The sequence below is a fragment of the Schistocerca americana genome, chromosome X (assembly GCF_021461395.2).
Source record: "Schistocerca americana isolate TAMUIC-IGC-003095 chromosome X, iqSchAmer2.1, whole genome shotgun sequence".
Lineage (NCBI taxonomy): Eukaryota > Metazoa > Arthropoda > Insecta > Orthoptera > Acrididae > Schistocerca > Schistocerca americana.
In genome coordinates this window covers 857,958,463-858,102,641 of record NC_060130.1, presented here as the reverse complement: position 1 = coordinate 858,102,641, position 144,179 = coordinate 857,958,463, and the positions used below count along the sequence as shown (strand labels likewise).

At 42.9% G+C, this 144,179-nt stretch overlaps 1 protein-coding gene across 1 annotated transcript; it reads right to left on the bottom strand.

The window, feature by feature from the left end:
- Positions 1-27,867: 27,867 nt before the first annotated feature.
- On the bottom strand, positions 27,868-31,491 carry LOC124556355 (toll-like receptor 6; the record flags this gene model as incomplete). Its single annotated transcript, XM_047130323.1, has 1 exon — positions 27,868-31,491. A coding segment is annotated over exon 1 (3,624 nt), but the record flags the coding sequence as incomplete, so codon positions are not given.
- Between the last annotated feature and the right edge of the window lie 112,688 nt (positions 31,492-144,179).

The following is a 144,179-nucleotide window of genomic DNA, read 5'->3' as shown; positions in this document are numbered from 1 at the left end:
TTGGAACTCGCTTGTAGGACAGCTCATAACAACAACCTCTGTATATAAGTTGACTGGAGCTGAGAGACCAAACGGATGCGGGGAAACAGTGTAATATGAACAATTTTCATTACGAGTGACTAACTATAAATTGTAAGCTTGTAATGTTACAGTATAGAGTAATCAGAAAATGGACGTATTAGATATGTGGTAAAATTTGAACCACCGAATATTCTTTCAAAAAATTAAAACCACATGTACTGTTAGCTGACTTAAATGCGCACAGCACTGTATATAGCGGTAAGAGTAACGTTACGGTACGCAAGATACTGATACAATTTATCGAGAAAGAAAATATCGCAATTACAAATAACGACACGTAGTGAGTGTTGCCCTTCCAAACCAGGAAGCTTCTACAATCAACATTTATTTAGTGATATAGCAGACAGTTCGTGGACAATCCTGAGAGCCAGTAAGGGACATAATTACATGTCACACTACTGACCTGGGCCGAAGATGGGTCGGACACTTAGTAATTATATGTATCTAACAGACGGTGAACAGATAAAATATACGGGAAATAACGGAAGCCGAAATTTTAAACTGAATTAAAAAACATCAGATAATATGACGACGTCGCAATCGACTACACAAAGCTTATGAGTTAGATCAATCGCATAACAGAGAGAGTGAACGGACTTATGCAAGAACAGGAAAGGAAAATTCACATAGTGGGATAATGAATGTTTGTTAACAGAAGAACGTTGCCTTTAAAAGTCTATCGACACAACAGACAGTACAGAAATATGTGTTCGTATTGGTGAACTCAATGTGTAAAAGGACGAAAATACGAGACAATGGAATGCATTCTGCTGCACCATCAATAAATAAGTTTCTCCCATATCGATAACAATAAAAAAGATTCGAAACGGACATCGAATATTTTTTTCCAGTTCAATGCCAATACAGCAGGAAGTATTAAAAGGACATCTTGCGAAGATAGCGCCACAGTGGGCTAAGAAATAAATTACAGAAGAAATAAATTACAGAAGATAGAAAGGAAGTCGAACTAATTTTAAGGCAGAAATTCACAATAGAAGGATTCGGATGGGCTGCCGTAGGCGCAATCACTCACCTGGATCCGATGGTCTGCTAATACATCTATTACAGTTAGCTTATTAAAATCCTGAACAGAAGATGTGAATGTATGGCGCAATCTGTTCTCTCACTAAAATATCGAGAATAGTATGAAATGTAAGCAATATAAAGCAATAATACTGTACCCATGTTCGCACAAACAATTCGAGAAAATGGTCGAACACATACTTGAATGATGGTACGTTAGTATTAATCAACTACCGAAGGAGGAAATCGGATTCCATAGAGGCAAATGAACGTTAGCGCGCTGTTGTACTTGATAACATGAATTGGTAACAATAAATACCTCAAGTAAACATACGCACTCATAGAAAAGGCGTACGAAACTATGTCTTCAGCTACGGCTGAACAGTCTCAAGGAAACTGAACGTTAATGGATGAGGAAATACAGCAAAATTCAAAGTAATCAGAATGCAGACTGAGTAGCAAAGCGAGTGGCGTACGAGTCTTGCCATTTTCTCGAACGTTAATGAAATGATAAGAACAACACACACATACACACACACACACACACACACAGACAAACATACAATCCCTGGGCGGACAAAATCCCAGCCGCGACTGCGAACAGATCTCGGGACCGTATGATCTAGAGACAGCAACGCTAAACACTAGACCACGAGCTGCAGACGCAAAGTGAAAACAGTATCTGCATTATAACGAAACCGCGTCACTCTGCTCTCATAAACGACACAACAATTCAGAAAACTAATTAGAAGTATCGAAAACGTGAAATCTAGATAAAGGACAGTACTACTCGTGTGTACAACCCTAGATTCCGGGCAACAGTTGTACTAGGCTATTGCATGTTCCAGAACAGCTTCTACAAGTGTAAGTATTATACCGCCTAAAACGGAATCATGGACGCTACAAGGAACATGTGCTCCCTGTAGGGCGTTATGGGTCCACCACGTAATTGGTATAACAATGATGATCAAGATACTAATCACGTTTTGATTGGGTATCAATAAATGTCAATGGAAATGAGTGAATTAATAAAAAAAATGTCGCAGGCTTGTATTATGTACTGTCAACTCGCCTGGTGACATTGTTTGTTTCGACAGACGTAAAACTACGCAGAGCTGTATATAATGCAGTTATATGTAATGCGTTATCGTGTTATTAAGCATTGAAACAACCAACTGTGATGAAACCTAGAACAAAATAATGAACGATGTGGTGTTACGAACATTTTAATACCAGCGAGTAATGGCACAGCCTTGAGGCTACATTCATTTGCATGTAAATCTAAACTGGCCATGAGAACAATAAACAAAGCTGTCTTAAAATAAGAAACGATTCACCGATAACCTGATGATGTGATAATGTTGCGTGGTACGATACTGAGGTCCAAAAAACATTAAACACCTCCCAACTACAAAAAAAATCTACGAAGTCCTACGATTACCACCATGGTATATCTCGTGTGAGGTCAGTAACGTTAGTAACAGTCTCTTTCGAGAAAATAGGTGATGCTATTTAGAGTCTCAAGAGATACGTGCTAGTAAGATCGCCACAGTGGACAAACTGTATCCATGTCTATCGACAGTTACATCTATATAGAACAAGACGCAAATCATACTGTTTACGGCAGATGATAGGTACTGCACCGGAATTATTTTCTCTTCCAGTCGCTGACTGTGGGCTAAAGGGAAGACTGTCGTTAGCTTTGTGTATACTACTGAATTTCTTTAGTAGTACCTTTATGGTCATTACATGAGAAGTAAGTTGGAGTACGATGAATTACCGTGCCAGCGTGAAATGTTACAGTATTAGTTTGGAAATCGAGACTGTTTACTTTTACAACATAATTGGTTACACTCTAATAAATATATTAGCCGAAAACACTTCTGTTATTCGTGCTTTCAGAAAACTATAAAGCTTAATTTCAAGACACGTACTTTTTTATTTTTTTTATTTTTTAGAGTGATACATAACATTTGATTTAGATCCTGTTCTCTTAGAGACTGCGCACCTAAGAAATCAACTGTCTCAGTACTTTCAGTATTTTTTAATTTTATCAAAGTTGACGTCACAGCAGCTGAGAAGAGTGCTCCACCTACCACCTTCGAAGGATGTCATGGGTCCGATGATGGTCAGGTGATATGACCGAAACCGGTCACATATGTTATTGTAGCATACGTGGTGCGATGAAGACTGACTTTCAAAAAGAATTTTTTTTGTCAAAATAATTCCAGCATATTAACCGGATGATTGACTTAAAACTATTATAGGGTTAGGGGCAAAAAGTGGAACACACAAAGAGAAATACTGATGTTTTCCAAAGATACGACTTATTCATAAAGTCATTCAACTATGGGGTACGATAACTGGGACAACTCCTGTCTAGCACACTAGCGCTCTTTGCTGTTGTTATTACCTGTGCAATTTATTTGCTACTGACAGAAGAAAGGATAGACAAATGTGACTCAAGGGGCTGTAGTGCTGAGATAAAAGTATAGCACAGTTATTCGGGAAGCACGACTTCAAATTTCTATGTAGAGATATGGTTTGCTATGGTTTTCCTCAACTTCATCAGGCGAAGGCCTGCAGCGAGGTCACATATTGCTTTTTTCTCTTACCTTTCCTGCCATGTTACTGCCCAGACTCTAATGATATATATCTCCATGCAACATCACACTCTAATCTTCGTAACCATCCCAATGAAAACCTACTTTTTTGTGATCTGTGTTTTCGAGAACAATAGTTTTTGGAAATTTAACTTCATAAAATATTTTCCTTCTTTTGACAACCAGCGAAAGAATATTTTGCGTTTTGCAAGATACAACTCACGAACAAACATATAAAGTGACCTTCATTCCTTCTTTCGTCGCTGCCGGTACTTTTGATGCTACATTGGAAAAAAGAGTAGCGAAACGAATACTTCAGATATTAGCCACAGATTTTAGGACAAAGCTTGTATGTGGCAGTCTCAGTGGTTGAAATACGCAAGTAACAGAGAAATATATTGACTGTTGATATCTCACAGAACAGATATATTGTATAATATGATACTGTCGATACTGGAGAGTGATGAAGAAACTTCGAATCATTAAGTGGATATATGACTACTGGAGGTACAGAACGTACCATTCTACATTGTATTGTCATTTGATTTGCAAATGGAAAGTCTGAAGAACAAACAGATAACCCGTACCTTGCATTGAAGCTCCACTGTGTTCATAATCGGTGAAATAAATTCTCACAGGCACTCAGCTACATACATCTGCAGAGTCAGTGGACTATATACCGGTATACACTCTTTTTGATATATCACACAAGTTTTAGAATATATAAAAGGCAGAAACAGATATCCAGGTTGCCAAAATCTGTTCTTTGTGAAAAGCTCAGTGGAACCAAACCACTTCACGTAAAAGCAAATCATCTTCCTGGCAATCGTGATCCGTAGCCTCATGTACAGTTCGGAACAATTTGTACCGCAATCTATATGACAGCGTTACTTGTTTCCGGTCTTCTGTGATTATCTATTGCGACAGCAGTATATTTTATTATTATTATTATTATTACTATCCCATGTCATATAAAATAGAACTCTTGTCTCGAATGCATATATTGCTGCATTAAACTCAAGTTGTCACATCGCTCACCGTGCAGTATTCAGTGACTGGAACAATTTGTTCAATACAGAGTTGTTAAGGCTTTCGTGGCCACTTGTCGACAGACTGTCTGTTGGCTTCTGTCTCAGGTTCTTCTGCCGACGTTTGTCTGACGCTTTTTCTGACGTTTCGCCAGCGCGAGTAGCTGGCATTGTCAAAGCTTCACCCTCCATTGGTGGTGAACCCTCAGTCTACCATCAGCAATGGAGGATGAAGTTTTGACAATGCCATCCACTCGTGCTGGTGAAACGTCAGGGAAATCATCCCCAAACGTCGGCCGAAGATCCCTAGGCAGAAGTCAACTGGTAGTTTGTTAGTTTGATCTATAATCTGTGGTCACTAACGTATCGTATGACGTATCTTCAAATAAAACCCGTTGGAAGAGACTAGAATAAGTAAATGCATAAATTTGTTTTTATTATAGTCTTTCATCGCACTGTCTGCGACGAAAAATTTGGGTTGCTACTGCATCCAGCCACTAAATACATCTATTAAATTCGCGTCGGAGCAGAATTATCAACAGCTGAAGTCACATGTCGCGTCTGTATATCAAGACTTTTCAGGGATGTCACCTCTGTTTCCAGTGGTGTTCGATCAGCAGGTCGATCATCCATTGCCTCAAACTCCAAACAGCTTAAAGTTTTTGTGTACACACAAACACCATGTCGGTAGTGCCTCGTAGGCTCTTTGTCATGACTGCACTGTCAATGTCCACAATCAGCCTTGACCGGGACACGTCAAATCCGCTGTTCCCTCACGGCCATCGTGAAATTTCACTACTAATTTCATAACATGCGTTCTCGGCGTGTGTTGCCCTGACACATCGACAATTCTCCGATATTTGGCGGCTGTCCGTTATTCGTTTAACGTTAAAAATCTGGCACTGCTTTGGTCTGTGTTGCACGAAAGTGTCGAACTTGACGGTACTTCCACACGTCTGCGAGTGAGTCAGTTAAAATAACTCAAATCAGAGTTCACGTGTCTGCAACAGGTCTTATGCGCCAAGTTTGTATTTTCAGTAATGCTGTCAATATATCGTATAACATTCTTTTAATGGATTTCATTTTAACATGTGTTTTACGAGTTCAACGGAGCATTCCACTTGCCAATGTGACGCTGTTCATTGAAAAATGTTACGTGTACTTGCAACCTCAGAGGTGAAAAGTCCAACTTACATGGCACCAAACATGGTGCTTCCTTCAAAATGCGAAATTTAATACCGGTTTGGCATCAACCTTCCCTAAATGAAACGATGTAAATATCGTTGCGGTACATAAAATGTAGTTGCATTTAGTGACACTGCTTCACTGTCAGTCCTCGACGTTTCAGTGGAACAGTGGATACCATTGATGGCTACGGGCCGGAGATCCTGCGATTGACACTCGGTAACTGCTTCGAATGAGATAATCTGAGCAGTGGGTTCTCTGATATTTATGAGGCAAAATCAGTAGTTACATGAATAAATAAACAATGACATTAACACCTTCATAGTCAAAGTGGCTTCAAGTCGGCCGTCGTCACACGAGTTATCTAACGTTCACGTGACGCTCTAAGAGCTTTGTGACGTCACTTCCTGCTATTGTACTTTGTGGAGCCATTTTGCCACATGAAACACAAAACAAGTTCTGCGTTATTTCGGCAAAGTGCCATGTAAAGTAGAACTAATAACAATTGAGAACGCTCTATACGTCATAGACGAAACCTGTCATACACCCTTTTGGCTTTTCAGTATTCAGCTGACGCCCATACATAATTGGAGGGCTTTATGTTATAACGTACATCCTACGAAGCTATTTCTAGGTAGCAGCCCATTGAATCTCCTGACGATGCGTCGCTATTGGTACGATATGTTGTAATAAAATGACGTGAAACGTCATATTGGTGATTAAAGAATTTCCGTATTTAGTTATTTTCGTGTTATAATTCGTTTATTATTAAAGTAGGCCGAGGAAATTCATCAAAAATAAGTCATTCTTGGTCGGATTTCTTATAATAAAATGTCACTTAATAACACACAGGTGGTTAAACCTTTCAGCAGACCATAATATAAAATTCAGTGTCAGTGATTCAAGGACTTCAGCGTAGTGTAGTTGGTAGGGGCGCTGCGTCATGAAACTCTCGGCAGTAGGTTCGAGACCGCTTTTTTTTACCTTCGTGGTTTCTAAAAGATTGTGCAAATTTCTAATAAAATTAATAAAATTATTTTCTGTAATATTTAATGTTATGTAAATGCAAGTGCGTTCTCTCTCATGACCGAGTTTGTCCGATTTTGTGAAATTTTATAAGCTGGTGTCCCTACTGACTACACAGGGAACATTCCTTTCTGTCTTATAACATATTCGTCTACATCTACATGGAAACTCTGCAAATCACACTAAAGTGCCTGGCAGAGGGTTCACAGAACCACCTTCTCAATAATTCTCCATTATTCCAATCTCGAACAGTGCTAGGAAGAAACGAATACCTATATCCTTCCGTGCGAGGTCTGATTGCCCTTCTTTTATTCAAATGGTTCAAATGGCTCTGAGCACTATGGGACTTAACATCTGAGGTCATCAGTCCCCTAGAACTTAGAACTACTTAAACCTAACTAACCTAAGGACATCACACACATCCTTGCCAGAGGCAGGATTCGAACCTGCGACCGTGGCAGTCGCGCGGTTCCGGACTGAGCGCCTAGAACCGCGAGACCACCGCGGCCGGCCCTTCTTTTATTATGATGATCGTTTCTCCCTATGTAGGCCGGCGTTAACAAAATGTTTTCGCATTCGGAGAAAGTTAGTGATTGAAATTTCGTGAGGAGATTCCGCCGCAACGAAAAACGCCTTTGTTTTAATGATGTCCATCCCAAATCCCGTATCATGTCCGTGACACTCTCTCCCATATTTAGCGATAATACAAAACGTGCTAATCTTTGTTGAACTTTCCCGACGTACTCCGTTAATCCTATCTGGTAAGAATCCCAGACAGCGCAGCATTACTCCGAAAGAGAACGCACAAACTTAGTGTAGGCAGTCTCTTCAGTAGATCTATTACAGTTTCTAAGTGTTCTGCCAATAAAATGCATACTTTGGTTTTTCTTCCCCACAACACTTTCTATGTGTTCTTTCCAGTTTCAGTTGTTCGTAACTGTATTTTCTAGGTATTTAGTGGAATTTACGGCCTTTAGATTAGATTGATTTATCCAGCAACCGAGATTTAACGAATTCCTTTCAGCACTGATGTGGATGACGTCACACTTTTCATTATTGAGCGTCAATTGCTAATGTTTGCACCATCCAGATATCTTTTGTAAATCGTTTTCCAATTTGTTTTGATCTTATGATGAGTTTACAAGGCGATAAACGACAGCATTATCTGCAAACAACCTAAGACGGCTGGTCAGATTGTCTCCTTAATCGCTTCCATAGATAAGAAATAGCAAAGGGCTTATAACACTACCTTGGGGAACACCAAAAATCACTTCTGCTTTACTCGATGACTTCCTTTCAATTACTACGAACTATGACATCACTGACAGGAAAAATAACGCATTTTTTGGAAATTTGTGGCAAGTTTCAATGGGACAAAACTGCTGAGGTGATCAGTCCCTAGGCTTACACACTGCTTAATATAACTTAAACTAACTTACGCTAAGGACAAAACACACACACACACACACACACACACACACACACACATACACACACACATGCCCGAGGAAGGACTCGAACCTCCGACGGGCCGAGCCGCGCCCTAGAACGTACAACTACCCCACGCGGCTAAGTCACGAACCCAGTCACATAACTGAGACGATATTCCGTATGCACGCAATTTCACTACAAGCCGTTTGTGTGGTGCACTGTCAAAAGCTTCTTAGAAATCTAGAATTACGGATTCAATTTGAAATCCCTTATCAATAACACTCAACACTTCGTGTGTGTAAAGAGCGAGTTGTGTTTCACAAGAATGATGTTTTCTAAATCCGAGTGGACTTCCAGGTGATTCATAATGTTCACAGATACTGAAGTTTTTATTTATGTACACTACAGACAGAACAGCATGACTACTATATGAACAAGGGAGGAAATGTGCGTTTTAATAGAGCAAAAATTTTAAACCGCGCGACCGCTACGGTCGCAGGTTAGAATCCTGCCTCGGGCATGGATGTGTGTAATGTCCTTAGGTTAGTTAGGTTTAAGTAGATCTAAGTTCTAGGGGACTGATGACTACAGCAGTTTACCGACCTCCCGACTCAGCAGCATTAGTGGCAGAACAACTCAGAGAAAATTTGGAACACATTTCACATAAATTTTCTCAGCATGTTATAGTCTTAGGTGGAGATTTCAATTTACTAGATATAGACTGGGACACTCAGATGTTTAGGACGGGTGGTAGGGACAGAGCATCGAGCGACATTATACTGAGTGCACTATCCGAAAATTACCTCGAGCAATTAAACAGAAAACTGACTCGTGGAGATAACATCTTGGACCTACTGATAACACACAGACCCGAACTCTTCGACTCTGTAAGCGCAGAACGTGGAATCAGTGATCGTAAGGCCGTTGCAGCATCCCTGAATATGGAAGTTAATAGGAATATAAAAAAAGGGAGGAAGGTTTATCTGTTTAGCAAGAGTAATAGAAGGCAGATTTCAGACTACCTAACAGATCAAAACGAAAATTTCCGACACTGACAATGTTGAGTGTTTACGGAAAAAGTTCAAGGCAATCGTAAAATGCGTTTTAGACAGGTACGTGCCTAGTAAAACTGTGAGGGACGGGAAAAACCAACCGTGGTTCAACAACAAAGTTAGGAAACTCCTGCGAAAGCAAAGAGAGCTTCACTGCAAGTTTAAACGCAGCCAAACAGAAGCTAAGCGATATCAAAGTTAGCGTATGGAGGGCTATGCGTGAAGCGTTCAGTGAATTCGAAAGTAAAATTCTATGTACTGACTTGACAGAAAATCCTAGGAAGTACTCGTCTTACGGTAAACCAGTAAGTGGCTCGAAACAGCATACCCAGACACTCCGGGATGATGATGGCATTGAAACAGAGGATGTCACGCGTAAAGCGGAAATACTAAACACCGTTTTCCAAAGCTGTTTCACAGAGGAAGACCGCACTGCAGTTCCTTCTCTAAATCCTCGCACAAACCAAAAAATCGCTAACATCGAAATAAGTGTCCAAGGAATAGAAATGCAACTGGAATCACTCAACAGAGTAAAGTCCACTGGACCTGACGGGATACCAATTCGATTCTACACAGAGTACGCGAAAGAACTTGATCCCCTTCTAACAGCCGTGTACCGCAAGTCTCTAGAGGAACGGAAGGTTCCAAATGATTGGAAAAGAGCACAGGTAGTCCCAGTCTCCAAGAAGGGTCGTCGAGCAGATGCGCAAAACTATAGACCTATATCTCTGACGTCGATCTGTTGTAGAATTTTAGAACATGTTTTTTGCTCGAATATCATGTCGTTTTTGGAAACCCAGAATCTACTCTGTAGGAATCAACATGGATTCCGGAAACAGCGATCGTGTGAGACCCAACTCGCTTTATTTGTTCATGAGACCCAGAAAATATTAGATACAGGCACCCAAGTAGATGCTATTTTCCTTGACTTCCGGAAGGCGTTCGATACAGTTCCGCACTGCCGCCTGATAAACAAAGTAAGAGCCTACGGAATATCAGACCAGCTATGTGGCTGGATTGAAGAGTTTTTAGCAAACAGAACACAGCATGTTGTTATCAATGGAGAGACGTCTACAGACGTTAAGGTAACCTCTGGCGTGCCACAGGGGAGTGTTATGGGACCATTGCTTTTCACAATATATATACACTCCTGGAAATTGAAATAAGAACACCGTGAATTCATTGTCCCAGGAAGGGGAAACTTTATTGACACATTCCTGGGGTCAGACACATCACATGATCGCACTGACAGAACCACAGGCACATAGACACAGGCAACAGAGCATGCACAATGTCGGCACTAGTACAGTGTATATCCACCTTTCGCAGCAATGCAGGCTGCTATTCTCCCATGGAGACGATCGTAGAGATGCTGGATGTAGTCCTGTGGAACGGCTTGCCATGCCATTTCCACCTGGCGCCTCAGTTGGACCAGCGTTCGTGCTGGACGTGCAGACCGCGTGAGACGACGCTTCATCCAGTCCCAAACATGCTCAATGGGGGACAGATCCGGAGATCTTGCTGGCCAGGGTAGTTGACTTACACCTTCTAGAGCACGTTGGGTGGCACGGGATACATGCGGACGTGCATTGTCCTGTTGGAACAGCAAGTTCCTTTGCCGGTCTAGGAATGGTAGAACGATGGGTTCGATGACGGTTTGGATGTACCGTGCACTATTCAGTGTCCCCTCGACGATCACCAGTGGTGTACGGCCAGTGTAGGAGATCGCTCCCCACACCATGATGCCGGGTATTGGCCCTGTGTGCCTCGGTCGTATGCAGTCCTGATTGTGGCGCTCACCTGGACGGCGCCAAACACGCATACGACCATCATTGGCACCAAGGCAGAAGCGACTCTCATCGCTGAAGACGACACGTCTCCATTCGTCCCTCCATTCACGCCTGTCGCGACACCACTGGAGGCGGGCTGCACGATGTTGGGGCGTGAGCGGAAGACGGCCTAGCGGTGTGCGGGACCGTAGCCCAGCTTCATGGAGACGGTTGCGAATGGTCCTCGCCGATACCCCAGGAGCAACAGTGTCCCTAATTTGCTGGGAAGTGGCGGTGCGGTCCCCTACGGCACTGCGTAGGATCCTACGGTCTTGGCGTGCATCCGTGCGTCGCTGCGGTCCGGTCCCAGGTCGATGGGCACGTGCACCTTCCGCCGACCACTGGCGACAACATCGATGTACTGTGGAGACCTCACGCCCCACGTGTTGAGCAATTCGGCGGTACGTCCACCCGGCCTCCCGCATACCCACTATACGCCCTCGCTCAAAGTCCGTCAACTGCACATACGGTTCACGTCCACGCTGTCGCGGCATGCTACCAGTGTTAAAGACTGCGATGGAGCTCCGTATGCCACGGCAAACTGGCTGAAACTGACGGCGGCGGTGCACAAATGCTGCGCAGCTAGCGCCATTCGACGGCCAACACCGCGGTTCCTGGTGTGTCCGCTGTGCCGTGCGTGTGATCATTGCTTGTACAGCCCTCTCGCAGTGTCCGGAGCAAGTATGGTGGGTCTGACACACCGGTGTCAATGTGTTCTTTTTTCCATTTCCAGGAGCGTAAATGACCTAGTAGATAGTGTCGGAAGTTCCATGCGGCTTTTCGCGGATGATGATGTAGTGTACAGAGAAGTTGCAGCATTAGGAAATTGTAGCGAAATGCAGGAAGATCTGCAGCGAATAGGCACTTGGTGCGGGGAGTGGCAACTGACCCTTAACATAGATAAATGTAATGAATTGCAAATACATAGAAAGAAGGATCCTTTATTGTATGATTATATGATAGCGGAACAAACACTGGTAGCAGTTACTTTTGTCAAATTTCTGGGAGTATGCGTGCGGAACGATTTGAAGTGGAATGATCACATAAAATTAATTGTTGGTAAGGCGGGTACCATGTTGGTAAGGCGGGTACCAGGTTGAGATTCATTGGGAGAATCCTTAGGAAATGTGGTCCATCAACAAAGGAGGTGGCTTACAAAACACTCGTTCGACCTATACTAGAGTATTGCTCACCAGTGTGGGATCCGTACCAGATCGGGTTGACGGAGGGGATAGAGATGATCCAAAGAAGAGCGGCGCGTTTCGTCACTGGGTTATTTGGTAACCGTGATAGCGTTACGGAGATGTTTGGCAAACTCAAATGGCAGACTCTGCAACAGAGGCGCTCTGCATCGCGATGTAGCTCGCTCGCCAGGTTTCGAGAGGGTGCGTTTCTGGATGAGGTATCGAATATATTGCTTCCCCCTACTTATACCTCCCGAGGAGATCACGAATGTAAAATTAGAGAGATTAGAGCGCGCACGGAGGCTTTCAGACAGTCGTTCTTCCCGCGGACCATACGCGACTGGAAGAGGAAAGGGAGGTAATGACAGTGGCACGTAAAGTGCCCTCCGCCACACACCGTTGGGTGGCTTGCGGAGTATACATGTAGATGTAGATGTAGATGTAGTTGAGTCCCATAGTGCTCAGAGCCATTTTTTAGGAACGTTACGCGCGTCAATTTTTGTAAATTAACTGCGTGATTGTCGAGCCAAATAAAGTCGACAACTGCAGTTGGAGAGCGCTGAGAGCGTTAAATCATTTTAAGCAGCTCCACAGGTTTGCCAACAGTCCTGTGTATCGTGACGTTGGAATTCCCATCGGCGTCATAGTCAATGTTAGCTGCCTCGTCCAGTGTGAGAACGGCTTAAGACTTACACAAACTTTAGAGCGACATGCGATTTTATTTATGGAGCCCATTCTAAGATTTTCGTCCCGTTGGTATTCTGCATTTCATCACGAGTCCTTAACAGCCAACGATATGAAATCGCACAAAGTAATGAGCATTTACGACAGGCCGTTCTTCTGCGTGTCACTTCATTTAGTTGTTCCCGCCCACCAACTGCTTGCCAGTCGTTACGAGCATTGCGTTACTCGTAGTGCCTAACAAGAAAAGTCTGTTGGCAATCTCCCAGACACGTTGAGTGCATTAAAGTCTGTTAAGTAAATCACTTAACATCAGATTTTCTTCCTAATGTGCTTCGTAAACGCCAGCTTCAATCTATGAGACTGCTCATTAACAACTGCAAAATATCTCAAAGACACAGCAATATAAAATACTTTTATCATAAATACTCGTATAACGTAAAGTTCCTGCGGTTACGTACACACGAATCTTGGCTGAACGCCTTCACTGCAGGACTGATTGATGTGTGCCATTGTTTAACAGATATTAGTTTCGCTTGACCGTCAAATGACAGTGATGTCAGGGATTCGATACAACGCTTAAACAACGCACTATCCAAGTTCGACTGAAAAATAACGCTCATGGCACACACCGCATTTGCAAATACCGCTAAAGGTAAAGCATCATTTACTAAACGCTGATAATAATACCACCTAATAAAATTAAAATTTTCTCTGCATTTTATTGTCTACAGAGCAAAGTAAAATTTCGTTCAGTTTACGGCAACTCTGTTTCTTTAACCTTCTCTAGACAGACTTCTAACTAGGCATCTATGTATGAGTATCTTCTAAATATGATGCTATTCGTCGCTCTCTGTTGCACGGATTTTCGTCTGACGAAACTGGCCTCTAAACAGGAACACAGTTAATCTGGGAATTTCAAGGGATTATCGTAGAAAATGATAAAATTTCCTTGTGTCAACGAATTTACTGTACCAAGTGGATGCTCGTTTTCCGCCTGAGTCAGAAAGTCATGACGAATAGTAATTGCATTGCATTGTATGTTAACTGGGGGCCTAGCAACGACGGAGAGGCTCCGTTCCCGCCGCAGCCGCAGTATTCCACAACCCCACGACGACCACCGCAGTCCACTTCCCTCCTCCGCCGCCCCACACCGAACACAGGGTTGTTGTGCGGTTCAGCCCCCGCTGGACGCCCCCAGGGAACGTCTCACACTAGACGAGTGTAGCCCCTATGTTTGCGTGGTTGAGTAATGGTGGTGTACGCGTACGTGGAGAACTTGTTTGCGCAGCAATGGCCGACATGGTGTAGCTGAGGCGGAATACGGGGAACCACCTGGCATTCGCAGAGGCAGATGGAAAACCGCCTAAAAACCATCCACAGACTGGCCGGCTAATCGGACCTCGACACAAGTCCGCTGACGGATTCGTGCCAGGGACCAGGCGCTGCTTCCCACTCCGGTACGAATAGTAATATCACTCGTCCCCATTCCGTTCCTGAAACTAAAATGATCGTAACGCTTTAGGAATGCTGAATAATTATTTTGCATGTTGATACAAGATAAGTGAGAAACAAGTTTCATGTTTCTATTTAAGTTTCCAGAATATGAAAATTAACAGAAACTTTTCATATTCCACACAGTTTCCGCAGATATTTGTAACTTTTATTAAACTTAAAGCCACATTAGAACATGTTACCAGAGTAGTTCCAAATGAAAATGTAAGATATTTAATGAATTAATGTAAAGACGTTGTAGAGTGACACATAATGAAGTGAAGCTTTTGTTGTACTTGTATGACTGACATACAACCAAAGTGTGATTCTTTGTTTAGCAAATAGTTATTAACTAGTAGATGCCCAAATTTTGCATAACAGTGTTGTTACCGAAAGAAGAAAAAAGTGGAAATTAGACGGTGTTATTCGTTAGGTCTGTAAATAATTTGGCTGATTTCTATGTTAATGCAACCTTCTTCCGGTTTATAATTATTAATTTTCAGCTAGATGGTGCTAACAGATATGTTGCTTTGTACGAAGAAACTCTCCAATCACGAAAGAATTCATCTGCTCGGAGGTATTTCGCGACTACGATCAGCCAGATTTCGGAACCAAACAGACATCGACAGTCCTTTCAGCATTTATTTGTAAAAGCGACCTGGCTTTTTAGAAACTTCCACTTGAAGTGGCAATAGTAAATAGTACCAATCACGAGAATATTTTCTTTTCATGTTCCAACAGAGTCATGAAATAAGATCCAGCAGGATCATTCATTCTCATTTTAGTCAGATTTCGAGCAGTCTACACGTAAGCCAACAAGAATATTCGGTGTCCACTACAAGGAAACTCGCGCTTCGCGTCATGTTGGGAGCGTTTTGTTAAGGGTGCTCATCCAATCCGATGAGCAGTAATGGCCTGAATTATAAACAGTTACGTCTACAGTTCGAGAGGCGTAAATTACCTGCATAATTTACGTGATCGAAATGAACCACAGCCAACGGTCTGAACTCACATGCCGCCTACAGGCTACGCAGCTGGCCGTTATGGTACACTGCCGCTTCTATTTGCATTGCAAGCATTTTTCTCTATCACACGACACAACCCAATAATGCCCTTCAAAATATGAAAAGACTGTACTGTAAACATTTTTAAATGAAAGAGGTTTAAATGAAACCTCATCAATAATATTGGTGTACCCTATTCCTCAGTTGTCAATTCCAAATATTGGTTTACTTGAGAGCGTCTAGTTAACTGATCCATTATTCATTTTTAGTATTGAGTGAAATTTGTGTTATTTTCTCGGGTTATGATTATGGTATAGTTCTTACTGTTCACCTAAATCCCCACGATTAACTTTGATTAAACAGCGTAGCCACTGCTTCATTCTTACCTGCAAACGCGATCGAGTGTAATGCTTGAGAGACTACACGATACGGAGTCTCATTCCTTCGCTTCCACAATAAAAGTGGTGGTGCACAAATAAGACATTGGACTCGTATTCCGGAGGATGGCAGTTCGAATCCGCGTTCGGCCTTCCTGATTTAGGTTTTCCATGGTTCCCCCAAGTTTCTCCTGACAATCCCCGGATTGTTTCTTTAAAAGGACACGGCCGATTTCCTTCTCTCTCCTTCAAACAATTCGAGCTTGTACTCCGTCTCTAATGACATCGTTGTCGATGGGTCGCTAAACCTTAATCTTCCTTCCTTAGTTTCCTGCGATTTCCCTAAACTTTTTAAGGCGAATGCCGGAACGGTTGCTGAGAAAGGGCATGGCCGTTTTCGTTCCCCATCCTTCTCCTACACTAGCTTGTGATCCGTCTGTAATTATCTTTTCGTCGACGAGACGTTAAATTCCAATTTTTCTTACATCCTTTAAGTTCCATGTGTTCGAGGAACTAGTGGGTGGGTTAGGTGTCTCGGCACAACGTCATATTTGGATGGGGCATTGAGAGAGAGTAGTAAATAAAAGGTTTCAGGGCGTAGTGCTGTAAGTCAAATAGAATCACATACTCGCGTGAAAGCACATGACGTGTATTCGTTTAGTGAGAGGGGACAGCTGTGTTGAGCATCGTACTGCGAACACAGTCGCACGGCGGCAGTGAGCACAATTCGTCCAATTAACTGAATCCCACTAAGCTGTGTTGTGGGCTGGCTGGAGACGGTAAGACCCATTCTGAGAATTCCGCAATACTATAAAATAGAAAGCCTATGATCTATAAAGTTTGGCGCGGGTGGTCGAAGGGTGGTGTACATATTTGCCAACGTGATCGCATAGAACGCCGGTATACGGATCAACTCATGAACAACCACACCAGACGACAAGCCATGTGTGATCCTCGACTAACGCATCGGAAATTAGGAAAACTTTTTACCTGAAAACGCCCGCTAGAATGATTAGTAAGAATTTGCTGGCAACTGGGCTACGAGTATGGCTTGCGATACCCACATTCATCTCAAATCACATAACCGTGCAGCCAGCCTGCGTAAATGTGGCGAAAGGCACAACTACAGTAATGAATGCAAAGTTTTTTTCTGTAACGATAGCAGGTCATGACTTAGCGTGAGTGATGATTCTCTGCTAGGATAAATTTGACGCTTGATATGGCAATAACCGGAGAGTTATAAAAAAAAGTGCGTGAAATCTTATGGAACTTAACTGCTAAGGTCTTCAGTCCCTAAGTTTACGCACTACTTAACCTAAATTATCCTAAGGACAAACAAACACACACCCATGCCCGAGGGAGGACTCGAACCTCCGCCGCGACCAGCCGCACAGTCCATGACTGCAGCGCCATAGAACGCTCGGCTAATCCCGCGCGGCGGAGACTTGTCAAGCGCTGATGTACGGTTCCTATTCTGGGCATAATCATATGGGCAGCCACAGCCCACAACAGTTTACGCATCTCTCTAGTAGACTGAGGGCACATTCAAGTGTTTAGGAAACACTTGCAAATGGGCTACATCAAAAGCATATTTCCTAATCACTTCTTGCATTACCCGGTGTTCCCTTCAAACCGATCGTAACTTCCTGACCAGTAGGATCACAAGACCTGTTCCTCATTGATCATGCATACGACATGATGGAACAACTGCAGGTGCGGGCTGTATAATCGGAGATATTCTTTCATCAACTGTGACAAAATGAGTCGGTGTAGAGGAATACTATCTCTGGCCTCCATAATCGTCACTTCGCGCTATTACTAAACTGCATTGTAGTTAGGGAAGGCTAAACTAGGTTCTTAAGGTGTAGTCTGAAACTTCAATTGCGGATAGCCGTATGATTTAGATTACACATATATATAAGATGCAACGTTTATAACACGCAAATGAAACTTTATTCACTGCTCCGGGAAATCCAATTCTCATTTCTCACTAGTTCATATGCCGATTGTGTAAATTAAACTGGGATTGGAGACTGACACTGTTCTAGCAGGAGTTGAAGCCATTAAAAGGCAATGCTGTCTTTGAAAAGGAGAAGAAACGGAAAAAAAGAAATTTGTTTGAAATAGCTTTTTCCCTGAGGACGAAATTTCTCGCAATCACAAGCTGCACAAATTATTCTTGGTTATCTTGCCATGTCAAATTACAATGAAAATTCGAGCTCTCGATGATTACCTCCACCGTCTTTGACAGAAACAGCTAACTGTCATAACTGTGATTGGTAAACAAACGTCATCGTGGCGTCATGCTTCCAAAGATCGAATCGATGTTTGCGATACTAGTGGTCCTTGTTGGAGCGTAAGCAACAAGTCATATTTCTCTGTAGTGTCTTAATATCTATAACCCACTTCTGCGCACAATTAAAATTATAGCTGCTGCTTCGGTTAAAGTTATTGCTGAAAATTTTCATCTCAACAGCCTCTTTGATGACAGATTCCCTTTAGATTGATTCATAAGATAATATTTTTATCCCATGACAGATAACGTTATTTATGTTTGTTAGACCGTCTTCAGCAACAGCAGATTTTTTATAATCAATATTTTTCATGCAATTTTGGTGTCGTAGATACTACTTGGAGACTTTACGAATTCAGTGATCGATATAGTTGCTTCCACAGCATCCAAAACTGTCCTAAACTGGGCAGAGCACCTCTATCAGCTTCTTGAGCGATCGGAAAATAGGCCTTATGCTTTGTCTACGCAAGACCCTTTATATATTACTACATCGTAATAGGTGACCACCTGATACTGAATATGTTCGTGTTTCCATTTCTTGGAGAGGGTTAACTTGATACCTTGATCCCCATAGCTAACGATGGGATACGGTTTCATGCATGTTTTCTACGTTACGAAATTATGTATAGAAATGGAGGTCAGCCTGCACCACGAATGTAGAATATGAAACAGAAACACCTCTGAGTCACCTATATGACCTGTGGCTTCCTGCTGAATGAATGCGATAGGGCGACAACGAAGCCTACACTTTACAGTGTTGTTTAGTGGATGGAAGTCTGTAATCCTCTTCTTGTGGTGCGAGGAAGAGATATCTGCATGGTGAAGCACGGCTGCGGTCTCTGTGATAAGGGAGGCTGCTGCAAGAGCGATGAGCTCCGTGCCCGTAATTCATAAGTTAACGCACTCACCGTCAAGTAATACTATTAAGATTACAACGTCACATAAACATGCTTAGTTTGCTCAGTTACCTGTAAACTCTGAGTATACAAACGCTGATAACGTGTCTAACGCACTTGTAGAATTTGTACATTCATAACGTCTTTCTTTGAAATGTTGAAAAGAAAATCATAATATAATCGAATACATCACTGAAGAGATTGTTTAGAACCAGTACGTTCCACACCATTATACAAAGATACCAATGACTCATACTGTGATAAGAACAATGAGAATGGAATTGCAATTCTCAGCTTCTTCTGAAGTTGGCTATGCAGTCATAAAAGTGTTACCAAAAGAGCACCGGAGCTACGGTTATATATATGATGGATACACGAAAATACTGTACTTATATGACTGCAGTTAGTTATAACTACCAGTTCACAAACGTTCGGAACGACTTGATTCTATTTCTGCGTCGATGGGCAATTCGGATCACAGGATGCTTCACCATTTCATACCTAGAAGCTTTTCTTAATGAATCGGTGGTTTTAAACTTCTTTACTGAAATAAATCATTTGTAATGTCCGTTGATAACAGCTAAGGCTCTCAGGAAACTCCACAAATAAAAACGTTGAGATGGTGTCCATAATGTAAAATTTGTTGGTAGGAGAGGTTTGGGCGATATAACTTATTTGAGTGCACAACATCTTTTTTTTTACCACTTATACCTCGTCCTCTAACACTTTATAACTACCTTGGTTGCACTTCGAAGTATTACTTGGGACAGGCCAAAGATGTAGGAAATAATGAAGCACAAGATGAAAAGTTAAAAAGAAAGATAAGGAAGTCAGAAAGGACTGGTGTTTATGTTTGTCTTTGGAGCAGAATCGAAAGTCAGCATTATAGAGAAAGTTTTGAATACATTAAGTATTTATCCGGGCTATAGGAACAGAAAAGGGAATTATTTTCTTGTAGGAATAAATAATCGTTAAATACAACAATCTTCCAGTGTGGTTTGTAGAATGGAAATTTAATCGCTTGAAGCGGCATTGCTGAGACAGTCGCAAAAGTGATCAAAGAGGTTTGTACAGAAAAAAGTAGCTTAAGAAATCATACAAATGATCAGCATGTTGTAATAATTTTTGCTGCGGAAGTGTCGCCTACTGCAGCTGTAAAACTAACTTGTTCTATATCGTAGCAAGAGTTCGCCATTATGACCCCGGATCCATGCGGATAATTAACTAACATCAAAAATTCACATAGAAAATACGTTAAAAACAGGAATATAATACGGTCGTAGCTTTGAAACAACATCGTTGTCTAGAACTAGTTCCCGTCACACAGTTTATGCAAATCACCTGTGAGGAAATTTCTCAGTATAAGAATTATTCACTGGCTGCATTTTAGAGCAACAAATTATTGTTATAACGTATGTAAAGCACGTGTGTATACTTCTTCGCTGCATGCGATTAACAAACATTATCTAGACATTTGAATTGGATATCACACACATCAAACTACTATGATGACTGATTTCTCTAAATTAATGTCGGGCAGCCATATTTATGACTCTACGGAACGCAATGGTGCTCTGCATTTTCATAAGTTTTCGAAAATAATTACACAATTCCCAATATTTCTACTGTTAACTGATTTTGTGAAAGAGAAAAATTGTTACTGGTGGCTTTTAAATGCTGCTACATGGATGAATATGACTGCCCATCGTTTTGGTAAATAATGTCATTTCTATTTATTTATACGCCTTCCGTAGAGTACAAAGCTAACTCTATCGAAAAGTAATGGATTTTTCGGTGCAGATCCCATTACGCACAACAACATTCAAGAAACAAAACGTTATGTTGCAATCTGATGTTGCATTATTATTATTCTTATTTTCAGACGCCATTGTGCTCTTCTGATTGTTTTCCTGCCCGAAAACGTTTTATTACTTTACATTGCAGGAGCAGCGGTGTATAAAAATATTGATATCCATGAATATAGTTTTATCTGCCCTAATATACGAAATAACGTTCGACCGGGAGGAACTGAAATTATTATCCCTACAACTGTGGTCGCAGAAAGGAAAATGCAATAAAAGTGGATTTCCATCGCCACTCAGGACAAACGAGTTTGTGTTCCGCCCCAGTAACAGCAAGGTTTTGTTAAAAAACAAAAAAAGCATCATTCGCTGCATTAGAGCCGTCGTTAATTCGAAAGACGTACGCAAAAGCTGTGTAAATGGGCGTTTTCAAAGCACTTGCAGTTTTATCGAATACTGGTATACTTCTGGCAGTTTGTCAATTCTCTTCGTACATCAAATGGACATAGAATGAGAGAATGAAGTTAAACATTTGCGTGAAAGGATATGATTTGATTTCCTAAAGTTAGCTTCGAAGAAACCGTATTCAAAATAACACTGTGTAAATTACGTTGTAAATATTTTAAAGTTAAATAAAAAATTTTATTTTGAATATGGGCGTTTCATCTAATTGATTTTGAAGCCAGGAGCCCTTAAAAGTTGTTTGTTAAAAGTGCCGACACACACACACACACACACACACACGCACACGAGCGCGAGTACACACACACACATATATATATATATATATATATATATATATATATATATATATCACTCGTTATTATCATTTCATACTTTTCATTATATTTCTTTTTAAACGCCCCTGCCTTGGTCCACATGATTTTGTTACCTTACAATTCCTTATATTAACTAATACCAAATGTTCACTTCCGTCACCTACATTTTTTCAACACTGATTTTCAAGGTAGTGGAAGGTATTACGTTTCATAGCGTAATTTGAACATAATTATTATATTCTTATCCAAAACTAGCCTGCAAGATTTGCGCATTGTATAATACGTGAATGCCATGTAGCGCCCTGTTTTTATTAAATAATAAATGTTACGAAATTATCCTTTAGTAGAGCAAAGTTATCTGTGAAGCTTATCAATGGACCTTTTCATAGACTAAATGTGTACGAACCCTCTACGTATTTGTAAATAGAGACCACATGCAACAGGTACAGAGCGGAGGCCAAGATGCAGAGAGTATGATCCAAGTTAATCACTTCTAAAAAGTTTCGAAGTTTTATTATCACTTTCTGCTAGACGAACTGTTTTGAATTTGCCCTATGCGTCTAAATCAAACTTGAAAACTGAAAATATTTCAGAGATACTGATACCACGAAGAATAAGGACGTTGACAGACATTTTTAAAAACAGTTATTTAAACACCTTGTCGTCGACTCGATCAGTACTTCATGAAACGTTTAATCGCCTTAGCTCTGATTCCATTCGTCCCAATCTGCCGTCTTCTTTATTATCCATACGTTACATACAACTTGTTATCAATACGATGTAAGCCAGTATGTGGTCGATTTAAGCTGTCAGTTCCAACGAAAATTATTTAAATGTTTTGTAGAAGCATTTCTTTTTTATTAGATCGTCGTACTCGTACGCATTTGAAGGCATTGTGCTGAGGCTTCCCGTTTCTGCATAGTAACATAAAACTTCAGTGGTTATATTGGTTCGTATTACGAACTTACTGCTACTTTTACAATGCCTGCACTTTTATACACACAAATATTACGTTACAGCTGAGTTCAATAGCATTAAATTATATTTGAGCTGGCTGCTGAACAAAAGTCCATTTCAGAAGACTGCACGTCATAAAAATCTTTCAGTGACTCAATTATTCGAGAATTACGTATTTGCAAACAATATAATGCTACAAAATGTTCAAAGTATTCGGTAGCAAATCGTGTCGTTCCACCTAATAACGTCAAGGCCTCTATATTCAAAAATAAAGTTATCGTTGACGATTTGGCACTCGACGAGATTAATGCATGACCATACGTTTGATGAAAAACTCTCGAGTTCTGAGCTTGGTAGCAACATCTTTGACACTTAATTTCAACGTTGCCATCCGTAACCCGTCATCCACAGAAATGTGAATACTGCAAGAAAGAGTAAGTTTACTGAACAGTGTTTTGAAGAAACATTACCAATGAAGCAATTTAATTAAGAAGCTTTTGAGCACTTGAATAAGGAGCGAGACGCAAAATTTTTAGTCATGATTTCCTGTCTCCTAGATACAACACAAATATTGCTTCTCATGAAATATAGTGATTCATATCCTATTAGCTGATAACAGGAGAGCAACAACATTTGGAACCCAGTGAAACTTAGGGTTTACCTGGTGTATAGAGCGTTTAAATAACTTACTGGAATGCAAAGGGCGATATTTCGGCAGGCGAACACATAGAACTCCACTTGAGATTAAAGAAGTAACAGTAACTGTTAGCTATGAGAACCTACGAAAATTTTTCAAGATACCTTAACACGAATATCATTCAATGATCAACCTGTTAGTATCTAAGATCACGTCACTAGTCAATCTGTAAGAAGAAACATCCTCTCTTAGAAATTAAATTTCTTCGAGCTCGTAATGACTAATAAGAAGCAAAGAAGGAGACAGGAGACGCAGTGGCAACTCTGTCGTAATTTCCTCACTACTTCAGACAAAGCGCTGTCCATTGCTATAATATTTCTGCATCAACGGATCTACACGAGGCTGTTTCAAAGCTTTCATTCCTTCCCACAAAATAGCTATGTTTTTTGTTTTAGCTTTCAGGCGCAAGTTCCATATACAACATATTGGAAAGAACTGGAACACCTGGACTATCACTAATTTTATACGCATGAATTCCAACGCATATCAATAACAATTAATATTTCAGGTAAGTATGGCTGGGCTGTAAATTGTAGAAATGCACTGCAGAAGACTACTTTAAGTAATGCTTTCAATAGAAGATGACACTTTTAGTTCCAAAATATTAACAAGCAATAACGAAACGTAATACGGCGTTGCAGGAACAAACACAAACAATAGTTATGGGCTTGGATTTAGTAAATTAAATTTATAAGTCTTATGACCTAATGCGTTTCTGTTCCATTACTTAGAACTATTTCACAGATTTTGGGTTGACGGATCTTTGACTGTCTTTATACTGAAGGAAATTCGTCAGTATACGTTAAGTATTGAATAATATTTTGCAAATCGTTATATCACTGAAATAAATTTAATGGTGGAAACTATTTAACAACTGGACTGTATAAAAGTTATTATTATCGATAAAACTGTCAGTATTAAGGGACAAACAACATCCTGTTTTAGAGACAGCTCAGCTGAAAACCAGAAAAACACGCTATACTGCTCCAATATATGTTCAGCAGATAATTACAAAGAACTTGTGTGTGAAACATACACAAAGGAATATTCTCGTAGCCTTTCTTCAGTCACTGAAATGCGTATATACAAAACACGTTTATAGGTATAACAGAGTGCATGGAACTGGAAAAATACAAAACCCGTTACTTTTTCAGTAGGTCACACTGCTAAAGGAAAAAACAAAAAAACATTGTGTACGGTGGAATGTGTAGAATACACAAAGTCATTTTAGTAGCGTGTGGTGCTCGCTACTGTTACAAAATATAACTGAAAACTATTTAAGGAACAACAGAATGTGGCGGATCCAGCGTTCTTTCAGAAACTGATAAAAACTTTATTTTTCATACATCGAAATTCACTAATTCCAGGGATCGCATGCCTTAGATAACAATATAATAATTTACATCTCACCCTCTAGAAAACCGTGCCCACTGAGTACTCAATATTTGTATGACGCTGTACAGCATTCATTTTCTAAATTAGACATCTCCTGAAATACATGTCACTTTCTGAAATAAAAAAATCGACAAGTTATGCATAAAGCAAAACCGTTACACATACATGGAAGTACTGGTCATGGTTTTTGCAACATATGCATTTTCACGCTAATATGTCATTTTCCTCTTTGCTAGTCGTTACCGGTTTACCGTTCACAAAAAAACTGATCTTTCATCTTCGTTCAGCAGACAGGCACATATCAAAGATAACACAATTTATTGACTCGCCACCATTACCTTCGCGTCCTTCGCATGAGGAACATATCTCTTATCATTGCAGCATTAGTGTATTTAACAACACACGAGATTAAGTATCTAAAAATCTCCGAGTAATATTGTACGTGAATGATATAATTTACAACATAGTTGTGCTATTGTGGTGAACCGTGCGGGCTATAAAACTTCATATCCGCACGATTAATTTTGTTGATGATTTTAGCTGAGCAGAGAGACTTTGCTAGCAATACATTGTGGTGGCGAACCCGTCATACAATAAAGGAAGGCAAGGCATTGCCGTTGCAGTGTCGCTTCATACAATCCGCAGCTTAACGGAGCTCCCCTAGCACGCCAAGAAAGCGTGTCAGCGTTCCGGCAGTTTATAACCGGCATTATTTACTACGAGCTAATAAATGACAGCGTCTCGCTACCAAGTTAGGGGAGCTGCAGCATGCACTACATCAATTACGTCGTAATTCCCCACTAATCCTGAATTGCCTAATACGAAAAGGCAAGAGCAATATGTAATGGCATTTATTACCGTATTTATTGTGACCTGTTTACATCGTTCTCAACGAAAGTAGCTAAAAATTAAATAAGTTTGCCGACGTAATGGGTCATCGTTTCATTACTTTTTAAGCTACTTCCTAACTTACAGCAATATAAAGAATATGAAAGACTATAGTAATGCGACAGTAGCAGCTTCAGCAAAAAGAAGGAGAAGCGAGTACAACATAAGTATCGCATATAATATTGTCTGTGAATCATTAATAATTAAAACATTGTTTTCCGCATGTTTAATCGGTCGGTTGCTTATGCTCTCACCATCATCCGACATGCCAGCATGGGACTCAAAATCGTAGTAAAAAATAAAGGATATTAAAGTCACTGGAGAAAAAAATACTCCCAAAACTTTTATCAGGAACTTCTATGTACTAGATTTTCATCTTTCTCCGTGAGACACCGATGACACCACAAATTTCCAAAAAAATCGTGAGCTACGGAGTAAATTTGGTGCCTGGAGGTTAATTATTTATTCGGTGTTACATAAACGTTAAACGTAGAGGACCTGCAAGACGATACTCACCTACGAGAAGGGCTGCGTGAAGAGTAGAGGATCTACTCGGAACCCAAATAGGATAATTTGCAGGAACAACCAAATAACTAATGTAAACTGGCTGTACTGGCGTCAACCAGTGTAACTGTAATTATGAATCCTGAAATAAACACTCTTGTCATCGCACTTAGGAACAAGCTTTACCTTTGTCACCCAGTCTTTATCCTTTTCTGCGGGAAAACCATACAGGCACATACAAATTACTCAGTTTCAGAAAATGGGAGTGTTATGCTGCAAACACTCGCTGATAATACCATGTATGGAGTTCTCTGAAGTCTTACAGCGACATTTAACTGTCGAAGTTCGCCACACTCTGAATCTGATAAAAACAGTTGGTTGAAATATGTGGAAGGCTTATCTGTAAGCTTAATTACAGATGTTATCACATATCTTCGTCATGAGTAACTTATTGAATATTAATTGCCTGTTCTCACTAGTACTAATTCGTCAGAAATAGGATCACGTAAATCTTGAGTCATACTTAAGTAACGAGACACTCTCGTTACAATTGTCACTTATTTGGGTTCCGTACAAAGAGATTTACTAGTACATCAACAATTCATTCGAACTCTGAATCAGATACGTACTTGTACGAACTCATAGACATCAGTGGCATCATTTGGTACCCATGATCAGGAATCAGGAATGATAATATTCAGTCCATGTGCGTGAGTGAACGAGTAACGTTTACATGCATGACGATGATAAAAATGGTAGGAGACAACAGCGAAATGTAGAAGAGGAAGGGCAGTGGGAAAGCATAATGAAGTTCTCGAATTGCAAACTTCCTAATCGATTAGAGTCTGAAATACACGACTAACAAACGAGTGAACGAGTGGTTTGACTAAATAATAAAAGGAAAAATAACAAAACTTCGTTGTACAGATACAAAAGACGTTATTTTAAATCTTAGATTATCTTCAGTTCAGACTGTACGACGAACAAACGAATCGGCGAAAGTTCACATCTCATTTCTTGGCGTATAAACAGATCTCTGAATTTTCGTGCTTATTGACAGTTTTACTAGCCAGGAAATGACTGGTGATCCAATGTTCGCAAGTTTACTCGCCGTCTATGTCTGATTGACGAATGTCTAAAAGCAAAATTAATGTTTCCAGGTCAGCGAGACAAAGTTGAATTTTGTTATTGTTACTGTTATTAAAATTTCGATATATTGCCCAAAGAGCTGACGTGGAGCAGCATTCTTCACAAGTTGATTTCAGAACAATATAGATATACAACAAGGAATTGTTACGTGCCGAACCATACAGTTGATACACACGACTTTTTCTCTCACGCTAAAATGACAGTGTTGTGACAATAACGGCATCAGGCCACACAAAATTTCTTACGAATGCTAAATCTATGACTGGTAACGACAGTCTGTGGGTTCCAAGAACGGGAAAATTGCCAGGGAAGGGAAACATACGAAAAGAAGGGAATAAAAGTTTCGGTAAATGGTAGATCGGTAATTGGCTAGGTGCAGACGAGGCGTAGTGGCAGAAAGGAGAATGGACGTACCTGCGGCGGAATATGCGCTACGCCCACAGCGGCTGTGGCTGCGGGGCGTCCCGGGGGAAGCGTGCCGGCGGCGGCTGGCGCGCCCTGGCGCTTCCGCGGCCGCGCGCGCCCTTCTTGGCGTCGGGCATGGCGAGGCGCAGCTTCTGCCAGAACAACCGGTCTCCCCACTCCACGACGGTGGCCGTCTTCAGATAGAGCCGCAGGTCGGGGTCCAGGTCGCGCTGCGACACGTCGCCCAGCGAGACCACCACCAGGCGGCGGCGGCGCTCCTTCAGCACCTGGTGCAGCGCCGACTTGAACTCGAAGCGGCACCACTCGGACTGTACGAAGTTCTTGGAGAGGACGACGACGGTGCGCCGCGACGATTCGACCGCCTCGACGACGGTGTCGGCGATGTAGGCGCTGACGTTGAAGTCGCGGTAGTGCAGGCACAGCCGGAACGGGGGGTCGCCCTGCTCGAGGCCCGGCGCCAGCACCTGGCTGACGAAGGCGTCGTCTTTGACGCTGTAGCTGACGTAGGCGTCGAAGAGGCGGTCGGCGTGGTCCTCGTGGAAGGAGGCGGTGGCCTCGTAGCAGTTACGGAAGCGGCAGCGCGACGTGGCCCAGGCGCGCAGCTGGCGGCGGTAGTAGAGAGCGGCGGAGAGTGCGGCCACGGCTGCGAGCAGGCCGGCGAGCGCGAGCAGCGACAGAGGCAGGTAGTCGTGCACGTCGCGCCGGCCCACCGCCTTCGTCACGCTGGCCACCAGCGCGGCGCACGTGGCCGCGTCCAGCTGCGCCACGGCCGGCCCCAGCGCGCACACCACGGCCGACGCGCCCTCCACCTTGCCGTAGTTGGCGCGCAGCCAGCTGCGGAACTGCCGCGTGTACTCGCAGTCGCACGACCAGGGGTTCCCCGTCAGCCCGATCTCCACCAGGTACGGGTTCTGCGACAGCACCCACACCTCGAATCTAGTCAGCTGGTTCCCGTCCAGGCGCAGCACTTGCAGCTGTTTCATGCGCACGAAGGTTCGGTTGTTGATCCTGCGGAGTTCGTTGTCCTGTAGGTACAATTCGTGCAGGTTCTCCAGTTTCTCCAGTTCGAAACCTTGCAGCTCCCTCAACCGATTTTTTTCTAGGTGTAAAATACTCAATTGCCACAGACCGCTGAACGTGTTGTTGTATATGGCCTCTATGTTCGAATTATTAGCGTACAGAATCTTCAGATTTTTTCTTCCGATGAAAGAGTGGCTGGATATTTCTCCGAAATTATTCCCGTCTATGTAGACCTCTGTGGCGTCCATCGGGATGTTAACCGGCATTTCGGTGTAGTCTGCATTCGTACAATCGACGATGTTAGCGGCCCAAGACTCGTCGTGGTAACAGGTACAATTTGGCGGGCACGTCATCTCGCAGTCGCACGCGTCGAAGTCGCAACAGTGGCACAGGGCGAAGCAGTGAGTCTTGTACGTACACAGAAACTGTGACGGCTCGGCTTCCACCAGTGGTATGTAAGTACGGTGACGATTGTAGATGAGCTTGCAGTATATGCTCTCCAGATCCTTGACGTGCGGGTGCTGGCGCAAATGGTCGAGGCTGTTGATTCGCTGGAGCCACTCCATGTCGCAGTCGCATTGGAACGGGTTTCCCCCTATGTAGAAGCTAGGCAGCGGCTTACCGTCTTCTATCGGTGACAGAAGCATAGCGTTCAGTTCCATCGTCACAATCTGATTTGCGTACAAGTCTACCCTCGTGAGGTTAACCTTCTTTAAGAAAGTGTGTGGCTCGACAGTGTGTATCAGGTTATCGTTTAGAAATAACAACTCTACACTGTCTGGAATCGAAGCTTCAGAGATGTGCGTTAGTTTGTTGAAGCTGACGTCCAGCGTCTGTATTCGTAACCTTTCTTCCAGTCTGTAGTGGTTGCCGAGTTCTTCTATGTTGTTTTTGTGCATGTCGAGCCACTGTAAGCTCATTGGGACGAGAGCGTAATCGAACCAGCTTAAATTGTTGTCAGATATATTCAGCCACAGCAGACTGTGCACATTTACGAAGAGGCCGTTAATATCTGTCAGCAAGTTGGCATCTAGCCTAATGGCCTGTAAATTTTTGCTGTCATCAAATGCACCCTGTTCGACATGTTGTATTTTGTTTCGCGCTAGATTGAGTATCTGCAAGGACGGGAGTTCGTCAAAAACGTTTTTACTTATATTCGTGAGATGGTTTCCTATGAGCCGTAAACCGTACAGATTATTCATCCCAGAAAATCCCGGATCGTCTAAGTCTTTAATGAGATTCTCCCCTAAATCTACAGTTCGTAAGAGACGCATCTCGTGCAAGGCCTTCGGAACAGATGTGAGCGCGTTGCCGTTCAGATTCAGATCTTGCAAGCTGCTACAATTACGAAATGCCTCAGGGTGAATATCTTTAAGATGGTTGTTGTCGATAGAGAGAAGGCTCAACACAAACAATCCGTTAAGTGCATATGCATCCAGCTGACTGATTTTGTTGTGAGAAAGTGACAAAGTATGTAGGTTGTTCATAGGAGAAAATGTGTCCGCAGGTATAGCTTCCAGTTCATTGTGGTTCAGGTTAAGTATCTGTAGGGTGTACAGATCACGGAAAAAAGACGGATCTAGCTTTGATATCCGATTATGCGACAGGTTTAGGAGAACAAGTCGTATCAGTCCAGAAAATGTTTCACTGTTGATCCAAGCACTAGTTAGTTCGTTGCTGGAAAGATCTAAAAGAAGCAGGTGGCCAAGGTTAGTGAAGAGTTTCGGAGCAAGCACACTAATGGAATTATTCTGAAGGTGTATTTCTTTTATTACTGACGAACAGTCGAGGAAGAGCTCAGGGGGAAGTGCAACTACTCCATTATTAGAAAGGTCAAATACCTGCAGCGATTTGAGTCCTCCGAGCGCTTTGTCGGCAACTGTAGTGATGGAGTTGTCGTGGAGAAGTAGAGCTCGTAAACGCCGGAGGGTGCTGAAGCCGTTCGGTGGCATCAACACGAACTGATTAAATGATGCGTCCAGCACTTGGATATCGAGTCCACACGGCGGTTCCTTGGGGACCTGTTGGGCGGTCTCCGGCGTTTGTTCGTCTGGAGAACTCATTAACGGTTGAGGTACGGCCACCCTTTCGCGAAAGCCCATCTCAGTTATGTCCTGCAGCCGGTTCCAGCTGACGTTTAGCGTGACCAACGTTGTCAACGGACAGAAGATGCCGTCGGGGAAGGACCAGATGTTGTTGAAGCTGAGATCGAGTCTCTCGAGCTGCGGCACGGGGTCGAAGCTTCGCGGCGACATCTCGAGGCTGAAGGCGGGCCAGTCGGAGTTGTGCGTGCGGACGGTGAGGTTGCGCAGGTCGCGGAGGCCGGCGAGGGCCGCCGAGGGCCACTTGGCCAGCTTGCAGTAGTCGACGGCCAGCTCTCGCAACCGCGACAGGTGCGCCAGCCCGCGCTCCTCGACAGAGCTGCGCCACCGCACCGACGCGTCGCACTCCACGTGCAGCGACGTCGTGTGCTCGGCCGGGATCACGCTGAAGTTAGTCGTGTCGAACTCGCTGTTGACGGTGCGCAGCTTGCACGTGAGGGCCACGTCGGCCGAGTCGCGCAGCCGCTGCCACTTGCAGTCGTCCGGCGCCTCGTAGCGCAGCGGGGGTGGCGGCGGCGCCTGCTCGGCCACAACCACACCCACGGCCAGCAGCGCCAGACTGACGGCCACCGGAGACGGTGCCATTGCCCTGCGGCCGCAGCTTCACCACAATTCACCTCAGCCGCCCGTGCATGACCGCCCACTCAGCCACGCACGTCTCCAGCCGCGTGCCGGCATTTTCGCACAGTCGATAAACAGCGTCTTCCCTCGCTCGTTCTTACGAAATGGCCTCTAGAATTCGTAAATCTTCTTACTGGACAGCTATTTTCTGCAGACGGCAGCCTCTTGCTCGCAGTCAGACCGCCGAGGACGCGACTCGATCGCGTCCTCCCATTACGCGGCGGCACGGCGCTCGGGTGCACGACGGAGAGATAGCGCGAGGAGCTAGATGTATACCCCACGCGTCCGCCGCCTTCGGCTCGCGAGCCGAAACTGATGCTGCTGCGTGTCAGGCTACTGCGGGTTCTCGCCGTGTGGAAACTGTCGGAGGGTGGGGGTAGGGTAGCGGCCCGACCCGACTGCGCCCGAAAGCGGCCGAGCGCCAGGGTGCACTTCGCGCCGTCAACATTCACTCACTCCGCTGTGACGCTCAGCTTAGGCATTTGCGCCGCGTCACTTCGGGGTTACTTCGCTGCCGCGAAATCACACGCTTTAGGGATCTTTTTTCCCTGGAGACGCTAGAGCATACTCTTCTTTCCGCGAGAAAATGCTTTTCCAGTTCACCCTTGCGAATGGGTACGCGTATATGAGGGGAAAGAACTCACGAGCGAGTGTCTCTGCGCTGTTTCTCCTTCCCTTGTAACTTCGTAACCCAGTAAATAACACAGATATGCATTTAAAAATCAGGCCGCGTGCAAATTACGTCTTATGTGGTAAGCGTCTGGTTGATAACTGTTTTCCTTTAATTACTTTTGGCGTTCACTGATTCAGGACAACCGAAGTATTTCACGCCCGGTTGCTCATCAGCTCGAACTTCCGTTTTGAACTGCACTTTTCACGGTATTGGTGTTTACTACGACGATGTTATTATGCGAAATACCGGGTGATCCGAAAGTCAGTATAAATTTGAAAACTGAATAAATCACGGAGTAATGTAGATAGTGAGGTCCAAATTGACACACATGCTTGGAATGACATGGGGTTTTATTGGAACCAAAAAAATACAAACGTTCAAAAAATGTCCGACAGATGGTGCTTCATCTGATCAGAATAGCAATAAGGTGCGTGTGGTTTGAGGTTTTCGGGCGCTAAACAGCAAATAGCAATAATTAGCATAACAAAGTAATACAAAGCAAAGATGATGTTCTTTACAGGAAATGCTCAATATGTCCACCATCATTCCTCAACAATAGCTGTAGTCGAGGAATAATGTTGTGAACAGCACTGTAAAGCACGTCCGGAGTTATGGTGTCTTTCAGCATCCCTAGAGATGTCGGTCGATCACGATGCACTTGCGACTTCAGGTAACCCCAAAGCCAATAATCGCATGGACTGAGGTCTGGGGACCTGGGAGGCCAAGCATGACGAAAGTGGCGACTGAGCACACGATCATCACCAAACGACGCGCGCAAGAGATCTTTCTCGCGTCTAGCAATATGGGGTGTTTTTTTTTTTGTTCTAATAAAACCCTATGTCATTCCAAGCATGTGTGTCAATTTTTACCTCTCTATCTACATTATACCGTGGTTTATTAAGTTTTCAAATTTATACAAACTTTTTGATCATCCGGTACTTAAATTAAAGAAGGCTGACTATACATTTCTAAAATCACCCACAACCATGAAATGTTTTGAGTAAACGAGTCAACAGTAACATTCAAAAACATTCGTAAAACGACTGTTTACTGTAGACAACAACTGATCTTTGCTTGCCAATAAAAGCTGGTCGTGATGACATACATAGTAATGAAATAAATAGCCGGAAGCATCTCTTCTCTCAGTTTCTGAAAATTCTAATACTTTTGAACAATTATGTTTTATTGCATGAACAGGTTTTCGAACCTTTTCAGGTCAACCGATAAGGAAGCGGAAAATATCCCACGCCCGGGTTCCCGGGTTCGATTCCCGGCGGGGTCAGGGATTTTCTCTGCCTCGTGATGACTGGGTGTTGTGTGATGTCCTTAGGTTAGTTAGGTTTAAGTAGTTCTAAGTTCTACGGGACTGATGACCATAGATGTTTAGTCCCATGGTGCTCAGAGCCATTTGAAGCGGAAAATATGTATAAATCATCATGGATCCAATGCACTGCTTTTCTATACGTCCGAATAGCATGAATAATGCGAGCAGTGATTATTCTTTTCCTACATGGATAGAACTATTCTGATTTACTGGGGAATAATGATTTTCATTTAGTTTCGCTTTTCACACACTCTCATCCCATTTTTCACTTGCCGCGCGTGTTGCCGTGCGGTCTCACGCGTAAGCCTAGGGACCGATGACCTCAGCAGTTTTGTCTCATAGTCCTTACCATAAATTTCCAAATTCCAATTTTCCACTTCTCTTAACTGTTAGGTACTTTCAGGTGACTCATTACAAGTGTGAATAGAGAACTTATCTGCTACAACATATGGTGTTCAGGTTTTGTACCTACTAGAGATCAGAAATGAGCTCTGTATACTCAATTTAAAATTACCAGCGAGTTCTCTGACGTCATCTACGAACACCCTGTCCTTGTGTGCCTATAGAATGTACTCTTGAGGCCCCGCCACAGCCCATTTGTCACCTGAGTCTGTTATCCGGTGCAAGCGCACTCGACTCGGTTCAGAAAGGAGAGCGGGTACACGAGTTCGCAAGTGTAACTGCTGATTCGCGGCATTCCCGCTGCAAAGGCAACCGTCTTGGAAGAAACTTACGGCATTACAATTCACTGGAATTTTTTCACACAATCACGATATCGGCTTTATACCCATTCTCAAGTGCAAGTTGAAATACCACAGAATGTCCGACTTGCCTAAATGACAGACGCAAGTTACAGGGTGACAATTATTGAACTATATGAAATAAAATCGTCTTCACTTCTAAATGAAATGACAATTAAATCAAGTACCTACGCTGTCGACAGGCGTTGATATACATCAACAGGGACAGCTGAAAATGTGTGCCCCGGCCGGGACTCGAACCCAGGATGTCCTGCTTACATGGCAGACGTTCTATCCATCTGAGCCACCGAGGGCACGGAGGATAGTGCGACTGCAGGAATTTATCCCTTGCACGCTCCCCCGTGAGACCCACATTCCCAACTTAATGTCCACACACTACGAGTACATTCATAGTGCCCCTGCCCATTACACTCATTACTCGCGGCAGACAATCTTAACGAGTCTCGTAAGAGTTCGAGCAATGCATGTGGATCCAGCACAGAAGAAGAAGGTCAATGGCTGGTTAGCCATCCGAAAGAACAGATACCATCTTCATATTCATATGAGGGGTGTTAGAAAAGTCCGTGCAAAGTCCAAGAGATGGCACCACCGGCGCATATCGAGGTCATGTTTAGTTAGTAGCATCTTTGGAAAGAACGCACACCAAGTTTCAGCCATACTAGTCCATTTTTTATGTTTGGCATTAATGTAAATCAAGGGAATCGAGTGATCATCAAAAAATGGACGAAAACGAATTTCTTATGGTTATTAAACATTACTTTATGAAAGGGAAGACGCCTCAGGAGACTAAAGGGAAGCTTGATAAACATTACTGTAACTCTACACCTTCGAATAGAACAGTTTATAAATAGTTTCAAAATTTTTGGAGTGGTCATATGGGCACAAGTGATGCTGAACGTTCTGGACGCCCTGTGGAGGTTACGATTCCAGAAATTATTGATAAAATCCATGATATAGTGATGGATGACAGAAGAGTTAAGGCACGTGAGATTGCTAGCGCTGTGAGCACCTCGAATGAACGGGTACATAATATTTTGCATAAACATTTGGACATGAGAAAGCTATCCGCAAGATGGGTTCCGCGATTGCTCACGCTTGACCAAAAACTGAATCTTGTGAAGTGTTGTGAGGATGGTTTGGAGCTGTTCAGGAAGATGCGCAGGACTTAAAGCGTCGTTTCGTCACTGTGAATGAAACATTGATACATTACTCTACTCCTGAGCCCAAACAACAATCTAAACAACGGGTTACCAAGGGAGAATCTGAACTAAAAGGGGGAAGACCACTCCTTCGACCGGAAAGGTCATGGCGACTGTCTTTTGGGATTCGCAAGGGATAATCCTCATCAACTATTTGGAAAAGGGTAAAACTGTTACATGTGTATATTACCCATCGTTATTGGCCCGTTTGAAAACCGAGCTGCAAGAAAAACGCCGGCGACTGGACCGCAAAAATAGTCCTTTTCCGTTACGACAATGCACGAGCACACACCTCAGCTGTTGTGGTCACTAAATTAATGGAAATAGAATTCCAACTCGTCCCCCCCCCCCTCCCGCTCCTGTTCTCCCGACTTGGCTCCCTCGGACTACTATTTGTTCCCAAATTTGAAGAAATGGCTGGCGGGACAAAGATTTTATTCAAATGAGGAGGTGACTGTAGCAACTAATAGCTATTTTGCAGACTTGGAAAATTCCCATTATTCGGAAAGGATCAACAAATTAGAACAGCGCTGGACGAAGTGTGTAAGTCTAAAAGGAGACTATGTCGAAAAATAAAAAAGGTTCACCACAAACTCGTAAGTAGTTTTTATTTTTTGCACGGACTTTTCCAATGCCCCTCGTATAACTTCTACACGGTTTGCGTTAGGACGTTCCAAGTGCACGGTTGGTCGCGGGGCATGATGGGAATTAGTATGCGCAGTATAGTTTTGTTTAGCGACGAAGCCTACTTTCATTTGGATGGGTTCGTCAATAAGTAAAATTGGTGCATTTGGGAAACTGAGAATCCGTATTTCACGATCGAGAAGTCTCTTCTACCTCAACGGGTGAATGTGTGGTGTGCAGTGTCTAGTCACAGTATAATCAGTGTGTTATTCCTTGATGGCAAGGTGTCTGTCGAACGGTACGTGAGAGTTTTGGAAGATGATTTCAACCCCATCATCCAAAGTGACTCTGATTTCGACAAGACATGGTTCTTGCAAGACGGAGCTCGATTGAATCGAAGCAGGAGAGTGTTTGATGTCCTGGAGGAGCACTTTGGGGACTGCATTCTGGCTCTGGGGTACCCAGAGCCCACTGGCATGGGCCTCGATTGGCCGCCATATTCTGCAGATCTGAACACATGCAACTCCTTTTTGTGGGGCTGTTTTAAAGACAAGGTGCGCACAGCAACAACCCCGAAAGCATTGCGGAGTGGAAAACAACCATTTAAGGTCATCGACACCATCCAGGTTCCGACACTTCATGGAGTCATGATCGGTTAGCAGTGAATATTACTCTCTTTATACTGCTATACTACTGTACAGATCGGTCCATTGATCGTGATCGGGTCAAATATCTCACGAAATAAGCGTAAAATGAAAAAACTACAAAGACGAAACTTGTCTAGCTTGAAGGGGGAAACCAGATGGCACTGTGGTTGGCCCGCTAGATGGCGCTGCCATAGGTCAAACGGATATGAACTGCGTTTTTTTAAATACGAACCCCCCATTTTTTATTACATATTCGTGTAGTACGTAATGAAATATGAATGTTTTAGTTGGACTACTTTTTTCGCTTTGTGATAGATGGTGCTGTAATAGTCACAAACATATGGCTCACAACTATAGACGAACAGTTGGTAACAGGTAGATTTTGTAGATTAAAATTCAGAACGTAGGTACGTTTGAGCATCTTATTTCGGTTGTTCCAATGTGATACATGCACCTTTGTGAACTTATCATTTCTGAAAACGCATGCTGTCACTGCATGATCACCTGTAAATACCACATTAATGCAGTAAATGCTCAAAATGATGTCCGTCAACCTCAGTGCATTTGGCAATACGTGTAACGACATTGGTTCAAATGGCTGTGAGCACTATGGGACTTAACATCTGTGGTCATCAGTCCCCTAGAACTTAGAACTACTTAAACCTAACTAACCTAAGGACATCACACACATCCATGCCCGAGGCAGGATTCTATCCTGCGACCGTAGCGGTCACGCGGTTCCAGACAGAAGCGCCTAGAACCGCACGCCCACACCGGTCGGCGTGTAACGACATTCCTCTCAACAGCGAGTAGTTCGCCTTCCGTAATGTTCGCACATGCATTGACAATGCGCTGACGCTTGTTGTCAGGCGTTGTCGGTGGATCACGATCGCGATCACGATCACAATAGCAAATATCCTTCAACTTTCCCCACAGAAAGAAATCCGGGGACGTCAGATCCGGTGAACGTGCGGGCTATGGTATGGTGCTTCGACGACCATTCCACCTGTCATGAAATATGCTATTCAATACCGCTTCAACCGCACTCGAGCTATGTGCCGGACATCCGTCATGTTGGAAGTACATCGCCATTCTGTCATGCAGTGAAACATCTTGTAGTAACATCAGTGGAACATTACGTAGGAAATCAGCATACATTGCACCATTTAGATTGCCATCAATAAAATGAGGGCCAATTATCCTTCCTCCCATAATGCCGCACCAAACATTAACCCGCCAAGGTCGCTGATGTTCCACTTGTCGCAGCCATTGTGGATTTTCCGTTGCCCAATAGGGCATTTTATGCCGGTTTACGTTACCGCTGTTGGTGTATGACGCTTCGTCGCTAAATAGAACGCGTGCATAAAATCTGTCATCGTCCCGTAATTTCTGTTGTGCGCAGTGGCAGAATTGCACACGAAGTTCAAAGTCGTCTCCATGTAATTCCTGGTCTGTAGAAATATGGTACGGGTGCAATCGATGTTGATGTAGCATTCTCAACACCGACATTTTTGAGATTCCCGATTCTCGCGCAATTTGTCTGCAACTGATGTGCGGACTAGCCGCGACAGCCGGTAAAACACCTACTTGGTCATCATCATTTGTTGCAGGTCGTGGTTGACTTTTCGCATGGGGCTGAACACTTCCTGTTTCCTTAAATGACGTAACTATCCGGCGAGCGGTCCGGACACTTGGATGATGTCGTCCAGGATACCGAGCAGCATACATAGCACACGCCCGTTGGGCATTTGATCACAATAGCCTTACATCAATACGATATCGACCTTTTCCGCAATTGGTAAACGGTCACATGAATCACGAAGCAAATATCGTCCGCACTGTCGGAATGTTACGTGATACCACGAACTTATATGTTTGTGACTATTACAGCGCGTTGCCGGCCGCGGTGGTCTAGCGGTTCTAGGCGCTCAGTCAGGAACCGCGCGACTGCTACGGTCGCAGGTTCGAATCCTGCCTCGGGCATGGATGTGTGTGATGTCCTTAGGTTAGTTAGGTTTAAGTAGTTCTAAGTTCTAAGGGACTTATGACCACAGATGTTGAGTCCCATAGTGCTCAGAGCCATTTTTGAACTATTACAGCGCCATCTATCACAAAGCGAAGAAAGTTGTCCAACTAAAACATTCATATTTCTTTATGTACTACACGAATATGCAATAAAAATTGGGGTTCCTATTTTAAAAAACGCAGTTGATATCCGTTTGACCTAGGGCAGCGTCATCTAACGGGCCAACCATACCGCCATCGGTATTCCCCCTTCAAGTTAGACAAGTCTCGTTCTTTGTAGTTTTTTCGTTTGATTCTTACTTTGTGAGATATTTGGCCCGGTCACTATCAATGGACCACCCTGTATAAAGACAAGAGGCTGCTTACAGTTGTTTCGAAAAATCTCGAAAAGTACTAGACCGATTTACTTCAGACGTCTACACGACACTCTGATAACCGTTCAAACTGGCATAGGCTACATTTCTTACAATATATATAGTATATAAATACATAATGACTCTAAGCACTATGGGACTTAACATCAGAGGTCATCAGTCCCCTAGACTTAGAACTACTTAAGCCTAACTAACCTAAGGACATCACACACATCCATGCCCGAGGCAGGATTCGAACCTGCGATCGTAGCGGCCGCGCGGTTCCAGACTGCAGCACCTAGAATCGCTCTGCCACTTCGGCCGGCTGTACACAGGTATGAAGGCAGGATATTCCTAGATATATCAAGTGTCTTGTTTTGGTGATGAATCCACATTTACCAACCATAGCCCAGGTAAATCGCCGAAACATATACTATTGGTCTGTCGACAATTTGCGTTGACTTCGTTACGTGGAATAGCAGCGTCCATGAAGTGTAAAACGTGTGATATGGGATGGTGAACCATCAGCTCATAGGCCCGTTTTTAATAGACGGAACGCTGAACGCACACAAGTATCGCAACCTCCTAACAGAACACCTTCCCCGGATGCTAGGAGACGTTCCTCTGCTGGGAGAAAACTGTGGTACCAACATGTTGGCTGTCCAACCCATAGTGCACAGAGTCATCATGAACTCTTTCCAAAACGTTGGATTGGACGCAGAGGACCTGTAGCTTGGCCGACCCGTTCCCTGTAGACATTTGTCAGTGAGGAAAGCATAAAGACGCTATCTACAAGCACATACCAAATACATTCGGTGATATTCAACCACGTTTTACTGCAGCCTGCTCGGACATATTTGCAGAAATGCTAGCACGTGAGCAGCAATCGTTTCATGCCAGACTGGAAGTGTGTATTGCCGTTGAGGGTCGTCATTTTGAACACAACCTGTGATTTTCGTTTGTGTCGTTATTGGTCAGAATATATTTAACTAGAGTATGCAGTTGAGTTGTTCCTTAGCGTGTGTTGCTAGAGGTATTGTAGAAGTGTCTGTGTGTAAACTTTTCAAAGTACAATATCTTGTAAACGACTCCCACTAGAATTCCGCAAAAAACATAATTAAGATTCTAATTTTCCCTAGTTTTAGACTGTTAACGTCAATATGCATTGTTACATTTCAAAAGTGTATGTTGGCACAAAAAATTCACTTTCTGAGTATTATTAGTATCTGTTGATAATTCAACAATATGAACGCCTGACTACCAATCCATTACGTGAAATCCTCACATCAATAGCTGTCTCTACTTCCGCAATATTTGCTGCGCCGTGAATCCCCCTATATCCACATACAGGGAAACGTTGTCAGCAAAAGTCTCGGAAAGTACTTGACCCATTTACTTCAAATATTTACATGGTACTATAATAATCGTCCCGTCTGACACAGGTAACATATTTTTTATTATACATATATTAATATAAATGTGATAATACATAAATAGGAAACGTTGAGTGCAAATATTTGGAAAAGTACTTGAGCCCATTTACTTAAATTTTTCAAACAATACTCTAATAAACTTCAGAAGGACGTAGGTTATACATATATTTTAAATAACAATGCACATGTTTTCTTTTAAAACACTGCGAGTATGCTGTGCTGTTGCGATGGGAAATTCCGCCGTTTCGTTTTATTTCTCGTAGTCAGGTTAACGACGATAGCAGGGAATTTAAACCGTTAGACAAATTCTTTCTTCCATATGTATTCTCTCCCGTACGTAAATTTTTTTTGTAATTGTAAACACAACAATCTGCTGTTTTGTCTTGTTCATCACGGATTTAACAGGAAACTCCAGAGTTGTATATATGGTTTACGGCCTTAGGATTTGAATTCTACTACGGGATCTTCCTCGTACGAAACTCTGTCGTCATACCAGTTTGCAGATTAAAACTATGTGAAGTTCTGTCATTGAAGCTACTACAAGATTTACAAAATTCAGAGATGATGGGCACAGGTGGCGGCAGGGGGTGGGGGGGGGGGGTGGGGGGGTGGGGGGGGGGGAGAGAGGAAATGCGCATAGAGGAAGAGAATGACAGAACGGACAGAGAGAGAAAGGAGGAGAGGAGAAGAGATATAGGAGGAGAAGAGGTGGACAGAGAAAAGAGGGAGGAGTTGATGGACAGAGAGAGGGGGGAAAGAATCTCAGGTCGTATATCTAATTCCCATAAATGTTTAACAAATGGCTCTGAGCACTATGGGACTTAACATCTGTGGTCATCAGTCCCCTAGAACTTAGAACTACTTAAACCTAACTAACCTAAGGACATCACACACATCCATGCCCGAGGCAGGATTCGAACCTGCGACCGTAGCAGTCGCGCGGCTCCGGACTGAGCGCCTAGAACCGCTAGACCACCGCGGCCGGCTAAATGTTTAACAACTGCATTTATATAGTTCAAAGTTTTTCGAAAACATTTGTAAATTTATTTTGGTAATTAATATCTATTCAGAGAATGTCTAACAGTTACATTGACATATACATACTTTCGAGGCGTCACCGAGCGTGTAATGACAGTACCAGAAAACATGACATGATGCTGAAGCGCAATCTCTAAGTCACGTTAGTACATAATCACAAGTTGTCATGACAAAATGAATACAGAGACAGCGTCCCTTTTCTGCAGGGATCCAACAGTGACGTTGCTTATGTCAAGTAATCGTTTGATGCAAACCATATTTTTTCTCATGATGGAACAATCATTTTGTTCGTATTGGATGAAATTTATATGATTTTCGTATGAAGGATGGACTATAGCATGAAACTTATTCCTGTTATCACTCCTCGTCTAATGGAACACATCTGAAATTATGTACTTTGCATCAATTAATTTTCGTCTAACATCCTCCACAGTCTCACAAAACACAGCTTCGTTAAAGGCTCTCTGATCCCGACAAACGGTCATTTCGAATTATCAGTGTTGCTTCACAGCAGCAAGATTGTGTACTCATCTTCCGTAGTAACAGTAAGTCATGACTAGTCTAACATTCACACATGTTTCAGTAAGAGAGAATTAGTCGGCGAGTATGAAGCGACCGCAGTGCCACAGTTTTCAGACTCGTCATACTCGCGGAACTACAGTGGAAACGAACAACGAAGGAGGCCTGTTAGTACAAATGTACCAGCGGCGCCTTGATTTGTGAAGTATGCAGCCCAAACATTAAACTCCTTCTCGCCCCGTTTTTGACCTCTAGTATCTACACGAACAGTTCAGGACTGAGTTTTCGTTACTTGTAGCGTCCAGTTGTGGTTTAAAGAGTGAACAGTGTAAAATCCGATAATGGTTCCAATAAATGGTATGAACGGTGGAGGTGATGATTTCGTGAAGTTGATATGGAAACTAAGTCGTGATGGACATCCGATAGCATACATTGTGGGGTATCTGAGACATCCCAACCAAAATACACTACCTAACTAAAACAGTGATGCACCCAGAAGATATGGTCGGATGTCAAAGGATTATCCTGCAAGTACACACCATCGGCGGTTATGTAAATAATTAGAGTCGCTGTTCTCTGTAACACGTAGAAGGGCTGCTGAAATTCATTAGTGTCGTTCATGGTTAATATAGTTACCCGGTATGGTTGGATATATAAGTGGTGTGAATAACGTCAGATGCTGAGTGATCACTATGAGGAACATGGAGATGTCGCGTACTCCAGTCAGACAGCGTTATCACCACCTGACAGAGTTAGAAAGGAGCATCATTGAGGATCACCATTTGACAGGTTAGTCGAATCGTGCAATATCTATATTTGTAGGGTATTCAAATGTGATGTGATAGTGGCCCCTTTGTTGGTCTGTACGGTAACATCAGGGCTGGCATACTCGTCATGAAAATTCCAATAGAACACGTCTGACCACTACAAGGGTGGATCGCCGTATTGTGCGCCGAGCACTTCGTGATCCCCTTCACATCTACGCATGCCATCTTAGAACAAGCAGCAATGGAGTGCCCGCAACGTTCTGTTTTATCCTGCACCACTGGTCGGAGACCAGCAATATCCCGAGTAGGGCCTTACCAACCCATGCCCAGACTGACGTTAACAATACACCACAAACGGTTGCGTTTGCAGTGGTACCTTCACTGGGAACCACGGAGTGCTGATGAGTGGTTTTTCACTGTGTTCAGCGATGGATCATTGTTCTGGGCTATCTCAAAAATTTGGAAATTTGCCGTAAGGTCTCGTGGGACAAAGCTGCTGAGGTCACCGGTCCCTAATCTCACACACACTCTACTTAATCTAACTTAAACCAACTCACGTTAAGGACGACACACACACCCATGCCCGAGGGAGGACTCGAACCTCCGACGGGGGAAGCCGCGCGGACCGTGATAAGACCCCCTAGGCCGCTCGGGTACCCCGCGCGGCTGCGCTGCCTCAGATGACGAGATGATCGTTGACGAGTATGGCAGCAACCTGGGGATACGTCCCATTCTCCCACTGTTTTGGAGAGGTACAGCTAAGTTCCTCGTGTTCTCATAGCATTGAAAGACAACCAGTATCACTTCAGGTCACAGCTGGTAGTGACGGAAGGAACTCTGATGTCCCAGAGGTACGAAACAGATATCCTGTGCTCTCACGAGTTACCCCTCAAAAAGAAGTGTCACGATGACATTTTACAACAGGACATAGTGTTCCGTACATGGCACTTCTCCTTTTGAAATTTGTGCATGATGTTGAGGTACTCCTGTGGCCAGCGTTATCTACAGACCTCTAAACGATAGAACGTGTCTGGGACCAGATCGGTTATCAAATATTTCCCAGTGTAATTTTCTAGGATATTACCGACCAATTGCAACTGTTGTGAGTCAGCTTGCCTGAAGAGAGGCTAAACCTGCTTTATGACACCCTTCCCAGCTGAATCAGTACATTCATCCACGTCAGAGGCAGTGTAACGTCATATTGATAAATGGGCTCAAACTGTTCTTTCTAAACTTGAATAAAATTTTGTAGCTACTGAAACAGTTCACAAACTCTCTCAACCCATGGAGTTTCATTTTTTTTTCCTTCTCCTCTTCTGAGTGCTTTACTTTTTTTGTCAATCAGTGTACAAACAGACCGAATAAATCTACCGAGATACAGTATTCTCTAAGCTATAGAGTAAAATGTGGTTATTTTTCTGACGCAAACAAGTAAATGATAGGTTTCTGGCGAAAACAACCAATGGCAAAAAATATCAAAAATGAGATTATTAGTAGAATTGGAATAACAGATGCTCCTCTCTCTGTGTGCATAACATATTCTGCAAAAACAGCCGTAACCACTGAGCTTCAGGGGCAAGACGTATTGGTAGTTCTGTAAAAATGACCAATGTCAGTTGACTTACCAGCAAGAACAATCATAGTCAAACGACACTGGTTGTTTTTGCTTGCAGTCTACAACATGTTCCTCCATCTTGTGTTCTGACCATCTGCTGTTACCGTTGCATTATGTCGAAAGCTCAGAGGGATCCTGACTGCAGTGTAGCATGGTCACTTAAAAGACAGAAGAAAATGAAGAAATGTGCTGAGGTAAAGGAATATAGAATGAAGGGAGCGTATCATCAAAGCAACAAAGGCGTTTCAGTTCCTAAAAGAACAACGGGAGATAACTGCAGGTCTGTTGCTTGTTAACTTTCAGGACGCGTTTGCTCCATTACAAAGCTCATGGATTCTTATTGAGCCAGCGATTTTGTAGACTCATTAATCAGTAATCATTGCGATTCACAAATGGTAAACTAATATGATAATTGCTCGCCCGGTTAGCCGTGCGGTCTAATGCACGGCTTTCCGGGCAGGAAAGAGCGTCTGGTCTGCGGCACGAATCTGCCCGACGGACTTGTGACGAGGTCCGTTGAGCCGGCCAGTCTGTGGATGGTTTTTAGGTGGTTTTCCATCTGCCACGGCGAATGCAGGCTGGTTCTCCTTATTCCGCATCAGCAACACTATGTCACCGATCGCTGCGCGAACAATTTCTCCACGTACGCCTACACCACCATTACTTTACCACGCACACATAGGGGTTCCACTCGTCTGGTGTGAGACGTTCCCTGGGAGGGGGGGATTGAGGGGATGGTGGGTGGGTCCACTGGGGGCCAAACCGCAAAATAACCCTGGGTTCAGTGTGGGGCGGCGGAGGGGTGAAGTGGACTGCGGTAGTCGTCGTGGGTTTGTGGGCCACTGCGGCTGCGGCGGGGACAGAGCCTCTCCGTCGTTTCTAGACACCCGGTTAACATACAATACAATACAATATGATAATTACTAGTAATAACGGTTCTGACACATTAGCAGGTGCAAGAGACTGAAATGTTTTTCATGGATAGGACTTGAGGACTGGGAACAGCTCTTAGCACGATTCATTGGTATGTCATCCAAGAACGAATAGGCTTCCTATATCTCAGGACTCATACAATTTTCCAACTTAAAACAGACAAGACGTTGGTGTTACGGGAAAACTGACCTTCCTAACAACCACGATGTCGCCTATTCTTAAAAAGCAAGGGTTAATGGCGTTGAGAAGCAAGTTTACCACAATGATATGATTACTCTACATAGAATAAGTAGAGCAAGATTAAGAAAGATCTATCATTCCTTTAATGTAACGGGAGTTTCACCCAAGGACTTGAGGGGTAAGCTCCATTCAAGACTTACCTAAGCTCCTGACGCAGTTCTTATATTTATTAGAGGCCACATAAAATCATTCAGGGTCAGACAGTCCCACTCTTTCTGCCTTGATAACTTCAATGGAGTCTATTTAACAGAACGTTTGAACTTTAGCCTTATGCACAAAATGTTTCTTGCTAAAGGAAGACTCAATTTGTTATACAAGTTTTGTTATTTTCAATGAATTTAACATTAAATTCGGTATTCTCAGAACAGTTACTTGTTGCACGTGCGATGCATTACAGTTACAAATAGAAAGTGCATCAGACCATGAAGAAAATAATTTATTAATGTAAAAGAAAGAGCTGCACTAGAGGAGAGGAGTCAAATTTTTTGAAATGAAGAGAGTGTACAAATACGCTGCTAGATAAGGGACTTGCATGGTAATTTCATTTGACTTCTTGCAGAAACTGCCGTTGCGTCATATACATACCAGTGATGTATTCTTCTGCTGGAAACTCTGGTATTATGTGGTTGGTGTACACGATTTGACAAGGAAGAAAGGGACCTAATGAAGTTACGTCTATGTTATTGCAGTGTATTAATAGGAACTCCATCACTGCCCATCATTTAGTTTAGCCGAGTGATCGGCGCTATGGACAGAATAAAAGTCATACATACCAGTGTACTGCCTTCATCTCTTGAAGAAAATGAATCTTATTTTTCCGATGAAGGGCCATTCCTTCCTTCCCAGTGATCAAGAATTTGCGTTAATTGAGAAGAGAAAGAGAGCTACTTCACGAGAAGTACTTAATGACTGGAATGAAATAAGAAGCAGTTGCAACAGCAGACCATCTCCATTCGACCTCGTCGTAAAACTTGCGGTAGCTCCTTACTTCTTAAAATCGCCAAGACTATCCTTGACTCTAAGAAATCTTCTCCTGATATAAATATCGGATGACTGCTTCTCTGTTTTGAAACGGGATACGTACTTGCGCCACTGGGGCAAGTGTAATGTTCACAATAAAGTTGTGCTTCCTCTAAGCGTAGAGCTAACCCCACTGTATGGAGGTTTCATTCGTCTTGCGACAGAAAGGCTGCAGGACTTAAAACGATTGCATGCATTCCTTCAAAGGCCAGAAAGTAGGATGTTGTACACACGGCTGGAAGAGAACCCAGGATAGTATAGAACTGCATCAAGATAACCGCGCCGCAGCTGGGAGAAGTGTTCACAGTCCTCTTGTACCAAACGTGAGCACTCACATAACTCAGGTATTTGTTATTATGAATGTTATATTAAGTGCCCAAAATATTGATCTTGAGCACTGACACGTTGTATAAAGCGATTCCGGAAGGTAATATGTCAGGGCGAAATTCATCCGAACCTATGGAAACACAAGCCCATATTATAGGGAAACAAGGAAACACCAATGGCGCCCGGTGACATGAACTGTCGCGTAACATGGGTCTTTGCTGTAAGAAATTCAAATTGGATTAAACGTGCAGTATTGTCATTCCGGAAAATTTATAGCATGTTATCAGTGTTCAAGGCCATAATTATGAACTCTTAATACGACATTAATTATAACAAACGCAGGAACAATTCTTGACTCACGTGTCAACTTACATATGGTGCATTGGGGAAGACTTTTTTTGAAAACTATTCTCCTGGCGTTGGGACAGTGGTTTGCAGAGATCTTAGCTTGTTACTGTAAGGGGAAGGCCGGCCGGTGTGGCCGAGCGGTTCTAGGCGCTTCAGTCTGGAACTGCGCGACCGCTAAGGTCGCTGGTTCGAATCCTGCCTCGGACATAGATGTGTGTGATGTCCTTAGGTTAGTTAGGTTTAAGCAGTTTTAAGTTCTAGAGGACTGATGACCTGAGATGTTAAGTCCCATAGCGCTCAGAGCCATCTGATCCATTTTGTAAGGGGAAGTCAAATGAAAACGAGACAGATGGAAAAAACAGTAAGTAAACTGTTTATTATTTCAAAAATAATCGCCATAGCTCTTACTTAATACGTTTAACCTAGTGTGAGACAGAACAGTGAATGTCTTCATTGAAAAATGTTTGCCGTTGCCTACGGAACCATGACTGTACCAAGGCGAGCGATTGCAGAATCGTCAGTAATAGCAGAAGTATGTATGTGGAGGAACGTAAAGTGCAACGACCAGATAAAACTAATAGCAGGTAAGCACATGCCAGACTGACATTCGTTGGAAGGATCTTCAAGATGTGAATTCCACCCACAAAGGAATTAGCTTACAGAAACCTAGTTCGACCAATACCGTAATATTGCTCGTTCGTCTGGTGTGTCTACCAGGCAGGGGTGATAGAGGAAATATAGAAGAGACAAAGAAGAAGAGCGTATTTTTGTTACAGGTTTATACAGCAAGCATCGTGGAGATGCTCAACCAATTCCAGAGGCAGACGATGCAAGGTTCAAATGGCTCTGAGCACTAAGCGACTTAACTTCTGAGGTCATCAGTCCCCTAGAACTTAGAACTATTTAAACCTAACTAACCTAAGGACATCACACACATCCATGCCCGAGGCAGGATTCGAAAATACGACCGTAGCGGTCGCGCGGCTCCAGACTGTAGCGCCTAGAACCGCTCGGCCACTCCGTCCGGCCGACGATGCAAGGAAGACATTCTGCAACCCGATGTAACCGCCCAGACACCGACAGCCGGGACCGCAGCCCAGCGACAGAAACCAGACTGAAGTCCACCTGCCTATGCCCTGCCAGCTAAGCAACGTCAGCAAACACGGCTTCTGCAGTCGGCGCCTCCGAGCGTTGAACGTCACGCAGATTCACGCAGAAATGACTGCCCCTCTACCGGTTATGCCACACCAGACCACCGATCCGGCTCCACACGTTTCGACGCGGTCTCGACGACTGTTACTTGGGTGTCCACCCTGAGCACAGGGACGCCGACTCGCTGCCGCGTCGCCATCCGCAGCAGTCAGCAACCATCCGCTTGCAGGCTGTAGTAGCCGGGCCGCTTTACTATCCACAGTAAACGCCTGCGTCGGCACACCCGTACCGATGTAATGAAATCCGAGGATCACCTCCCGTAGCCTTCAGTCTGTCTCTTACATATGTGCTAAATAATGTCTGTTCGCGTTCATCAATAAAGTGTCTTTTCAATCAATTGGCTGCCTTCTTCGCCCGCTCCACAGCCAACTCTCAGCGGAGATTCAATTACCAATTCCTATCCTATAAACTACAAGTTACAGATTTGGGCTTTTTAAATTTCCCTGAGCGTTCTTTCCCTGAACATTCAAACAACGTATAGCATCCACCTAGATACACTACATACACTACTGGCCATTAAAATTGCTACACCAACAAGAAATGGAGATAATAAACGGATATTCATTGGACGAATATATTATACTAGAACTGACATGTGATTACATTTTTACGCAATTTGGGTGCATAGATTCTGAGAAATCAGTACCTAGAACAACCACCTCTGGCCGTAATAACGGCCTTGATACACCTGGGCATTGATTCAAACAGAGCTTGGATGGCGTGTACAGGTACAGCTGCCCACGCAGCTTCCACAGTTCATCAAGAGTAGTCACTGGCGTATTGTGACGAGCCAGTTGCTCGGCCACCATTGACCAGACGTTTCCAATTGTTGAGAGATCTGGAGAATGTGCTGGCCAGGGCAGCAGTCGAACATTTTCCGTATCCAGAAAGGCCAGCACACGACCTGCAACATGCGGTTGTGCATTATCCTGAAATGTAGAGTTTCGGAGGGATTGAATAAAGGGTAGAGCCACGGGTCGTAAATAATCTACAATGTAACGTCCACTGTACAAAGTGCCGTCAATGCGAACAAGAGGTGTTCGTGACGTGAGACCAGTGGCACCCCATACCATCACGCCGGGTCATATGCCAGTATGGTGATGACGAATACACGCTTCCAATGTGCGTTCAGCGCGATGCCGCCAAACACGGATGCGACCATCAGAACTTGGATTCATCCGAAAGAATGACGTTTTCCCATTCGTGCACCCTGGTTCGTCGTTGAGTACACCATCACAGGCGCTCCTGTCTGTGATGCAGCGTCAAGGGTAACCGCAGCCATGGTCTCCGAGCTGACAGTCCATGCTACTGTTCTTGCAGTTGCCTTGCAAACGTCCCCATCCGCTGGCTCAGGGATCGAGAACTGGCTGCACGATCCGTTACAGCCATGCGGGTAAGGTGCCTGTCGCCTCGACTGTTAGTGATACGAGGCCGTTAGGATCCAGCACGGCGTTCCGTATTACTCTCCTGAACCCACCGATTCCTTATTCTGCTAATAGACATTGGATCTCGACCAACGCGAGCAGCAGTGTCGCGATACGATAAACCGCAATCGTGATAGGCTACAATCCGACCTTTATCAAAGTCGGAAACGTGATGGTACGCATTTCTCCTCCTTACATGAGGCATAACAACAACGTTTCACCAGGCAACGCCGGTCAACTGCTGTTGGTGTATGAAAAATCGGTTGGAAACTCTCCTCATGTCAGCACGTTGTAGGTGTCGCCACCGGCATATCAGAGCATCTTCTTCCTGTCGGTTAAATTTCGCGTCTGTAGCACGTCATCTTCGTGGTGTAGCAATTTTAATGGCCAGTAGTGTATATCCCTCGAAAAGACCATGAAGGTAAAATAACAGAGACGCAAACTCACACGGAGGCTTAACAACAACCGTTGTTCCCGCAAAATATTCACTACTGGAACGAGAAATCGCTAGGATGTCAGTGACACACAAAGTGCCCGCCGCAAAGACAGTATGAGGGTTTCCAAGGTTTAAATGTAAATGTACCTATAGATACAGAATACAGAAGTTATTCTGAATTCTACAAGTCCTTGGTAGGTTTCCTAAGGTATGTGGCACCATAGGTGTAAGCCTTGGTTATGCAATTCCACTAAATTAGCATGCCGATGGTTTGTGGGCGCAAAGCTGCTTCTCGACTGCGTCCCAGATGTGTTCCATTAACATTAGATCAGGCGAATTTGATCTGCATCTACATCTACATGATTACTCTGCAATTCACGATTAAGTGCCTCGCAGAGGGTTCATCGAATCACCTTCAAGCTATTTCTCTACCGGTACACTCTCGAACGGCGTGCGAGAAAAATGGGTGCTTAAATCCGTCTGTGCGAGTTCTGCTTTCTCTCATTTTATCATGATGATCATTGTTCCGTATGTAGACTGGCCATCACAGAATATTTTCGCAAACCGGTTATAAAGTCAGTGATCGAAATTACACGAGGAGACCCTGCCGCTACGAAAAATGCCTTTGTTTTAATGACTGCCACCCCAACTCACGTATCATGCCAGTGGCACTCACTCTTTTATTTCACGATAGTACAAAACGAGCTGCCCTTCTTTGAACTTTTTCGACGTGCTCCGTCGGTCCCATCTCATGCGTATCCCACATCACACAGCAATACTCCAGAGTAGGGCGGACAAGAGTGATATAAACAGTCTCTTTAGCAGAGCTATTCCACTTTCTACGTTTTCTGCCATTAAATCGCAATCTTTGGTTTGCTTTACCACAACATTATGTACGTGATCGTTCCAATCACAGGTGGCGCAGAGCTGCAGTGGTTAGCACACTGGACTCCCATTCGGGAGAACGACGTTTCAAACCTGCGTCTGGCCATCCTGATTTAGGTTTTCAGTGATTTCCCTAAATCGTTCCAGGCTAATGCCGGGATGGTTCCCTTATAAGGGCACGCCCGATTAAATCCGAGCTTCTGCTTCGTCTCTAACGACCTCGACGTGAATGGGACGTTCGACCATAGACTTCCTTCTTTTCTAAGTGATTCGTAATTGTAATCCCCAAGTATTTAGTTGAATCTACTGCTAATAGATATGTATGCTTTATCATGAAATCGAAATCTGGCAGACTTCTTTTAGTACTCATATGGATGACGTCACACTTTTCATTATTTACAGTCAGTTACCAATTTTCGTACCCTACAGATATCTCGTTTAAGTCGTTCTGCAATTGGCAACACTTCCTCTGGGTAATGCCTTCTATTACTTCTACTTTACTCAATGACTCTCAGTCAGTTACTACAAATTGTGAACTTTCCAACAGGTAATTACGAATCCTGTCGTACAAAAGAGACGATACTCCATAGTCACGCAGTTTGATTTGAAGGAACGGTGACGAAAGCTCTCTGGATTTCTAAAAATACGGCGTCAGTATGACGTCCCCTGTCGACAGCGCTCATTACTTTGTGAGAATAAAGAGCTAGTTGTGTTTCACAATAAGGATGTTTCCTGAACCCGTGCTGACTATTTGTCAATAAATCGTTTTCTTCGAGGTAATTCACAGTGTTCGAACACAGCATATGTTCTGTTGTAATCTCGTCGCCACTGCAGTGTCCTCGTTGTCGCTGCAGAGTCTTGTAGCATAGGAATCAAGCGACAGGGTGTTGTTTTGTGGCCAGTATCCTCTTTCTACAACACAACTGCACTCATGTATTAACAGGGTTCTTTATTTACATAAACAGAAAGCTACGTAACTTTAAAGAGTCCATGTGTTGTGGTACAAGCTCATCGCTAGTAGTCCACATTAGCCTCACTGCTGGTGAAGTACAAGTCCCGCTATGCGTTGAATGACAGCCGCCAAACTAGAATGCGAGTTTGTGCGCCAAAGGTTGAGCTAGTGACTCAGCAACTGCGCTAGTGACTGTGACTCAGCCCTCCGGTCTGCGGCGGCGATCTAAATACTTGCGGACGAGAGGATGTTGGAGGCTTGTCGCTTGCGAGTCTGTCTTTGGCCTCTCTCCTGATAGGCGCGCTTAACCCAGCGCCTACTATCAATCTTCTTGCTACATCTTTGCCGACCAGTGTGCTCGCGACAGCTTATGCCAACACATGTTCTAAAATCCTCCTCCAAATCAATGTTGATAAAATGGGTCTGTAATTCTGTGGATTACTCCTATTTACTTTCTTGGATATTGGTGTGACTTTTGCCACTTCCCATTCTTTAGGTATGGATCTTACGAAGAGCGAGAAGTTCTGTATGACTGCTAAATGTGGAGCTCTCATACCAGCATACTCCGAAAGAAACCTGACTGGTACACAATCTGGACCAGAGATCCAGGTTTTACTATGTGATTGAAACTACTTAACTACACGTAGGATATCTACTTCTAAGTTACTCATGTTGGCAGCTGCTCTGAATTCAAATTGTGTAATATTCGTCTTCTTTGCTGAAAGACTTCTGGGCAACCGTGTTTAGTAACTATGCTTTAGTGCCACTGTCACCAGTAACATCATTATCGTTATCATGTAGTGAAGGTATTTATTACGTCATTCCGCTGGTGTACTTTACAGGCTCCCTGTAGTAATTTGCAGAATTTTCAGTAAATTGATTTACATGGTTTACCGAATCACGATGAACTAGCTGCCTCAGCTACCCAGTGCATACATTCGAATCTATTTTGTAATCACCAAAAATAAATCACGTAACTGCTACCTACACAGAACTGCCAACAGTGTAGGATGAATAAGTTTAAATAGAAAGTGTTCCTTTCCACTTGAGCTATTCTATTGCGCCATCTGTTAGTTGAAAACATAGTGCAGTGCAAAAGAAAAGGTGTAACTGTTTGTCTCTTTTTTGAGTTCTGGAGCTGTTGTAGCTATGTGTCAGGTAGTAGCGTAATGGTAGAAGTCGCGACCCGTGGCGAAGCTGTCGCGAGTTCGAGAACATACATTGCTACATTTTTTAAAACGCAGGTCTACTGTTTGCTGAAATTATTAATGTAATGGTAATTGTAACATAATTTCCTTCACTTCTCAACTTAAAAAAGTCGCATGTGGAAAAAGGGCTAACTTATGCGACATTCTGTTCTTTTCAGGTTTAATAGACAGCCTGGCAGCAGATGTATCTCGAAACTTTTGTATTACGTATGGGGAGAGCGCATCGTGCCAAAATACGTCGGAAAAGTATTATCTACATTAGATGTCGTCTGGTAGTGGCATTTTATTCTTCTTCAAACCTTGTTTGGCAGCTTTAACTGAGAACAAGTTTTCTACATGCATGTAATCAATAAACTGCATGTGTATTTTCAGACTGTTATAGATAACATCGGAGAACTCGCATATATCTTTGATGATTATTTTCTCTCTCATGTTTACTATTGTTTTAACAACACGAAAGGAAACTTTACCAAAATTCTGAGCTGTATTATAAGAAATGAAATAAAACTACCCACAATGTCCTTACGATGAACGTCTGTTTTAATAAAACTGAGTATCTGTACACAAGCGTGCCTCTATTGACACGAATTAGCAAAATACTACTCACTTAGATATTGATTGGGTTTGTGTTTAATTGGTATGCTGTGTCGTACTGAAGAGTTATGCAAATGTGGTATTTCATAAATAAAGTTATGTATTCCTAGAAACCCAAAATTTGCTTGTCAGCAGCGGAAACAGGCGTTACTTGTTGTGCAGCATTGTAAGTTTTTTACCATTGCACTACGAGCCGAAAGTATTTTCTTGTGATATCCTTATCGATGTTGGATCTGACTGCCTGTAGCTCTTTCACGGAAGGGATAAAAATGCTACAGCCAGTGAGACGGGAACGGCGAATCATAACTAACATTCTTCTAGAGGTAAGCACGTTACCACAGAGCTGGTGATTAAGTACGTGTCTAAGGTTCCTCTTACTAGACCAATAGTGCCTACAACTCGTAAACAGCTATTTAAAAGACGAAATTAGTTGCGATTTCCACGTCCAACGACTTTCCTGGGCTGCATTCCGTAAATTTACAATCTTTAGGTACACCTCAAGCGATAATACCTCAGATTATTCAATAGAAATGACAGGTAAACTCAAGTGAACTTTGAGGCTTAATTCCGTGCACACCAGGAAATAACTGGTCGATCACAGAGTTGCCAAACACACGTTGCCTTGTTGCCAAATCTCAGTTACAGTCCCAGCAGGAAGAAGACGAACCGATGCGATCCTACAGCGGTCTGGGAAGTGACCGTAGCTGATGTCTCGGCGGCCTGAAATACGTAATGCGTCTGATTCGCATTTCTGTATCTAGGTTTAGGGACTGGAGCATAGTTAATAATAATACACAGAACTGACTGCAAACTAAGCATCATAAATCAGTAACTCTCACTGTTGTTTTTATATTGATTGGCGACTCTCTGGAGTGCTGTGTGCACAGCGACCTTATATGTTAAATTAAAAGGCAGGTCAGCGTTGGCCGTAATGTTGATGTTTCATTGATAGCAGAAACCAATTTCGATCACATAGTGATCATCTTCAGTGCTGTACGAATTAAACTCAGACACTGGTATCAAGTTATCAATAACCAAAACTGAGAAGCGATCACAATAACAGTTATTATTCTTCACTTAAGACTCACTTGCCAGGGAGATATGTATGAAGTAAATGAACCTCTTGATTACTATAGGTCCTCTATGCTAAATTTCCACATTAGCAATTAGGAACTCCCTGCAAACATTTGCTAACAGCGGCTCTAGCGACTTACTTTTTCTCTGGGTAGCTTCAAGTATAGGCAATTTAGTCTCCTTAAATCCAATATTTTAAATATCACTTGCGAACAGCGTTCACGTCTCCATTAATTTATCTATGGATCTCAAGACAAGCAATTTGCCTGAGTAGCTATAGAGCATTTTCTGATAGATATTGACACAATCTTTTGCATCTATTTACCATAGAGAATCAAAGAAAGGAACCAAACACATTACATTGCATTTACTCTCTGTGCCTTGACTAACACATATGAATCCATGACAATAATAAATTATTTGCAGAGTCTCCTGTGATAGGAAAAAGAACAGAATGTGACGCTTTAATTATAATGCACTGGATTAGAAACAATGAAATTAATTCTTTGCCACATTGATGTATTGCAATCTAGTGTCATAAAATAATGATCAAATAAAAATGGTTTTGTGCCTCCTTTGCTATCAAGAGTGAAACACAAATCGTAGACAGATTTTATGGGTCACCACTCAACAACATTAAAGCATTTTGCGTGGTCGAGAGTGCGGAGTGGAGCAGACGTTGTCGGCAGAAGGCGAGACAATGCAGTGTCTCAGTCCCCGCCGGTAGGCAGCAAACGGGTCCCTGAGAACTCAGACGCATGCGGTGTTGAGAGGCAGATGGTAGCCAGAGAAATCTTTCGCTAAAACATTGTTGAACCAAACTGTTATTACCAGTGTGACAGAAAGCGAAATACATTGTAGATTCGCTTGAATTACACACATAGCTTCAGCACCGAGAGGGAAGGGGCGATGAAAATTTTGTCGACGTGTGCTTTCGGTCGCCAGACGACATATTAGCTAGTCTCTCGATTTACCTCTAGACTACGGTGGCAGTAAAGAATAGCGTACTAAGACTGAAGTCAAGATTTCCTATGGGAAGTGCCCCAGTGTACAATGTTGCCAGATCGAGCATATTGCCGGACACAAGATTCTGAGAGGGGCACGACTGTATAGTCCACCGTACGTGAACGACTCTGCGGTCAGTTTATTGTTCTAAGACTGTAACTACAACTCATATTGCACGCTGAAGACCCAGAAGAAGTAAAAAAAAAACAAAAGTAGTTTATGAGAGCAACATTAACCATAGCGTTTGAAGTATTGTATACGTGTGTGCAAACGCCTTCCGATGCCCACTCAAGGAAGACAAGGATACACAATCTAGCTACAATATTATAAATTCGCCTCAGTTTGTTTCAACCACAGCTACAGGAACACTACTTCTGGTACCTCTTAGACAAAATATTTACCCAGTGCTATCAGACGAAAAGATCAACCTGACACAAACTGTGGGAAGTTTGTTTTACAACTTTCGTACCTGGATAATGAGCTTTTTCCAATTTGAGATGTCTGTGAACGTTGCTGCTTGAGACAATTTAAGACGAAACTAAATTCCTTCAGCTACGACAATGTTTAAAGGAATCGTCTTAACGGCACTAAATCGTGGTTTGTTAATCGTTTACCGGCCGTACTCTGCCGCATTTCGCTGGTTGGAAGGATAAAAACTTACTGACAAATTTCACAGAAGGAAAAGGGGGACGAAATGTCTCCCACTGGAAGCTCATGTTGTTGTATTTAAATGATTACAAAATCAGGTAAAACGAACAGTCAGGTTGTCAGTATAAGCACATTACTGTTATCAGTGTGATGTAGCACTGCCCAGGGTCTGTAATGATAAAGGACCCGTTTAGGTCAGGCTTATTGTATACAGAAGTGGAAGAGAGAGCACCACTAAATTCTACAATCTGTATTCATTGCATACACACACAAATTACTGTTACAGTGTACTTATGGAGCCAAATGAGTGAACTGCGTATTTTCCGTGAGAAAGAGCACTGGCAAACAGACTTTGCTACATTAGGTTACTTTATCTGGTGTCACTATGAGCTAGAATTTATGGTCAGCGACTAAGTGTAAGGTCAATGAGTCGGATGCGACTTTTGCAACTGTGAAATACTTTCCTACATTGCAGAAGCGAATATTAAATTTGAGCTAATATTGCTAAACTTTTGTACGTGGATAGCTTAGAATGAAAATCTTTCTGTTTATTGCAAAGGAAAACAATTGATTTTCTAAAACATTGTCTGTCATACGCAATTTAAAACAGGTCATGTCGACCAAATCATACGGAAGAACTGACAGCGACGTATATCGGAAGGCAGCAAGATCTGTTGCCTTTTGGTTTGGCAGTACTCGATAGCCATTTCTAGGCGCAAGTAAATGAAGAAAGGCAGCGCGTTTTTGTTATCAAGTAACGTCTTCATCAATTACTTTAGTTTTAATGCAATCTACGAGTAATTGCTGACGTTTGATATTAACATGAAAAGGATTCCGTAGACAGGGGAAGAACCTGTTCTTGGGAAACTACTTCTATAGTGACCAAAAGGCATCAAATGATCTTCAAGTACAGTGCTCCAGCAACGGTATGAACAAATTGATTGTAATAATGACGGTAATAATCGAATTATCCGGTAACTTCACACTTCCCAGTGGATTTTCTCGAACTAAGAAATTTGCTGAATTTGTGAAAATTTCAAAATGGCTTCACATCGATCCTATGATCCCTAGAAGAGTCTTTACATCCTGCTGACATGAGAATAGCATAATCTCCGCGTCAAAACTTGCTTCTACTTAATCATTTAATAGACTCGCGTTTTTTCCAACGTGACTAATTTTGTAAGCTAAGCACATCATCTGTTACAGCACACTCCTGGGGCTGGCAAATGTGGCCACAATAGTCTGGCGGAACGAACTATCATAGGTGCAATGCGTGGGTCCAGGCATTTAATTTTAAGAGGCACAAACAGATTCACTTTACTTCTGGTAACCTCAAGAGAAAGACGTTATAATCCAGAACCTGCATTAAACATCACGCTCCTTCATTATCAACTGGGCAGAGCCTGTTTACGTTGGGAAATGACATAGCGGAAGTCATGGTAAACAGAAATACAGTCGCCAGTAAACTTACTTATATTAGAAAATTTTATTTTATTTGATGAACCGATAGCCATCTAAAGGAACAGGGCTTTTATTTTACTTGTACTTGATTGAACTAGAGAAGTTGAAAAATTTGGTGATGGACTGTGATTCGAACTCGTATCTCCTCTTTCGACGATCTGAATCTCTCGGAACCGAGTAGTTCAATCATTTCGTTCCTTTTCCCAAGACTGCAATCTTCTCTAGGTCTCCTCCAAAGGTAAGTATGTGGGTCCGAATCCTGATCCAGTACAAAAATATTCATAATTTCATTTCAAGCCCTGTCACGTGCACAACGGCCTGGTAGTGGAAATTAGCGTGCATTTTTAATGTCTGTTCACGTGTTGTCAATAATCGCAATAGATGTCGTTATTTCTGGTCAAACACGCACACATCTTACTGTTGGTGAGTAAGCAACTGATACTTAAGCTATATTCATGGATGCACTGTAGGTGTGCAGTTCGATTGTCGCTTAGGCACCAAATTTTTTGTCCATATTTTAGATTCAAACACGTAGCAGCTGGAAAGAAAAACCGATACGTAACATTTGATTTTACTTAGTTAACAATCCGATTACGTGTTGGGTTCGTATCTCCATCGCTGAACTTCACAACATGCAATCCATCTTTAAATGCATGCACACTTTGTTACTTCAGAATGGAGGTATATCGGACATGTTTCGTGGTTAGTTAACAGGGACGAAAGGGTCTTGATAGAAGTCCAAGTTTATTACAAAAATTGTCGTCTTTTATTTTCAAGTTTAGATTTGGTTACTGGTATTGGCAAAAATTGCGGTAATTCGTGACTCTTCATGGCTAGTCATCAATATGATGTGATCAGATTAAATTAGTTTAATTCTTATTTCATATATCATGAATACGATATATCGTAATGATGCGGAACGTGCCATTTTAATGACAGATTTCTTTACATACCATGATTCAATTTCTTTACAACAATTTTTTACTCTCTCTCTCTCTCTCATTCTTTTTGATTTTTATCTCTCTCTCTCACTCTGTCACACACACACACTCTTTTTTTATTTTTATTTGTTTGCTGTGCACGACTATCGGCATGGCACGAAAACGTCTGTGAATGAGTTTCTTAGTTTTGAGCACACTTACGAAAGAAATATGAGAACAACTATGAGAGTTACTGATTTATGAAGCTTAGTTCGCAATATGTCCTGAATATTATTAGTAACTAGGCTCCAATCCCTAAACTTGGTTAGTGAAATGCGAATCACACGCATTACGTATTCCAGGCCGTAGCAGCCGCGACTTAGAGACACCAGTTATGGTCACTTCCCAGCCCGCTGTAGGATCACATCGGTTCGTCTTCTTCCTGCTGGGACTGTAACTGAGATTTGGCAACAAGGCAACGTATGTTTGGCAACTCTGTGAACGACCAGTTACATCCTGGTGTGCTCGGAATTAAGCCTCAAAGCTCACTTGATTTTACCTGTCATTTCTATTGAATAATCTGAGTTGTTATCGCTTGAGGTGTACCTAAGGATTGTAAATTTACGGTATGCAGCCCAGGAAAGTCGTTGGACGTGGAAATCGCAACTAATCTCGTCTTTTAAATAGCTGTTTACGAGTTCTGGGCACTATTGGTCTAGTAAGGGGGACCTCAAGCACGTAAGAGGAACCTTAGACACGTACTTAATCACCAGCTCTGTGGTAACATGCTTACCTCTAGAAGAATGTTAGTTATGGTTCGCCGTTCCCGTCTCACTGACTGTAGCATTTTTATCCCTTCCGTGAAAGAGCTACAGGCAGTCAGATCCAACATCGATAAGGATATCACAAGAAAATACTTTCGGCTCATAGTGCAGTGGTGAAATACTTACAATGCTGCACAACAGGTAACGCCTGTTTCCGCTGCTGACAAGCAAATTTTGGGTTTCTAGGAATACATAACTTTATTTATGAAACGCCACATTTGCATACCTCTTCAGCATGACACAGCATACCAATTAAACACAAACTCAATCAAAATCTAAGTGAATAGTATTTTACTAATTCGTGTCAATAGAGGCACGCTTGTGTTCAGATACTCAGTTTTATTAAAACAGACTTTCGTCGTAAGGCTATTGTTGGTAATTTTATTTCATCTCTTATAATACAGCTCACAATTTTGGTAAAGTTTCCTTTCGTGTTGTTAAAACAATAGTAAACATGAGAGAGAAATTAATCATCAACGATATATGCGAGTTCTCCGATGGTATCTATAACAGTCTGAAAATACACATGCAGTTTATTGATTACATGCATGTAGAAAACTTGTTCTCAGTTAAAGCTGCCAAACAAGGTTTGAAGAAGAATAAAATGCCACTACCAGACGACAGCTAATGTAGATATTACTTTTCCGACGCATTTTGGCGCGATGCGCTCTCCCCATACGTAATACAAAAGTTTCGAGATGCATCTGCTGCCGGGCTGTCTATTAAACCTGAAAAGAACAAAGTGTTGCTGAAGTTAGCCCTTTTTCAACATGCGACTATTTTGGGTTGAGAAGTGAAGGGAATTACGTTACAAGTTCCATTACATTGATAACTTCAGCAGACAGTAGAACTGCGTTATAAAAAAATGTAGCAATGTATGTTCTGGAACTCGCGACATCTTATCTACGAGTAGCGACACTCACCATTACGCTACTAGCGGACACGTAACTACAACAGCTCCTAAACTCAGAAACAATTCCTCCAGAACTTCTGCATTCCACAGCGCTGTGAGTTAATGCATATGGCCGGGTCTAGACTTCTGACAGACAAACAATTACACCTTTTCTTTAGCACTGCACGATGTTTTCAGCAAACAGATAGCGCAATAGAGTAGCTCAAGTGGAAAGGAACACTTCCTATTTAAATTTCTTCATCCTACACTGTTGGCAGTTCTGCGTAGGTGGCAGTTACGTGATTTTATTTTCGTGATTACAAAATAGAGTCGAATGTATGCACTGGGTAGCTCAGGCAGCTAGTTCATGGTGATTATGACAACCAAGTAAATGAATTTACTGAACATGCTGCAAATTACTACAGGGAGCCTGTGTGTCAGAATTCTCATCCAGTGTAGCGCAACGGTGTTACGACAGAAAAAAGAGCCACAGAGAAGAGGGGTTGGTGGTCTGTTGGGCTGACGATAGGTTCATATATATGTATGGTCTGGATTCGGTTCTAATATCGGTCAATGATTTTTAGACAGGGAGAAATAGATTCAATTCTCTTCTGGCTACACCAATTGAAGAAGATATAATGGCATTGTGGTCTGAAATTCACATTAAAAATGATATTCCTTTTCTATCAAGTAGACGTTAGGTTGAACCACAATAAAGTCTGGAGTGGCGACATGTAGAAACTCTATCACCAGTAACCTTCCTTATTCTAGTTATTTATTTCTAGTGACGAAACAAACGCTATGTAGGCTGACAGGACACTTATTCCATCTTTTATCTGAGCTTCTGTATGTCGATAAAATTGGTTCTGAACTTGGAACGCAACTCAGACCGCCCTTAATGGGAAATTTGATCCCTTCGTGACAATACAGCTCGGCTACAATTTGTTGTTAGTTCAAAAGTGGACATTCCTTAACATCTCCACATACTGCGCGTGAATGAATTCGAATCCTGGCCCGGCACTAAAGATTTCATTATGTATTATCAAGTTCTAGCATGAGAACACCTGTCTGCTGGTGGATAATAATTTTGATTTTTAATGTATTTTCATTCATTGTCAACACTAACGATATGTGACGTTTTTGACTCCCAGTGAGACACAGAACTATTTGCGAGATCTCTCTAAGTTCAAGATGTTATTCCGAGGTGCTGGTGGAGAAAAATTCGGTATCTGACGTCTCTTCGTGTGTAGTCAAGAACGATATGTGTGGAGCTCTTTCCCAGTCAGTACTAAACACTTCGTCATATTATTTCTAGTTGAAACATGCTCACATGTCGCTGCTGGTTGCAACAAACCCATATTTAACGTTCGTATTCTCTAGAATATAACAGCGATAGGTGCCGGCTTGGAGTCCTATGAAGGAAAAAGTTAATGTTTCGTCTCGTCATTACATCTAGCTACAGCCGAGAAAATCCGAATGTCACAGTTGATTGTGCTTCGATATCTATCCGATTAGTTTCTGGGTTCGAATCCCTGTCCAACACAAAGTTTTACCTTACGGCATTTCAAGTAAGTTACTTGTTAAGAAGCAATATTTGACATCTCTCTTAGTTCTTTAATAGGGACAATATGTGCTGGGTAGGAATTCGCGTCCGTTACAAATGTTGTGTGTTATGTAATTTAAAGTTGATATTTGCTATCTGATACTGTCTAAAATCGAGGTATATCACTCTCTGCATGCCTAATCAGGAATGACTGTTAGCTTCCGTCAGTCACGAAATCTTTGCTTAGTCTGCATGACTTGGGTTTGAATGCATATGCAGAACGAGACGGTTCGTCGAGTCATTTGAAGTTCGTACATATTCTCAACTAGCTGCTCGTGAATAACTTAAATTTTTAATGTCTTTGTGTTAAATAACAAGTACGGTATGTTACTTTGAAGAGGAAATCATGAATACTACGAACTTACTACGTGCATTATCTATCTGACGTAATAATGAGAGTGGTAACATTTCTGGTATGTCATTTATTGTAACAAATGGGAGCTTACAAGCCTTAAGGACAGTATTATCTGTGATAAAGTGTTCCCTGATATTTGTAGTATCGTGGTATTACTTTACATCTCGAGTTATAGCGATACAGAGCAGTGTTTTCTAGTGGTAACTTGTTGGAACGATTTTCAATAGTCAAACGACTGTATCAAGGAACGATTAGAGGACCTGCTAGACGGCTGCGTTATGTGGGTTGCATGCGAATCAGGCGAAATGCAGTTCAGGTCGTTCGGATACTTTTGAGCATTACTGTGCTTCCAACATGATTGATGTCCGGTACATAGCTCGCGTGCGGTTGAAGCGGTATTGAATAGCATATTTCATGACAGTTCGATTGGTCGTCGAAGCACTATACCATTTCACGCATGTTCACCGGAACTGACATCCCCGGATTTCTTTCTGTGGGGAATGTTGAAACATAATTGCTATCGTGATCCAACGACAACGCCTGACAACATGTGTCAGCGCATTGTCAATGCATGTGCGAATATTACGGAAGGCGAAGTACTCGCTGTTGAGAGGAATGTCGTTACACGTATTGCCAAATGCATTGAGGTTGACAGACATCATTTTGAGCATTTATTGCACTAATGTGGAATTTACAGGGAATCACACTGTAAAAGCATCCGTTTTCAGAAATGATAGTTCACAAAGGTACATGTATCACATTGGGACAACCGAAATAAAATGTTGAAACGTATCTACGTTCTGTATTTTAATTTAAGAAACTTACCTGTTACCAACTGTTCGTCTAAAATTGTGAGCCATATATTTGTGACTATTACACCTCCATCTATCACAAAGCGAAAAAAGTGGTCCAACTAAAACATTCATATTTTTTACGTACTACACGAATATGTAATAAAAATTGGGGGTTCCTATTTAAAAATCGCTGTTGATATCCGTTTGACCTATGGCAGCGCCATCTAGCGGGCCAACCACAGCGCCATCTGGTTTCCCCCTTCAAGCTAGACAAATTTCGTTCTTTGTAGTTTTTTCGTTTGACGCTTAGTTCGTGAGATATTTGGCCCGGTCAAGATCAATGGAGCACACTGTATAGGCAGTGGTGGTATCACGCACACAAGATATAAAAGAGCAGTGCATTAGCGGAGCTGTCATTTGTACTCAGGTGATTCATGTGAAAAGGTCTCTGACATGATTATGGCCGCACGATGGGAAATAACAAATGGTTCAAATTGCTCTGAGCACTATGGGACTTAACATCTGTGGTCATCAGTCCCCTAGAACTTAGAACTACTTAAACCTAACTAACCTAAGGACATCACACACATCCATGCCCGAGGCCGGATTCGAACCTGCGACCGTAACGGTCACGCGGTTCCTGCCTGAAACGCTTAGAACCGCACGACCACACCGGTCGGCGGGAAATAACAGACTTTGAAAGCGGAATAGTAGTTGGAGCTAGATGTGTGGTACATTTCATTTCGGAAATCGTTAGAGAATTCAATATTCCGAGACCCATAGCATCAAGAGTGTGCTCGGAATACCGCATTTCAGGCATCAGCTCTCGCCACGGACAGTGCAGTGGTCGGCGGCCATCACCCAACGACTGGGACCAGAGGCTTCTGCTTTTAGTTGTCAGTGTTAACAGACAAGCAACACTACTTGAAATAACAGTGGAAATCAATGTGGGACGGACGACCAACGTATCCGTTAGGCAAAATCTGGCGTTAATGGGCTACGGCAGCAGACGAATGACGCGAGTACTCTTGCCAATAACACGACATCGCCAGCAGCGCCTCTCCTGAGCTCCTGACTATGTTGGTTGGAACCTACATGACTGGAAAACCTTGTCAGATGAGTCAAGATTTCAGTTTTGTGCTAGCTGATGGTGAGGTTCTAGAGTAGCGCAAAGCCATGGACCCAAGTCGTCAACAAGTCACTGTGCAAACTGATGATGGCTCGATTAATGGTGTGCGCTGGTTTTACGTGGAATGAATTGGCTCCTCAGGTTCAACTGAACCTATCATTGGCTGGAAGTGGCTATGTTCGGCTGCCTCGATACCATCTGCAGCCACTCATAGACTTCATGCTCCAATACAACGAGGGAATTTTTATAGATGGCAATGCACAATGTCGCCAGGTCAAACTGTTCATGATTGATTTGAAGAAAATTCTGGATGATTCTACTGAACGATTTCGCCACCCAGGTCGCCCAACATGAATCCCATCGAACACTTATAGGACATAATCTGAGAGGTCTGCTCGTGTGAAAAAACCCGTACTGGCAACACTTTCGCAGTTTAGGGCGGCTATAGAGGTAGTATGGTTCAGTATTTTTGCAGGGGACTTGCAATGATATCTTGCGCCGAATTTCTGCACTATGCCGGGCAAATGGATGTCCGACACAATGGCTTCTGTCACCTGAGTGTATGTCTAGCCTGTCAGGTTATAGCTAGCGTATAAAATAAGTTTCATTGAATAAATATTACGTATTTTGTCAATATCGTGAGCACGTCCTTCAGTCTGCGATAAAGAATTCATTTTGCCTGTAAATTATATTTACTAGTACAAAGGAAACATTAATTATTTGTTAGAAGTTGCCTTCTAAGAGTGGTATCAGTTGGACAATATTACACTAATTTTAATGTTCATTTATCAGAATTAAGCTATCGGCTTATTTAGCGAAGTAAGTGATATTTCTTTTCGCAGCTACAGGGGAGTATTTGAACAGCCCGTTACTTTCACAGAGGCAAAGATTATTTGATAATCAGCCATGTAAGATGGACGTATTTATATGCAGGTTCTAATATTATGAATGTTGAGTCTCATCCGTGTTGAAATACGAAGAATTAAAAATTTTACACGCTGAGCGTCTAATGCTAGTAATTATAGTCAGTCCAAGAAAAAATTATAAATATGTCTTGAAGATTTCGTATAGGTAACACAACCATTGTGGAAAGAAAACTGTACAGAACTACTTGAATATAAGAATATTTTTACTTGCGTAATGGATAACCACTCAGGTGATGCAGTTAATGTCATAACTGGATAAATACTACGACATATGTCTCACTGTAGCAGCTCGTGGTATGCTGGCACGCATTTAGTAACGTATTTCTTTCATAAAGTAACGGCAAACGGCTGGAGTATCATAAGGCACACTGAGTTTTTCGTCTATGTACAGAATCGTATAAATGGTCGCATTTTTGAGGAATCGTTCAATATTTCACCGTAAGATATTCGGGATGCTATGTAAAATTATAACAGCTATATCCTTTTTCCGATCAACCTATGATAATTTAAAAAAATAGTCCGTTGTGCGGCTATTTTAGCAATGTTCTATCCACTGGTAACACGCCATACATAAATTCTGGATGTGATTTGACTGAATGATTTTTGGGATATGCCAGAATGTCGAATAAATGTTCCATCAAAATTCGTTAGATCGGTTATTTACGACCCCACGTTAGAATTAAGTAAAAGTATTTCAGACCTATATCAAAGAGTCAGGTTCTGTTCTGAGGATGTTTGTAATTATTTGTAGTAGGCTTTGCTTCGAAACGTGGATGTTTTCATGTAATTCAATGTCTGCATTCATTTACTACTGCAAGCATTCCTTTCACATGTAATTACAGCAGTTCACAACGAGGGATGCGTCACCCGCAGTGTTGCTTCTAAGGCTGCTGTTAAAAAGTTTGCGCCTACAAACGCCTTTCCCGGAGTTGTCATTTTGGTTTCGGCGTCAGACGATGTACGAGATTCAGAGTAGCACTTCCTCGCAGAGACAACGCTTTCAACAAGAGCAAGCAACTCGGCTCTCCTTTGGGAATCTGCACAAACGTCTACAACTTTCTCTGTCGCCGCCTCTGACTTTTGCTGTTCGTTTACAGAGAGAGAGAGCGAGGGACAAGACGAAGAAGCGTGCCATAGAGGAATGAGAGACTGTTCAGCACTTGCTGCTCCGGCAACTTCTGGACACCCGCGGTCTGTGCTTCTCACAACTACAGAAAGGAAACAATATGTTCAGAAAAGACTGAAGACGACCTGCAGTACTTAATCCAATTCAGGCATCATCCATTAATCAAAAACAACTTTCTGATTAATATTAATTAGAAATGTGTTCGCTCGCGGTCGTAGCTGTAAGTTCAGCTTTTGATTACGAAACGTAAAAAGAATGTTTATTTTTCATCTCTCACCAACGCTCCACAGTCCTCCTTATTTCTTAAGATGTTACTGATTTATAATGGTTGATCTGATTAGTTTTCTGTCATATGACGTCGTCATAGATGCACATCGTATGGGAAGCTAGCCACCCGACTATTCCGACTTACGTTTGATTTTCTTAAATTGTCAACGTTAATGCAAGAAAGAATTTTTTAAACAAATCAGATTTCTTCTCTATATTTATTCATTTAAGGCAACTGATTCGTTCTTATGAATTCTACATCAAAATAAGACTAAACTCCACGAAACGTGTCTCTAAACTTAACAGGCCTGAAACTAATAGTACCTTGCATGACAATGAAATATATGTAACGTCTAACGATTAACGTTTGTAGAGCCTCTACCTTGTCTAGCCTCTCTGCTCAATACATTTATGAGCAAGGCCTTTTGATAATAGTCACAGACATTAGCGTACATAATGGTGCTCAATCCCGCAGGTCAACTTTAGGTAGAAGCACTGCAGGGCAGTTGACAGCTACCCATTCAGGAATTGTCTAACCCCTTTTACAAGCACGCAAGCATTTCGCAGACATTTGGAAGATGCGCGCTAAAGGAAATTTCTTTTTGTATCTGTAATTTGTTATGTGGAAATGATGTTTCGTTAATAAATACTGAAAACATTATAAAGCGGCTGACTGTGGCAGTATCATGCGTGACGTATGGATCTTTTTCCACTTAGCTCTCTTAGGTTAAACAGCTTGTGTGGGATTCGAAGGTCTAATATAATGATGCGTATGTTTGCCATGTAACTGAAGGAGTCACCTAGCATAGGAGGTAGTTATTTTGAGGTATGAAACTGAGTAGTAAGATTTCATTTGTTTGCACCATAAAAATGACCAGTCATTTATCTTTCAAAATCTTTACGCTAACAGTGTTTCTCTTTAAACAAATCATACGAAAATGTAACATGTGTAAATGTTTCAGCCGCAGGACATCCATGGTGGCATTGTTAGTCAGAAGCCTTGCTGAGAACACGAACGTTCGGCTATCAACTATCAAAATCGTCTACATATAATTCTTATAAGGGAACTGACGCTTTAATGCACCTTATATTGACTTTAAGAAAAAGGCGAACCGTCTACCACTGCTGCTGCAATCGTTGTACAGAGGCTATACAACAAACAAATGATGTATGATAACCGTGATTTTGTCGTTTGACAAATACTCTTGATTATGGGTGGTTTGAGAATTATGGAACAAAAAGTCCAAGACAGGATTTGCTAAGAGTACTAAGTAGTTCAAATTGACTGAAGTGTCGATAAATTTGAAATACTGGCAATCCATTGAAGAGTAACTGGTTCAAGCTGACATAGTAGACATGGAAATGGTATGAAGCCTGCTCGTAGGCCACACTGAATCTGAATAAAAATCAGTGCTGCAGACACACTTGCGTATATAGACATCTGGTCATGGTTTCCGAAGTTATGGCAATCTTTGGGGACTTTTACGACAGCATTGCAGAACCACAAGGCCCCGAATACTAGTGTAGTGGGATATTTCAGTTGCAGCACCTATGATAAATGGAATGAAGCTGTAAAACCAAACCTTGATAAGGTCACACAATGGTTAACGGCACTGACAGTGCCTGGTCGGCGTCTGGATGTTGTTGTGCGCAGCGATTTGCTACCAAAAATCTGCCTGGTGTTACGAACTATTATGTAACGCTTTTTATAAAGCAGGCCATTGACGCGGACAATGTTCGGCATACTTTCACCTTGAATGGGAGTATGGCCGAGACCACTCAATTTCAACTTATTCGTAAACAGCATTTAAAACCTGAAGTCAGTCATCTGATTGAATAATAATTAAGACAGGCTAGTGGGACTGAGGCTGATAATTTTGGTTGCTGCAACCACGTAATAATATTTACTGACTTTACTTCATCTCAATACCCAACACTTTCTTGTCAGAAATGGAACAAGCCAACTATTTCAGGTTTACCAAAGAGGTCGAACTAGGGTATCGCGATGCACCACTATCACGAAGATGCATAAATTTCTAAAGTCTCCAGATAGTAATTTAAGATCTGCGATTATCTAACAATACAGACATTTTTATAGCCGACATAACGTTTACTCGACGAAATTTACTGATTTAAAAATCAGTTAATTCTGAAAGGACTCAAAGTGTTTCGTTGCTTACGGTAGCTACCCTCCAGGACTCTTGTCATATGAACAGCCATTTCTCAACATCTTACGATAAGTATCTTCTTACAAAAATTCCTTTTGTTCAATGGATGCGCGCTTCAGTTTTATGAAAATTAGCTTACATAATTATTTTATCTCAATATATGAGCATAAACACAATTCATTAAATGTCGCTTTTGTCCATATGGTTGAAGAAAATAACTGATGCTAAATCTTACCGTTACCGGAAATATGGCACGTCATTTTGGAGCATTTTTTTTCATTTGATATGTCGCACCATCGTCTATTTTAAATTTTTCACTCTTCTTTGCAATAAACCGACAGTTTATGTTTAACTGACCAAAAACATAGTTACGACATACAACATATGAATTGTGACTTCAACGACCAAAGTTGTAGTCTTCTCTAAGAGAAGAATCCAAGTAAACTCATCAGTAAGAGGAAATCCGTTGAAAAACTATTCTTCGTGAAGTACTTGGGCACAGTGATGGGTGAACGGCTGTATAATACAACAGGCAAGGAGCAGTTTATTAACATGAAACAACTTTTCGTTAGATCGGGTCTCAGTCTGCAACTGTGATTGCGAATGATTCGTTCTACGTGTTCACCATTTTTCTCTATGGATGCAAAAGCTAGACCCTTGACCAGTATTAAGTAAAAAGAATTTATGCTTTTGAAATGCATGTATATCCCGTCTCTAAACATGCCTTGGGTACTAAAAATTTCTAATGTAGAAGATGAAAAAGTCCTTCATTGGATGATAAAGCAAACAAAACTACTGCTTACTATAAACCAAAAGAATACTCAATGTGTACGACACTTTATAAGAAGCGAAAAATAACAGTATTACAACTTATCATTGAAGGGAGAATACAAGGGAAAGAGGTCTGTTGGAAGCCGAAAGAACTCGAGGCTGAAAGACATTCTGAGATGATGTAACTGCACATCAGAAGATGCCTTCCATGCTGCAACATCATGACCAGAGCTGATTACATGGACTGCGAACTTCCGTCAGGAAAGGATGCCTTAAGCAGAAGAACTAATTACCATGTTAGTCTCTTATACACTCCTGGAAATGGAAAAAAGAACACATTGACACCGGTGTGTCAGACCCACCATACTTGCTCCGGACACTGCGAGAGGGCTGTACAAGCAATGATCACACGCACGGCACAGCCGACACACCAGGAACCGCGGTGTTGGCCGTCGAATGGCGCTAGCTGCGCAGCATTTGTGCACCGCCGCCGTCAGTGTCAGCCAGTTTGCCGTGGCATACGGAGCTCCATCGCAGTCTTTAACACTGGTAGCATGCCGCGACAGCGTGGACGTGAACCGTATGTGCAGTTGACGGACTTTGAGCGAGGGCGTATAGTGGGCATGCGGGAGGCCGGGTGGACGTACCGCCGAATTGCTCAACACGTGGGGCGTGAGGTCTCCACAGTACATCTATGTTGTCGCCAGTGGTCAGCGGAAGATGCACGTGCCCGTCGACCTGGGACCGGACCGCAGCGACGCACGGATGCACGCCAAGACCGTAGGATCCTACGCAGTGCCGTAGGGGACCGCACCGCCACTTCCCAGCAAATTAGGGACACTGTTGCTCCTGGGGTATCGGCGAGGACCATTTGCAACCGTCTCCATGAAGCTGGGCTACGGTCCCGCACACCGTTAGGCCGTCTTCCGCTCACGCCCCAACATCGTGCAGCCCGCCTCCAGTGGTGTCGCGACAAGCGTGAATGGAGGGACGAATGGAGACGTGTCGTCTTCAGCGATGAGAGTCGCTTCTGCCTTGGTGCCAATGATGGTCGTATGCTTGTTTGGCGCCGTGCAGGTCAGCGCCTCAATCAGGACTGCATACGACCGAGGCACACAGGGCCAACACCCGGCATCATGGTGTGGGGAGCGATCTCCTACACTGACCGTACACCACTGGTGATCGTCGAGGGGACACTGAATAGTGCACGGTACATCCAAACCGTCATCGAACCCATCGTTCTACGATTCCTAGACCGGCAAGGGAACTTGCTGTTCCAACAGGACAATGCACGTCCGCATGTATCCCGTGCCACCCAACGTGCTCTAGAAGGTGTAAGTCAACTACCCTGGCCAGCAAGATCTCCGGATCTGTCCCCCATTGAGCATGTTTGGGACTGGATGAAGCATCGTCTCACGCGGTCTGCACGTCCAGCACGAACGCTGGTCCAACTGAGGCGCCAGGTGGAAATGGCATGGCAAGCCGTTCCACAGGACTACATCCAGCATCTCTACGATCGTCTCCATGGGAGAATATCAGCCTGCATTTCTGCGAAAGGTGGATATACACTGTACTAGTGCCGACATTGTGCATGCTCTGTTGCCTGTGTCTATGTGCCTGTGGTTCTGTCAGTGTGATCATGTGATGTATATGACCCCAGGAATGTGTCAATAAAGTTTCCCCTTCCTGGGACAATGAATTCACGGTGTTCTTATTTCAATTTCCAGGAGTGTAGTATGTTGTGCTCGTTAGCTATTGCTATTTTCTCACTTTTCATACCTCATGTCCAATTAAGTTACTACTATTAATTACTATAAATAATAAATATGAAGGTTTTGTAGGTTTTTCGACCTCACTTCACAGTAAGACCGCCTTGGTAATGTGTTGGGAATGATATTCAATAGTTCTGTCGCACAACACTAGTATATCAAGGAGAGCTCTGGAACCAAATTCAAGGTCACGATATAAACTGATACCCTGCACAACTCTTGAATTATTGGATGTGGCATATTCAAGGTCACTATGTAAATGGATACCTGTCATGTGCCCCTGCCCTTCCACCCCACACATTTCGAAGTCAGAATGTAAACTCATACCAGGCCACCGATCATGGGCAAATGCGTAACGTGAAAATGACCGGAAAATAAAGATCTCTCATCCAATGTGGTGGTACAAGGACAATTTAGAAGGTCACGTTGTAACCTGGGACCCCACCCACGCCTCCAGGGCACCTGAGTGAAGTATATTCAAGGTCAGGATGTAACTTGATAGCAGTCATGTGCCTGCCCATGTATCTCGGGCAATTGCGAGACATAAGAATGGCGGAAAAATAAAGGTCGCCTATCCATTGTCTCGTTTCTAAACCCAGATAATGATCTACATGAAAGATACCCTCTGCCCCCTCGCCCTTTCTCTTTCTGGGCTATTAGGAACACGTAAATCAGTCCCCTCTTTCCCTCCTCTATTTATTATTACAAACTGCGCGAGCCTCGTCATTTGTGCTCTCTGCACCATAATCGAAGACTCATCAGCAGCAAAACTACCCTACTTAAAAATACCATCAAATATTAACACAATTTGTGAGGTAAGACACTTTGGTTGGTTGATTCAGGGGAGGAATCTTGGTGTGTAACTTGCCGCAGCCAACATGGATTTTCAGCTGTCCAATATTGTATGTATTGCAAATTAACATTTCCATGGTTCGTGAACGTAGCGTCGTCAGTAAATAAAATCAAATTAATAAATGTGTCATCCTTCTGAATGCGAAGTTGAGCCCATCAGCAGAATTCAAAGCGACGCATACAATACATACCAGTTAATTCTTGGTGTAGACTGATATGGTAAGGATGATATTTAGGGCGATGCAGAACATGAACAACACCACTCTAGCTCATGCCAGATTCCCTTGCGATTTGACTCGAACTAACACAAGGATCTCGAACCACAGTGGCAATAGTACCAATTTCCGTTTCCTCGTTAGTAACTTTCCTTTGCCGGGTATGTTTCCGATGCGTTAAAGATCCAGTTGTTCTCAATTCTCAATTTATCATACACATATTTAAACGTATGACGTGTAGGGTGAGTACGTTGAGGATATCTTTCAGCGTGTAAGTCTCTAGCTCTCACTGAATTTCCTTGGCATTCTTCGTAAATGAGAAGCATATCTACTTGTTCTTCGAAGGAATACATCATTCACATTCGCTTGATTCTACGATATTAGTCTTACCGTTCCTATTAGTGTTGTACTGTGAAACCGTCGAATGGTGTTTACATGTCAATGGCACGTTAGATGGATACGCCACATTCGGTGAATATTTACTATTTGCACGATATACGAGAGAGAATTGTCAGAGCATGAGCTTCGATAAGTGCCGAAGTGATAAGGAATACCACTCAGTCCATGATAAGAAAATTGCAGCATTGCATTGATACCAATGGTCATCACTTCGAACACCTTCTGTAAATGGGCGTTCATGCCACCTTTTTAACTTTCGTTGACCTTCAAAGACCTTTCTGTTGCACATCATTGGATTCGTCTCGATAGCCGCTATCAGAAAATGAATACCAAACTATAGCATCCCACTTAAAAAAAACAAAGTTGACCTTTATGTCGCTGAAGCGACCTCACCTAGCAACAAAAAACCAATGTCATATTGTGGTCCCTGTTGTCCCATGCAACTTTTGTCCCACAAACTTTTCAGCTCCTATCATGCTTTCGGAGTTATTCTTGGTGGAAATATTTAGCTACTCACCCTGTATATGTAAATACATGATTTTCAATATTTAAGAATCAGCACAGTACGACGGTCAGAGAAATACAGCTATATCCTACGTTAAACAAGTAGTACAGTGTGACATTTAAACAAATACATTGATATACCATGTTCAAAAACTCGTACAGTGCTATATATAAACAAATAAATCAATATTGTGCATTAAATAAATATCACAGTGTGATATTTAATTAAATACTCGGATAACCCACATTGAACAATTAGCTCAGTGCGATATATTTAAAAAATACGCCAATATCCCACGTTAAACACACTGCAACGAATAGGTACCAAGCTCACGAGGAACTCGAGCCTGCTGCACAGTTTGATGAAAAACAATGACGTCGGTATAATGTTCCCGTTGAGGAGTCTGACACTAAACGATTATAGTTGACTTGTAAATAGCAACAGAATAATCAAAGTACGTCCACTCGCAACACATCGCTAAATATACAATGTAAGCAGTTATCGCCACCACCACTGGCATTAGACAGGAATGGTATGCACTTTATTTTATAAATAAGCTAAAAATGCGCGGTGGAGATACACATGTTTTCATTTCGCGCGGTCAGGGGCAGCTCTGCAGACTGCCGGCTAACAGCCTAGTGCTGTCGCTACTGCACCGGCGAACTATGAGCGTCGCCGCTCTCTCTCAGGCAGATGCCTCCGTATATCGTGTACATGTATCATAACAGCTTTCGGTTGGGGTATTAGAGTTTGATGGAGACAGAGAGAGAGAGAAAGAGAGAGAGAGAAATCCGGTCGCCCACAGTAAGTGTGCCTTAATTTGCGGAAATAACGTGACTTGGCCGTCAACAACAGTCTACCGATGTCTACACAACTGGTAGATGTGACGAAGTGAGATGTAGTATGGTGGCTTTCACATTCGCACCTGAGATGGCTGACTGCCATGGTAACATGCCTGCATTCAGCAGGGATATGGCCAACAAGCCGTATCTTGGACAAGTAGTTAGGAGCAGAGCTGTATTATCTCTTTAATATCTTATTATAGTATCTCTCTGTAAATTCCGAGCTTTTTTCAGTAATGAGTCATTATTAAAATCATCACACCACAAGTGGGAAATCATCCAGCAGTGTACTACTCCTTCATTACTTTCTTAAAAGCTATTCCACAACCACGAAACTGTTTTGTTACTGTGATTCCTGTTTGACAGCGACGAACTCTCATATAAGCCCATATTCCTCCCTCGCTGAAGACTTTATACAACTCATGCATCTGCTCTTTTCTTTGATGGTGGGAATATTTTGACGTCCATATACATTAATTTATTTGTGTTTATTTCATTAACACTAGTTAAGTTAAACTTCACCCATTTCCACAAACCCTGGCGCAGCGATGCTGTCGAGATTAGATTATTTATAAACATATATGCCACTGAGCATGTATATGAGCTGATGGATTTATCGATGAGATCCGTCCATACCGTCTCCCAGTTTAAGTCTTTCTGTATAATCTGGCATGAAGCTTTCTTCTGAGTGTTTCCAAGTATTGTCTTTCTCGCATGATACCTTTCATTAGGTATCTTCTGTAACACATACGTTGTGGTAAGTAAGACACGAGATATATTTGTTGTCATCTGTCTGTAACCTTCGTTTTTTCTGCCGTAGTACCCCATGATGTCTTAAGTAAATTCGATCATCTTGTAGGCATTTTCATCGCATGTATTAGACTTTTACGATAAGGACTGAACATTCAGTCCCAAGATCTGTTGAATCTAGACTGTCTTCAGCAGGTGACTTCGTCAGCTCCTCCGTGACTACACGAAATAACACACCTTACCAAATAAATCAATCTATGTATTGTTTTTATTTTTAGTTGTGCTATAAGTGTGGTCGGAAACAGTCTGGAAAAGTTGTAACACTGTTGCGGGGCTAGTTGTGCTGATAAATAATTGTTAAGGAAAAAAATCGGTACGTTACGCCTTTTCCTAGTCAATTAGCCTTCAAGTTAGGCAGTCAGGCCACTGCGCCCGCAGATTCAAGTAGACCGGTACATACAATTCTTTTTCCATCCAAAAGAAACTCCTTCCAACACATAATACTAACAGCAAAAGACAACCCTTATAATACTAAAACACACATGGATTATGGTGGAGGTGTAGTGCTAACTTTATCCATCTTAAATACAACTTTACGTATACTCTGATCAACCAGAACATTATGACCACGGAACTAATATCGATATTAACTAGTCCAGGTGATAGCATTGTCACCTGGCGAGGAATGAAGGCTAGTCAAACAAATGCACGGTGCATGTAGTATGAGTGAGAGCACTGTCCGTGGGTAGAATGGGGAAGGAGAGCGACATATCTGAGTTTTATGAGTGGCAGATTTTGATGGCCCGGAGGCCCAGCACGAACATTTCGGAATCTGTGTGACTTATCGGCTGTTCGAGGAGTGCTTTGGTGAGTGTCTTCATCATTTGGCGAAACCTGGGTAGAACCGCGTCCAGAGGTCATGGGGTTGGGCAGCCACACCTGATTAAAGATTTAGGAATTCATAGGCTGGTAAAACAGGACTTTAATGCTAGGAAGAGAACAAATCTGTCGCAACACACAGTGCACTGGACTCTCATAATGTTTGGCCTCCGCAGCCGACGACCCATGCATGGACCAACATTAACCACACGACATTGGAAATTACGAATGAATTGGGCACGTGACTATTGGAATTCGTCGTTGCCGCGGTGGTACAACGTTGCTTGGTCTGATGAATCCCGATACATTTTTCATCATGCCAATGAGAGGGCGCGAATCCGTTATCTTGCAGGAGAACAGCTCCTTGATACCTGTACTGTACGAGCCAGCCGGGGTGGCCCAGCGGTTCTAGGCGCTACAGTCTGGAACCGCGCGACCCCTACGGTGGCAGGTTCGAATCCTGCCTCGGGTATGGATGTGTGTGATGTCTTTAGGTTAGTTAGGTTTAAGTAATTCTAAGTTCTAGGGGACTGATGACCTCAGAAGTTAACTCCCATAGTACTCAGAGCCATTTGAACCATACCCCCGTTTGATACATTTGGCTATAAAAACTGACTACTGCAGCCCATATACATTCGCAGCAGGCATCAACATATAATATTTCTTTGCCTAACAAGTCATCCATAAATCAAAGAATCACTGAAATCCTTCACTAAAATCTTGTTCAAATCAGAAGCGAGATTCCACTTCTGTCTTCAGTCATCAATGAGTATGGTGTTGCCAGCTATTATTTATATCATGCGTAATCTGGGTAAAGACTTCATTCTGCCGAATCTATTACCTCCAAATGTACAGTATAATTTTCACAAACAGCTTTGCGTTAAATGAGATAAACACTCTAAGACGATATGATACGAATGGAACGGGAATCGATAAACTTTATGTACAAGTACGGAAAAACAAATCTATAGAATGTCAGAAAAACTGGGTGATTTATGCGAGAGCAGCGGCTTCACAAACTGAGCAAGTCAATAACGCGTTAGCACACTGGACTCGCATTCGGGAGGACGACGGTTCAACCCCGCGTCCGGCCATCCTGATTTAGGTTTTCCGTGATTTCCCTAAATCGCTCCAGGCAAATGCCGGGATGGTTCCTTTGAAAGGGCACTGCCGACTTCCTTCCCCGTCCTTCCATAATCCGATGAGACCGATGACCTCGCTGTTTGGTCTCTTCCCCCAAACAATCCAACCCGATCCTACCAGTAACGCGTCGGTTCGCCTCTGGCCCTTATGCAAGCAGTTATTCGGCTTGGCACTGATTGACAGAGTTGTTGGATGTGCTCCTGAGGGATATCGTGCCAAATTTTGTCAATTTGGCGAATTAGATCGTCAGACTCCCAAGCTGATTGGAGGGCCCTGTTCATATTTCTCCAAACTTTCTAGGGTGGGCAGAGATCCGGTGACCTTGCACGAGATTGTAGGGCAAGCACGGAGACGAGGATGCCGCAGATGACAACCAAAGGAATCCTGCCATGAAAAGAAATGGCACTCCAAGCAATCATTCCTCATAATCGGGCCGTAAGGCAGACGGCGGTCAGGTTGGTATCCCACCTCTGTCGTTGGCTTCTCCAGACGTGTCTTCGATGGTCATCGGGATTAAGTTCGAAGCTAGAGTCATCAGTAATGACAGTTCCACTCCAATCAATGTGATTCCAGGCAGAATGTGCCAGATACCATTGCAAACTGGCTTCCTTGGTGTACTGAGGCCAATGGTAGCCGGCCCAAGGGGTGGTGTGAACTCAGCCCCCTTTCTGTGAGTTGCCTGTTAATGTTCCATGTGGTCAGTGAAGCACCGATTGCATTTCAAATCGATGATAATGATGAATCCGGGGCCCTGAGTGCCTCTCTTACGATTGCTCACTCCTCACGTTCTGTCTTCTCTCTATAGGTTGACCGCATCCTTATTGACGCCGTGTTCGACCATGTTTCACTCGTTCCTACCAACATCATCGAGTAGTGGCATCACTCCTGTTCACATGTCAAGCGATTCGCCGATTACTTCAGCCGGCCTTTTTGAGCCCAACTATACACCCTCTCTAAAATGTTGACATCGGCGTATAATGAAATGGTAATTAAATCAAGACCCTAAGCTGTCGATAGGCGTTGACATACATCAACGGGGACAGTTAAAAATGTGTGCCCGGATCAGGATTCGAACCCGGAATCTTCTGCTTACATGGTAGACGCTCTATCCCCTTTTTTCGGGGCGGAAGTCCCATGACACCAGTTAAAATTCATGGTTGATCCGTTAGCTTAGTTATTTTATTACACAGGGCAGCTAACTCTCTGACCGAACAAGCTGAGCTACCGTGCCGGCATGGGTATCTTCATTTTTATTTTTTTATATATTTTTTACGAATCCACCAAGCTAGGGCTGAGTCTGCCATCTTGATATAGCTAAGGCTAACCGGCCATTGACCTTCTTCTTATGTGCTGGATGCACTCGCATTGCCCGAAGTCCGCAGCTCCTGGTCGTGCGGTAGCGTTCTCGCTTCCCACGCACTGGTTCCCGGGTTCGATTCCCGGCGGGGTCAGGGATATTCTCTGCTTCGTGATGACTGGGTGTTGTGTGCTGTCCTTAGGTTAGTTAGGTTCAAGTAGTTCTAAGTTCTAGGGGACTGATGACCATAGATGTTAAGTCCCATAGTGCTCAGGGCCATTTGAACCATTTTTTCGCCCGAACTCTTACGGGACTCGGTAAGATTATCTGCCGCGAGTAATGAGTGGGCCCAACGAATGTAGTGTGTCGACATTAAGTTGAGAATGTGGGTCTGACTGGGAGCGTGCAGGGGATATATCCCTGCAGTCCCACTTTCCTCTGTGCTCTCGGTAGCTCAGATGGATATGGCGTCTACCATGTTAGCAGGAGATCCCGGGTTCCAGTTTCGGTCGGGGCACACATTTTGAACTGTCCCCGTTGATGTACACTGCTGGCTACTAAAATTGCTACACCACGAAGATGACGTGCTACAAACGCGAAATTTAACCGACAGGAAGACGATGCTGTGATGTGCAAATGATTAGCTTTTGAGAGCATTCACACAAGGCTGCCGCCGGTGGCGGCACCTACAACGTGCTGACATGAGGAAAGTTTCCAACCGAGTTCTCATACACAAACATCAGTTGACCGGCGTTGCCTGGTGAAACGTTGTTGTGATGCCTCGTGTAAGGAGGAGAAATGCGTACCATCACGTTTCCGACTTTGATAAAGGTCGGATTGTAGCCTATCGCGATTGCGGTTTATCATATGGTGACATTGCTGCTCGAGTTGGTCGATATCCAATGACTGTTAGCAGAATATGGAATCGGTGGGTTCAGGAGGGTAATACGGAACGCCGAGCTGGATCCCAGCGGCCTCGTGTCCTTAGCAGTCGAGATAACAAGGCATGTTATCCACAGGGCTGTAGCGGATCGTGCAGCCACGTCTCGATCCCTGAGTCAACACATGGGGACGTTTGCAAGACAACAACCATCTGCACGAACAGTAGCATGGACTATCAGCTCGGAGACCATGGCTGCGGTTACCCTTGACGCTGCATCACTGACAGGAGCGCCTGCGATGGTGTACTCAAAGTCGAACCTGGGTGCACCAATGGCAAATGTCATTTTTTGGATGAATCCCTGTTCTGTGTAGAGCATCATGATGGTCGCATCCGTGTTTGGCGACATCGCGGTGAACGCACATTGAAAGCGTGTATTCGTCATCGCCATACTGGCGTATCACCCGGCGTGATGGTATGGGGTGACATAGGTTACACGTGTCGGTCACCTCTTGTTCCCACTGACGACACTTTGAACAATGGACGTTACATTTCAGATGTGTTACGACCCGTGGCTCTACCCTTCATTCGATCCCTGCGAAACCCGACATTTCTGTAGAATAATGCACGACCGCATGTTGCAGGTCCTGTACAGGCCTTTCTGGATACAGAAAATGTTCGACTGCTGCCCTGGCCAGCACATTCTCCAGATCTCTCACCAATTGAAAACTTCTGATCAATGGTGGCCGAGCAACTGGCTCGTCACCATACGCCAGTCACTACTTTTGATGAACTGTGGTACCGCGTTGAAGCTGCATGGGCAGCTGTACCTGTACACGCCATCCAAGCTCTATTTGACTCAGTGCCCAGGCGTATCAAGGCAGTTACGATGGCTAGAGGTGGTTGTTTTGGGTACTGATTTCTCAGGATCTATGCACCAAAATTGCGTGGAAATGTAATGACATGTCAGTTCTAGTATAATATATTCGTCCAATGAATACCCGTTTATCATCTGGATTTCTTCTTTGGGTAGCTATTTTAATGGCCAGTAGTGTATATCAACGCCTGTTGACAGCTTAGGGTCTTGATTTATTTATCATTTTATTCTAAGGGAGCCGCATGGCCACCGATAGTATCTGCACTTTTGGTCATGTCCGAAAAAACAAACAGCAGATTCATATCGGCGTATATTGTCCTCGTGCCTGTATGCATGGTATAGTTACAGTCCAGCTGCGTACACGGTATGAATTTCTCAACGGCTTTTCTCCCTGGTAAAAACACGTCCCCTTATTACTGTCCTTGTCAGTTGCGTGGTACAACTGCGGTGCGGCGTCACACATTCATCCAATGGTAGCCAAAATTTAATATTTCGCAGTTTCCGTCGATGCCTATATGAATATCGGTTTGTGATGAGTTTGCATAATTCCTTCTTGGAGCGGCGTCGTTTTGTCTTAGAATGTGTGACAAAATTATTGATTCCAGAATGAAATTTTCACTCTGCAGCGGAGTGTGCGCTGATACGAAACTTCCTGGCAGATTAAAACTGTGTGCCGGACCGAGACTCGAACTCGGGACCTTTACCTTCGCGGGCAAGTGCTCTACCAACTTTTTTTTTTTCTTAACCAAATGAGCTACCCAAGCACGACTCACGCCCCGTCCTCACAGCTTTATTGGCAGAAGTAAAGCCGTGAGGACGGGGCGTGAGTCGTGCTTGGGTAGCTCAGTTGGTAGAGCACTTGCCCGCGAAAGGCAAAGGTCCCAAGTTCGAGTCTCGGTCCGGCACACAGTTTTAATCTGCCAGGAAGTTTCTGAATTATTGACTGTTGTTTCTTTCCTCCTAGATAACTGTCGTATTTCAGAGACTACCATTTCGAACAAACAGATAAGATCTGAGTAATTCAGTAATCAAGAGTTGATCTCCATCGTAACGGCTTAACAGAGAATAGTATGGAATGGTCTTCGTCGCACCACATCCTGGCAACGCTTGGTCGTTACACATATTTAGAAAACTGGAAACATGTTTTTCGTGGAACGAAACTCATCTGTGGTCGTTAATTTTGCAAAAGACTATTTGAGTACTTATTTATTATTAATTTTGTATATCTGTATTTCTTAGCGAAGTATGATACCGACCAAAACATTTATATCCTATAGCACTAATTACTGTATCTAATATCCTTAACAGATTAAAGCTTCGTAGTTGATCTTGACTCGAGCTCACCGATGCATCTCTCTAGGACTCTACTCTTCCGCGCCGGCCGAAGTGGCCGTGCGGTTAAAGGCGCTGCAGTCTGGAACCGCAAGACCGCTACGGTCGCAGGTTCGAATCCTGCCTCGGGCATGGATGTTTGTGATGTCCTTAGGTTAGTTAGGTTTAACTAGTTCTAAGTTCTAGGGGACTAATGACCTCAGCAGTTGAGTCCCATAGTGCTCAGAGCCGTTTGAACCATTTGATTTCTACTCTTCCGCATCACCTATCTGAGCACATCAAACGGAGAGACTCAAGCGATTACTCCATCAACACCTCTTACATCTGTTCCGGACACCGGAAAAGAGGATAATCAATTATCCGAATAAACGTTGGTTGTGAGACATTTCAGTCTATTAACAAACCCCACAATTTAGAAAAACCAGTTTTTTCGGCCACACAGTCAATATCTGGGCTAACAGTCTTGTTAACATTGGAAGTGAGGCTTGGAATGAATTAACAGTGGCAACAAGAGATTAAAGCTCTTGCTCGATTCGTGAGGCGAGCTCGTAGTTTTCAGCTGGATGTGCTTTACCCCGGAAGGTAGACGTTCTGGTTCAACTCCCGGTAGATGGCAATTTTTACTTGTGATTAATATTGATTGTGAGATATGCCCGTAGTATGAGTTTCCGTATTGATATTGGATGGGAAGATTAAATACCGTCCTACAATAGATCATCATACATTTCAAGTCATTGTAAAGAAGACTCGTTTATATGACGTTATGAATTATCACTGTTAAGACTTCTTGTATTAAAACGGATCAAATAAGCTTCATCGCTAACGTATTAGTGCCGAATAATGTAATGAGTCGTTTGTTAAAAAGAAGGAAACTGTCGTCAAGTACAAAAGTTTCGAAGAAGTAATAAATATTTCGTCGTTAAACTTCACGTCGGAGAGTGTCCTCAGATCCTTCCACCATTATCTGAAACATCGTTCGGCACTTTGCTTTTCCCCGGTGGGTATTCTGTAAAAGAATTAGTACCGCGGAACCTTGTTTCGAGCTCAAAATCGCCGCAGATCCTCGATTCTTCCCAGCAAACTCACAGTGCTATTTAATCGCAACGAGAAGGCTCCAGTTACAGAGCCAAACAAAGACGGAGCTACTGCGCTGCGTGATTGTCTGCAATTCTGCCTCGGTTCGCTTCAATAAGAACACAAATATTATTTCTCGAGCAAGAATAATACAGCGAGCAGTGCTTCCCGCGCTACATTTAAGTTTCCAAAGAAAAACACTCCCGCCGGCGACGTTTCGCCTCGAGCCAGATCGACTTGGCCAACTGTATTCGCGTATTGATTCATTTCCATATTCGCGCAAGTTTGTGGCACGCCTGGTTGGCGCGCTCTCTAGAAGAGAAACAGCAAAGCGATAAACTGTTCCAATAGCTCGCCTTCTCACTTCTAGCTCTGTTCAAGTTTCTTAATGGTGGTTTGCAGTCACCAGTCATTCTGATAGGCGTCATCATTGTAACAGCAATTGCTACCGTAACGACCGTCATAATCATCATCATTACAATTACGGGAGGCTCAAGCAACACGTTATTAATGACGATACTCAGCAGTCCACGATTAATGTCTTGAGATTCCAGCGTGGATGAGCTAGTGGTCACGTCTTCCGGGATTTCATTAACTTTGACTTCTGTTGTGTCTCACCATATGTCCACTAAATTCTTGGTTAATTTCTCATGAAGATACCAACGCTCATTGTCATTCTTTTATAGCTTCTTAAAGCCAACTCGTTTATCTCTGCGTTAAATACACCTTCTATATTTTTGGCACACTGCCAGTGGTACGAGTTAGCAGCCACGAAACTACATAATGTGGCAGTAACACCGAATACTTCTTATACACTCTCAGCATATTTTGCTCCATTTGTCTTATGTGTGTCCGTCGGTATTTTACCAGTTTCTTTCAGCCGACATGATCTATGTTATTCTTTAAGGCTTCTTCTTGCGTTTTACTTTGATTTAACTTAACACTCCTTCGATTGGGTTCCTTTGAAAGCTATAAATTTAGTTCTGTACATGTGATGTGTATCAAACTTTGGATATATTGTCCACTGACGCATTTTGTGTTCTTCTAATTTAGAGTAAAGGACATACTTTGCCGTGTATCTCAGTAGCAAATTATAGAGGGTGTTCTAAAATTACCCTTACAAACTTCTAGGACTTGCAGAGGGACTGAGTAGATAATACTTTCAGTGGAAACCTATTTCCGGAAACGTACCGTTTCCGTGGTGCAACCATTTGAAAACATGTTGGTAATGCGACAACTTTTACAAGTAATTTATTGACCATTACCCAGTACATCACTTGTTTTACAATTCCACGCATTAATATCCAAAGAAATCAAAAGTTAAAAAAATTAAAAAATAAAGGCGACGATTAGCTCCCAGCCCCCCCCCCCCCTCCCTCCCCCACCCCCCATGTCGACCCTGCTGTGTACCCACCCACCTAGCAAACATGTTTATACACATTTCTAGCACGGAAAGTGGTACGTTTCCGGACAATATTGTCTCAAAATGGCTCGAATGGCTCTAAGCACTATGGGACTTAACATCTGAGGTCATCAGTCAAAAAATGGCTCTGAGCACAATGAGACTTAACTTCTGAGGTCATCAGTCCCCTAGAACGTAGAACTACTTAAACCTAACTAACCTAAGGACATCACACACGTCCATGCCAAAGGCACGACTCGAACCTGCGACTGTAGCGGTCGCGCGGTTCCAGACTGTGGCGCCTAGAACCGTTCGGCCACCGCGGCCGGCGGTCATAAGTCCCCTCGACTTAGAACTACTTAAACCTAACTAACCTAAGGACATCACATACACCCATGCCCGAGGCAGTTTTCGAACCTGCGACTGTAGCAGCAGCGCGGTTCTGGACTTAAGCGCCTAGAATTGCTCGGTCACAGCGGCCAGCGCAATATTGTCTAGTCAGTTTCCTCTACAAGTCACAAAAATTTGTAAGGGGAATTTTTGAGCATCCTGCATACAACAGATTCGGCAGCATTTTAAATGAACAACATGCCCAAAGAAATGTTTTGGAAAAATTTCCTTTATGTGGGAAGATTCAAACAGGTAACCATAGCTGCCAATTGGTACAGTTTTGATTTTAGTTTTCAGCTAGACATGCCCATTTCGTGAGATGTATGTGGGAAGAAGAAATATATTTCGTCTCTTATTGGAACGACCATATTACTGTTCTAACAATAAACCTCTGCATGATGAACAAAGCCTCTTTTGTAGCATATGCCACTACAGCCTGTCGAGGCTCTCCATGACGCTGTTGCACTCAATAAACGGAACAAGAACGAAATGCACCGCTCTGTTTTGGATCTTTTCAGTGACCTCTATCAATCGTACATTGTACAAGTTCCTTCTATCAGTCAGTACTGAAAGATCAGCCGAACAAGAGTTCTGGTTGTGCTAGCGTAAGGTGTCGGCAGCACTCCTTTCGGCTAAGAGATTGCAAGAAAATCGATAACAGACGCTGAACAAAGTGCGTCTATCAGGAGAGAGGCAAAGACAGACTCGCAAGCAACGTGCCGCCAACGTCTTCTCGACCACTAGGAATTGCTTTTCACAATATATATAAATGACCTAGTAGATAGTGTCGGAAGTTCCATGCGGCTTTTCGCGGATGATGCTGTAGTATACAGAGAAGTTGCAGCATTAGAAAATTGTAGCGAAATGCAGGAAGATCTGCAGCGGATAGGCACTTGGTGCAGGGAGTGGCAACTGACCCTTAACATAGACAAATGTAATGTATTGCGAATACATAGAAAGAAGGATCCTTTATTGTATGATTATATGATAGCGGAACAAACACTGGTAGCAGTTACTTCTGTAAAATATCTGGGAGTATGCGTGCGGAGCCATTTGAAGTGGAATGATCATATAAAATTAATTGTTGGCAAGGCGGGTACCGGGTTGAGGTTCATTGGGAGAGTGCTTGGAAAATGTGGTCCATCAACAAAGGAGGTGGCTTACAAAACAATCGTTCGACCTATACTTGAGTATTGCTCATCAGTGTGGGATCCGTACCAGATCGGTTTGACGGAGGAGATAGAGAAGATCCAAAGAAGAGCGGCGCGTTTCGTCACAGGGTTATTTGGTAACTGTGATTGCGTTACGGAGATGTTTAATAAACTCAAGTGGCAGACTCTGCAAGAGAGGCGCTCTGCATCGCGGTGTAGCTTGCTGTCCAGGTTTCGAGAGGGTGCGTTTCTGGATGAGGTATGGAATATATTGCTTCCCCCTACTTATACCTCCCGAGGAGATCACGAATGTAAAATTAGAGAGATTAGAGCGCGCACGGAGGCTTTCAGACAGTCGTTCTTCCCGCGAACCATACGCGACTGGAACAGGAAAGGGAGGTAATGACAGTGGCACGTAAAGTGCCCTCCGCCACACACCGTTGGGTGGCTTGCGGAGTATAAATGTAGATGTAGATGTAGAACAACATCCTCTCCCTGGCTTCCCCTGGAACAACATTCTACACTGTCAACGACGACAAAAAGCTGATAGTTACCTCTTTCGTGAGTGAGTTACGTTTTCTTAGAATACCTCAACTAATGTTTTTATTCTGGCACCTGTTTTCTTTTCTTTTATTTTTTTACAACTTTTTACATAGCATTTTCACTTCAGGTCGCCCCGGACAGTTGTTCCCAGATATTTGAAGATTACTGCTGTTTCTAGAGAATTACCACCAATCGTGTAATCTAGTGTTAACTGATATTTCTGTTTATTTAAGGGTAAAGCGTCACGAGCACGTTTGCTTAGGGGAAACTGACGGTCCCAAGTTGTCTGTCCTCTGGAGGTCTTCCTACATATTTTTACAGTTTTGTAGCGTTGCGATGCACTTTAATAACGACGTGTTGAGTTCTATCAGCGAGTAAGTCATGAAGTGAGCAATGATTCTTCCAAAAAATTCGAATGCGAAATTCGCTTTAACTGCATTCGCCCAACTTTTATACTTTTTTTTCTATTTGGCGGAAGACTGAATTTTCAGAAGCGATCTGTCCTTGTGACCTCAGCAGCTCGAGTCTACACTAGGTGCCTATGGCGGCTACACTGGTTGCGGGGGCTGTGTGGAAGGCACTCGGGGATTTTTTAGGTTAGACGGACTCAGGGAACCACAGAAGGGGCGTCCGTCAGAAAGAGGGCAGGTAAAACACAGTAAGGTAATTGTAGAAACGATTGGTATTGTAGTTGTAAATTGGCGTAGCTGTGTTGGGATAGAACCAGAGCTCCAAGCCCTAACAGAAAACACTGAAGCTCAAATTGTTGTAGGTACAGGGAGCTAGCTAAAGCCGGAAATAAATTCAGCCGAAATTTTTTCAAACGATCTAACAGTGTTCAGAAAGGATAGATTAACTACAGTTGGTGGTGGAGTATTTATTGCTGTCAGAGGTAATTTGTGTTGTACCGAAATTGAAGTAGATAGTTCATGTGAAATACTATGGGTAGAAGTTATACCTGACAATCGGACTAAACTATTAATTGGATCGTTTTACCGACCCCCCGACTCATAAGACATAGTTGCTGAACAGTTCAAAGAAAACTTGAGTCTCATTTCAAATAATTAACCCGCTCATACAATTATTGTCGGTGGTGACTTCAATCTACCCTCGATATGCTGGAAAAATTTTACGTTTAAAGCCGGCAGCAGGCATAAAACCTCATCCGAAATTGTACTGAGTGCTTTCTCAGAAAATTATTTTTAACAATTAGTTCATGAGCCCACTCGAAGCGTAAATGGTTGCCAAAGCATACTTGACATTTTAGCAACAAGTAATCCTGGACAAATAATGAGTGTTGTGACTGACCACAAGGCAGTTGCTGCTAGGCTGAATACCGTAACACCTACAACCATCAAAAAAGAAACGCAAAGAATATTTATTTAAAAAAGCTGACAAAAATGCTCTTAACGCCTTTTTAAGAGACTTGCAGTCCATCCGATCTGATCATGTAAGTGTAGAAAAGTTATGGAATGTTTTCAAAGAGATAGTATCAACAGCAATTGAGAGATATGTAGCACATAAATTAATAAGTGATGGTACTGATACTTTATGGTACGCAAAACGGGTCAGATCGTTGTTGCAGAATCAAGGAAAAAAGCATGCCAAATTTAAAAGAACGCAAAATTCCCAAGATTGCCAAAGTTTTACAGAAGTTCGAAATATGACGCGTACGTCAATGCGAGATGCTTTTAATAATTTCCACAACGAAATTCTGTCTCGAAATCTGGCAAAAAACCCAAAGAGATTCTGGTCATACATAAAGCACACCAGCGCAAGACACAAACAATACCTTCACTGTGCGATAACAACAGTGAAGTCACTGACGACAGTGCCACTAAAGCAGAGTTATTAAACACGGTTTTCCGAAACCCCTTCATCAAAGATGACGAAGTAAATATTCCTGAATTCCAGTCAAGAACAACTGCCAAGATGAGAAACATAGGAGTAGATATCCTCCGTGTAAAAAAGCAGCTTAAATCACTTAATAAAGGCAAAGCCTCCGGTCCAGATTGTATACCAGTCAGGTTCCTCTCAGAGTATGCTGATAAAATAGCTCCATAATTGAAAATTGTATACAACCACTCGCTCACAGAAAGATACGTACCTAAAGACTGGAAAATTGCTCAAGTCACACCAATACCCAAAAAGGGAAGTAGGAGTAGTCCGCTGAATTACAGACCTATATCACTAACGTCGATTTGCTGTGTGGTCTTAGAACATATACTGTATTCGAACATTATGGAGTACCTCCAAGAAAACGATTTATTGACATGTAGTCAGCACGGATGCAGAAAATATCGTTCTTGTGAAACACAACTAGCTCTTTATACTCAGGAAGTAATAAGTGCTATCTGCAGGGGATGTCCAATTGATTCTATATTTTTATATTTCCAGAAGGCTTTCGACACCGTTCCTCAGAAGCGTCTTCTAACCAAACTGCGTGCCTAAGGAGTATCGCCTCAGTTGTGCGACTGGATTCGTGATCTCCTGTCGGAAAGGTCACAGATCGCAGTAATAGACGGAAAGTCACCGAGTAAAACAGAAGTAATATCCGGCGTTCCCGAAGGAAGTGTTATTGGCCCTCTATTGATCCTGATCTATATTAACGACATGGGAGACAATCTGAGTAGCAGTCTTAGATTGTTTGCAGATGATGCTGTCATTTACCGTCTTGTAAAGTCATCATATGATCAAAACGACTTGCAAAATGATTTAGATAAGATATCTGTATGGTGCGAGAAGTGGCAGGTGACCCTGAATAAAGAAAAGTCCGATGTTACTCACATGATTACAACAAGAAATCAGCTAAATTTCGATTACGCGATAAGTCACACAAATCTGAGGACTGTAAATTCAACTAAATACTAGGGATTACAATTACAAATAACCTAGATTGGAACGATCACATAGATAACATTGTGGGTAGAGCCAACCAAAGACTGCGATTCATTGGCAGAACACTTAGAAGGTGCAACAGGTCTACCAAAGAGACTACTTACACTACGCTTGTCCGCCCTATTCTGGAGTAGTGCTGTGCGGCGTGCGATCCGCATCAGGTGGGACTCACGGATGACATCGAAAAAGTACAAAGAAGGGTAGCTTGTTTCGTATTATCGCGAAATAGGGGAGATAGTCTCACAGACATGATACGTGAATTGGAGTGGCAATCATTAAAACAAAGGCATTTTTCGTTGCGACGGGATCTTCTCATGACATTTCAATCACCAGTCTTCTCCTCCGATTGCGAAAACATTCTGTTGGCACCTACCTACATAGGGAGAAATGATCATCACGATAAAATAAGGGAAATCAGGGCTCGCACGGAAAAATTTAAGTGCTCGTTTTTCCCGCGTGCTGTTCGAGAGTGGAACGGTAGAGAGACGACAGCATTAATGTGGTTCATTGAACCCTCTGCCAGGCACATTATTGTGAAAAGCAGAGTAATCACGTAGATATAGATTTAGAACGGAAGTCCTGTATGTACGTCTCCGCTGCTGCTCGCTAAGCGGCTTTGTGAATTCGGAATGGATGGCCGTGTACGGAAGAGTGCTTTGAAGATTGACTGGCTGGATTTGACAATAATTTCCCAAGAATTTCACTTTGGCGCCAGTATAATCATTCGCGTAGAGGACGAAGTTTGTAGAGTTCGGCATGACTTTGTTGCTGACACCTACGTCATCGTTACCGGCGAAGATTCTACCTTGGTGCACAGCAGCTACGAGATGAGTACCGTGCAGCTTAGCTGTGCTGGTTTTCGACTGAGGCCTGTTAATGTGTATAATTTGCCGTTCGAACCTGAATACTGCGTCTTGCGTCAGGCTTTCTCCTGCTGCCAAACTATGTGCAATATTACAACAGACACGTGCGGGCGATAATATGCACTTCAAAGCAGAGAAATGGTTTCGCATTATGACAACTGAGTTACAGAAACAAATGTTCAAATGTATGTGATACCTAGGTCATCGGTCCCTAGACTTGCACACAACTTAAATTAACTTAAACTAACATATTCCGTCATTTTTGTATGATCGGGAATCCAGGCATTGACAATCTATGATGAGCAACCTAGAAATTGTTCGTTTTGTAACTGTACAATACTCTTGCTAACCTAATGCATTCGCCGCAGTCCAGCGCCGCTGTCCACAAAGGCTAGGTTGGCGAGAAACACGGCAGACAGCGCCGGTGCCCTCCGTTACTCCCACGCTATAAAAAGGTAGAGCTTTCCCGCACCGACTCACGCTGAGTTTTTGCCTCAAAACTAAACATATGAACTTGCTGGTTTTGAAGGTGATATTTTGAACGTGGATCGAATAGACGAGACACCTACAGCCTCTAGTAGCGCTAACAGTAATGGCGCATCTCTTCCGTCAGTTTCCGACACAAAACTGTCACTCATTTCCGAATTGGATAAGATGGAAGAGGGACAGGAAAAAGTTAATGGAGATCGAGGTGGAAAAGTGGATGAAATATGAAAACAGATTCCGAAACAGACTGCAAAATATACTGCAGAAGAAGTAGCTCGGTTGTATAGTTCTAGTAAGTCTACGAAACGTAGGAAATCATCTGACAGCGACAACATTCAGAAACTGTCCTCGGTCAGCAATAAGAAAGTTCATATTGCACGCGTAGGCATGCAGACGTGACAGAGGAGCTTCAGGCAATAATGAATACTATGGTCGAGGCATTTCGAGCCCAAAATGCAACTGTTACAAAAATTGGCCTACGACGCGGATGAGGAAGAGTGTAGCACTACTAACGTGAGAGATTCGGGACTGGAGTAGGGATGTCTGGAGGAAAGACAAAGATCAGGATTTGTTGGACATAACAAGAATCACTCATAATCATACCAACAATCATACACTACCTGAAACCTTCAGCATAATCGTCCTCAACATGAACTGTATAGTACCTGAATTCAAATTTAGATGCCTTAGAGATTTCTCTTATGGAACTTACGTCGATGCGACACTTCAAGAGGTTTTGACTGGAGATTTGTGTATACCTTGGTACAGTCACATTCTTATTCTCTGTAAAGAGGAAAAAGTGGTAATACCGTTTTACAAGCACACGGTCAAAAGTTTTGCCTCAGAATATTTGATGAGAAAATTCTCAAGACTTTTTAAATAAATTAAATATTAATAACATTCTGCATCCTTATTCATCTTTTCTACATGTTCAGTTCTCAACATAGTCGCTCTGGCGACGAAGACATTTCCCCCGACGTGAGACCAATTTGTTGATGCTGTCGCTGTAAAAAGTTTGACTTTGTTGACGGTGCCACAGCCTCATCTCTGCCTGCACCGCTTCATCAGCACTATCAAAGTGAAATGCTCGAAGGTGTTCTATAAGTTTTGGAAACTGTTGAAAATCGGATGGCGACAAGTCGTTACTGTGTCGAGGTTGGTCGATGACCGTGAACCCAACGCACCGGATTGATGCAGATGTCGCAGCATTCGTGTGCGGTCTGGCAACGGCTGAAGGAGGAGGTAACCCACGTGTGGACGAACCCTTTGAATTCGAAACTCGATTACAGCACGCCGTTTCTCATTCACCGACATAACTACGTAACACACCGCTATTTTACATGCTGCCATTACGAGCCCTGTATTGACATTGGGTTGCAAATCTGTAGGCATGAAGAATATACGTATAGAATTTGAATAATGTTTGTTTTATTTTAAAAGTTTGAACAGTTTTCACATTCAAAATTCGGTTCAAAATGGTTCAAATGGCTCTGAGCACTATGGGACTTAACATCTGAGGTCATCAGTCCCCTAGAACTTAGAACTACTTAAACCTAACTAACCTAAGGACATCACACACATCCATGCCCGAGGCAGGATCCGAACCTGCGACCGTAGCAGTCGCGCGGTTCCGGACTGAGCGCCTGAACCGCTAGACCACCGCGGCCGGCTCAGAATTCGGAATAATTACTTTTCAGACCTATCTCGTAATTTGTGATGGTGTTCGAAATCACCCAGTCTGAGGTGTTTTGAATGATAGAGGCACGTCTTAATATTGTCAACACTATGGTGTAGTTGTTAGCGCCGATGGCGGGCATGCCGGTTCAAGCCCGACCATAAGCAATTATTCATTATTCCACATTTATCATTTCTGAAAAGTTCTAGGAGTATGCTGTGTGGGTAGTGCATGGCTCAAATTAGGCAAATTAGGCTGTACGTGGTCGGGAATCAGAATACAAGCAGTTCACCGCTCCCACGCTCCATATACTCAGGAGACTAGTGGGTCTGAAGCCAGCAAAAAAGTCAGCGGTACATCAGACATCAATCAGTGGAGACGTCTGCACTCAGGTTTGTAGACATCAGAATCTGGCTCACCACACGCACATAGGCAGGCGCGTCGTGGCTGCGGAATGCTTGCGGGAGATGGAAGGCTATGGTGCGGGATGTCTCCCCAACAAATGAAGACACAGTGCACCAGGGTACCCATACCGGCACAGGAGAGTAGCTGGCTGTACCAACCCAATCTCGATCTGCTTCTCTCCAGGGGAAGAGTCTGCCTGCTGCTGAAGGTAATGTTGAGACAGCCCACCAGTGGAGTAGTACCAAGTTCAGAAAGGAGGACTTGGTGCCAGAAGATAGTGTGATGAGGGAAGCCCAAATTGTGGTGGTTGCTTCTGACCCTTCCTAGTCTGGTGCCTGGCGTAGCCCTATCTTTGTAGTAGGTGTTGCCATGCTGCTGATACTTTTACGAAAATCGACGGTTGTTTATACGGTCAAGTGGTTCAGTGGCTGTGCTGACGCATAGCCTTCAGCTCCGTTCAGATCAACAGATCTGTGGCCCAGCCATGCACTTGAACATAGACGACGCGCTAACCGGAAGGGGCTGCTCACTAAATTCCGGAATCCGACCTTCGCCGAGGATGTAGAGCATATATTATTACCACCAACATTGAGATCGGGCAATGATAACCATTAAAAACAAGGGGAATTAGAGCTCGTACTGAGGCGTTCAGACAGTCGTTTTTCCCTAGTGCGATCCGCGAGTGGAACAGAGGGGGGAAATATGACTTTACCGCGAATTGTGCCCTCTGCCGCACACTGCTTGGTGGCTAGCGGAGTACATATGTAGATGCAGATGTAGATGTAGATGTAGATGTAGTCATCTAGAAACTGCTTCACCCGATCTGCAAGCACCCTGTCTTAACCCTGCATTGGCAGCACTGCCTAGTTCGTATTGCAATGCATAACAGCGTTATTGCTACAGCTAGCTTCCACCCTATGACACCTTCAACGGCTAAGCTGCTAGCTCCGACAGTAACGCCCATAAAATAGTCGAGATACTACAACAGTTCCCTCCCTCGTGAGCCCCAGCGCTTCCGTCCCTGCCCTGGAAAGGTCAGCAACGAAGTTCAGAGCAATATTTATTAGTTTTCTGCTAAAGTACTATGCTGCTTGAGCCAAAAGTTTCAGGGTCTGCGAATTCACCCCATAGCGTTTAGCCCTCTGGCTATAAGCTCATATATGCTCCACAATTCTCCGAAGCATTCTCTTACCCTTAGTACGTTATGTCTTCTGCTCTGACTTTTAACAGACAAACAGTCCTCATGAAATCTTATAACACAACCTACAACTGCTATCGTCACTTCTCGCTAGATATGTAGCCATAGAATCTCTCCCTGTGTTACTTAACCTTAACCACGACCACAGGCTCTTTTCATTAGTGCTTTACAACATACCAAATACTCGAGTACCAGGAACATATTTCTTATCACTACTGACATTGCAATGTATCTTTTACTCTCCACTTACAAACTAAGAAAGTATTGAAAAACTCTTCCTCTCCTAACAGGTTATCCTGAACAAATCTTCGTTAGCATCACATGGTCTGAATTCATTAAACTGTTCTGCTCGATATCTCTTTCTTTCTATGCGGTGAATTTTAACCCGTTGGTTTGGAGGATCATTCGGAATTCGTCCCTCCGACAAAAGTTTCCCTCATGCATTCTAAGAAAACATTCTCAAAATTATCCTCCACTGTGAACGACATGCTGTACTACAATTCACAATACGGCGGCACCTAATCCCGTTTATAACTCTCAAATTAGCGCTAATCACAGACTGAATTTCTCCCGAAATGTTCGGTTTTCTGTACCCTTGTTCTTCCTGAAGCAACCACCTGGTACTTTCTGGTCCAGTATCATGTGAATTGAGCCATAGCCGTTTTGTTCGCAGTTTAACTCTTGTCGCTTAAGCTCGACGAACCTTGCGACAGTACTCCACTGGCGACAGCTTCCCATAGCTGGAATTTTGTTCCTTTCAAGTCCCGCGTTCGTTGCCGAAGGTCAGTTTAGGCTTGATGTTCGGACAGAAAGCTTCGTATCGTTCATCTACATTACGCCCGTCGCACACACAAGGCTACGGCTATGTTGTGAATAGTTTGCTGCGCACATCAGCAGCTTGCTCTGCAAGGTTATGACCTAGTGCTCGTGATGCTGTTGTATTCGGAACTTCAGACAATCACTCTTCAGTACACATAGCCTCGTCAGTACAAGAAATATCTTTACAAACATGTCTCCTCTTTCTTTACCTCCATTGATCATACATGTAATGAAATATGTGTGCCTGTTCATCCGTAACACAACCATCAACATAAACAGTATCCTGATAATTAATTCATGTTGATATACACACACTTATTCAGTTTGGTACAGTTTAAACTCATTCTATCTGGCACTATAGCTACTTCAGACCCCTCAGTTCCACATGATACCGGAGCTGATACTTCTATCTTACTTTCCTTCCATCAAAAACGTTACTACCTAGCGCGTGGAGCAAACTCTGTACAACGCCATTACCCTCTTCGTTAATTATTTTCATTTTCCCATTTTTTGTCCAACGAGGCGCCAGATTTTGGCGTAATCCACACAGGGTAGAATGGTTTAATTACGCCAAGTGATAGTTGGACTTATTGCGGGGCAGGTAAACTAGACAAAAGCCTGTTTCTCTCCCTCTCAACTTTCTCCTTCTCCCTCCTTTCTGCTTCCTCTCTTTGTCTTCTTCCCCTCCTTACCTCCTTACTTGTCTCTTCAGATTTCCTCTGCAAACCCTTTTCGTACTCTAGTCTTGCGAAAAGGTATTTCCTTCTCCATAGCCTGAAGAGCTTCCGGTCTCTTACACAATTTTACACCGTCCGCTCGTATCTTAACTACTTCGTCTCCTACAGTTTTCAGTATCTCCTTCGTGGTAGCCTCTGGTGGTGTTGAACAACCAGCTCACGTTGGTACTAACCACAGCATGATCACTCATTGTCAATTGCGCAAACGTAAACGACAAAGTCACTTGGACATACTACTATCCCAAACCGGCTCACGGCTTTACACGTTACATACCGAGCCATATTACTTGCGCAGCACTGTTGCACGATCCAAACGGCGCAAACTAACATACATCTCGTACAATTCCCAGACTCCAGCATCGTGAAAACTCTATACACTCAAAACAAAATATCAGCAAAACAAAATAAAACTATGAGGAGGACACTTAACAGTAACACTACCAAAATATGGTAACATACACTACGTGATCAAAAGTATCCGGACACCCCCAAAAACACACATTTTTCATATTAGGCGCATTGTGTTGCCACATACTGCCAAGTACTCCATATCAGTGACATTAGTAGTCATTAGACATCGTGAGAGACCAGAATGGGGCGCTCCGCGGAACTCACGGACTTCGAACGTGGTCAGTTGATTGGTTGTCACTTGTGTCATACGTCTGTACGCGAGATTTCTACACTCCTAAACATCCCTAGGTACACTCTTTCCGATGTGATAGTGAATTGGAAAAGTGAAGGGACACGTGCTGCCCAAAAGCGTGCAGGCCGACCTCGTCTGTTGACTGACAGAGACCGCCGACATTTGAAGAGGTTCATAATGTGTAATAGACAGACATCTATCCAGACCATCACACAAGAATTCCAAACTGCATCAGGATCCACTGCAAGTACTATGACAGTTAGGCGGGAGGTGATAAAACTTGGATCTCATGGTCGAGCGGCTGCTCATAAGCCACACACCACGCAGGTAAACGCCAAACGACGCCTCGCTTAGTGTAAAAAGCATAAACGTTGCACGACTGAACAGTGGGAGTGATGAATCACGGTACACAATGTGGCGATCCGATGGCAGGGTGTGGGTATGGCGAATGCCTGGTGAACGTCATCTGCCAGCGTGTGTAGTGCAAACAGTAAAATTCTTAGGCGGTGGTGTTATGGTGTGGTCGTATTTTTCAAAAAAATTGTTCAAATGGCTCTGAGCACTATGGGACTTACCATCTGAGGTCATCAGTCCTCTAGAACTTAGAACTACTAGAACCTAACTAACCTAAGGACATCACACACATCCATGCCCGAGGCAGGATTCGAACCTGCGACCGTAGCGGTCGCGCGTACCAGACTGACGCGCCTAGAACCTCTCGGCCACACAGGCCGGCTGGTATTTTTCATGGAGGGGGCTTGCACCCCCTGTTGTTTTGCGTGACACTATCACAGCACAGGCCTACATGCTTCGCACTGCTGAAGAGGAATTCGGGGATGACGATTACATCTTTCAACACGATCGAGCACCTGTTCACAATGCACGGCCTGTGGAGGAGTGGTTACACGACAGTAAAATGCCTGTAATGGACCGGCCTGTCCAGAGTCCTGACCAGAATCCTATAGAACACATATGGGATGTTTTGGAAGGCAGACTTTGTGCAGGGCCTCCATCGACCGTCATCGATACCTCTCCTCAGTGCAGCACTCCGTGAAGAATGGGCTGCCGTTCCCCAAGAAACCTTCCAGCACCTGATTGAACGTGTGCCTGCGAGAGTGGAAGCTGTCATCAGGGCTATGGGAGGGCCAAAACAATACTGAATTAGAGCATTACCAATGGAGGGCGCCACGAACTTGTAAGTCATTTTCAGCCAGGTGTCCGGATACTTTTGATCACATAGTGTAGCTACCCTGCTTAGTTGGCTGTTCATGATTACAGTCTCAAAATGGCCTTGTAAGATGAAAACGGGTGAAATGAATAAATTAATCCCGTAGAACATACACAGTATCGTGCTTCACATTCGTAATTACTAAATTACACTCTGAATCAATAAATACTCCTTAACCGCGCTTTGAGTCTCCTCCTGAGTCGCACCACAAGCTGGTAGGTGCTTCCGAGCTGATGGTACCTCTGCTACAATTGATGGATATTTGTACAGTCTTGCTGCCCACTTGTTGTGCCCATGTTCCGTTTCTAGCCACGTTCCGATCAATCCACACGTGGCCCAGAAATGTAGAAACTGCTTGGTTCAACCTGGGTGAGCCTCGACTTACAACTACATTGGCAACATTACGGTGTCTGGCCTGGCTCACCTTGCAATGCATAAACTGCGACTGGCATGACAATACATTAGCGATCACCATCTCCCTATGATCTCTTAATCTGCTGCGGCTGAGCTGCTTGTTTCCGCATTAACAACCAAAACATAGTGGGGGCACTACAGCAGCAAGGATTCGACCGAGTCACAAAATATAACATGGGGGATGATATGATGTGTTTGGCAAATGCATACTTCCTCTTGGATAGCACTGTCCAGCAGTGATTCGAGAACAACGAAGAGAAGCTTAATAGCTCGGACAAATTCCAGACCTAAATGAATGAAACGCTTGCTGACAATCAGTGGCAACTCTGCTTAGCGGAAGAATAATTGGAGGACAGTGCCCAGTGTCATGGGGTAATCACATAGTCGCAAATACAGAACGGTGTGGCCTTGCACGACATCAGTGAATCGTACTGTGACAGAAGCCGACTAAATCTGACACGTGGTGAAAAGAAGTCGAAGAAGGGATGTACCTTCTGCTAAAGAATGTCACAACCAAAGAGGAAATGCAACAGAAAGAAAGAAGAAAGAAAACAGACTCGTAAGAAAGAGGTATGATCGACTGCCGAATGCGGTGCCCATGGCAGATCGGCTCACTCATGTGTCAAATATTAATAGAAGAGATACAGTAGTGTATGGCAGCCAGAAATGTCGGACCGACTACACAGCGGATAGCAGCTTTGAATGTTGAGGAAGAAGTGAATCTTTTTTTAGCACCAGTGTCCACCAGCAATCGAACACACTATGAAGAATGCACTTGGCCTATTCGGATTTCTACCCCCGCCATCAATCGATAAACCCGTACGCGACCAACGCAGGTACAACCACCTCGTCCGCTAAGTAAAATGGCCCGCAAAAGAAGAGGCATTTGGAGGACGGGGGAAAACACGTCATTCGGTTTCGCTGTGGACGCTCTTGACCCGTTGTGCGCTACTGCAGAGGAATGAAACGAGTTTCGACGTCTCTTACGCTGCAAGACGTCGACATCCCAGACAGTCTACACGATTATTATCGGCATGTGGGCCTAAGCTCTACACCGTACCCTAGACGAGGTCACTCCCCAACACGCCGTATCGGTTCCCCGTCGCCGTACAGAGATACCAGCGCTCGCCTAGCCGTCGAATTCAGAGAAAATAAGCAACGCGACTATCTATGGGGGTGAGACAACCGCAGATGATAATCTTACACCTACGACAGTTACCAAGATGACAGATAATCTTATTGACAACATCGTCGACGGCCAACAAGTCTGGGCGCTGGTCTACCCAGGGGCTTCTTCTCATGGAATGTCGAAAGCTAAAGAAAACTATGTTCCGTGATACGAAAGTGATTGTGTCGAAGGTCGCAAATGGACAACACGCGCAGTCGATAGGAACATGTGTTGCAAGAAAAACAATGAATGACAGAAGCCCTTCACATTTGCCAATTAAATCAATGTAGTTATGATCTTATCCTCGAATGGGACTTCATACACGCATCACTAGCAGTCATAAACTGTAAAAGATCAGGGGTTAAGATCGACGAAACTAATCCAGCAAGTACACATAATAAAGATTGCTTTGAGTGGCTGTTTGACTTCTAAGATGTTGTTATAGCGTCATCATTAACGAGACGAGCTCCAGTCCTTAATCGAGATGTTCAGTAAAACTGTGAAGCTTCTGTCAATTTCAAAAAAGCTAATGAAGCCCACAAAATAAATCGACATGCCAGCAACTATCACGACAGTTGCAGATAGTCAAGGAGAGTGTTCGATCAATAATTGTCACGAGCAACCACAACTCGTTTCTAAATCTATGTGCGTAGGCAAATATTCTGGAAAGGGCAGCTAATGGTCATCGGCGAAGAATCGTGCTCCACTACCACTACAGACGACGCAGGGGAGGAAGCTATTATTGAACTGGCAATAAGAACTGGCCGGACAGAGGAACATCAGCGAGTGACAGCCATTTGCGTCAGTTTATATAGGAAATTTGGGTGGGCTACGGGGCCGTGTCCGGATGGTCGAAGCAGCTAAGGTAACCGCTCTTGAGAAGTGATACATCAGCGTTCGAATCCCGGCCTGGCACAAATTTTGAATTTCCGCCATTGCATTTCCACAATGTGCTGTGCGGCTTGAAATCATTAGTTTCCCACTCATCCTTCCCCTTTCCTTCACGCTACTTCTTCTCATATACAGTTTACGTATGCTTTCAAATCAGGATTGGAGAAAGGACAGACGATGCGGTTTGCGGTCAAACATCGTGTCAACATTTGGGATCATTCAGCAACTAGGCAGATCTAGTATAAGGTATCACCGGCTGCACGACAGATAGTCCACGACGAAGTGGAAAAAATGCTCGAAGATGATATCATTGAACCCTTATACGTTTAGGGAGTCCTTGGTCCTGTCCTGTTTCCCTTGTGAAGAAGAGGAACGATACATGGCTTTTCTGCGTCGACTACCGGATACTCAAGAAAATCACGAAGGATGTTGTCTATCCATTGTCGCGCATTGATGCATTGATGACACACTATACTGCTTGATAGAGGAAACAATTTCTCAAATAGGATATGTAGACAGGTTACTAACAAATCGAGGTTGACGAAGCAGACCGGGAAAAGACTGTTTTCATAAATATTGGGCCACTATGAGTTCAAAGTTATGCTATGGAATATTTTCACAAACGTACTACGACGCTCTTACGTTTATTTCACAGATTTGACTTCGTTCTTTCCGGAGAACTTCGATCTTCGCAACTCTTGATTAATCGGATGTGAAGATAAACATTATATTTTATAGAAATGCATTATCAAGAGTGACTAATGGCAACTGAGAATGTTATAATTCATATTTTCTTCTTCCGTAAATTTTTCTAGCATGAAGTTGTTCATTACGAAATCAGCCAACATGAACATGTACTGCAAGAACAACCTTCAATGCCAGACCACAATCCTTTGAATTTTTCGTTTTAACAGAATGTAGTCATTGTGGTATTCCCAAATGGGACATCTTGCAGATAACATAGACAGCAACAGACTGTGGAACATCAGAGCTCCCAATTGACGAAGCTATTCCAAAAAGCACACGTAACAAAGATTTATCAAGTTAGTTGCCTGCCACTGAAAACGTTATTATCCCGCCATTGTCAACGAGAAGAGCTCCAGTTACCGATCGTGATGCATAGATAATGTGAAGTTTTTTTTCCATTGCAAAAAGGTTGTCAGGCTCACAAAAAATGTGAACATGGCAGCAACGGTCGTAAGCATTGTGGGTCGTCAAGAAGACCCTTCGATCACTAGTTGTTGCGATGCAGCTACAACCCTTCCCTAAAGCTTTGGGCGTATGGACAGCCGAACCATTTCAGGAAGGGAGCTTGATGTCAGTAGCGAAGAATCGAGCTCCGCTACCACCACAGACAATGCATAGGAGGAAGCTGGTATCAAACTGTTAGTAGGATTTTGTCTGGACGAAGAGCAAAAAAAGTGTTCATTCATGCTAAGGCTAATCATGTGTAATGTATGCATGTGAACTGACTCGTTCCACACAATTTCGATACAAGGATCGTTCAAATGATCTATGGAACATCTAATTAACTACCCACCAATTAGCCTACGCTCATGCAGAGTGTCACCGGCTGAACAACAGATAATCCAGGAGGAAGTGAAGAAGATGCTGCAAGATGAAATCACTGAACCTTCAGAGAGCCCTTGGTCCTTTTAGTTGGTCTTTGTGAAGAAGAAGGTCGGCACATGGCATTTCTGCGTCGACTACCGACGAGTCACAAAATCACGAAGGAACATGTCTGGCCATAGCTACGTAGCGATGACGCCCTAGACTGCTTGAAAGGAACAAAGTATTATTCATCTATGAGCATGAATACAGGCTGCTGGCAATTCGAAACTGACGAGCCAAAAGGCGAAAAGAGTGCTCTATTAACTCCTAACGGTCACTATGAGCCTAAGGTTACGTCGTTTAGACTTTCGAATGTATGATTGACAACCTGCTTCGACACCTTAAATGGGGGACGTGTCTTTGCTATCTGGACGACGTTGTCTGTCTTAGGAATATATTTGAAGACTCTCTAAGAAACCTGACAACCGTGTTGAAGTGTTTTCAGACTGCCGGCCTCCGACCTGAGTCCGAAAAAGTGCTCTTCGTGGCTCAAGAAATAAAAATCCTGGAACATCTAGTGCAGTCGGATGGCGCCCGTCCTGATCCGGAAGAAGTAGGAGTAGTCGTAGATTTCCCTACTTCGCAGCACATTCATGATGTGAAAGTTGTCTCGCAGTGTGATCGTATTACTGGTGATTCATGGACTGCTGCACAAACAAAATGGCGCTAACTGCCTTTCGAGGAATCGTTTGCGGAGCACAGCAGCGTGAAAGAAAACTCAGCCATCTCTGTGTTAAATGACATTGCTCCTGAACAGCTGGAAGATCCAGCGTTGCTGAAAACAATAGAATCCACGAAGAATGAGAAACGGGCTAAAGTAGGATTCCAGTTAATAAACGGAACGTTGTACAAGGGAAACTATAGACTGATGGGGCGAAAATGGTGGTACCTCATCCCAAGTCACCTGGGGCCAGCGATCCTGAATATTTCTCACGACACTCCAATATTTGGTAACCTTGGATTGGTGAAGACTTTATGCAAAATCAAACAAAGGACGACCTGATCTCTGCGTGAGCCACTGTAACGAATGACAACGGCGGAAGCACATGCCGGAATTACTCCTGAGGCATTCGGTATCAATTCCGCCTGCAGCTCCAGTTCATGGAACTGGGATCGATCTTTTGGGGAGGTTCCTTAAGTCAACAAACGCGAATCGATGGCTAATTGTCTGCACTGACTGCCTCACCTGCCGTGCTGTCACCAAAGCTGTGCTGACTGCTGAAGCTCCGGAAATTGAGAAGTTCCTTAAAGAAGAGGTCATTTTGAACCACAGAGCACCCCGCGTGATGATCTCTGATCGTCGAAATCTTTTACTCAATTCTTCGTACTAATAGTATTAGAGAGATCAATGTGTAGACTGTTTTGTTTAAAAAAAAAACATCCCACGGGAGATAAGGAAAGGATAGGTACTTTATTTTTATTTCTATAATGATGTGTCACATAACGAACAACTTTAATCTTTCTACAGTTAAGAGTTCCTTTAAGCCATACAGACACAGGTACTGACTCATTTATTTTACGATGATTTCTCGTCTTGAGAACCAATGGCATTGTAGACATATGATAAGATGTACCTCTATCTCTGTTATAGACCTTACATATCTAAAATATCCGATAAGCAATAATTTCTTGACTGTTAAAAGTTTCCAGACCTGCTACAGTGTCTAGTTTAGGACCACGTACTACAGTCACAGTAACCCAAGCATTACCATGTCCATTAGCGTCTAGCGTTTGCGTGCGTAAGCTTGAAATTCAATACGCTTCCGCAAAATTCTGAAGTGCCATGCAAAATCACTTCGGCACCCATTCCATTCTTCGTACTAATAACAATATTATCAATAACTTTATATACTGCTAGATGCCAAATAAACTGGTGTACGCATGCGAATTCAAATACAGAGATATGCAAACAGGGAGAATACGGCGCTGCTATCGGAAACGCCCATATAAGTCAACAAGTGCCTGGCGCAGTTGTTAGAATGGTTACTGCTGCTACAATGAAAGGTTATCAATATATAAATAAGTTTGAACGTGGTGTTATATTCGAGACATAGCATCTCCGAGGTAGCGATGAAGTGGGGATTTTTACGTGCGACCATTTCACGAGTGTACCGTGAATATCAGGAATCCGGTAAAACATCAAATCTCCGGCATCGGCGCGGCTAAAGAAAGATTCTGCAAAAGCGGTACCAACACCGGCTAAAGGGAATCATTCAGCGTGAGAGAAGTGTAACCCTTTCGAAAATTGCTGCAGATTTAAATGCTGGGCCATCAACAAGTGTCAGAGTGCGAACCATTCAAGAAAACATCATCAACATGGCCCACATGTATACCCTTGATGACTGCACGACACAAAGCCTTACTTCTCGCCTGGGCCCGTGAACAACGACATTGGACTGTTCATGTGTCGAAACATGATTCCTGGATGGACGAGTCTCAGTTCAAATTGTATCGAGCGGATGGACGTGTACGGATATGGAGACAACGTCAAGAAGCCATAGATCCTGAATGTCAGTAGGGGACTGTCCAAATTGGTAGGGCTCTGTAATGGTGTGGGGCGTCTGCCGTTGGAGTGATATTGGAGCCCTGATACATCTAGATACGACTCTGACAGGTGGCACATGCGTAAGCATCCTGTCTGATGACCTGCATCCATTCATGTCCATTGTGCATTCCGACGGACTTGGGCAATTCCAGCAGTACAATGCGACACCCTACACGTCCAGAATTGCTACAGAATGGCCCCAGGAACACTCTTCTGAGTTTAAACTCTTCGGCTGCCCACCAAACTCAACAGACATGAACATTATTGAGCATACCAGGGATGCCTTGCAACACGTTGTTCAGAAGAGACCTCCATCCCCTCGTACTCTTCCGGATTTATGGACAGCCCTGCAGGATTCATGGTGTCATTTCTCTGAAGCACTACTTCAGACATTAATCGAGTCCATGTCTCGTCGTGTTGCGGCACTTCTGAAAGCTCGCGGGGGCTCTACATGATATTAGGCACTTGTACCAGTTTCTTCGGCTCTTCAGTGTATTACACTGGGTGATAAAAGCCTATCGTCTACACACAAATGGCATCACAAAACGCTTTAATAAGATATTGGCAGACATATTCCCAATGTACGTTGCTGTCGAACAGAGAGACTGGGATAAATTACTGCCCGACCTTACTTTCTGATAGAACACAGCGAAGCAAGGCACTACAGGCTTCACGCTAGTATTTCTATTCCACGTTCACGAGGCAGAAACGACTGTGGACATGAAGTTCCCGTTTGAACCGGACGATTCTCATGATGACTGCGAGAAATACCTCATCACCAGTTATGAAGAAGCAAGGCAGTTGGCGCGCGTGCAAACACTGGACACCCAGGAGAAACACCGAGAGCTCTATACACTAAATACAGGTCAGTGAGATACATCCCGGGAAACTTGGCGTGGATCTTTGTACATCTCCAGAAAGTGTGTCCGTCGGAAAAGTTGCGAAGGCGGCATTTGGAGCTGCATCGTATCATTCTTCGCTAGTCGGATATCACATAAAAAGTCGAGGATTATGAACCTTCATCAAGAAAGCAAAAACACAGAGACGTCATCCATGTCCTCCGTATGAAGCCCTACTACAGTCCAGAGGAGAAGACCGATGATGAGCATTCTAGTAATTGATGACCCACTTGACCACCTCGAACCTTTGATGCTCATCCCAATGAAGAGGATGTAACTGTACGATCATAACGCGATGATACTCTATGATCGGTATACAGAAGAACAGTGACAATATCTAGAGCTAAGATGCTATAGTCGGCCCCAATGAAATCGCTTGGACACGTGCTGCCGTCACCGGTTCAAACCGAACCACCAGCAATTGTTAGTCATTTAGTACTTATCATTTCTGGAAAGTTTTTGTAATATATGGTTGTATAAATATTAGCTCTGTAGTATGTTTACTGTCTGCATAAATAAGTGCCTTCGCTGACCAGGAAATCAGTATTGTTGTGGCTGTACGTTGAGGTTCTCAATACACGTACTTTCAGAGCTGTGTGGTGTGTTTCATTGACGGCCATGCTTTCGAATTTCGTCTTGAGAGTTGTTATGAAGCGACAATGTTAACAGCGTTCATGTTTTAAGTCTGTATACACCGTATGGAAACCAGTCGTTTCGCTCGCAGATATTCTAGAATTACTTCCCAACTACACAAACAGCATAATTACAGACGGCAGTTTCAAGTGCGTCATTCAAAATCATGACCAACTCCATATCCGAACAAGTGCACCGCACTAGAATATCTCGCACATGGATCACGTCTAACTGACACGGAAAACTACTCGGTGATAATGCAGAATATACATTAATCTCTGCTGATTCGATAAGCGGATTAGCCAGGATATTATGTTTCACCAGAGCTTAACAGCAAAATCACTAACCGTGACACTGCACCTATTAATATATCCAATCATTGTTACGTTAATTTACACCGACAGAATCTATACCATGGCGGAGGATATCGGAAGCTCAGTTTAAAACTTCTCAACGATCAAGAAATTGATGAGACGATAAAACGGAAACGACAGCAGATCCTTCAGCACAAAGACAGACACTCTAACATTCAGGATTTTTGCTCTATTACGCAAAACAGCAGCAACGATTTACTATTATCAACCACTTACGACAAAAAAAATCTGGCAAAAACCAATCGTGGAATTTTAATACTAATGTATTCGAGAATTGTAACAAAGTGGAAATATTCTTAAAGCTGATACCTACTTCAAAATTTGAAAAAAATGTAAAATTGCGAAAATTAGACGACAGTACATGGAAGGCATTATTCTTAGAATCAAACGGAAAGGCACGGCATAAAATGGAAATGCATCCCTCTGCCAGATTTTACGGTCGGTGCGATGGCACAACGCCATGACAATCGACAAAGTCTATGAAGAATCCGGACAACTGTTACTTATACAACACGAAACAATGTCTCACACTCACACCTATTCCTGTGACCTCTACCAATAAATGTCTCCGAAGATATAAAACAATCTTACGCTGGAAGACTGAATCTTTCTTGAATAACCATTTGCGGACGAGGCACGGCAAGAAAAATCACTGGGTCCTGGCAGACTTTCAATCAACATTTTTGGCATATAATCAGAGCATCACTACCGTAATTCGCAAAAGGCATATGGCATACTGACCGAATATCCAAGGAAGTGAAAGAGGGAATTATACTGTAAATACCAAAGAGGAAAACACGAAGAGGATGAAGCAAATGAGGCCTATGACACTCCTTAACACTAGTTTCAAAATAATAATACCAGTGATCAAACTGAAGACTGAAACTATTTTGGGTAAAAGCCTTGGGATGTATCAGCACCGCACTGTACCTGGGGCAAGTGCTATAACGGTAGCGCGTGTACTCAGAAATGTCATCTGAACAGCAGTGGAAAGTGAAATGAAAGAGAGCTTACTATTTAGTGGCAGTGGAGAAGCTTTCGACCACCTCAGCCACGTATACCTACTAGAGACGCTCCAGACAATTGGTTACGGAAATTGTTTGACGAACTTCATAAGATAACTTGCCAAGAATATTAGCCCCAAAATTGTGGTCGATGGACACTTGAAAAAAGGCGTTTATTTGGTCAATCCGTGAGGTAAGGGTGTATGCTATCACCGTCGAGCCATTACTGGCTGACACGGCGTCACAGAGACAAGGCCTAATGTTCCGTAGCATCAGTTGCAGCTCAAATGTTAACATACAATTGGAGGGAAATATTAACAATGTAAGAGCTGTTTTGAAAATTCCCTCTGGTGGGGAACAAAATCAGCTTCAAAAAGAGAAGACGAAATACATATCAGCAGCAAGTAAAATATTGATATAGCTCATATACTGCTTATTCCAGACCTACTGGCCAACGACATCCAAGAAGTGTTACGTTGATTTTCATTGAGAGGGAGTGTGTTTAAAATACAATTCCACACGACGACTCTACCATTTGCAAAGGAAAGTCTTAATCTTGTGAAACTGAGACGTAGGTGCAGAAAACTTTCAATTAGTCGCATTGAGAAAGAAGTAGTAAAGCGAATTCCAAGCCTAATAAAAAACGAGCGCTCAAAGGTAACCCAGAAAGTACGACGTCACCAATAAACTTAGCTGAAATTAACATTTTATGTCAGTACATCAGGCAATATTACAATGAGTTTAGTTATTTGTACAGCGAAGCAGTCAAACCAAACTTACTTGAGAACAGAAAAATTTACTACATCCAGACATCAACAGCCCATTGTAGCCGAATCGATCAAAAACATCCTCGATCGAAATGGGACATCACCTGGAGATACGTACACAACGTTCATCTCACGTCGGACGTGATATCTCAATGGTACATAATCATCAAAGACTAATTCCCGACCAATGAACACGCCACAAATCACAACTTAATCAGAGCCACAACTGCATTAAATGTAGAAATGTTAATACAATAATCCTCAGATTTACTGATGTTCATGCAGGTGATATGTGGAATGCCCTCCGTCAGGATGTGCAACTGAGAGACAGGACAACCGCTAAAAATGTTCACTTATGAGCAAAACGTGAGGACGAAAGTAACTTTCTCATGTATCAACGCTCGACGAAATTTGTACCACGCATATGAAGAACTGCTACAGTAGAGTACAATACAGTACAGAAGGTAAGTAAAAGAAATACCCAGTGAGACGAATGGAAATGAGACAGCTATTCAAAGACAACAACTGACTGAAGTCAGCGCGATTTAAGATTGTTACCTGGACATTAGAAAAGGTGGACAGTGCTTCTTAATAGGGTGTGCGATCATCGCGGATGGCAACACATGTTCTACAACTTGTTCCCACCCTGGCTACAAGGCTGGTAGCTGTTCCTGAACTCCTACAAACTGCTGAATGGTCGTTGGTGCTGCAATACATCTCTCCATCGCATCCCGTACGTACTCGATGGGACTTAAGTTGGGGAAATGGCATGACAGTGAATACGCTTAAAATCCTCTCGTTCGAAGAGCTCCTCCGTCTGTGCAGTACAATGGGGTCGTGCATTGTCATCCTGAAAAGATGGACGTAGTGAAGAAGTACAGTGTCACAATAATGTTGACCTGTTTTCAAACGTATGGATCTATGTACGCTCATACAACGTTACACCCCCTCACAACACAACACCTAGACCAACAAAACAATCATGATAGACAAAAGTTCATGGCCGCATTGCCCATTGACACCTTACGCTGTATGAGGGTACATCCAGCATTATCTAATATGATGGTTTTGGAGGTCCATGTGTTATGGAGTGAGGAGACATAATGTAGCATGGACCTCATGACCTGCATACCTTCGAACACGGTACTCCTTCCTCACTTCCGTCTTTTCAGGATACATTCGGCTCTGACTTTATTTTTATGACCGATCCAGGTGGCGCAGTGGTTAGAACTCTGGACTCGTATTTGAAAGGACGACGGTTGAAAACCCGCGTCTTTAGGTTTTCCGTGATTTCCCTAAATCGCTCCGGGCAAACTCCGGAATGGTTCCTTTGAATGGGCGCAGCCAATTTGCTTCTCCGTCTTTGACACAATCCGATCTTGTGCTCCGTCACTGATTACCTCGATGTCGACGGGACGTTAAACCCAGTCTTCCTCCAAAAACATGGCTCTGAGCACTATGGAACTTAACATATGAGGTCATCAGTCCCCTAGACTTTGAACTACTTAACCTAACTAACCTAAAAACATCACACACATCCATGACCGAGGCAGTATTCGAACCTGCGACCGTAGCAGCAGCATGGTTCCGGACTGAAGTGCCTAGAACCGCTCAGTCACAGCGGCCGGCAGCCTTCCTCCCTTTTTCATTCTTTTCATTTTTGTTGATGACAATGGGCGACAGCATCGACCAGCGCAGGTGGCAGAGCTGTTGGAACGAGAGGATATTCGCCCAAAGGACTAACCTGCTCGAACCCCCAACTTATATTTCTTCGAGCTCGTGCATGTTGCTTTAGGGAGACGTACTGCGGCACACGACCATCCAGCAGTTGTTAACGGTGCTGGTGGAGCAGTGGATCGCTTGACCACAAGAAGTCCTTGCCAACCTTAACTCTCTCATGCACGATTTATCAACCCGACCTCGAAAAATATTTCTAATACATTGTGTGGTTCGTTTAGACCTATCTTACACAGAAATCTTCATAATTTATCTAAAAAACAGTTTCGTAGACCAGTAGGGCGGTGTCCTCATATGAATACAAAGAGCACGAAAACTACTACATTTTACATAGAACATTTATTAGTAATATCAAAGAATGCATGAAGAGTGTACACTATTAGAACATTTACATCTACATCCATACTCCGCAAACCAGCTGACTGTGTGTGGCGGAGGGTACTTTGAGTATCTCTATCGGTTCTCCCTTCTATTCCAGTCTCGTATTGTTCGTGGAAAGAAAGATGGTCGGTATGCCTCTGTGTGGGCTCTAATCTCTCTGATTTTATCCTCATGGTCTCTTCGCGAGATATACGTAGGAGGGAGCAATATACTGCTTGACTCCTCGGTGAAGGTATGTTCTCGAAACTTCAACAAAAGCCCGTACCGAGCTACTGAGCGTCTCTCATGCACAGTCTTCCACTGGAGTTTATTTATCATCTCCGTAACAGTTTCGTAACGAAGCGCGCGCGTAATGAAGCGCGCTGCTCTCGGTTGGATCTTCTCTATCTCTTCTATCAACCCTATCTGCTATGGATCCCACACTGGTGAGCAGTATTCAAGCAGCGGGCGAACAAGTGTACTGTAACCTACCACCTTTGTTTTCGTCTTGCATTTCCTTAGGATTCTTCCAATGAACCTCAGTCTTGCATCTGCTTTACCGACGATTAAATTTATATGGTCATTCCATTTTAAATCACTCCAGATTCCTACTCCCAGGTAATTTATGGAATTAACTGCTTCCAGTTGCTACCCGCAATATTGTAGCTAAATGATAAGGGATCTTTCTTTCTATGTATTCGCAGTACATTACACTTGTCTACATTGAGATTCAATTGTCATTCCCTGTACCATGTGTCAATTCGTTGTAGATCCTCCTGCATTTCAGTACAATTTTCCGTTGTTACAACCTCTCGATATACTACAGCATCATCCGCAAAAATCCTCAGTGAACTTCGGATGTTATCCACAAGGTCATTTATGCATATTGTGAATAGCAACCGTCCTACGACACTCCCCTGCGGCACACCTGAAATCACTCTTACTTCGGAAGACTTCTCTCCACTGAGAATGACATACTGCTTTTTGTTATCTAGGAACTCTTCAACCCAATCACAGAATTGGTCTGATAGTCCATATGCTCTTACTTTGTTCATTAAACTACTGTGGGGAACTGTATCATACGCCTTGCGGAAATCAGGAAACACGGCATCTATCTGAGAACCCGTGTCTATGACCCTCTGAGTCTCGTGGGCGAATAGCGCGAGCTGGGTTTCACACGATCGTCTTTTTCGAAACCCATGCTGATTCCTATAGAGTAGATTTCTAGTCTCCAGAAAAGTCATTATACTCGAACATAATACGTGTTCCAGATTTCTACAACTAATTCATCAGTAATATCAAAGAATACATGAAGAGTGTGCACTATTTTGTATTTTGTCTGCAGTGAAATTGTTTCATGCACTCAGGGCACACAGAAACTTTACACTTTTCACAAATGTAACGGGTTTTCCGACGGCAGTCCCTATCGTGACACCTGTTGGCATGGGAATCACCCGACATGGCTGGTAAGTGTGACCCACCATCGAAGCGTAATTCGTTGGGTACCACATGACAGGCTCTCGTTTTTTATTGTACAAACAGCTATTGGCTTTCATCTGAAGGCCTGCCTCTATTCTTTCTAGTAATCTCTGCTTTCGCTTTTTATATTAGCGTAGAGGTGACTCTACTTTTGAATGCTAATAAATCCATATTTTCTTTTTCACTCATTCTGCAGAGTATTCATTTACTACAGTCACATTTAGCTTGTAGTAGAAAATCCTCATGTACCACCTAATGTTTCAGGTGTCATTTCTATAGAGGGACATCAAAGAATCCATTAGGTCAACTCCTCCCGTGTGCTTGTTATAAATTCCGATGCAATGGGGTCTTTTGATCTCTATAAACTTCTTTTCCTTTTGACAAAATTGGGTAGCAGCCCATTCAGGTTCTCTTCCAACATATGACGATACAACGGTTATAGGTGAAGTACCACTCCATCTCGTGAGAGTAACGCCTTCTTTTGATGTCACTGCTGAAGAACTGCCACGCCCCTTCTTCTGTAATTCTTTTTCCGACTTCAGTTTTTTATCTGCTCCCTCCAGTCCGTTATTTCGAATGGTACCAACATACCATAACTTTAACTCTTTCAGTTTTAGCACCAATGGAATGCTACTGAAGAGATTGTCAGCATAGACTTTGTGGTTCTTTCCATGAATGTCGTGACACGGACTGAGCACAACATCTCCTGCTGCCTCACATTCAGAGATATTACTGCGTCCTATTCCTGCGCCTTGCAACAGTTCGAAGCAATACACATAACCAGACACACTAGCACGCACCCACATTTTCTAGCCCCATTTTTTGGGATTTTTGGGAAGGTACTGCTTCAATGATGATCTTCCTTTGAACGGAATCACCATCTCATCAACAGTGAGAAATTCTTCAGGTTCGTGAGCCATGTGATAGTTATCATGCAGGGTTTCCAAAATTGGTCGTAATCTGATAGCTTTGTCAGTATTGTCCGGAGGAATTGTAGAAACATCTTTGAAATAAACGGCACAGTTCTTCATATCTCCTGCACGACACAGCATCTGCAATCAAGTTCATGCGTAAGCCAGTTTCCTCAGACCAATACTGTCGTATTCTCGGATATCTCAAGTAAGTCATTACGAGTGTTATTTCAAATTATAACTTCAGTTCAGAAACGGAAGTAGAGAAATATTCTTTTCTGTTCTGATGTGCATAGGAGTTGGTCTGCTCAACTATTTCAGCTATGAGTTTCTCTGGAAATAGCTCCATAAAGAAATCAAGGGGACTCTCTCCAGTAATGCACACTTGCTTTTCCAGTAAACGGCGGCACAATAACTGAGTTGTCCAATTCACTGAACCAAATCAATTCCTTGTAGGATCTCTTCGAAATTCACTTTCAACCTCAGTATGATTTGTTGCACTTGTTTCATTGTTGGGAATACTTTCATGGTCAGTGTGGATTGTTTCTGAAAATAAATTAGAAGTATTAGTGATGAGGTCTACTTCAAACGATGGGTCGTTGTCAGAGGCATCACTCCAACCCAAATCATCTTCTGAGTCAGCTTCCAAAACTGGTAAAATTTCTGCATCACTTATAATCTGGCGAAAGTTCTTACTTCGTTCTTTATTTGAATGAATTTTATCGTCCTCGAATATCTTGGCTGATGAATGCAGCCTGCGTGTCATCCTAAAGGAATAATATAGATTTACTCACTTTTTGGAAAATAACTATAAAATCGTGTAAGCATATCAAAGTAATTGTCTAATGTTTGGCTACAGCCACTACCTACGTTAGTATATATCAAAACTGACTACGAGACCGAGTGCTACATACAGTAAAATACGGTATTATAAAACAGAGGAGAAGAAAGTCAGTATGTACTGTAGACAGTAGTCATCTTGGCGGATAAAGTCCTCAAATGAGGACACAAGTAATTTTGATGAAAATAGACATTTATACGATTCAGATATCTGCAAAAAGTGTCAAATAAGCTGTGATAAGTATTAACAAACATATTATAACATATACCTCTCCAGAGACAGCAGTGCTTTTCTCACAGAGCAATGTGAAACTTTCACAACACAGTTCCGTGGATCTATCAAGAATGGAGTGACGAATCTAAGGTTCTCGCCCGTCAACCACCAACACTGCCATCAAGGAGGCATTCTTGCAACTTTTATTAGTCCTCATATGAGGTACCTGCGCTTTTACGGTTACCTTGGATGTCAAAGATGACAGAAATAAGCCGAAATTTAAGTGTCCTCATTTGAGGACGTGACGCTTGAGAGGGCTACGGCCAGCATGGGAGCATGCTGCAGAAAATGCACTGCCCTCCGTGGTGATAACGCACGTTATTACGAACCGTGCCCCGCCTTTCGTAATGTTCTTAGGAGCATCATGAATTGGGTTGACTTCAGTGTAATTATTGTATTTGAATAAAAGCGTAATTTCTGTTCGTCTCATTCCGAAATTTTTGAGTTGCCTTTTGTACTAAACTGTTGCAGTTCTTTCTATAAGTCGTTCAAGTTTCGTCGAGCTGCGTTCCTTGGTAATGGCATACCATGCGGAAGTTATGTTTGTCCTTATCTTTTACACACCATTGTAGATAAAGTGAACTGATACGACCGGAAAGATGCAGATACCCGAGAACAAAGAATAATGCTACAATTCGGATGCTTGCGTATACTGCAACATATACAGCGTGATCCTTACTAACGTTTAAAAAACCCCGAAGCGACGTAGATGACACCGAGGTAAGCAATTTATTATAACTCATAGTGCCAAAAATGTCGCGAAATACAACAAAAGTGGATGAGAAGTGTTGAACATGTGAGGTCACCAGATGACGCACCCCGCCGCACGTGCAACGGTTGGTCTTGTCGACCCCACCCTCGCCAGCAGGGGGCAGTGCTACACATCACTCTGCTAGGCTGCTCTGTTTTCGTTCTTCCGGTGTAAGATGTGGTACCGTAGTGCTTATGTTTGTGGTAATACAACACTACAGTAAATCGGTTTACATTTACGAAGACAGAGTAGCCTAGCGGAGCGATGTGTAGAGCTTCACCCTGTCGGCGAGAGTAGGATCGACAAGCCAACCGCCGCACATTCTGCGAGATGGGGTACGTCATCTGCTGACGTCATCACATACTGAAAACAAATACTGTAAAATCAGGAGATACGCGAAATATACGGAAAGCTTCAGAAACACGCCAAAAATTATGACCATGCGATAAATACAAGAAGAAAGTGTAGCAGAACAAGATGACGACCAACTGCCGGTAGTGATGGTCCTATAGCTCTTGCTATAAATGAAAGAAATGCTAATTGCTGTGAAAAAAACTGAAACTTTTTTGATGTGTCGAAAAACAGAGATATTAATTGTGTGCTACTTGAGGCAAATATGCATGTATTATGTTGATAAATTGTATATTTACTGCTAGTAAATCATTTAAAAAATAAAGAAAAGATGTTTCGTAGATTACATCCAAACAAATGAAAAATAAGATAGAATCATATGACAACTTTCCTGCCACCCGGTGTGTATAGTATATCACAATCAAGGCGATGACCAAGTGCAGTGCCTCCCCTTGTGAGAAGCTGGGCGCGCCTCGGAATATACCTCACATTTCCGAAGTTGTATCATCGACTAATTATATAAGCGTAATAGTATCTGCTTTGGTTCTGAAAAGGAGTCAGAAAGCTGGTAATAAACAGAAAGGAAACCGTTTTTGGATGCTCTAAATCTATTACTTATTTATTCCCAAACTTTCCAGAATGAAATTTTCAGTCTGCAGCGGAGTGTGGCTGATATGAAACTTTACTGTGTAGCACACCGAGACTCGAACTCGGGACCTTTGCCTTTCGCGGCAAGTGATCTACGATATGTGGAGAGCAGGAGAGATTCTGTGAAGTCTGGAATGTAGGAGACGAGGTACTGGTCGAATTAAAACTTTGGGGGTGGGTCGTGAGTCGTGCTTGGGTAGCTCGGATGGCAGAGCACTTTCCTTAGAAAACAAAGGTCCCGAATTCGTGTCTCGGTCCGCAACACAGTTTTAATCTGCCAGTTTTTTTTTTTTTTTTTGCTTCTTAGGTCATTATTGGGTAACAATTGAATGTGCCTGCAACATGCATAAAACATTGTGCGACTCACTCAGATATTAACGATGCAGACACAAAATTATTACAAATGAAACTATTTCCACGAAAACAGTATCATAAAGTTAATTGTTGAATTATAAATTGTCATCAGCAGCTGTGAGATCAGCGTGTCTGAGTGCTCTGCGGAAGACCTGGGTTCAATTGCTGGTACTGTCAGGGATTTTTCTTCGGCGTAAGGGATTTTACAATGTCTAATTAGTCTCGTGAGAGCCACGGGGGAGTTATCTGATTAAGAAGAAGCAGCTCCAAGATATCAAAATCTGAAAGCGACCGACCAACTCAGTCCATATCATATTCAAACGACGCCATATGACTAGGGGTGACACGGCGTCCGGTCGACATCGCGTACTCCTCTAGGCCATATCACCTTGTTTCCCTTTCTATCTATACATTTTAAACACGAATGGTGAGGCTCATTTTACTTTCGTAATCTGATTCTCTCATGTATGTAAACTTGGAACTGAAGACTACAGAAGTGATAACATAAATTGCGTCCCTTCATTTAAAACTGATACGGCGTTCTATGTCATATGGTTATTGATTTCAAGTGTTTCCAGTAGATCATCTTCCCGTTTTTATTAACAGGAAGTGCAACATTACAACGCATATTGTGCCTATCGTTTTATGTTGAAACGTGCAACGCAAAAATTAAAACTGTATTTTGCAGTCTTCAGATTCTTCCATGTTCCGACAGTCTAACCGACACAGCTCTACCATGTTGTCCAACATATACTTTTCCATTACGTCTATACATACAACTTTACACTGAAGACCTGCTTGTGTCTTAGCTGTATCACTGTTATTTCTAAGGTATTAATCATTTCTTGGGTCCATGTTCTTTCATATCGTCCAGCAAAATGTATTTTACTTTGCAATATGTGTATTGACGGAATGGAACGTCATATTTTGACTCGATGACTCATTTGTAACAATCTATATGGCCGATCTCACTGCGGGGAAGGATTCAAGGTTGTCCAGGCACATACAAAGTCTCTTGCGAATACACCGAGGCAAAATTAAAATAGAAGCAGTATCCAAAAATGGAGCCCAAACGGAAAGCCTAACTCCACAGTCCAGATACGTAGCTCTCTGCGACACGAAGAAATCAGCGTGCAGACTGTGACTAGATTGGCGAAGACGTCGGTGGGCGCACTGATAAGGTCTTCGTATAGTTTCTTTACTTCTGACTGATTGCCGCAGTGGCGGGAGGCGTGGTTCCTCTCGCAGCACCGCGCTTCGTGATGGCATCGTACACCCAGCTTCCCGCTGCTGAATACCCTATCGATCCGTTGGCTGCTCCTTTCATCGTGGGATCGACTGCAATACAGTACACAAGCGTTCTGCTCTAAATCGGGAATGTAAAGACGATAGCACCCCCACTTTAGTCTGCTTCTGCAGGGAGCGGGCCAAATGGGCGACGAATCCAGCGTGGTACCCTTTTGGCTGTCCTTTTCGGCTACGGTAGCAAGGGGTGGCGGAACATCAACCTCATGAGGCTGCACGAATGAAATGCTAGAAGCAGCTGCGTGGAAGCTCTGGGACCGTTTGTCTGGTACGCAGCGCCTGTTGGTTTGGTACTGGAGACAGGGCCAGCGCAGGGGCGTCCTTAGGGATTGCGAGGTCTGAGATGTCTTCGATAGCGTCTTCAGTGAGTGTTTCGAAGAAGAAAAGGATGACTTCTTCAGCTTAAGAGTCAACCCCTATTTCAACACTGGGTTTCTACCACGGGCCTTCACCCAGCCCTTTACACCTCGGCATAATTTACACTACTGACCATTAAAATTGCTACACCACGAAGATGACGTGCTACAGACGCAAAATTTAACCGACAGGAAGAAGATGCTGTGATATGCAAATGATCAGATTTTCAGAGTATTCACCCAAGGTAGGTGCCGGTGGCGACACCTACAACGTGGAGACATGAGGAAAGTTTCCAACCGATTTCTCATACACAAACATTAGTTGACCAGCGTTGCTTGGTGAAACGTTGTTGTGATGCCTCGTGTAAGAAGGAGAAATGCGTACCATCACGTTTCCGACTTTGATAAAGTTCGGATTGTAGCCTATCGCTATTGCGGTTTATCGTATCGCGACATTGCTCCACGCGTTGGTCGAGTTCCAATGACTGTTAGCAGAATATGGAATCGGTGGGTTGAGGAGGGCATCTTATCCGCATGGCTGTAATGGATCGTGCAGACACGTCTCCATCCCTGAGTCAACATATGGGGACGTTTGCAAGACAACAACCATCTGCACGAACAGTTCGACGACGTTTACAGCTGCATGGACTATCGCCTCGGAGACCATGGCTGCGGTTACCCTGGACGCAGCATCACAGACAGGAGCGTCTGCGATGGTGTGCTCAACGACGAACCTGGGTGCACGAATGACAAAACGTCATTTTTTCGGATGAATCCAGGTTCTGTGTACAGCATCATGATGGTCGCATCCGTGTTTGGTGACATCGTGGTGGACGCACATTGGAAGCCTTTATTCGTCATCGCCATGCTGGCTTATCAACTGGCGTGATGGTATGGGGTGCCATTGATTAAACGTCTCGGTCGCCTCTTGTTCGCATTGACAGCACTTTGGACAGTGGACGTTACATTTCAGATGTGTTACGACCCGTGGCTGTACCCTCCATTCGATCCCTGCGAAACCTTTCATTTCAGCGGGATAATGCACGATCGCATGTTGCAGGTCCTGTACGGGCCTTTCTGGATACAGAAAATGTTCGACTGCTGCCCTGGCCAGCACATTCTCCGGATCTCTCACCAATCGAAAACGTCTGGTCAATGGTGGCGGAGCAACTGGCTCGTCACAATACGCCAGTCACTACTATTGATGAACCGTTGTATCGTGTTGAAGCTGCATGGGCATCTGTACCTGTACACGCCATCCAAGCTCTGTTTGACGTAATTCCCAGGCGTATTACGGCCAGAGGTGGTTGTTCTGGGTACTGATTTCTCTGGATCTATGCACCCAAATTGCGTGAAAATGTAATCACATGTCAGTTCTAGTATAATATATTTGTCCAACGAATACCAGTTTATCATCTGCGTTTCTTCTTGGTGTAGCAGTTTTAATGGCCAGTAGTATACTTTATTGTGAAGATAATAACCGGAATCTTTCATCCAGTGGGGTAATACATGAATCTTAGAGGTGAATACAGCGGATTTTCATACTTCATGTCATCTCCCTGTGAGATATCTACACCACTTTGTGAGGGGTGCAGAGCATAAACAACGTCACAGGAGGGAATATATAGCTTCCACCAGCACTGACTTGAGAGCCAATTCGTGACAGATATCGGTGGTATTACACACGGGCACTGGGCAGTAGACTGTCTTGTCTTCTGGAGCCTTGTTCTGAATTTTGCTGTTATGACCGAAACCATTACCAATATTGCATATAAAATTAATTGGCCATCTCGACTGCTACATCTTATTTATATAAGAAATGCCCTGATTTCCGCATGTGGCTCCTTTCTTGCCCAGTTGGATCTAAAGTCGTCGATGTAATTCAAGTGAAAAACATACTGACTGGATTTTTTGATCAGAATGAAATGCTGGAATATTGTTGACGCTCTGGCGATTCGAAACGTTAATACTTTATATTTATTTAAACTAACGGACGCATTAAAAATTTCTAGTTACTATTATTTATCGAGGGGATATTGAAGGTATACTTCGGAAAAATCGTTGTGAGTAAATTATTCAATACCCTCTAACTTCTAAATTGAATTCTCAAGACTTGGTAAGGGATAGGATTCCTTCGCTGATTGAGGATCCACGCACTGTTAAAATATCAACGGAGACGGAGCTCGTCGTTGTTCTTACGAATGACAAGAACTGTTGTAGTGCTCAAACAGCTCAATAACAGCCCAGTTCTTGCAGCATACACATTTCACATTTTATTTTACGTCCAAGCAAGTGCGAAATCGGGCTGGCACGAAAAAGAATTAAAAAGGCAAGGCGTAGCGAAGCAGGGATGTGTAAACTTCAAAGGATTTTTCCTTGACCACAACCAGACCCAAATAACCCGTCTATTTCTGAAAGAAACTTAAAACAGATTGCTTTGGATACTAGGCTGGCTTTGTTTTGCACTGAAACACGGAACACTGTGAAGTCGTCTAGGCCAAAAAATTTAGTTCACTAGGAGCGTTACTCTTCGAATAACTTCACTATATGACGTAGTAAAACTATCATTAATGGGGACTTGCCGTCTGCAGTAATTCACAAAACGTGCATTTACAAAGACCATACTTTATGGTAATACTGCTTTGATGGAGGCAAATAGAGATAAAATTTGAACGAGTGGCCTGATAGAGTAAATTCAATGGCGGAAAGGCGTGGTTTGCTAGCTGTTTCAGCGTTTTCCGCGTAAACTGGGGAATGTTTCCCGTGGCCGAACCAGACAATCCTGTCTTTGTCCATAAATGCTTTCCCTCAGTCTTGCGTCTCACTTCCGGTGGTACCGGGCTCAGATACATAATGTTTTCAGTTGAACGGCTTTGTTAGAAGTTCAGGTCAACGGTTTGAATATATGGGGTTGACTTATGGAATGCACTGTAATTTTTTTGCTGGCCACTGATATTGTTTGTTAAGAAGTATGCTTAAGTGAGCAAATGGTAAGACACTGCTTTGCATTAATACGTATTTCTGCGCCCTGAGTAATGCGACATGGAATTCTGCTTGTACAGCCTCACTCAGTACAACGTGTAAAATGTTGAGAAATCTAACAACTTAACGGAGGCAAATAAACTCTTAAAAAACTAGAAGTACTGGCAGTCAATAAATTACGTATTATACCTACTATACGGAGACTTACATACTCTTTAGAGACATATCTGAAGCAGGAGCTGTCAGTGAAACAAGAAGTTATCTTTCATATGAACGGAAAAAGCCTGCTACAATACGAAGTAATGGGAAAGCTATAGTGACTCCCGACCAAGCAAGATATTTTGTAAACTTGATAAAAATCTCTAAGGATCCGAGTTTCCAAGATTCAGAGGCACAGCTGGCAACTATTGGCTAGAAACCCATAGATTTACAACCCTAGGTATCACGAGCTCCGCCCCCTTATCAGTGATGTCATAATCATCAGTGACAAGTCTCACCCCATCTCTCCTCCTCCTCCTCCCCCTCAGCTCCTCTCCCCACTCCAACTAAAGCATTTATCGAAAAATCTACGTGTATAACTTCTAGAATTAGCACATCTCAAATAAGACAATAACTCCCCCCCCCCCCCCCCCCCCCCGTCTCTTTCTTTCTCTCTCTCTCTCTCTCTCTCTCTCTCTCTCTCTCACACACACACACACACACACAGTCCCTCACTCATTAGCACACACACAGATATCTGTCGTAATTTGTGCCTAAAACATGACTGTGAACTCTCAAATTAAGTGCTTCAGTAGTATTTCCATGTTTAAATGCTCACAAATAATGTGCTAAAGAGGCAGTTAATCTTCATGTTCAGGCCTGAATGAGGCGATGTATGAAAACTAACCTGATCAAACATAACTGCAGAATAGACATGTTCACTAAAATACTATCCTAAGTAGGCACACACACAAATAAATATGCAATCTGAATGTAATTAATTGTTTAGTGTACACTTCGCGGAAGGCACAATGGATCGTCAAATTAAATATTTCCATATCTAATTTTCTATGATGCTTGTTAAGCACTAGAATGAAATCTCTATGTCTAAAATACCTAGGAAACTACTACAGCGTACTCCGAACAGTCTTAACAACATGTGGGTGGGCACACACCCCGCTACAATCAGGATTCTGTCGGCAACCGCAAACATTGCTCCAAGAGGGCATCGACCGTGTTTTCTCGCAATTGGAGAAACAAATTAGGAGTTAATTTTGATATAATATAGTTTACGTACTTTTATCCTTCTGTCTCGTTTTCCTCGAATGTCCCTTAAGAAACACATTCATATAGGTAATAAACAATGGCTGCAATGCTTTCAACTTTCCACTTGCAAAGTCACCCAAACATTTCAATGACTCCATGCTATAACACTAATTTCATCTTGCAGTACAAAACATTTGTCATCTTTTGCTGACAGCGCTAAGCAGACAAGGTAGTGATAGTTAATATTAGCAAATAGACATTCAGAATTTAAATAGGACTCTTACCCGGAATCTGACGGTGCATGTGCCAACTTGAATGCAAGTGTCAGCTACTGGGCCTTAAAACTACATTTCAACATCAGTAACTAACACAATGTCCAGCTTGTAAAATTCACACTATAATTCTATGACTATATTCACATCTCTTTTGAAATAGAATATAAGCTACTGCCGTCTGTTCCCAAGAGTCTAAGTGTCCTGTTTGATAAACGAAATCCTTCACACTAATTCCCATATTTTTTCAACTTGGGAAATGCAACTTTTGTATCTGCTTTTAAACTGACTGAATGTCATCATATGGAACTTATCACTCAGAAACTGAGTCTTTGTTTCCAGCAGCAGCTGTAAACTTCAGGTAATAATTGACACTTCTCGAAGTTCCTCTTCAGTAGCTTAACCTGTAAGTTAATGGCATAAACACTGTGTCTGTGCATGTGCGTGTGTTTGCGTGTGTGTGTGTGTGTGTGTGTGTGTGTGTGTGTGTGTGTGTGTGTGTGTCTGTGTGTGTGTGTGTGTGTGTGTGTGTGTGTGTGTGTGCGCCTGTTTTGTTCTTGTTGACGTGATTTAGATACGGAATTACTGCAAGTTTAACCATTTACGTAACTTTTTGTATATGTTCTTCCGAACATGACCTAAAAGATTCAGATCGTTTGGATACTTCTAAGTCGGTTGCTCTCGAGGTGTATTGTCATTGGCTGTTTCAGTTTAATGACTCCTAAATTGCTACTCTGTGATTGGTTGTTTCCTTTTAATATTATGCTGTTATTGATCGAAAAAGGAAGGGAAGAGTTGAGGGACTATGCTTGTTATATGATGATGAGGTCATAATTGACCAGGGGGCGGAGTTTTCGATATCATGGGAAACTGCTGCCTAAATCAATGATCATTATCCAGGAATATCTCACAATGGACCCACAATGTCAGCGTGGAGGGAGACCATGGTGGTGATTTATCTGACCATTGAAAATATCACCAAGCTGGGGCTTTCAAGTATGCATGTTGCAACCATTTTTGCAATATCGTTGTCAATACCTGTCCAACATACATGTTAGGAAGAAAGTGGTTTGGTCAGGACTATTCCCCAGTGACCTTCGGTGTGGAGCACTGTCTGACAGCCTATGGAACCACCACTTGGTGCAACCATTGCCCTCCTGCCTCCTGAAAAAATAGGATGTCGCTGAGAAGTGTTAGTTTGATACGTTGATACCAGTACGCTTGCATTTCCAGCAGGTTCAGTTGATTTCGGTATGCTGACCACTCGTGGTCAGTAACTAAATTACATTCCTGATTACTGCGTCTTCTGAAGCTGGGCGGTCGATGACTGCCAAATCAAAGATGAAGTTTGTCACCGGATCATCTTCTTCGGCATCCCTGTGGAAACACAATCTTGTAACTGAACTGAACTCCAGGTCCAGGTGTTGTCCATGTGGTAGTCTTGAGGGGATATCAACGTTGGCATGTTGCACCGTGGGCCTAACCTGTATGTCGTTCGTGTAACCCAACAGGAACAATGCCCATCGCTGGTGACAACGCACCATTATGGTTACAATCTTTGAGCTGGCAGCAGACATTTATGTTCAGTTAATAAAGTAAAATGTCTACCATACACGTAATCGAGGAACATCTTCAGCGTCAAGTGTTTGCTTCTCGATTTGCCTGTAATAATGTTATGCATGTGTTAGTTTCTTGGAGACAAATGCAAAAGGGTTTTCCAGCCTATTAACTTCATAGGTAAAGACTGCTCCCAAGCCGTAGTTTGACGCATCTGCTACCACAATTAAGGATTGTGTAAGGTCCTAGCCTGTTGGACAAATAAGAGTTTGCCTGACATCCCAGAAAGCCATGTCACATATGGGAGTGCAATTCCAGTCATCATTTGTCTGCAGCGGCTGATGGAGTGGTTGAGCGATGGCAGCCGCATGAAGAATAAATTTTGTGTAGTAACTGAGACGTCCAAGCACCAATTCTTTTGTGTGATGTGGAAGGGGCGGGGAGTTTCAGAAGGGACAGGATGTAGTGCAGCGTGGAGCATATCCCTGATGCACTGAACAGGTGTCCCAAGTATCGTATATGAGGCACAGGAACCAGCACTTGCCTTACTTACATTTGAGATTGGGGCAATGGAGCACGTCAAATAAGAAATTGCATTTGACAGCTAAATACTGAGGAATTTCACCTGGTACCTCTTCCATAACGTATTGTAAGTAGCGGTGAAAGATAGCAGGTGTGTTGGCACTACCACGGGGGAGGTTATTATAAAAGAAAAATCCAAATGAAGTGTTGATGACTGGAAGTGGGCCTCTGACCGTTGGCGACCGGGGTCAAGATAGCCTTATCCTTCAGGTGTTCGAGCTCGCTCTGAAGCCTATTCCTGAGTGGAAAAGGAACACTGTGGACTTCACAGAAGCGGGGCACAGTGAAGTGAGGAGTATGGCAGGTGCCTCAAATCCCGTGACTTTTGTACAGAGATGAGAAAAAACTGATTGATACTGGGAGCAAAGATTCTACAGCTACGAAGCTGGCCACGAAAGAATGGATACTGTTAGTAGATTCGTGGACTTCCAATAATGGGATTCTAAAAACGTCTCACACCACAATATTTGGAGGTCACGTTGCATCAACCACGAAGAGGTGTCCTGTGAATGAGACTGTCTGTTACTGGACTTGTGGAATAAACTATGCTATGGTGTAATTTACTTTATCAGTGATTCGAAGACTTATAATCGTTGAAGAGATGTATCACCACAGTACATAAATGGTTGTTTGGTTGTTTCATTGGAATAAAAATATTGCAAGCTAAGATTTAATTCAGAGATTCTACATCAGTTTTTTATTTACTAGGATAACTATTCCTATGTCATTATCTCAATGATTTTTTAACTCCTTGGTGATAAAAATTCATAATTTTATATCAATAACTATTTATTGCTAGCAAGACATTGGCAAGAACAGAGTCCTCCAAATGTACATAAATTATTAAAAGCAGCATGTTCCATTTGCAACATATACAGTGCAATAATTAATAGTGCAAACAGATTGTATTGCAAGAATTAATGTTAATAGTGTTTGGTGTGACCACTTTGGTACCACCACAGCATGCAGTAAGTCATGCATTTGACTTGAGCTGTCACATCTTCTCAACACAAGCTAAATTTACACACATCTTGTCAAACACTTTAAACTATTTCATTAATGAACATAATGTAGATAGTTATTTATCCATGCTCAGCAACTGTCGCATATATTGAAGCAATCAGCTACTAGCTGCATAAAACAAGTTTTATTTCCTTAACTTGTTTGGCGCACTTAGTGCTCTTTTTCAGAAGGCTTTAACTTACGCACTATTTGCGAGTGTCAACTGTTAGATACATGCAGCCTATTTCTGTTGTCATGTGGTTTATATTTCCACACAAAAACGGCTCTATTAACAGCATGACCACAGCGATATGCTGCATGCATCTTGTTGTTGACACAAATAATGCGATAGTTATAACCTTCCGGAAAACGGCACTAAGTGACTGAAACCGGTTGAGGAAACAAAATTTCTCTTATTGTATATACGAAGTTGGATGGAGGAGAAAGGAAAGGAAAAGGAAGGATCCTATGATATCAGCTGCATCAGGACTTTACGCGAGCTCAGTGACGACGAGTGATAATGTGTGCCGGACCATGATTAGAACCTAGGGACACTGTGTGATCAAAAGTATCCCGACACCTGGCTGAAAATGATTTACAAGTTCGTGGCGCCCTCCATCGGTAATGCCGGAATTCAGTATGGTGTTGGCCCAACCTTACCCTCGATGACAGCTCCCACTCTCGCAAGCATACGTTCAAAGAGGTGCTGGAAGGTGAAACGTCCCCTTTGAAGAATTATACACGACTGTGCTTAAACTGACACACAATATTTTGTTAGCGCAACGCAATCTGACTTTCAAAATTCCCTACAAAAGAATGGCCCTGACTGACATTAAACTATACCTTTCACAAATCACTTACCTCACAAAATTCTTCGCTGCTCAAGCTACTGCAATAAAGCGAGTGCCACTACTGCCAGCTAAATAAAAGATTCAAACTATGGAAGGCACTAACTACTGATAGGGATAGTTAGCAAATTAAAGATATTAATAGAGAACAAACAATGTATTTACCTTGATATCATCATATATAAATATAGCAGTTCATGACAAATTTCAAAACTCCGCCATCTCTCTCCCCACATCCACCACTGCTGGCGGCTCACCTCCAACTGCGCAACGCTACGCGCTGTTCACAGCCAGCTGCCTAACACTACAATGGCGAGTATTACAACAATGCAAAGCAGCCACAGACTGCACACAGCACAGCCAGTGATTTTCATACAGAGGTGGCGTTACCAATAAAAAACCTAAACAGCCTACTTACATAGCCCCCATGCTCCCCACAAAAAATTTTACAAATTGGTTTGGGCAGTGGCCAATACAGATTTGAAAAAATTTTCATAATTACAATAACAAAGAAATCAAATGCACACACTTATTGATACAATGTTGGTCAAAAAGCTCAAATTTTCTCACAGTCCATAAAGACAGTCCTGATCGCTCATCAAGGTAAAATAGTAGTGTTTTCCTCAAAGTCTGAGCAGTAGAAGAAAATGCACACGGAAGTAGTGGATTTCCATGCAGTCTTGAAGAAGTAGCGTTGTCCTTCCAACGGAAAGACAGTGCTGACTCTTGACATGCTGACAGATAATGCGCCACAACAGAGCAAACCCACAGCAGAGTTAGTCGAAGTTTTGAAGAATATTGGTGGGTAGGTCATCACAGAGCAGACCCACTGTAGTCCTGGTAGAGATGGCCAGCAGCCATCTGTTGTGACTGTGCAGGTGCACAATCACCACTGAAGAGTCTTGCGGATAATGTAGCAAGTCCATAAACCACCACTTGTTCACTCACAAAGTTTTTGGAATTGTCCTTAGAACCAGCAATGCTGTTATCCAGTCCCTTGCTGAATCATTAACACACGTGCAAACACTATCAGTCCCTACTTCTCACATATTGCCGATATACTATGACCAACGGAAATGTGTGCAGTGAAATGAATGCTTACAAGTTACTTAGTTTGATAAACTGGTGTCAATTACAATTTTATAACATGAGAATACAATAACAAAGGTACAGAATACATCATTAAAAACATAACAATACAGATAACATTTGTAGTACAGGCTTTACAAAAGAATCGAACTAACATATACATCAGTGGAATTATGACATGAGTACATACATAAAAGATCACAATAACTTTTGAAACATCAACTTCACACATGAGCATTAAACAGAACAGAATTAATAATGTCTAACATCTTTACAAAGTAAATAACATATTGTTAATGCCAATTATATTCGAGGATAACAGTATTCCTCATCATAGTGAATGTAGCTTAATATTAAAAGAAGAAAAAATTCTATGAAACTACCCAGAGACAGGAAGAAAACAAATACACAAGGGTACACAAACACATAGTGGGATAACACCAATAGGAAAGGACAGGGTTCGTTTTCAGTGTAACATGTGGTACTGCAGTCCAACCCAAAACTTCATATATCTTTCCTCTTATTTCATCTAAGCATTCTTATTTCTATCTAAGCATATGTTCACACATTTCTTACCTCAACATTTATTTCCAAGAAAATCCTACCTAAACCTGTTTTCTGTACTTTTTTTCGTATAACTTCTCAATGCATTTCCTCCAATTCATCGCAACTCATTCTCTTAGAGGCTACCCCCTCTTAAGCTAACTTAAATCTACTGAGCTCAGATGCTAAACTAAGGGACGAGGCAATGCAGCAGCACAAAATAAGTAACACAAACAGCAATGACCAAAAAAATGGAAAATTGCAAAGCAAGCTACAGTAAATCTAAATTACCAAGCAATGCAATATTACAACTAATATGAGCCAATGTGCAGCAACAAGAAAAATAAATCAGTAGTAAACTGGCTTAGCAGAGTAACACAAAGTCAAATTCAGTAACACTATGCCTGGAAAACAGCAGTAACTTACCCGTATACCTAAACATGACATAGCTCAAGCAGAAAAAATATTACAGTAAAAACAACAATGCAGATAAGGGAAATGTATATTCACATCTTAATGTCTATGCAATTAAAGTGGTGCACCACAAATTATTCTAAAAAAGAAATTACCAAGTACTTGAAAAGAAAATTATAGATGCAGTTACTGTTATTAGTCCCTTCTTATTGTTCTCTCCATTCCAAGAGCTCCTTTTTTGAAGAATGTGGATCAGAAAATACTTATTTAATAAATCTGTTGACAGAAAGTGTTCACATTAGCAGATGCATTTAAGTTTATTCTATAAAACCAGTGCTGCAACACAGCTGGAAACCAGATATTAAACAAAATGAGCGATCTCTTAACTACAAAGACAATAGATGTAAAATGTTTCTAATCATTTCATTAGGCATTTTAGTAAATATCATAAATTACGAGCTCCACAGTATGCTTTCAACAAGGAAATGTCAATAGCGAGGACAATGGCCTCCCCTTTCTTTTATTCTACCTGTGCTTCTGATGAGGCACTCACTAATGACTTGTTCTCCCGGCGTCTGACACAGCTGCGTGCCCACGACGCATTACGTGCAGGTGGTCACTTAACTTTCTTACGGAAATATTTACGACAGCAGTTTCCGCTACTGTGACAGTCTCATATACAAAATTTCACGGGTCGAGAATTTGCGTTGCAAATGTGTAGAAACAAAACCCTATAAATATAAGTGTCCAAATAAAATATTCGTCAGCATTGTGATACAGTCACGCATTTACGCACATTTCATAACTCTTAAAGTACGCTTCTTGGTTTCCAACATACTTCATATTCCTCATATACGGTAGCATCATCTTATTGATCATAAACATATCTCAACAGCATAGTACACATCGTCGTCGTAATAATATCATAACATCTCAGTCAATTCTCAAAATTGTCGTAGCTTCCTCCAATAATTTCAAAACCTAAAAAAAATTCTCTGCTCATTTCAATAGTGTCATCTACCTCAAACGTACTTTAAAATCATGCTCCCTTACCAAATATATCATTCAAAGCTCTCATAGTATCACAATGGTTCCGAAAAAATATGAGCATTTCACAAAGTACAGACAAAATACAATTTCATAAGTGTGAAGTTATCCAACTGTGTAATTGCATAAACATCTGTCACTGATGTAATAAAAAAAGTTTATCTCTCAGTTACATGATCAGATAGCTGTGTAATTTGTGTGTTAGAGAAATATGGTACCGATGTGTAAAGTTGTATAAGCAAATACCATATTAGCTAGGGTTCCTTGTGATTGCCACACACATGGCACACAAAGTAAGCGTGTACCCCCCTGAGGATTAATGTAATTATACCCTCAGGTGTTACAGATTACAGCAATGGAATGAAATGTATCACGGAAAACTTTCTTTGTAATTCAAAAATCTTTAAAAATAAATGTTTTAAGTACAAAATTAATCACTCAAATACGTGTACTGTAGCGCTAAATGTGCGTCTTGTTGCAACATAATCTGTGTGGAAGTGTCGTAGTTATCGTCCTGCGAAAGCTAAGTTCTGCAGAAGTCAATGTACTTACCTCATAATACACAAAAGTGAAATGCTTTGCGTATAAATGTCTTAGTTATTACGCTTATTGCCGTGATGAGGAAAGTACTGTGCTGTAACGTATTGTTGTGCTACGGAAAAGGCAGTCTCATTGTAGCTATACCACAAAAGTTACTACTAAAACCTGTTTTACTTTCGAGAATAATTCAGAAAAACTGTGCAGATATAAAACAGATATAGCGCAAAAGCAACATTGTAAATTGTCACTCATTAGTAGCGTCGTGATAAAATCGTGTATCTGTCACATAAACTAATCACTCTGTCGTCTGGTATCTCACAGAAAGTACTTTAAACCCAGAATGTATTTTCAAGTAAACCAAAATGTTGCATTAAAATCTCATTAGCACTACTGGTAAATGTTCTAAGTATGTGAGCCTTATAGTCGTTATGTAATCGTGCAACTAACAAGCAAGAATGTACACACACAATAACACTGTGTCGTCTGTTCACAATAACAATGCATTCGTAATTTCTGTTTCAATAAGTTCTCTTGGTTCTTGACTGGATATTTAACTTCAAACATTGTTGCATGTTAACAGATTCTAAGTCTGACAAGCATACTAGTAATGTAAAGTGAAAAGTTTTATGGCAATGACAAAGTTAAAAAGCAGATTATCTTTCAATAAACGGTTTTACATGTGAAATGTGGTGTAAACCTTTACTCTTCCTAGTACGCAGAGTTTCAACTTCAACGCAATTATCATGTGGTCTACGTCGGATTCTGTAAGGTCCATTGTAAACTAGAAAGAATTTGTGACTCAAGTGTTTCTTCTTATGTGACAATGAATGAGCTTTAATGAGAACTTTCTGACCAATATATAATTTCTTTGCATTTACTTTACCGTGTAGTTCTCTCCTTTTGTCTGCTGCAGATTTTATATTTTTAAGAGCCAAATCAATTATGTCTTTGTGTCGAAGTTTACGTGTATTCGGGAAAGGTACAAGCTCTCTGATTCTGTTCGGTGGTTCTTCATTCTTCAGTACAAGAGTAGGTGGTAAAGCAGTGGAGTCGTGAGGCAATTCATTCAGCACGTTTTGAAATAAGTGTAAATATCTGTCCCAATGCTGATGCTTCCTGTGACAATAAAGTCTGCAAAGCTTATTGATTTCTTTTATAATCCGTTCAGATGGGTTACAATGTGGTGAGTACAATGAAATAAAAACAGGTTTGATTTTATGATTCCAAAGCATGCGTGACCAAACAGCAGATCTGAATTGCGGTCCGTTATCTGAAATGACTTTACTAACGTGTCCAACTTCACGTAAGAAATTTTTAACAAAGGCGTTGGATACAGACCGTCCAGTGGCTTTACGTAACGGTGTGAAAGAAACAAATTTTGAAGTAAGTTCAACAGCGACTAGAACGTACGAAAATCCATTAGATGTTCTGACAAGCGGTCCCAAGAGATCAACAGCAGCAAATTCTTTTAATTTAGAAGGAATGATAGGAAACAGCGGAGCACCATGGGAGATAGTAGATGGTTTCGCCTTTTGACAAAGTTTACAAATAGACAAGACTCTTCGAATTCTCTTTTCCATATTGTTTAAATAACAAGTCGTTCGAAGAATATGATAACATTTTCGTGGGCCAAAATGTGCATAGCTGAAATGAATGTACCAAATGAGCTTATTAACAAAATCGTCAGGAATGCAAAGTACCCATAGCTTGTCATCAACAGTGTAGCGTTTGAACAGTATGTTGTTTCTAACCAGATAATAATGCCGAATCTGAGTGTGTGTCTTTTCATGCCATTTGCTCTTAATGTCTTTCCAAATCGGATCTTTATCTTGTTCATGAGCAATGTCCTTTAAAGATGTGGTGATGAAGTTTTCAAAGGCGACTTTCTGAATGTAAAGAATACTGAAATTTTTCTCGAGGTTGCCTTCTGTGGTACTTTTCTCAAGCCCAGCCGGTGCGCGTGACAGTGCGTCCGCAACAATGTTCTCCTTGCCGGGAATGTAGACTATTGTGAAGCGGAATTCTTGCAGAAACAATGCCCAACGTTTTAACCTGCCATGATTTAATTTTGAAGACATAAGAAATTGTAATGCACGATGATCACTGTATACTTTTACGTGCTTACCAGAAAGAAAGAAACGGAATTTGTTAAATGCCCAAACGATAGCTAAAGCTTCTAATTCAGTAACGGAATAATTTTTTTCAGATTTTGTTAGCACTCGGCTAGCAAAAGCAATGGTTTTCTGAACAGTAGTGTCATTTTCTGTGGCTTCTTGAAATAAATGGGCACCAAGACCGACTTTAGAAGAATCCGTGCTAAGGCAGAAATCTTGTGACAGATCTGGATGAGCTAGTATTGGCGCGTTAAGTAGCGATTCTTTCAAAGAATTGAATTCCAACTGTGCTTGTTCGTCCCAGTTCCAAATAGTATTTTTTCCAGTGAGAGAACAAAGTTTTGGTGTAACAAGAATTTGCATATTCAGAAAACGACGGTAAAAATTTACGAGACCTAGAAAACTGCGGACTTGTTTTTTTTGTGGATGGAACTGGAATGGCTCTGATTGCTTCTAACTTTTCAGGATCCGGCTGAATGCCTTCAGAAGAAATAATATGTCCCAAAAACCTCACCTTTGACCTACCGAATTCAGACTTTTCCAAGTTAACTGTAAATCCAGATTCTGCAAAAATACGTAACAAACTGTTGAGGATGCGATTATGTAGTTCCCATGAAGCTTCTGCTATTAGAATATCGTCCACATATAAGGTGATGTGACGTTTTAAAAACTCAGGTAATATGGAATTTAGCCCGCGAATGAATGCTGCTGAAGAAATGTTCAAACCAAAGGGAAGTTTCCGAAACTGATAACAAACGCCGAAACAAAGGGAAGCTGCGTATTTTCTACATTCTGGATGAAGTTCGATCTGATAAAAGCTGGATCTGAGATCAATGGAAGACAACACTTTTACACCATTAAAAATTGAAGAAGTTCTTCCAACGTTTGCGGCCTGTCTGTTTCAGGAATAATGATCGTATTGATTTGTCTCGAATCTAAGATAAGCCTGATCGATCCATTTTTCTTCTCAACAACATGTAATGGATTGTTGTATGAGCTTACTGCAGGCTCAATAATGCCCTCGTCAAGCATAGATTCTATTTCTGTTCTAACACGGTCCCTATAATGTGCTGGAATTACATATGGTCTAACACAAAATTCAGTATGCTCACGAACACGAAATTGGTATTGAAATCCCTTGATTGTTCCGGTTTTATGAGTAAAAACTGTGGAATGTTCTTGTAAAATCTCAAAAAGGTCCTGCCTATCAGTGTCATTACAATTCTCAATTGTTTGAATTTTATTCTGAATTAACTCATTAATTTCAAATATGCCGTCGATATCATCCCTGTCAGTTCTTGCAGAGTGATTGTTAGTGTCTAGTTCCGTAGAAAATTCCGAACTGTTGTCCAACAGAAGGTAAAGCCGATTGATTTCTTCGTCATGGTTTGAGAGCCAATCTTCAAATTTCAAAGCTATTGACTTACCTTCCTTCTCTAAACTTATTTCAGCATCGTGAAAGTTTAAGATTGCTTTGAATTCATTCAAAAAGTCTACTCCCAATATAATTTCCGTCGACAATAATGGAACAATAAGAAAGTTCGTAGAGAAGCTGTGGCTTTGACAAAAGAATTCTAAGTTGGTTTGTTGGCGTACATCTACACTTTTTCCAAAGATTGCACCTTGTAATTTAATCTTACGTAACGGAAGTGTGGGGCAATCGTTCGATTTGTTGCATTTGCGAAAGGCTGTTTCACTAATTACTGAGATGGGACTGCCAGAGTCAAGTATTGCCGTAAATTTTACGTCATTTACAGTAATGTGAATCACAGGATATGCAATGTTGTTAAGTTTTACGTCGTGTTCCTGGAGTAAGATGTCCCTAATGTCTTCCATTTTTACGTAATTACTAGCTACGGCAGCTGTGTTATCAGTTTCATAAGTACGTTTTGTTGCTGCCAGCGGTGTGAGTCATTGCCTATTGTCTCTTTGTTGGCGTGCGTCATTATTGGGATTTAGAGACCTAACTTCTACAAATTCACCGTGACGAGAGGGCCCTGCTCTGTTTGAATCCCGCCAGTTCTGATGCAATTCAGGTCTGTCGTTACGATCATATCGTCTGTCGTCATGTCGGTAGATTCCATAGTTTCTTTCTTGTCGGTCACATGGTGGAGAATTTCTCCCTGAATCGTAACTGCGCGCTGGTCCGTTGCGTCTAAAGTTATTCTGTCTCCCTTGATAATACTTATTTTGGTTCCCATATTGTCTGTTTCTCTTATTGTCTCTGTGATAGTCATTACCACAGAGAGGTGATCTTTCCCTGTAGTTATTACTACTCTGCCAACGGTTGTCATACGGGTGGTGTCTGTTTTGGTCACGATTTGTGTTGTGAGAATAGCCTTGTCGTGTCAAGTTATTACTTCTTTCATCGCGGAATTGCGACGGATGTGACCTGTAATTGTTGTGTTCCTGGTTTCGCGTTCCGCGATTGTCAGTGTCAATTTCTAATTCTTGTAAGAGTCCCTGAAATGCTTCAATGTCGTCTTTGCAACGTCCTGCCAAAATAATATGTCGTAAATGTTCAGGCAGTTTGATTAAGCAAATGCGGATGAGTTCTGAGGGGCTGTATGGGTTTGAAAGATACTGATTCTTATGCAACATGTCTTCAAAATATTTCATAAGACTGGAAAATTCAGATTGTTCGAAACGTTTCATCATTATGATGCTATGTTTTACTCGGTCTTGTGTGGCTTGAGACCAATATGCTGAGAGGAAGGCATGGTAAAACTCTCCTTCACTGTGGCAATCGTGAATGACCGATCGCATTCTTACAGCTGGTTCATTCTCTAAGTAGCCACACATAGATTCTAATCTGTGCTCTAATGACCAGTTGGGAGGAAAACAATGAGAGAATTGATGGAGCCACGCTTGTGGATGAATGTCATTGCCAGAATTCTTAAATGTTTTGAATTTACGTGTAGTAATGAACAGCTTATAGTCAAAGTCATCATGTCGGCGAGTCGCATATCGGTCATTGTTACGTCGTTTCGGCGGTTCCATTTCAAAATTCGGTGCACCTTGCCAATTTCTTTCATAATTTCCGAAATGCCCTGTGTTATTATTTTGTGGCTTTTTGGTATTTCTAAGTTCCTCTTCCCGTGTCGGAGCGCGAGTGTCCTCTGAAATATGAAATTTTTGTATTACTTGTGCCAACTGATCTTGTACTTCCCGGATTTCTCTTTTGTATGGCGTATTAATTTGATTCTGATTTTGTTTGAATTTCCTAATTTGTTTGCACTCTTCTGTGTCATTCAGATTATCATCTACCTTCGTAGATAAATTATTGAACTGATCCGAAAGTTTGGCTACTTTCTCCGATAGTGAACACATTTCCTCAGTGTGTTTTTCTGAACCAAGTTTCAGAGTGTCCATTTGTGTTGAAATCGAATCTACTGTGTCCTTTAAGTTTTCCTGAGTTCTTGCAAGTTGCGTAACCGAATCGGTAGATGCAACTGAGTCAATTTTAGCTTGCAAGGTCACATGATTTTCATGAACAATAGTTTGCAGTTCTTTTATGGCTGCTTCGTGATTCTGTAATACATTTTCATGACGCGAAAAAATAGGTTGGAAATGCTCACAAATTTGTGTTTTTACGTCATTACAGACCTTTTGACATTTCGATTCAATGTTATGTAACTCAGTAGTTAAATCTTCACGTGTTTTTTCAAGTGTGGTGTCTAACTTTTCAAGCTTTTGCTGTGTTTGTCTCTGATTTTGTTCCAGTGTGTCTAACTTTTGAAGCTTTTGCTTTGTTTGTCTCTGATTTTGTTCCATTGTGTCTAACTGTTCAAGCTTTTGTCCCATTTGTTGCATTAATTGTAATAACAATGCACTGGTGTCCGAAACATGTTCCTCAGTGCTTTTCGGCAGTGAATTTGCACCGGCAACATTCACATTTTGACAAGCGGAAAATGTGTCTTGACTCATTTGAGAAAACGGTGAGAACCCAAAACCTGAGTCTACAGTATTTGCAAAATTGTGTCCTGTCATTCCCGATTCCTGAGGCGAGCTGTTGCCGACCGGTCGATCGATAATGCGTCCCTCTTCACTAATTGTTTCACTGTCCACGCCATTGTTGGCCGCCCGCTCCATTTCCCTATGCACAGTTACCAAATTACTACTTTGAATGTCTGTTAATTCATTACTCTGCGGCGCTAACACACTGCTTTCGTCTTCACTGTCATTTCTCAGTTTACTTTGGAGCTTAGTATTACGTTTTTCACACGCCATTATTGTCACAATATTTCACACGACAATACAGAAAAGCACAATTTGAAGAGCAAAAATAAGAGAACACATTAACATAACACTGAAAATAATATCTAGTTAATTGCAGCTGCGAAATACTTGGTGCAAATCTACATGCATGCCACAACTGTTTTACTGTACAACAATGAAAGACTGCAACTACAAAGGAGATTTTCTCTACAATTGCGCGCTAGCAATAAACAAAGGCTACACTAATTACACAAACTACAAGAAAAAAAAATCAGAAGATTCCAGTGAGGTATCCTAGGCCAAGGGTCGACATATGAAACGTCTCCTTTGAAGAATTATACACGACTGTGCTTAAACTGACACACAATATTTTGTTAGCGCAACGCAATCTGACTTTCAAAATTCCCTACAAAAGAATGGCCCTGACTGACATTAAACTATACCTTTCACAAATCACTTACCTCACAAAATTCTTCGCTGCTCAAGCTACTGCAATACAGCGAGCGCCACTACTGCCAGCTAAATAAAAGATTCAAACTATGGAAGGCACTAACTACTGATAGGGATAGTTAGCAAATTAAAGATATTAATAGAGAACAAACAGTGTATTTACCTTGATATCATCATATATAAATATAGCAGTTCATGACAAATTTCAAAACTCCGCCATCTCTCTCCCCACATCCACCACTGCTGGCGGCTCACCTCCAACTGCGCAACGCTACGCGCTGTTCACAGCCAGCTGCCTAACACTACAATGGCGAGCATTACAACAATGCAAAGCAGCCACAGACTGCACATAGCACAGCCAGTGATTTTCATACAGAGGTGGCGTTACCAATAAAAAACCTAAACAGCCTACTTACAAAGGTTTATTCAGGAATGGTAGCCCATTCTTCACCTAGTGCTGCACTGAGGAGGGGTATCGTTGTCGGTCGGTGAGGGCTGGCAGGAAGTTGGACTTCCGAAACATCCCAAAGGTGATCTATAGGATTCAGGTCAGAGCTCTGCGCAGGCCTGTCCATTACAGGGATGTTGTTGTCGTGTAACAACTCCGCCACAGGCTGTGCATTATGAACAGGTGATCGATCGTGTTGAAAGATGCAATCACCATCTGCGGATTGCTCTTCAACAGTGGGAAGCAGGAAGGTGCTTAAAACATCAATTGTAGGCTTGTGCTGTGATAGTGCCACGCAAAACAACAAGGGGTGCAAGCCCCCTCCATGGAAAACGCCACCACACCATAACAATACCGCCTACGAATTTTACTTTTTGCACTACACACACTGGCAGACGATGTTCACATGGCATTCGCCATACCCACACCCTGTCGTCGAATCGCCACATTGTTTACCGTGATTCGTTACACCACACATCATTTTTGCTTTGTTCAATGATCCAATGTTTACGCTCCTTACACCAAGCGTGGTGTCGTTTGGCATTTACCCGCGAGATGTGTGATTTATCAGCAGCCGCTAGACCATGAGATCCAATTTTGCTCACCTCCCGCCCAACTGTCATAGTACTTGCAGTAGATCCTGATGCAGTTTGGAATTCCTGTGTGACGGTCTCCATAGATGCCTGCCTATTACACATTACGGCCCTCTTCAACTGTTGGCGGTTTCTGTCAGTCAACAGACGAGGTCGGCTTGTACGCTTTTGTGCTGTACGTGTCCCTTCACATTTCCACTTTACTATCTCACCGGAAACAGTGGGCCTAGGGATGTTCATGAGTGTAGAAGTCTTGCGTACAGACGTATGACACAAGTGACACCCAATCACCTGACCACGTTCGAAGTCCGTGAGTTCTGCGGAGCGCCCCATTCTGCTCTCTCACAATATCTAATGACTACTGAGGTCGCTGATGTGGAGTACCTGGCATTAAATGGCAGCACAATGCACTTAATACGAAAAACATATGTGTTTACAGGTGTCCGGACACTTTTGATCACATAGTGTATTTCCTTCTTACCAGCCAGTTGCATTAACCATTGCGGCATCCGGACACAGTGTTTATCGCAAATGCGCAGACAATTTCGGCACGCTCCCCACCTAACTCACATTCCTACCCAGCGCCACCCATCCACAGTCCCTGTCCATGTCCTCCATGCTCACTAATTTTAGGTTCCTACTGGAGGTCTAACGTGAATGTGCATCCGCCTTGAAGACTGTTGATTCGTTGCCCATCGAGGCACATCGTTTATAAGAATGTGTGCTGTCTCCTGTTTTGGACATGTCGAAAAGAACTAAGACATTCATATAATTTCTTTTACGCTAGTGGTTGCTGATTGCTTCGATGTATAATGTAATAAATATAAGTTGTGTATTATGTATGCAATTTAAATAACGTGTGAAAGAAAGTGTTCTGAAGTGAGTTACTTGCGGTGCGAACTTTCAGATCGTGATTCATTATTTGATATTTTACATGCCATGTATATCCTGTGTTAATTAGTCCTAAAGGTGACAGGGTGCAACCAAACCATATACTGGACGAGTCACATAATTTCTAGGTTACATACTCGCCCATGTTTGGAGTGACTTTAGGTTTGTTCTATCGGACACCCACCGGTACCGTCGTAAGGTAAAGGCGACTGGAGTCTAGGTTCATCTTGGGAGATGACTGACGAACTTCGGCGTTGTGTCCCGTTAATCTACAGACCGAGGATTTGGGCTGGCGATAACGGCACTATTGACGTTGTAGTGTCACGAAACAATTACTGCAGGAGGGCGGCTGTTGACGATATCACTTGCCCACGGTGTCTTCGCCTTTGGAGAGAGACTGAGGCCAGTCTGAAGGCCGATTCTGGGGCTGAGTCCTGTGGGCAGCAGATGCGGAAAGGCCTGAGAGGGAATCTGAAAGTTGCTTGTGATCTAATAGATAGTTCAGAAGCCCAAATGAAGGGATGAAATGTATCCAAAGGGGGGTTTTTAAGCTCAAGGAGATTATTCCGGAATCCTTCATTGGGCTAGTGGACGAGGGAGGTACTCCAAACTAAGGACATGGCCTACGAATGTTTGTACTGGGATACTAGAAACTGATAACGGAAGTCTCTATGCAGTTCCTGTAACTTGCCTATCCACTCCCTGTACGACTGTCCACTGTGCTTGTGGCAACTGACAGTCTTCTGAATGACAGCCGCGACGTGCAACTGGGAATCAAAATACACACATAAAAATGTTTTGCGTCATCTCGGTTCCGAGAGTTCTGGAACCTGTACAGAAAATTGGAATAGAGATCACCATAAACATCATTTCCACCCTTTCTATTGCTCATGAAAACCACACATTGCATATAGTACCACCATACAGCGAGACCTTCAGAGGTGTTGGTGCAGATTGGTGTACATTCCGGAACATCTCATACCCAGTAGCACGTCCTCTTGCATTGATGCATGCCTGTATTCGTCGTGGCATACTATCCACAAGTTCATTAAGGCACTGTTGGTCCAGATTGTCCCACTCCTCAACGACGATTCGGCGTTGATCCGTCTGAGTGGTTGGTGGGTCACGTCGTCCATAAACAGCCTTTTCAATCTATTTCACCCATGTTAGATAGGGGTCATGTCTGGAGAACATGCTGGCCACTCTAGTCGAGCGATGTCATTATCCTGAAGGAAGTCATTCACAAGATGTGCACGATGGGGGAACGAATTGTCGGCCATGAAGACGAATACCTCGCCAATATGCTGCCGATATTGTTGCACTATCGGTCGGAGGATGACATGCACGTATCGTACAACCGTTGCAGCGCCTTCCATGACCACCAGCGGCGTACGTCGGCCGCACATAATGCCACCCCAAAACGGCAGGGAACCTCCACTTTGCTGCACTAGCTGTAGAGTGTGTCTAAGACGTTCAGCCTGACCGGGTTGCCTCCAAACACGTCTCAGACGATTGCCTGGTTGAAGGCACATGCGAAACTCATTGGTGAAGAGAACGTGATGCCAATCCTGAGCGATCCATTCGGCATGTTGTTGGGCCCATATGTACCGCGCTGCATGGTGTCGTGGTTGCGAAGATGGACATCGCCATGGACGTCGGGAGTGAAGTTGCGAATCATGCGCACACAGTTTGAGTCGTAACACGACGTCCTGTGGCTGCAAGAAAAGCATTATTTGACACGGTGGCGTTGCTGTCAGGGTTCCTCCGAACCATAATCCATAGGTAGTGGTCATCCACTGCAGTAGTAGCCCTTTGTCGGCCTGAGTGAGGCATGTTATCGACAGTTCCTGTCTCTCTGTATTTCTCCATGCCCTAACAACATCGCTTTGGTTAACTCCGAGACGCCTGGACACTTCCCTTGTTGAGAGACCTTTCTCGCACAAAGTAAAAAATGTGGACGCTATCGAACCGCGGTATTGACCGTTTAGGCATGGTTGAACTACAGACAACACGAGCCGTGTACCTCCTTCCTGGTGGAATGACTGGAACTGATCGGCCGTCGGGCTCCCTCAGTCTAATAGGCGCTGCTCATGATGGTTGTATACGTCTTTTAGCGGTTTTAGTGACATCTCTGAGCAGTCAAGGGACTGGGTCTGTGATACAATATCCACAGTCAACGTCTGTCTTCAGGAGTTCTGGGAACCGGTGTGATGCAAAGCGTTTTTTGATGTGTGTAGCTTAGTGAGCTTGTCTTTAAACGTCCTTGCGGAAGGGTATGCTGATAGACCTCTGGATTGAGCTGCAGAAGTAAATGTATCGCGTCGAGAATGTACTCATGAGACCATCACCAGAAATACAATTAACCAGTAAATGTTGTTCAAACTATTCAAGCCAAGGACGTAGATTCCCCATGCCTACAACCTTTTATGAAACGGCTGGAATGACGTGGACAGTGTTCATTATCCTTTCACCAGTGAAATGTCAGGTGGTGATGTGGTGATGTAGTCATCTTCTCTATCAGCAATCCTTGATTTGGTTGAATGCTCTAGAGTCTAGAGGAACGGTAACACTTGTGTGTTAACGTCCGTTCCCTAAGTCGTGACGCAACGGAAAATGAATGTCAGTTGACTCGCAACATGGAAGTTACACAAAGGAAAACACTGTCTATGTGGGGAGGAGCACAGGTGTGAAAAATTGAGTTTAACAAGAAACACCTTGTCATCATCTGATATGTACTGCACCACTGGAGACGCAACAAGAATACAGCCCATATAAACAATGCAGAACCAGCATACCAGTGTACATTATAGCTCAGATCTCCTCCTTGGAGATGTTTTTGCATTGACAGTACGTGATTAAGTCGGGGTTGCCCTTGGCTGGCACAGTAACTGTGTGTTGGGCTCGCGGCCACAAAAATATCAAACTCAGTTTCTAAATTTACCTTGGGCAAGCCCACTAATGGCATTGGAGTCTCCTGGCAAAGGAATATGCTGAATGGAAAACGGTATCGATGATCCTGATGATTACTTAGTGAGACTCTGATTGATGAATCGCTACTGTGGTCAGCATCTGCCTCAGAGAGCACGTTAGCAATTAATTGGTCTGGCACACCCCAGGCACCAGCCAAAGTTCTGTGAAGGCCCCTGGGGATAACACGATCTCTTTTTGGCCACGTAATCCAGCGTATGTGTAACGAACGAATACACCATTAGTTATGTGCTGCTTGACACATTCACATCGATTACATATCTTGGCGCAACGTTGCGAAGTGATATAAGATGGAATTAGCACATCAAGTTGATAGTCGGGAAGGCGAATGATCGACATCGTTTTGAGGAGAGAACTTTGGGAATGAGTAGCTCATCCATGAAGGAGAAGTCGTATAGAGCGCTAGTGCAAACCACTGTTGTGTACTGCTCGAGTGTTTGGAATCCCCACCTGGTCGGAATAAAGGAAGGCATTGAAGCTAGATTTGTTACCGGTAGCTTCTATCAGCATGCAAGTACTGTTGAGATATTTTGTGGCCGAGTTCAGATTGATTCTACTGGTTCCAATGAACATTTCGCGTAAGGATCATGGAGATAACATGAGAGCAATTAGATCTTGTACAGAGTCCTGTAGGAAGTCGTTCCTGCCTTGCGCCATGTGCTAGTGGTGCAGGGAAGGAAATGAATAATAGTGGCGTATGGTATACTATGCCATGCACTGTACAGTGACTCGCAGAGTGTGTACGCAATTTTAGATGTAGATGCAAGTATGTCCACGTTGCACGTGACCTCTTATCTCTTATTAACATCATCCGATGAAGACCCCCTGTGGCTTTTTTTGTAGGCTGCCTGCCTGATTATGGTGTATGATGGCTTGCTTTTTAAGAGGGTGAATGGCGCCAACATAGCATCCTTACCAACATGATGGACGAGAGAGTGTGCACATCTATAAATAGCAGGAAGTGATTGTCTCCCCACCAGTGACATGAGGAACCAGCGGAGTCGAAGGGCTGCTGTTGCCATCGATTGGTGTTGACGCCTGTGTTCTGACCTCAATGGCGTCCAGAAATCTTGCAGCCTGTTGCATACGGCGGCTTGCGGAGTATCTATGTGGATGCAGATGTAGATGTACCGTCACTGTAGAATGTTTGACAGTGTTGACAGAGCCACAGCTTCACCCCTGCTTGCACCGTTTCATCACTAGCAAAGTGAAGTTCTCGACGCTGTTCTTTAATTTCTGGCCGGCCGGAGTGGCCGTGCGGTTCTAGGCGCTACAGTCTGGAGCCGAGCGACCGCTACGGTCGCAGGTTCGAATCCTGCCTCGGGCATGGATGTGTGTGATGACCTTAGGTCAGTTAGGTTTAATTAGTTCTAAGTTCTAGGCGACTGATGACCTCAGAAGTTAAGTCGCATAGTGCTCAGAGCCATTTGAACCATTTTTTAATTTCTGGAAACAGATGAAAATCGGATGTGGTCAAATTGTGACCATATGGAGGATAATCGATGAGAATGATCCCAAGGAATTGTGGCAAATGTCGCAGTACTCGTTCGAGATCTGCTGTTTCCATGTGTGGAGGAACCCTTCGAATTCGAAAATTGAATACGTACACGACCGTTACTCTTTCATTCTCTTACATGAATAATATACCACACCCGGCCCTTAACGCAGACCCGCACACACTATCACAGATCCTGTTCTGGAATGCAGACTCGATCCACAACAAAAGAGCAGAATTTGCCGCGTTCATGGAGCGCCCGCACACACTATCACAGATCCTGTTCTGGAATGCAGACTCGATCCACAACAAAAGAGCAGAATTTGCCGCGTTCATGGAGCGCAAGGGAATCCTTGTCGCGCTACTGAGGGAGACTAAGCTTAAACCGCACAAACAAACTTTTCTGGCTACTGTGTCTATCGTACCGACCGACCGGGCGGCGCCGTATCAGGTGGAACTGCAATCGTCATACACAAAGACATTGAGCACACAAACATAGAGCTCCCTGACCTGGAAAAAATCAAGGCTACGGCTGTCAGAGTCAAGTTCAACGGAGCGTACACCACACTCATATCGGTATACAAAAGCCCTGTAGGCATTTCAACACGCGATATCAGCACATTACTCAACATTTCACCGCGAGTAATAGTCGCTGGAGATCTGAACGCAAAACACCCAGAATGAAATTCACGCATGCGAAATCCCAACGGCAAAAAACTGTACGAACATTCACTAGGCAGAAACTACATTATACTAGCGCCGACTGAACCGACGCACATTCCCTATCAGAGGGGACACAGGCCAGACGTGATAGACATAGCCCTCATCAAGGGCATTACATCGACACTCAACGTTGCCGTTGAAAACGATCTGCCCTCAAACCACCAACCTGTAATACTATACATTGAGGAAACACTGCAGCACATGGAACAACGCAAGATGTTGGTCTACGGGCGTGCGAATTGGACATTGTTTAAGCAAACGCTCGATATCCACATCCCACCTATACACGAAATTAATGAAACAGCACAAATTGACGAGGCAGTAGAAACCCTCACTAACGCAGTCCAGGACGCAATGGCAGGCACCATATCTGATCACACCTCACAACAACGCAGTGCGGCCCTGCCCCAGGAAATCCTGGGCCTAATCTCAATGAGGAATCGCCTCAGGAGACAATGGCAACGCACCAGGCGTCCGTACTTCAAACGGCACATTAACAGGCTACAGGGCATCATACACGATAATATACAAACACATAGAGCACAACAGTGGAACCAAAAACTCGAAGGGCTGGACACCGCACGACCTGGCGTGTGGCAACTAGCCCGACACTTCACCAGGGAAAAAATATACACCCCAACGCTTCAAGGGCCTGACGGACCTGCATACTCAGCGGAAGAGAAAGCAGAACTAATGGCCCGAACACTCGCAGCGTCATTCACACCGAACCTGGTACCATCAGGTCCAGTGTTCACACTTGCTACTGACCAAGAGGTTACACGCATTCTAGCCCAACCATCGACATGCTAGCACAGCCGAAGTCTCCTGGGCTATAATGCATTCCGCTGCTAGGAAAGCCCCTGGTCATGATGGCATTCAAAACCGTGTCCTCCAGGAGTTCACGGATAAAGCAGCTGAGTACCTAACACAAATAACGAATGCCATACTAAAACACCAACACTTCCCCGCCTTTTCGAAGACGGCTAAGGTCCTGATGTTCAGGAAGCCGGGGAAAGACCACAGCCTCCCACAAGTTTACCGACCCATCAGCCTTCTGAGCTCGCTCAGTAAGATTGTTGAGAACGTGATTCTCAAACGCGTCACTAGGCACTGCATAACAAATGACATCCTGAGACCGGAGCAATTCGGCTTCAGGAATCACCACTC